At 41.9% G+C, this 144,179-nt stretch overlaps 1 protein-coding gene and 1 pseudogene across 1 annotated transcript; one reads left to right on the top strand and one right to left on the bottom strand.

Annotated features, from left to right (window-relative positions):
* Positions 1 to 54,778: 54,778 nt before the first annotated feature.
* On the bottom strand, positions 54,779 to 97,475 carry GYPC (glycophorin C (Gerbich blood group)). The gene is made up of 3 exons (XM_032843940.1): positions 97,186 to 97,475; positions 56,402 to 56,458; positions 54,779 to 55,483 (listed from the first exon to the last, which is right to left on the bottom strand). The coding sequence occupies exons 1-3, from the start codon at positions 97,220 to 97,222 to the stop codon at positions 55,287 to 55,289; spliced, it is 291 nt and encodes a 96-aa protein (XP_032699831.1). The 5' UTR covers positions 97,223 to 97,475; the 3' UTR covers positions 54,779 to 55,286.
* LOC116858978 lies at positions 81,286 to 81,550 on the top strand (annotated as a pseudogene).
* Positions 97,476 to 144,179: the final 46,704 nt, after the last annotated feature.

Here is a 144,179-nt window from a genome sequence, read left to right as displayed (position 1 = left end):
TCCCCTCCCTTCCCTTTCTCTTTCTCTCTTTCTTTTCTCTAATCTTCTTTTTTCTCTTTTCTTTTCTTCTTTCAGAAAAGTGTCCATAGAAGTTAAATTAACTCCTTTAAAGTCACAGAGCATGTAAGTTGCTCTTACAGCTGTGTTTCAACCTTGGCCTGCTGGCTAATGCTACAGAGGGCCAGGAAAGTGTCCTCTGACTTGGCCAGGACATCTGCTCAGGGGTTCAGCATATGTGTTAAGTGTCAGCTTCCCCATTTGACAGTCTCATGTGGCTTCACCCCTGCTAGGTAGGTGGCAGGTTGGAGATTGATGACATGGGGGCTTTTAGCCCAGCCCAAAGCTGCCCCTTTCCCAAGGGAGGATTGTAGTGAGGTACAGCTTCTTCTGAAGTGCCCGGTGAGCACCTGCAGGGAGGGGTGGCAGGGAGTTTGCCAACTCACTTGCAGGACATTATGGACCCTAGTTCTCTGATCCCCAAATCTTTACCAGCAGCTTAAGCAGAGCTGAGCAGTTACCCCCTCCTGGAGTTAGACCAGGTAAGGACACTGGCTCAATTTGGGGAACCCTTGGTAATCTTGTGACGTGGAAAAGCCCTGAGGTTAGGGAGCTGGGTCATGTGGGTATGCAGGCCCCCCACTCACGGACAAGTTCCCTCCTCTTTCTCACAAACATTGCCAGTGCCCACTACAAGCCCTTGCTGAGAAGCAGCACCTTCCTACTTCTCAGTTTGGCTTGGGAGCAGGGGCAGTCATTATTCTGTGGGGTCAGCTTCCTCCCAGGATCTGTGGGGGATATAGAGTAGTGTCCCAAAGTCTATCTACCCATTGACCAAGGAGGCTGGTGCAGTCAGGTAGCTGTATGACCCTGCCTGGTCTTAACAATTTCTTGTGGCTCTGGCTGTCTATGGATCTCCACTTCTGCTTGCCCACCCAGTGCCTGCCTTGGTACCTTGTCTGTTCCAGCTGCCCGTTCTCACACCTCCCTCTACTTTCTTGTGTTTGGCTGGATTCCCTGTGTCCTGCTGCTCTTTCTAAGAGCTGTCTCATGCTGGGGCAGGGTCATGGGAGAAGTATTGCCAGATCCCCAGATCTGTGGGGAGTTTTCCCCTTTACTTGGAAGCTTTGAAGATGTTCCTTAAGGGTGAGGGTGATTTAGACCCAGGGCCCAGCAGCTGAGCCAGGTGAGCAATGTTTGGGGGAATAGCAGACATTTCTGCACCATGACAGCTGTTACTTGCTGGGCCCTTTCATTAATGCTGACCCCTCAAAACCTCATCTTTCTGGGTGCTGGCTCTCCTCCAGTTTAACAGATGGGGAAACTGGATCTCAGTCATATTAAGTGGTCTATCTGAGGCCATCCATTAGTCGGGGGAGCCCCAAAGCTTATGCTGTTGCCACGACCAGACTTTCTGGTGTTGGGAGGTGGGAGTGGGCTGGGGATAGTGGTTCATACCAGTTATAGTCAAGATCTGAAGACAGAAGGAGGCTCAAGAGATAGGCAGAAGAGTTCAGCCCCTCCTTACCAGAATTACCTGGCCAGAGGCTGGATGGTCAGGTGTGGGGTATATACAAGGAATGGCATTAACTGGAGGTTGGACTTGAGAACCCATGGGTCTGAGAGTTAACATACTAGTGACTAAGTCCTTTATATTTTAGTGAGAATTCACTTACCAGAGGAGGTCCTGCTGATTTTCCCTCCTAAGTATCTCTTGGGTTTATCCACTCTTTCTCATTGCCCAGGGTGTGTCAGGTCAGCTTCTCACAGTCTGTGATGGTAGGAGGGCCCTGTCATGGGGAAGCCCTTCATCTAGACACCTCCACCCTTGGAAACAACCTTCACCTTTCTTTAGTGTAGGGATTTGTGACATGTTGGAGGTGGAGTTACAGTTGAGAGGGAGTGGGCTTAGACCCAGAAGCCCAGGAAGGGCACTCTAGTCTCTGCACAGTGTAAGTGGTTATGGGCCCCATCTGGGAGAGGTGTTTACTGATACTTCAGTGACTTTTCATTAAGGCCCTGGAAGTCTCCAGTATTTGTGTAGTCATGTATTCATTCATTTGTTTGGTCTTCATTATTTCAATCCTTCTTGAGCATCAGTTATTAGGCCAAGAGGGAAGACTTAGGTTAATTGAGATGATTTCTTAGAAGTAATGTTAATTTAGATAAATATTCTTATTTCTTTGCAAGAATTAAATGATAAGTTAACCTTTTTGAAGATGTTTTGATATTCAGCTATAATGAAAAACCAAAAATCTTGCTAAGTTGTCTCCCTTCTGCTTGAGAGCTGACACTCTGACATATGGTTGATGGAAATGAGATCTCATCAGTTACCTGTGCTAAAACCTGAGGCTTCTGCCGACTCGGCTGTTCTAATCCCTCTAAATATTTAATGTGCGTCTAGTTCACTTTATCTTCTCAGCCCTAAGTTCGTTTGTCCCCATCACAATCTAATCCCAACCTCCCTTTATTAAAGGGGTTTTCTTATAGAGCAGAACACTTGGGTGAGGAATTAATAAGTATAGAGCAGTGCCTCTCAACACTGTGAGACCCAATACCCACCTCAAAGAAAATATTTTGTAGCATTCTCTTTACCATACCAGAAAGAAATTCATAGGATTGACTTACTTGTACACATAATTTTTTAAAAAGTCAATAAAGTCTTTTCCATAATAACTATAATAAAAAGGAGAAATAAAAGAAAAAGAGTTTATAATAAATTCCAGGAGTTATAATATATATTTTATTTTATTATTATTATTTTTTAAATTTTATTTTTTATAAACATATATTTTTATCCCCAGGGGTACAGGTCTGTGAATCGCCAGGTTTACACACTTCACAGCACTCACCATAGCACATACCCTCCCCAATGTCCATAACCCCACCCCCCTCTCCCAACCCCCCTCCCCCCATCAACCCTCAGTTTGTTTTGTAAGTGACTCTTAATCTCAGGAGTTATAATATATAAATGGCTGAATGACTCTATTAGAAAATATAATGACATTATCAGATGCTTATTCCTACTTAAAATGAATAAAGGTGGATGAAGAGAAAAGAGGCAATAGCTTTATTGAAGATTAACTTTATGTTTGACATTTTGAGGTAAGAGCTACAGAAGAATTCTTACATAAGGAATGCATTTATTCATGTATTGTGATGGCCACAAATGCAGATAGATCCAGGTATTGTGTGCTGAAGATGACAAATATCTTGAAAAGGATTGCCATTGTTATGGGATTTTCCTAAAGGAAGAGCAATTCTTGGTAAAGAAGTATTTCTTCCCTTGATTCTCATGATTGTTGCATTGGAAGTACAATGTATATGAATTGAGTAAATACACTTTGTGTTTATATATAAAATGATGTAATATTCAAGTAGAAACAGGTCTATCACTTATATAAATGTCTAATAGCATATTCAAAGGAGGATTGGGACCCTTCCATGTACTGAAGAAGGGCCATCCATCATATTGATAAACCCATGCATACTCACAAAGTTCCAAAACATACCTAGAGATTTGCATCCCCCATATATAGAACTAGTGATGGAGAGAGTTGGATGTCAGTGTTGAAAGAAAATGGTGGCAAATCAAGGTTTTGCCTCTGTTTCTGACTTTGCCCCATAAGTTATGAGACGACCAAGACTTTAATAGCAATAATAGGATTTTGAGTTCTCATTGCCTGCTGGCTATTGTGGTTGCTTCTCTACTTATATGAATAACCCACAGGAACCCCCTGAGGTGAAAGTTATTCCCACTTTAATGATGGAGACACAAAGACTGTGAAATTGGGCAACTAAGCTTAAGTTCTTAATTCTTTACCTTTCTGTTATATCAAAAAAAGAGAATAACTGCTATGTATTTTCAATAAGGAAGGCACAAAAATAGAGAATATGCAGGTTTTTATTTCAGTGGGAATATATGGTATAGATTAATTTATATTAAGCATGGAATACTTAGAGAGTAGGTATATCTAGTTACTGTGTTAGAAGATAGACCATATGTTAGATAAGAAAGCAAGTCTTAGAAATTTCAAGAAAATTGAAATCATAGCAAGTATCTTCTTTCAATGACATGGAACTGGAAATCAATAGCAAGAGGGAAATTGGATAATTCACAGAAACATGGAAATTAAAGAACCTTCCCTGAACAAAAAATTGATCAAAAAAGAAACTAAAGGGAAAATAAACAAGTTGCTTGAGACAAGTGAAAATGGAAACACAGTACACCAGAACTTACAGGATGCAGTGAAAGTAGTTCTAAGGGGGAAAATCATATTAGCAAAGACGTACATTAGGAAGCAAGAAATGTCCCAAATAACCTATTTTTTAATTTTTTAAGATTCTATTTATTTATTTGACAGAGAGGGAGAGATCACAAGTAGGCAGAAAGGCAGGCAGGGGTGGGGAAGCAGGCTCCCTGCTGAGCAGAGAGCCCAATGCTGGGCTTGATCCCAAGACCCCAAGACCATGACCCTAGCCAAAGGCAGAGGCCTAACCCACTGAGCACCCAGGCACCCCCCCCAAATAACCTAATTTTATGTCTTAAAGAAACTAAAAAAAAAAAAAAGAATAAACTGAATCCAAAGTTAGCAGAAGGAAGAAAATAATAAATATTAGAGCAGAAATACATGAAGTAGAGAAAAGGAAAAACAATAGAAAAGATCATCCAAACAAAGAGTTGGTTCTCTGAAAAGACAAACAATATTGACATAGTCTTGGTTAGACTAACCAAGGAATAAAGAAATAAGACCCAAATCAGTAAAATTATAAATGAAAAAGGAGACATTACAACTGATACTACAGAAATACAAAAGATCATGAGGGACTACTCTGAAGAACTATATACCAATATACTGGGTAACCCAGAAGAAATGGAGAAATACAACATTCCAAGACTGAATCAGGTGGAAATAGAAAACCTGAACAGACCAATCGCCAATAAAGAGATTAAATCAGTAACAAATAAAAACCTCCCAACAAAGAAAAACCTGGGACCTGATGGTTTCACTGGTGAATTTTAGCAAAGATTCAAATAATTAACACCAATCTTTTTCAAACTCTACCAAGCAAATTGAAGAAGTGAGAACATTCCCAAACTAATTTTAGGAGACCAGCATTATCCTGGTACCATATCCAGATAAGGACACTTACTAGAAAAGAAAACTAAAGGCCTATATTCTTGATGAATATAGGTGAAAAATTCTCAACAAAATATGACTAGATTGAATCCAGCAATACACTAAAAGGATTATGCATCATAAATGCTGATGGTTGAACATATATGAGTGAGTCAGTGTGAAAAACCACATTAGTAGAATGAAAAAAATAATCATGAATATCTCAATAGACACAGAAAAAGCTTTTGACAAAATTCAACACCTGTTCATGATAGAAACACTTAACAAATTAGCCACATAAGGACTATATCTCCACACAGTAAAGGGCATATATGACAAACCCACAGCTAACATCATACTTAATGGTGAGAGATTGAAAACTTTTCCTCTAAGATCAGAAACAAGAGTGCCCACTCTCAACATTCTCATCTAACATGGTACTGGAAGTTCTAGCTAGAATAATCAAGCAAGAAAAAGAAACAATAGACAAGAGAATGGGACAGAAAGTGGTAAAATTATCTACAACAGATAGCATGATTTTATATAGAGATAATCCTAAATACTCAACAAAAAATACCTGTTAGAACTAATCAAATTCAGTAAAGCTGTAGGATATAAAATTAACATACAAATATCAGTATTATTTTTATGAACTAACAATGAATTTTCTGAAAACAAATAAAGATATCAATTTAATTTAAGATAGCATCAAAACCAATGAAATACTTATAAAAATTTGATCAAGAACGTGAATGATCTCTACTCTGAAAACTATAAGATATTGATGAAACAAATCAAAGAAGACACAAATAAGTGGAAAGATAGCCTATGTTTTCAGTTAGGGAGAGTTAATATTGTTAAAATGTCAATACTACCAGAAGTCATCTATAGATTCAATTTGATTACTATCAAAATTCTAGTGGAATTTTTTACAGCAATATTAAAAAAAAACCCTCTTAAAATATAACCATAAAAGAGCCTGAATAACCACAGACTGAGAAAGAGGGCTCCTGGATGGCTCAGTTGGTTAAGAGACTGCCTTTGGCTCAGGTCATGATCCTAGGGTCCTGGGATCAAGTCCCTCATCAGGCTCCCTGTTCAGCGGGGAGTCTGCTTCTCCCTCTCCCTCTGATATTCTGCCTGCTTGTGCTCTTTGTCACTCTCTCTGTCAAATAAATTAAATAAAATCTTAAAAAAAAATTCTGAGAAAGAAGAACAAAGCAGGAGGCACCAGACTTCCTGACTTCAAGGGATGCTACAAAGTTATAGTAATTAAAATAGTTTGGTGCTGGCATAAAAATAGATTAATGGACCAATTGGACAAGAACAGTGGAATAGAATCGAAAGTCCAGAATAAATCCAAGCATATTTAGTCAACTAATATTTGATAAGGAAGCCAAGAATATTCAATAGGGAAAAGGGAATCTCTTCAATAAAAGATGCTGGGAAAACTGGATATTCACATATGAAATGAATGAAACTTGACCACCTGTCTTACACAACCCACAGAAATTAACTTGAAATGGATCAAAGACTTAAATATAAGACCTGAAAGTATGAAACTCCTAGAGGAAAACAAGAAAAAACTCTTTAACACGGGTCTTCATAATAATTTTGGGGGAATCCTACCTAAAGCATGAGCAACAAAAATAAATAAAAAATAAACAAGTGGTATTATGTCAAACTGAAAAGTTTCTGCACAGCAAAAGAAACCATCAGCAAAGTGAAAAGACAACCCACAAAATTGGAAAAAAATTTTCAAACCATTTATTTGATAAGTGGTAATGCCCCAAATATACAAAGAACTCATACAACTCAATAGCAAAAAAATGAATATACCAATTGAAAATGGGCAAAAGACCTGAACAGACATTTTCCCAAAGAAGTTATATAAATGGTCAACAGGTACATGAAAAGATGTTTAACATCAACATTTGTGAAATGCAAATTAAAACCATGATGAGATATCACCTCATGCTTATTAGAACTACCATCACCAAAATGCAAGAGAATAAACACTGTCGTGGATGTAGAAAAAAGGGTAAGACCATTGATGGAATTGTAAATTGGTATAGTCACTAAGGAAAACAGGATGGAGGTTCCTCAAAGAATTGAAAATAGAAATACCATATGATCCACTTCTGGGAATTCCACTTCTGGGAATAAATCTGAAGAACTAAAAACACTAACTCAAAAGATACAAGCACCCTTATGTTCATAGCAGCATTATTTACAATAGCCAAGACATGGGAACAACATTAACTGTTCATCAATGAATGTATGGATAAAGAAGTGTGATTTGTGTATATGTAAGGAATTAGCTGTGCTATTTTTAAGTATCAAAGAGGGGGCTCTTGTGGTAGTGCTTGTGGAGGGGCAGTCATGTAGGTCTCTGCTGCCTCCTAATCTGGGCATGCAGTGGTTTCATTCGGTAGAAAGCCACATAGTTGAACTCAACCTTGGAAAGGCAGCATAAATTGTGTAGAATAAATTCCATGTAGTTTTCTCTTTAAAGTGTGGGCTTAATTATCCATAGTCAATTCTCTTTTTCTTTTTTAAAGATTTTATTTATTTGACAGAGACCCAGCAAGAGAGGGAATGCAAGCAGGAGGATTGGGAGAGAGAGAAGCAGGCTTCTTGTTGAGCAGGGAACCTGGTGCAGGGCTTGATCCCAGGACCTAAGCAGAAGGCAGATGCTTAACCACTGAGCCACCCAGGTGCCCCTCCAGAGCAATTCTTATTGTTATCTTAATTCAATTCTGAATTAAAGAACCCATGTGGGTATTGTTACAGACTGATAACCTGGGTTTCTTGGACCTTACCCCGCTTCTTGAATTAAACTATAGTCTCTATAATATTTGAGTTAATCTGGGTGTCTATGCCTTAAATTATGTCTTTCCTATTTTTATCAGGGCTCTGTAAGATGGCCCATGAAAGGAAGAAACTGCCACAGTTACAATTTCACTAATGCAGGAAGCTTTTAATGAAATTTTCATTGACTTGAAGGATCTTCTTTAATTTCTACTCTTAGGTTGGAGATAACCCAAATTCTATTTGGGAGGAGAATTCCTGCCTGAGACCACAGGAGAAAGTTGGGATTCAGCCAGTGCTCTCTAGTGCAAAAAGGCAAGAGAATGAAGTAAATGGCATCTAGGTTGAAAAGGAAGAGGTAAAACTACTTTATTTGAAGATGACATATCATCTATCTAGAAAATCCTCTAGAATCTTCAAATAAGCACTAGAACTAATGAATGAGTTTAGTAAGTTTGCAGGATACAAGATCAATATACACAATTTAATTGCATTTCCACATACTGGCAATGAAGAAACAGAAATTGAAATAAAAATAGCTTTGAATAACATAAGAAATATTTTGAGATAAACTGGACAAAAAATGCTACACGTGTACCCTGAAACTAAATATTGCCATGAGAAACTTTATAAAGATCTAAATAATTTTATAAAGATCTAAATAAATCTAACTAGATAAAAGATCTGAATAAATACTGTGCATGGGTTGGAAGACTCAATATTATGATACCAATTCTCTTCAAATTGGTCTATAGATTCAACAAATCACTACCCAAATTCTAGCAACTTACTCACTTATTCATCCATTCATTTACTTATTTTTTATTATTTTGTAGAAATGGATGCATTTTTGTCTGGGGCTCATAGGAGTTAAATTGTTAAACTAGTGAGTGGCAGAGGAAGGATTTATAACAACATACAAGAAAAATGAGAGGATTTTAGAACGGGAAAGGAATTTTTAAAGGAACTAATTTAACTTCCACAGAGTAGAAATGAGGAAAGCAAGGTCAGGAGAGAGGAAGCAGCTTCCCAGTGGCTCACTGCAAGTTAAATTGACGACCTCCTGACTCCCTGATGAGTGGTCTTTCCATACAGAGCTGAAGCCAGGCAGGCTGAACCAGCTATTGAATAACTAACCTTCTTTGGTTGTCTTTTTCTAAAAAGATTTATTTCTAAAAATGGATGCCCCTCATTATTTTATTTTTCCCTGGGTGGGGAATTGAGACAACATAAGAAAATGATATTCCTTTTTCCGTCTCCAAACTGAAAGTGTGAATATGATAGATGAGTTGTCACTCAAACTCAGATGGGCAGCATTAAGCTATACTATTGAACCATATTAAAATACTTATTTTGAAAGAGGAAATAATGTCTTGAGCTAGGCAAATCCCCAGGCATATAGAAAAATGTAAAATAAGGCAATTTGGGAAAAACTGTGGCAGCATGAAGTGAACAGGCTCTGACATACTGGCTGGTAAATTACAGATCTTTTAAGACTTCTGGAGACCTTTTCAGTGGGAGATCTCTTTAGCCTGTCATGGTGAAATGGTGACCTGGCCATCTCTGTGAGTTCCCCAATAGCCCCCTTTGTAGGTCATGGAGGCTTGGAAGAGGACTTTTTTTTAAATGAAGATTTACATTTTAAGATAATTGTAGCACCACGTGTAGCTCTAGAAATAATGTGGAGAAATCCTATCTAGTTTATTCTAAGGTAACACCTTGGAAAATTATAGTATAATATCATAACCAGGATACTGACACTGATGCAATCCATAGGTTTTACTTAGATTTCCCATTTTTCTTGTACTTATGTGTGTATGTGTATGTGTGTGTGTTTATTTTTTACAGTATTGTCCCTTGTATGTTCGCGTAGTCACCACCATGTTAAAATATAGAACAAGTTCCATTAATACAAGAATCTCTCATGTTGTCCTTTAAAAAAATTAAATTAAAAATTAAATAGAGTTAAAAAATTAAATTAAAATTTTATTGAGATGAAATTCACATAAAAGAAAATTAGCCATCTTAAAGCAGACAATTCATGTTCACAATGTTGTGCAATAATGTGATAGAACAAATTAATAAGAAAAGAGAGAAGAACCACATGGTCCTCTCAATTGATGCAGAAAAAGCATTTGACAAAATCCAGCATCCGTTCCTGATTAAAATGCTTCAAAGTATAGGGATAGAGGGAACATTCCTGAATTTCATCAAATCTATCTATGAAAAACCCACAGCAAATATCATCCTCAATGGGAAAAAGCTTGTAGCCTTCCCGTTGAGATCAGGAACACGACAAGGATGCCCACTCTCACCACTCTTGTTCAACATAGTATTAGAAGTCCTAGCAACAGCAATCAGACAACAAAGAGAAATAAAAGGTATCCAAATTGGCAATGAAGAAGTCAAACTCTCTCTCTTTGCAGATGACATGATTCTTTAAATGGAAAACCCAAAAGACTCCACCCCCAAACTACTAGAACTCATACAGCTATTCAGTAACGTGGCAGGATACAAAGTCAATGTACAGAAATCAGTGGCTTTCTTATACACTAACAATGAAAACACAGAAAGGGAAATTAGAGAATCGACTCCATTATAGCACCAAGAACCATAAGATACCTGGGAATAAACCTAACCAAAGAGGTAAAGGATCTGTACTCGAGGAACTACAGAACACTCATGAAAGAAATTGAAGAAGACACAGAAAGATGGAAGACCATTCCATGCTCTTGGATCGGAAGAATAAACATTGTTAAAATGTCTATACTGCCTAGAGCAATCTATACTTTTAATGCCATTCCAATCAAAATTCCACCAGTATTCTTCAAAGAGCTGGAGCAAATAATCCAAAAATTTGTATGGAACCAGAAGAGACCCCGAATCGCTAAGAAAATGTTGAAAAACCAAAATAAAACTGGGGGCATCACGTTACCTGATTTCAAGCTTTACTACAAAGCTGTGATCACCGAGACAGCATGGTATTGGCATAAACACAGACACATAGACCAGTGGAACAGAGTAGAGAGCCCAGATATGGACCCTCAACTCTATGGCCACATAATCCTCGACAAAGCAGGAAAAAATATACAGTGGAAAAACGACAGTCTCTTCAATAAATGGTGATGGGAAAATTGGACAGCTAAATGTAGAAGAATGAAGCTCAACCATTCTCTTACACTGTACACAAAGATAAACTTGAAATGGATAAAAGACCTCAATGTGAGACAGGAATCCATCAGAATCCTAGAGGAGAACATAGGCAGTAATCTTTTCGATATCAGCCACAGCAACTTCTTTCAAGATATGTCTCCAAAGGCAAAGGAAACAAAAGCGAAAATAAACTTTTGGGACTTCATCAAAATCAAAAGCTTCTGCACAGCAAAGGAAACAGTCAAGAAAACAAAGAGGCAACCCACAGAATGGGAGAAGATATTTGCAAATGACAGTACAGACAAAAGGTTGATATCCAGGATCTATAAAGAACTCCTCAAACTCAACACACACAAAATAGATAATCATATAAAAAAATGGGCAGAAGATATGAACAGACACTTCTCCAATGAAGACATACAAATGGCTATCAGACACATGAAAAAATGTTTATCATCACTAGCCATCAGGGAGATTCAAATTAAAACCACATTGAGATATCACCTTACACCAGTTAGAATGGCCAAAATTAGCAAGACAGGAAACAACGTGTGTTGGAAGGGATGTGGAGAAAGGGAAACCCTCTTACACTGTTGGTGGGAATGCAAGTTGGTGCAGCCTCTTTGGAGAACAGTGTGGAGATTCCTCAAGAAATTGAAAATAGAACTTCCTTATGACCCTGCAATTGCACTACTGGGTATTTACCCCAAAGATACAGATGTAGTGAAAAGAAGGGCCATCTGTACCCCAATGTTTATAGCAGCAATGGCCACGGTTGCCAAACTGTGGAAAGAACCAAGATGCCCTTCAACGGACGAATGGATAAGGAAGATGTGGTCCATATACACTATGGAGTATTGTGCCTCCATCAGAAAGGATGAATACCCAACTTTTGTAGCAACATGGATGGGACTGGAAGAGATTATGCTGAGTGAAATAAGTCAAGCAGAGAGAATCAATTATCATATGGTTTCACTTATTTGTGGAGCATAACAAATAGCATGGAGAACATGGGGAGTTAGGAGAAGGGAGTTGGGAGAAATGGAAGGGGAGGTGAACAATGAGAGACTATGGACTCTGAAAAACAATCTGAAGGGTTTGAAGAGGTGGGGGGGTGAGAGGTAGGGGGAACCAGGTGGTGGGTATTAAAGAGGGCACGGATTGCATGGAGCACTGGGTGTGGTACAAAAACAATGAATACTGTTATGCTGAAAATAAATAAAAAAAAGATAAAAAAAAATAATGGTCTCTATATAGTTCCATCACTCCAAAGTAAGACTCTTTGCCCATTAATCAATGTCTTAATTATATCCTCTTTCTAGAATATGGCAAGGATCAGTTGCTTTCTTTCTCTATGGATTTGCTTTTTCTGGATATTTTATACAAATGGAATCACCAAATATGTGATGTCTTATGTCTGGCTTCCTTCGTTTACCATTATGTTTTCAAGGTTTATCAACATTGTAACATTGTATCAGTAATCCATTTTTATGACTAAATAATATTCCACTGTATGTGCAGACCATATTTTTTTTTACCTCTTCATCTGTTGACAGATGTATGAGGTGTTTCCATCTTTGGCTATGAATCGTACTACTATGAATGTATGTGTGTATATATACACACACACATACACACACATGTATACACATATTAGTTTGAGTATCTGTTTTTAGTTTTTTGAGTATGTACTTAGCAATGGAATTGTGGCATCATATAGTAATTTAATATTTAACTTTTTCAAGAGAGGAAAATCCATTTTCCATGTAGCTAAATCAGTTTTACATTGCCACAGCAATGTATGAAGGTTATCATTTTTCCACAGTCTTGGCAACACTTTAGGAGATTTTTTTTAATCAATGATTCAATATCTTTACCAATTACAGGTTGTATTAGTCTCCTAGGGCTGCTATACAGAATGCCACAGACCGAGAGGCTAAAAGAAGAAAAAAAAATTTTTTTTTCTCACATTCCTGGAGGTTGGAAGTCTAAGATTAAGGTTTCTTCTAAGATGTTTCTCCCTGGCTAGCAGATGGACTCCCTTTTTGCTGTGTCATCACATGACCTTTTATCTGTATGCACTCATCCCTGATGTGTCTTCTTTAAGGACACCTGTCATATGGCTCTAGTCTCATGAGTTCATTTAACCGTAATTACCTCTTTAAAGCCCTATCTTGAAATACAGTCACATCAGTGGTTATGGCTTCAACATATGAATTTGGGAGTGGGGGATACAATTCAGTGCACAACATAGGTCTGTTCAGATTTTCTATTTTTTATTGAGTTACTTTTGGTAATTTGTGTATTTCTAGGATTTTGTCCATTTCCTCTAAGTTATCTAACCTATTGATGTGTAACTGTTCATAGTACTCTCTTTATCTTTCTAATTTTCATAAGGTTGGAAATAATGTCCCACTTTCATTTTTAATTTTAGTTATTTGTGTGTTCTTTTTCATTTGTCATTCTAAATGGTTGTTAACTTTGCTGATCTTTTCTTTTTTTTTTAAGATTTTATTTATTTATTTAACAGAGAGAGATCATAAGTAAGCAGAGAGGCAGGCAGAGAGAGAGGAAGGGAAGCAGGCTCCCCGCTGAGCAGAGAGCCCAATGTGGGACTCGATCCCAGGACCCTGAGATCATGACCTGAGCTGAAGGCAGTAGCTTAATCCACTGAGCCACCCAGGTGCCCTTTGCTGATCTTTTCAAAGGACCAATTTTTTGTTTCATTTATGCTATTGATTTTTGGCCTTTATGTTTATCTGTGCTCTAATCATTATTTTTTCCCTTCTGCTAGCTCTGAGTTTAATTTACTCTTATTTTTATACTTCCTTAAGATGCAAAGTTAGGTTACTAATTCATGATCCTTCCCTTTTAAAAACATTTTATTTATTTGAGAGAGAGAGAGAGAATGAGCAGGAGGGCCCAGGGTGAGGGGAGAGAATCCAAGCAGACTCCATGCTGAGCATTGAGCCCGATCTGGGGTTCCATCTCAGAACCAGGAGATTAGGACTTTAGCCATAACCAAGAGTCAGACATTTAACCTACTGTGTCATCCAGGTACCCCCATGATCTTTTTAATGTAGGATAATTAATATAAAAACTATAAATTTCCCTCTGAGCACTGCCTTCAATGTATCATATAAGTTTTGACATGTTGTGTGCTTTTTTATGTTCATATGAACTTTTAGTTTTTAAAATTTTTGTTCTAATTCTAGTTAGTTAACATATAGTGTTATGTTAGTTTTAAGTGTGCACTATAGTGATACAACAGTTCTGTACATGGTGTGTTGTATTTTTGTTCTCATTTATCTCTACATATTTTCTCATTTTCCTGTGATTTCTTCTTTTACCCACTAGTTTAAGAGTATGTTGTTTAATTTCCACATATTTGTGAAATTACCAGTTTGCCTTTTGTTATTGACTTTTAGCTATGTTCTGATTTGTTCAGAGAAGATATTTAATATATAAATATTTTTAAATTTATTAAAACTTCTTTTTTGGCTTAACATACATGGTCTGTTCTGGGAAAATATTCCCCATGCTCTTGAGAGAAATATGTCTTTTAATATTGTTAGGTGGAGTGCTTTGTATATGTCTGTCAGACTTTGTCCATTTATAGTCCTGTTTAGTCCTTTACTTACCTATTTATCCTTTGTAGGTGTCTGATCCATCACTGAATGTGGGGCATAAAATTTTCAACAACTATTTCATAGCTGTTTATTTCTCCCTTTAATTCTGTTAATATTTGCTTCATATCTTTTTGGGCTCTGTTGTGGGTGTGTATGTGTTTATAGTTGCTTTATTTTCCTGATGAAGTATTCCTTTTACCAGTATATAATGAGCTTCCTTGTCTTTTGTAAGAGTATTTGACTTAAAGTCGATTAGTCTAATATTAACATAGCTACCTCAGTTCTCTTTTGGTTATTGTTTGCATGAAATACATTTTTTCATTTATTTATTTTCAACATATTTTGTCTTTGGATCTAAAGTATGTCTCTTGAAGGTAGTACATAATTGGATCATGTTTTTTTTTTCAAATCCATTGTGCCAATACCTGCATTTTAAGATTTTATTTATTTATTTGTCAGGGGAGGGGCACAAGCAGGGGGAATGGAGGCAGAGGGAGAAGCAGGTTCCCCACTGAGCAGGGAACCCAGAGTGGGACTCAATCCTAGGATCCTGGGATCATGATCTGAGCTGAAGGCAGATGCTTAGCCAACTGAGCCACCCAGGCATTCCCAATACTTGCCTTTTTATTAAAGAGTTTGATCCACATATATTTTGTGTAATAATTGATAAAGGAGGACTTACTTCTGACCTTTTGCTATTTGTTTTCTGTATGTACTAGATGTCTTATGTCCCTCATTTACTAACTTCTTTGTGTTTTATTAATTTTTTTACTGTGTCTTTTGAGTTCCTTTGTGTATTCTTTTAAGATAGTGGTTCTATGGTGATTACAATTAAGATAATAAATTTATAATAGTTAATTGTTATTATTTATAAGAATATAATTTTAATTGATACCAACTAAACTTAAATAACACAATTTATATAACTCCACCTTCCCTTTTCTTAGTTGTCATAAATTATACATTTATATATAGTGTGTCCAACAACATAGATCTGTAATTATTTTTATGCATTCATCTTTTAAATCATGTGAGAAATAAAAAGTGGATTTATTTACAAATCAAAAATTCACAAATACTGGCATTTATATTTGTCTGTGTAGTTACCTTTACTGGAGATCTTTACTTATTTGTACAGATTTCAATTACTGCTTAGTGTCCTTTTGCTTCAACCGGAAGAACTTTTTTTTTTTTTTTTAATCATTTCTTGCAGAGTAGGTCTACTGGTAATTAACCCCTTAGCTTTTTTTTTTTCCTTAAAGATTTTATTTATTTATTTGACACAGAGAGAGAGGTCAGAAGTAGGCAGAGAGGCAAGCAGAATGAGAGAGGGGGGAGCAGGTTCCCCACCAGGCAGAGAGCCTGACGCAGGCCTTGACTCCAGGACTTCGAGATCACTACCTGAGCCAAAGGCAGAGACTCAACCCACTGATCCACCCAGGTGCCCAACCCCTTCGCTTTTGTTTATGTGGGAATATCTAAATTTCTCCTTCATTTTTTGAAAGATAGTTGCACTGGACATAGAATTCTTGATTGACCATACTTCTCTTTCAGCATTTTAAATTGTCACCTTCTTGCATCTGGCTTTCATGGTTTCTGAGGAAAAACTAGGTGTAAATCTTGTTGCACTCCACTGTAAGTAATGAGTCACTACTCTCTTGCTGTTCTTAAGATTTTTTGTCTATGACTTTTGACATTTTGATTATAAGGCATTTGACAGTGGTACTCTGAGTTTATCTGACTTGGATTTGTTGAGCTTCCTGGATTTTCATGTTCATGTATTTCATCAAATTTGAGACGTTTCAGCCATTGTTTCTTCAAATATTTTTTTCTGCTTTTCTCTATGCCTGTGTTTCCCATAACACATATTGTCTGCTTGATTGTGTCCCACAGGCCCCTCAGGCTTTCTTAACTGTTTTTCATTCTTCTCTCTCTCTCTCTCTCTTTTTCTGTTTCTCAAACTAGACACCAAATTATCTTCCCCCAAATTTGATGATTTTTTCTTCTACTTGTTTAGATTGTTGATTTTTAGTGATTTCATTTTTCCATTTAGTAGTGTACTTTTCAGTTCTAGAATTTTTGTTTGGTTTCTTTTATAATTATTATGTTTTTATTGATATCCTGGTTTCTTTTAGTTCTTTTTTTCATGTTTCGTTCAGTTCTTTGAGCATATTAAAAAGAGTTAACTCACAGTATTTGTGTAGTAAATTCAATATCTGGGCTTTTTAAGGGATTGTTTTCATTGATTTATTTTGGCCCTGTAAATTAGTGATACATTCTTGTTTCTTATTATTTTTTATTGAAAATTGGATATTTGAATATTATACCATGGTAACTTTGGAACTCAGATTCTTCCCTTCTGTAAGGATTTCTGTTTTTGATTGTTGAAAGCTGCAGTTGACCATTTCATTTGTTTATGCACCTTTTCAAAAAAATTTTTCTTTTGCAAAGATTATTCCTTGTCATGTGTAGTCTCTGAAGACACTGTTCCTTTAGCTTATGTTTAGCTAGGATTCTGAAAGCTAGTTCCTTGAATGGCAGGAGTCAAAAAAATTAAAAATACAAACAGCTTCTTCCCCCCAAGTTCAAAACAAAAAATGAATAAAAAACAATGCAACAACAACAATAAACACTAATCACTTCCATTCTTTGTAATTGACTCTGTGGTATGACGTTCCTTCATCACTTGGCAAGACTCTTTACTATTCTACTTTCACCTTCATTTCCTGCCTGTATGAGAGATCAGCTGGAGGTGGAAGCTGAGGGTATTTTCAGGCCTTTTTTGGTCATGTGTCCTGCTCTGGATATGCGTATGGATTTCTAAATTCTTCAGTATACATGTGCTTTCAGAATACCCCAATTTCTCAATAAAACTCTTTCCAGTTTATCCTTCATGGCTATGGGTATTTTATTGTATATCTCAACTGTAATCTTTTCCCCAGGAAGATACAAGACTTTCATTTGTCTTATGGTTTTAAGTGATGGTTGTCTCTTTTGTGCAGTAAGCAATTTCTGAATAAGGGGAAACAGAGAAAATCATCTTGTGTCAGTCCTGGAGGTAGCCCTTAGACTCAGTTAGAACAGACAAACACAGCAGTTTAAAAATGAGATCCACTCTGCTCTCTCTGAACCACAGACCTGGATCCCACACTGGGATTGTAGGCTACTTTCTTAGACCACTACCAAACTCTAAGGGGGTGGCACATGGGCAGGTAAGATGTCACAAAATGTTTTTTTTTTTTTTTTCAAATTGCCTTTTCATTGACTCAGTATTTATTTAATTATTCAGATTTCCTTAGTTTTTTACTTAATTTCTTTCTCTGTTCCCAGATATTATCCAGGGTTCCATATTATATCAAGACATCTATCTCTTTAGCCTCCTCTTGTCTGTGTAATTTCTTAGTCTTTACTTGTTTTAGATTCTTTTGAAAGTTTTTAGGAGTACCATTTATGTACTTTGTGATATGTCTCTCAGTTGGAATTTGTCAGATGCTTTCCTCATAATTAAACTTTGGTTATGGTTTTTTGAGAGGAAGGACATGGAGGTAAATTGCAATTTCACACGTCACATCAAGGATACATTCTATCAACATGAGTTATCACTGTTGATGTTAACATTAATCAACATCAAAGCTGAGATAGTGTTTATCAAGTTTCTCCAATGCAAAAGTTATTTTCCCTATTCCTCTCCCCTATTCCAGCTTCTTGAGAGGTGAGTATCTACATAAATGATTTGGAAATCTTCTTGGGAGTTTCTTTTTTCCGTATTTATTTACTAATATGTTCAATCCCTTATTTAAATCAAAATGCTAGTTACTTTATATGTTGGGTTGTAATATAGTATTATTGTATTTTGTTGTTTAAATTGTTCTTTATCCATTAGGAGCTCTTTTAGTTGGTTCTTGTGACCTTTTGGCATACCCCTGTATGGTTTTTTTTGAGCACATTCTTACTTTCTGGTGCTACAGGATGTTCTAGGCACTATAGGACATTCCTGTCCCACTCCTAGAATCAGTCATTTTGCCCATTTTTAATTGGGCTTTTGTTTTAATTGGGTTACATTAAAAAATATATATATTTTATTTATTTATTTTAGAGAGAGATTGAGAGAGAGAGAGAGTCAGAGAGAAAGAGTCTGAGCTGGGGGAGGGGAAGAAGAAGAAAATCTCAAGCCGACTCTGCACTGAGCATGGAGCCTGACATGGGATTTGATCTTATGACCTGGAGATCATGAACTGAGGTGAAACCAAGAACACTCAACTGACAGCCACCCAGAAGCCCCTTAGTTGGGTTACATTATAAGTGTTTTTTTTTTGTTAAATATATATTTTGGATACAAGTCTTTTATCTACTATGTGTTTTGCAGCTATTTTCTTCCTGTTTGTGGTTTATCTTTTGTTTTTAACAGTATCTTTCACTGAGGAGAAGTTTTTCATCTTAATGGAGTTCAAATGATCACTTTAAACAAAATCCCATGTATTGTGCTTTGGTGTTGTATCTGAAATTCACCACCAAACAAATGTCATCTAGATTTGGGGGCAGATTTTTGCCATGCAAAATGAAATTTCTGGTCTTTATCTTGTTCAATTTACAAGCAGAATTAGATGAAGTGGATTACTACTTCTTGGTATATTTTCTGTGCTTAAATTCTAGGACATCACACTTTCTTTTTTCCCTCCTACATCATTAGCCATTCTTTCTCAGTCTCCCTGCTGCTTTCTCTTTATTTCTTTGATCTCTTAATGCAGGTGTGCAAGAGAGCTCAGTTTTATGACCACTTTGCTTTTCTATATACATTCACACTCTTAATGACTTTATTCAGTCCTGTGTCCTAAACACCATGTTTGTAATATTGACTCACAAATGTTTATATCCTGCTAGACCTCTTTTCTTAATTACAGATTCACATATGCCTGATTGAACCTCTAACTTGATTGCATCTGTAGCTTAGTTGATTTTAATCCAAACTCTTTGGTTCTACCCCCATGCTTGCATCTCCTAGAATCTTCTCATTTCAGTATGGGAAATTGTCCAGAGATCAGCATTTTCCTGGATGGAAATTAAAGATAGTAGCCATTTCATGGAAATAGTCAAGGGCTTGTATGTAGGGGAAATAAGCACTACCTTTTGTCGTTGCTTTCTGTGGTAGATGATTTGCCAAATGGCTGCCATTATTCCCTTTCCTTTTTTTTTTAAAAAGATTTATTTATTTATTACACAGAGAGAGAGAGTGCATGCATGAGTAGGGGGAGGGCAGAGGGAATGTGAGACATGCATACTCCCCACTGAACAGGGAGACCAATACAGGACTTGATCCCAGGGCCCTGAAATCATGACCTGAGCCAAAATCTATAGTCAGACACCTGAGCCACCCAGGAGCCCCTCCTCCCTTTCCTTTAGATGTGTTCTTGAGTAGTCCCTTCCCATACCAACGTCAGACTTGGCCATGTGACTTACTGTGACCAATGGAATATGATGTTGTGTAACATCTGAGCCCAAGCTTCAAGAGGCTTTGCAAATGGCTTCATTCTCATGGATTACTTCTTTGCGAGAACCATGTGAAAAGTTTGGTCTAGTTTACTATAAGGTAAGACATAGAGCAGAGATGAACCTTCTTAGCTAAAGCTCTTAAATCAATCAACTGCCAGATGTATGATTGAAGGCATCTTTGAATCTCTAGCCATAGTTGAGTCACTTGATGATTGCAGTCATATATGTGTGACCCCAGGCTAGGCAAATAGAAGAACTTCCCAGCTGACCCCAAGCCAATTGGCTGACCCACAGAACTGAACACATGAAATAGTTTTTGTATTAAGCACCAAGTTTTGGAGTGGCTTGTTATGCAGTAAAAGATAATTAGAATATGGGATTCCAAGCAAATCTTCTTATCCTTAGCATCACACATGGCACAGTACAGGTTTGGAAAATTTTGGAGGATGTGTTCACTTGGATATCACCTCCTTGGTCTGTGCTATGGGAGCTGAGCTATATTTTTGTTCAAAGAAAATTCATTTCATTATCTTCCTGTTCCCCCTATGATTTAATAAAGACTGCAGAGTTGCTTCCTATACCAATTTGGTCCATCTTCCATAACACCAGACTGTGAACTTCCTAGTGCCAGTGTATCAAAAAAGGTCCCTTAGAGTCAGTGTGGTGGTAGTGGGACCAGAGGGAGAGAGTCCAGCAAACTGCACAGAGTCTGGTAAATCAGCTTCAACTTCTTTCCTTGGAGAAAGGTCATAAGGCCTTTCTTACTGATGATATCTTCTTCCTTTCTAGGTACTTTTATAGTTCCCATACTGCCCTTCTAGGTGTTGGACTGATTTCTCTACATCATTCATTCATTCTACAAGCAGCTATTGAGATCCTCCTTAGGGTAAGTCCCTATAGGCCAAACATCACAGAGATAAAAGACTTAATTTCAACCCCAATAAGTTGACAACTAATAAGATTAGTTGAGATTGATTAGTAGAGCAAAAAGACGCATGGAGTATATTGGAGATATCAGAAGAGAGCAGTTAACTAAGACTGGCAGTGGGTAGTCAGGAAATGTTCCCAAAGGTGATAGAACCTGGGGGAGTCCAGAATGAAATGGGAAAAAGGGTGGAAGTTCTTCACCCAGAAGGAGATCCTTGATTGATGGGGAAGACACACAGTGCAAATATGTAACAACATGGGGAGGTCAGGGTCCCAGTCTCAGCCTCTGGGCACATGTCTTTTGCAGCAGACTTTGCCCATGTCCTTGTGTGGAGCTGTGGTCTGTTGGCTCTGTTTGGTGGCGGTATTCAATTGTAGGGCAATGTGCAATTTCTTATTGACAGACATCCGGTTGTTTCACATTTAGATATGCTATAGGCAGTGCTGGGATCAACACATTTGAGCATATTGCTTGGTGCATGTATACACATATTTCTGTGATGAATATACCAGGACAGGACTAAATATGTTCAGTTCTAGTAGATACTGCCAAACAGTTTTCCAAACAAGGTTTGTTTCATTCATTCATTCATTCATTCATTCATTCATTTTGTGGAGAAACAATCTAATTTCTTCAGTGCTTTAACTGGAATTGTGGCAAGGGCCTCTGTCCTCCAGTGGTCTCAGAGAAGCTTCTCACCAGCCCCAAAATCAGCCTTGTGAGCATGGACAGGCCCTGTGAAGAGTGAGAAGGAATGTGGAAGGGCTTTGGAGCCAGAAAGGTCTGGCATTGAATGCTGCTTCTGTCACTGACTCTATGTGGGCCCTGAGGAATTCACATCATTCTCCCAAGGCTGCTTCCTCATGATGGGGTTAGGGTTAACCATGCTCTAACAGCTCATCGGGCTGTTGAAAAGAGTTAAATGAAGTCATGTGTACCAGGAGCCTGGCAGAGCACCTAGCACAAGCTGAGTGTGCAGTGAATGGCCACTGTTAGTAATGTTGTAAATGCTTTCTGCAAGTGGTGATAGAGGAGGTGTGAAGGGCTTCCAGTTAAAGTCATAGGCTGGCCAGCAGTCAAAGCTGCTATCATAAAGGTCATACACTATAACTCAGGTACTTGAATTGGGAAAGTCTCTGAAGTTTTCCTTCAAAGTCCAGTCCTATTTCACACCAAGTTCTAAGACATTTCTGTTTGTGTTCTCCTGGTTCACAAAGGATTCATAGAAAGCATGGTGATGTGGTGGTGGTGATGGTGGGGCGGGGTCTGCCACCCACTGACATTTAAACAACAGTGAACAACTTTAGCTGGAAGTTGGCAAAAGGGAAAAGACAAGAAAAAAAGAAAGAAAGAAAGAAAGAAAGAAAGAAAGACCACATGCCCATAGCCCATGGCCATGCATCTTCTTCAAATACACCCAGTACAGCCATGTTGGTTGGGTAGAAAATCTTAAAAATGCTGTGCAGCCCCTTGGCTTCAGGGCATCCTTGGGCTGGCTGTGTCCATGGTTTTCCTGGTGTTTTGCCCATCAGACTCCATGTCCCACTTGGTGCTTCATCTCACACATCTTGTGCTTGTGCCAGGCTCTGAACTTATGATCCCTCTGTAAAACCCATTGGGGTTTGTCCTTTGTCTCCTCTCACAACAGCTAAGAATCTCCTGGTGCAACCCCACCTACAGGCTGCTGAGAAAAGCAACAGTCAGTCTTAGTCTGTATAGGGGAGGGAAGGTGACCCTCACTGACAGAAATGTCCAGGAGCAACACATCATGGTAACATAGAGAGATGATCCGTGGTCACAGGGAAGCATGCTGTCGTGTTTAAGGTGCGATGCTAGAAGGCAGGGAATGCTTCCACTAAATAAAAGTAAAAAGAGAGTCCATAGTCTCTCACTGTTCACCTTCCCTTCCAATTTCCCCCAACTGCCTTCTCCTAACTCCCCATGTTCTCCATGCTATTTGTTATGCTCCACAAATAAGTGAAACCATATGATAATTGACTCTCTCTGCTTGACTTATTTCACTCAGCATAATCTCTTCCAGTCCCATCCATGTTGCTACAAAAGTTGGGTATTCATCCTTTCTGATGGAGGCATAATACTCCATAGTGTATATGGACCACATCTTCCTTATCCATTCGTCTGTTGAAGGGCATCTTGGTTCTTTCCACAGTTTGGCATCCATGGCCATTGCTGCTATAAACATTGGGGTACAGATGGACCTTCTTTTCACTACATCTGTATCTTTGGGGACTCTGAAAAACAATCTGAAGGGTTTGAAGAGGTGGGGGGGTGGGAGGTTGGGGGAACCAGGTGGTGGGTATTAGAGAGGGCGCGGACTGCATGGAGCACTGGGTGTGGTACAAAAACAATGAATACTGTTATGCTGAAAATAAATTAAAAAAAATGAAAAAAAAGTAAAAAATAAAAACAAACAAAAAAGTAAAAAGAGATAAGAAGGTTTGAATCAAAGAAACAATTTTCTATTATTTGGCTTCTACCTGGTCATATTTGACCTTACAGAGGTATCATGGTCTCTAGTCACAATTTCAGAAACTGTGGGCTTCTCCATGGTCTGGGAGCTGCAGGAGGAGCTGACTGCCAAGCAGAGTGCTCCTATAGCTTGCATCAGACTGCAACTATGTGTTCACATGCCTGAGTGTCAGACATCTGATATTTGGGGCCCTCTTCCTGCAGGATCTTTGGATCCTGAAGGAACAAGTCTCGGATATATCAGGAGATGCAGCAGAAGATGATAGGTATGAAGACTGGGTTGGAGACAGGTTGGCAAGGATCCCTTTATGAGGAAACCTCAGGGCACAGGCTGAGGGTGGACGTGCTGTGAAATACAGAAGCCCATGTTCCTTCATTAGCTGTATTCAATATCCAGGGCTAGAGGTGAAGTATATTTTCAAAGAGGTGAACAAATTAATCAAAGCAATTGACTTCTGCTCCTTGGAAGCAAGCAGGATACTGTGCCAGGAAAAATAGCACTGACTGTAGGGGACAGGAAGAATTACAAAGGTGGTTGAGCCTTCCCATGGAGCGGAGATAGGAAGCCTGTAGGCCTTTGCTGCCTACACCATACTTGGGTATAGGTGTTCCGCTTCGCTTCTATGTCTAGTGTTTGTAGGCATACCAGAGCACAGCCTGTCTCCATGGCTGAAATACAAGCTGAAGCCAGGGCACTCATACAAGGGGGTGTTTCAGCTGGGTTGGGGTAAGGGTGTCCCAGACTTTGTGTTTTTCTGAGAAGAACAGTGAAAAATAGAGTGAAAGGAATTCCAACTGTTAATTTTGTCATAGGTCATTTCAAGAAAACCGACTATTTCTAACTATAGCTAATCATTTCTTCAAAGAAAGGGCATTTTTTTTTAACCCCAAGAGAAAGAAAACAGTATCTCAGAATAAAGGATACTGTTTTTGTTGACTAAACAGACTAAATTTCTGATTTTTGTCTTTTTCAAAAAATTTCTCCAAAGGTCACTGCAAAGTTCATTCTGAACCAGGACAGCTAAGACAATTTTAGGCTGTCCCAGATTCCAACTTCCTGGCCTCAGAAAATTTACCTATCTCTGGGCCTTCACCTCTCTGAGTGTCTTAGGATTGACCAGAGAAATTGAAGCAACAGGATGTGTGTGTGTGTGTATATGTGTGTGTGTGTTCATGCTTGCATCTATGTGCACACATACAAATGTATACCAAAGGCAGTCTGCTGGTAGAATCCTGTCTTGCTTAAAATTCCATCTTTGTTCTAGTAATGCCTTTAACTGATTTGATAAGGCCCACCCACACCATGGAGGGCAATGTGCTTTACTCAAAGACCACCAATTTAAATACTAATTGCAGAAAAACAGAAAAAATCCTTCAGAGAAACACCTAGAATAACGTTTGATCAAATACCTGGACACCATGGTCTAGCCAAGTTGACATGCAGCATTAACCATCACACTCAATCTTCTTAACTTAAAAATGAAAATAATGATCCTTTTCACATAGATTGGTTAACAGGACTTGATAAAATGGCACACCCAGACTGCACCAGAAAGCCTGACCTGGCCTCTGAGGCCCAGCTGCCTGTGCTGTCCCTTCTCCAGACTTGTTGAACCCCTGCAGACAGGCACTGGACTCTGAGGTCTGGAAGGTGGGATTGTGTCTTCCTCTTCATAAGCCCTCCCAGAGGCCTGGCCCAAGTACCTCAGCGTGCTGTGAGCCATGACTGCCTTGTGCTGTGGGACTGGCCCGTCTTCTTTCCCAGATGCCCCACTCCTCTCTACCAGCACAGATCTGGGCACACAGTCAGTATGTGGGGAGTGGCTGAAGAACTGGATGAGTGATGGAATTTTGGGACTCCATCTGGGGCTTTACAAGAGCCAGACTCTTCCTTTGCACCCACCTGTCGGTGCTTACTCCTGCCTTCACTGCTGTCAAGTGGGACCTGTGCTCAGTGTTCTGAGCAATAATATTCACCTCTCCGGGGCCCCCTCCCCTTGGTCCCACAGCAGCCCCTGTCACTTAAAGACACCAGGTGTCTGCCCCAGTTGACCCTCCATAGCCACCCCCAAGTTCAGGAGTCCCATCCAGACTCTTGTCTAAATGCCTCACAGAGGCATGGGATCCTGATTCATCTCAGGGGAATTTCCCCTGTTCCCCAGAATCTCCAGGATCCTCTTCATGATCCAAGACAGTTGCTTTGTGTTGGCCAATAACATGGCTTCCCGCTTTACCAGGATTTTTTTTCCCACCAGGCACCTGGTGCCACAGCACCCTGAACCCTCTCTCCATCTTCACCAAGTGTCCATATCTCACTGGAAAAAAGGGAACAGATGACTTCATTTCTTTCTGTCACTCTCTCCTAAATATTGGCGAGTATCCACCCTTCCCCCTCCGTCTAGGGATAAGCAGTATCAGGTTTAAGGCAATCCCCTCCCCTCCCTTCCCAACTGGTTCTTTTTGTCTTGCTGAGCATGGTCTGATGAAAAAGAGAATGTCTATTGTTTTGGACAAGGAGAGTCCAGGGAAGGCCTGGAGTGTTGAAGAGAGGGGATCCAGAGTGACCTGGTAGAGAGAGTGGCCACTATGCCTTCTGAGCCAATAGCCAGAGTCCACCCCATTTCTATAGATGGGAAAATGGACCCAGAAGGGGGCAGGGTGGGGGTGCCCAGGCCCAATGCCTCTGCCACTGGAGGACCCCACAGTATTGCTATAGTTCCTGTGCACAGTGATTGTGGAACACATCTCATGCAACTGTAGTCTTTGTTTGCAAACCTGTGACAGCCATGTCCTGGGCCTCCAGTTCTGGGCCAGGCCACCAGTAGACCACCACTCAATAACTGTCTTTAGACTGACAAAGACCATTTTCAGATGGCTGATTCACATGTATCTCCATGTCATGATGACAGCTTTTTGAGGCAGGGGCTGAGTCATGTTCCCCCCAGTGTTCTTAGCCTGGCACATATTGGACCCAATAAGTTGCTCTGATGTCACCCTAGCTCTTCTGGGACAAGAAAATTGAATCCAACCAGGACAGAATAGTCAGCCTGTAGACGTGAATCATGCACGAGGTGGCTGGAGGACCTTGAGACCTACTGTGCACTGAAGGGCAGACTTAGCTAGTTTTTCTGGAAAAATCTTTCCCAATGGCTTGCTTGTCATTCCCATGGCAGTTCTTGTGGTCAACTCTGGACGTGGGGTGCAGTCTCCTGACACCTGCTAGGGTGGGAAGAAGTGCTCGTGTTTCAAACCTTCAACCCAGCATGTCACTGAGTCACTAATGTGATTCTCAGTTGAAAACTTGATGGTGTCTTCTTTCACATCCAGTGGCCACTAATGGCTATTCGATGATACTATCCCTGATAACCCTGTCTTCTACCCTCCCTTCTGTAGAGGAGAAGCAATCTACCCAGGGGCAACCGAGTAGAGTCGGGGCAGGATCCCAGAAACTGCCCACCCAAGCTGGGCCTCAAATCAGCTGACATTCTCCAGTAAGCCCCCTGTTCTTGTCCTGCCGCCGGGAAGGACCACTGAGTGGGAGCGACACCTGTCCAGGCATTGCTCAGTTCTGCCATGTCTTCTAGCCCTCCCACCCCCTCGGTTCCAAGCCTGCCCCTTTGGTGGTCCCTGTGCACCTAAGGAAGCTCTCAAGCCTCACAGCCTGGAATCTGGTTTTTAGAGTTGTTGGGTTTCCCTGCTCTGGCCATTAGCCCATCTTTAGTGTGCTAGCCTAAAGCAGGCAGTGGTTCTCATGATGGAGCTGCCTCAAAATTACCCAGAGGTTCTGATTTAGGATGTCTTGCTTCACACCAGACATTGATTTTTCCATAGCATTCATTCCATGTCCCTAAATGTAAGATCTGTGAGAGTAGAGATCCCCTATTAACTGTGGCAGCTCAGGAGAGGGCTTGACACCATATGGCATTTTTCATAAACAGATGTTCTTAAAATGACCATAGCTACCTGCAGGGACAACTTGAGGGAATCAGGTCCTAGAGATGGGCTGGACATGGCCACAGGGCTCTCCTGAAATGAGCTGGCAGAGGCCTGACGTTCAGGCCCATAGAAACTGCTGCCAGCTCAGAAGCAGGCCAGATGGCAAGGGGGATGTCAGGCTGGGTAGGCTGATGCCCAGGAGGACAGAGAGAATGGAGCTCACAGCCTTCCTTAAGTCTGCACCCTCCCTGAAGGCCCCCACTGCTTAGAACCCCTTCCTCTTCCTTTCAAACTCTAGATTTCAGGGGTGTGGTGATGGGACAAGCAGCCCCTGATCAGATGGTGGAGCAGACAGAGGCCTTCTACCTGATGGCTGCTCCTGGAGACCCCCTTGTCATGGCTGCTGGGCTGGGCTGAACTGAATGCAGGACACCACCCAGCCTGCACTGACCTCAGGGCCCCTCCGCAGAGGGAGAAGAAGAGAAGTGTTCACTGTGGGGAGTCTGTCTTCCCTGTTGGCCAGAGCTGGGGCTGAGGGCACTTTTCCACAGCACACGGGCAGTTGCTGCGTGGTATTTACATGGACCCCACAGGCCCATTGTTCCCTCTTTTTGGAGCTGTAGCCTGTCTGATGGTCACCTTTGTTTTCCTCTGACCACTGTGGCCACCACCCTGACCCTCCCTTTACTTTTTCTCCCTAAGCATGGAAACAGGCCTCTCATTTGTGTCCCCAGTGCATAACTGACACTGTGACCAACATTTCAAAAGAATTCTCTGAGGCTTGGGCCTGGCCAGGGAACTACAACACAGTAGAAGAAAGGGTCACACTGTGCACAGAATATCCAAGAAAGGACACATGGGTCCTGTGTAGCCTGGGTTGGGGGGAGGAGGAAAGGGAGACTTGCTTTTTGGTCTAAACTATTTGAACTGTGCACTTTGGATTTGAACCATATGCATGTATCTTTTTTTCCAACTCCACCAATCAATCAAATAAGCAAACAATAAACAAACAGGCACTATTGTTTCTATTATCTAGAAGCCCTTCATGGGGGGTCTTCTCATGTCCCCAGGTCACCACCATAGAGAGTCCTCATGGGTCCAGTTTTCCTTCCTGAGTCTCCAGAACACTCATGAAGTGTCCAGCTGGCAGAAAGAGAAAACCAAGGCACCCCATCCTGTCCTCTCTCATACGTACCCTGCTCCACCCCTAACATTTCCTCAACCCCTGGGCAGATGGCTTCACCACTATGCAGTATACCTCTTATTTCTCCACCCCTTCCTCTTTAGAAGAGGATTTATGTGTTACTTGCGTAACCACAAGTCCCACTGAAGAGTTTGCTTCTGCTTGCAGAGGCCCACGGCCGAAAGCCAACTGAAGACAGTGCTGGCAGCATCAAGGTTGTAGTTGTCCACACATTATAAGGAGTTGAGGAGGTGGGGGTACTCTGGAGACCTCAGTGTGCAACCAGCTCATTTGACTAATGAAGACACTGGGGGTCAGAGAGGAGAAGGGACTCAAACTTGCCTTCCACTTCACCCAGAGCTCTGATGGCCATGTCGTGGATGGGGCTCTGAACCTGTCCTCCCTGTCTTCTGGTTTCACCTCCAACTTTACTTCTTGTTGAACCTGGAGTGTGGTCCCCTCAGCACAAGTTACTGCAGAGTATTCTTGGGGCAGGTGGGGAGAGGACAAGATCAAAGTACGACCCAAGTGGAGATGTGACAGTTGGGAGGTACCGCAGTCCTGAAGACATGGATTGTGGGAAATTGTGGAGGAGGAGTGAGTCCCTCCCCAGAGGGAACCCTGTGCTGGGGTTTGTGGTGGGTGCCCACACTGCAGGTGCAGAAGAAAGGGCTCTTTGAAGTGGGAGGCTGGAGCTGACAGCTGGCCTCACAGGCTTGCCAGCAGCAGCCCTCAGATGGAGCCTGCAGTGCAGTAAGAAACGGGGCTCAGCCAGAGAGTCTGGAAGGCGTGCTGGCAGTCCTTGCCAAGGCTGAAATACTGCACATTCTGTTATGGGTCTGGGTGACGGTCTTTGAATCAAGGGTGATGACCACCGAAGAAGCATCCTGGGACATCATCCATCCATCTGTTTCTTTTTGGCTTTTCTGTGTCCCTTTGGGGCAGTGTTCTTAATCATGGGTGTTTTTGGAATCACCCATGGAGTTGTTTCCCCAGTACTGCCCTGCTGAAACCTACTTCAGGGGTTCTGATGCTGGAGTTGAGGTGACAATTTTGAAATTTTCCCTGGGTGATTCAGGTGTGTGACCCAACAATCCTCAAATCTGTCTCCTTCACATATGTCAGCAGCTGGGGGGCAGGGCTGAGTAGGCTGAGTGCCGGCTCAGAGCTCAGGATTCAGAATCTCCTTTCATCCCCACACCTCCCGCCAGAGCTCCAGCGGCTCCCAAGGTCCCACTTGAGCCTGTTGCGTTCACCACCAACACACTCTTCTCATTTCTGTGTTCACCCTTTTGTCTGTGACATTCTTCCAGCTGCAAAGCTTGCTGCTTTTCATCCTAGGGAAGCCTCCCCGGTGACTTGATCTGATCCTCTGACTTCCTGCTACTTCAACAAACTATGCCCTTGGGTGGACATTTGCCACATCCTCCTTCACAGTTAAGTCAGGTGACTCTCGCCTCTTATCAGGTCCTGCTTTCATTTCCTAGAACACCTAGTCAAAGTGTTACATTTATTGAGCAAATGAAATAGAAAAAATGAAAATGAATACAGGCAGAAAGAAGGAATAAATTAAAGCAGGAATAAATGATTGCAGCCCACCCCCAAAAGAGCCACGCTTGTATCTGCCTTCCTAAGCCCCTTCTCTCTTCATGAAGTGGTTGAGACTGGGGGGTGGGGGTTCACTCATTTGATTTATTTGACCTGCTCAGTGCTTACTGACTGACTGTAGCCAGCTCAGATAGGCCTCTTGAAGCCCCTCATTTTGCCATGTTGGCCCCCCTCTGTTGCTCAGCAGTTGTCCCCCTTCTATACCCAAGCATTTTCTGCTCTCGGGGCACTTGGGGTGACATTTTCAGGCCTGAGGCTCCACAGCCAGATTATCAACGACTCCTGCCTGCTTTTTCCGGTCGGCTGTTGCCTGTGCTAGCAGAGCTATTTATATTTTGTCGGTCAGCTGCCTTGGAACAGTGCATAGTAAGCGGTTTTGTCCCTTGGCTGACTTCTCTGCATGCTGTGTGGTGGAAGGGATTCTGAGAGGAGGTGGGGTTGACAGGGCCCTTGGGGGTGGTGGCTGGCACCTGGATCTGTAAAGCTGTAGATGTGCTGGCATCTCACTCTCCAGAAAGTCAGGTTTTCCACCTAAATTCTGTGTGTTCCTTAACAGATTCATCTTGAGTCATTTCACTGGGGTGATTACAAGGACCTTGGAATTGGAGTATCCCTGGGTTATCCTAACTGGGTAGTGAGCTAGGTGAAAACCTGGCAGTGGGAAGAACCTGGTGGCTTTGTCAACTCCATGACCTGAGGTTAGATGTTAGCTGTTCAAATGTGCTGCCCACCATCGTTGTCACTCCCATCCCTGTCCCCACTGCCATTTCTGCTGCCACCAAACGCTGCCATCACCATGTCAGTACCCATCCCAACTCCCACTGCCATCACTGTTAGCACCATCATCAATAGCCCATCTCAACTGCAAGCCTGGCAAGTCACCACCCCAATACCAGCACAATTATCACCCCACCCTCATGTCCCTGTCCCCTCAGCTGTCCTTAGCACTAGTCCTCCATGACTAGCACTTGCCTAAAGAGCTGATAGACCCCTTTCCTATACCATACACCTGCTTAGGATCCATTCTCCTTTCTAAACTGCTCTTGAGGTGTATTTAAAGCCAATGTGATTTGTATAGGATGGTAGGAGTGAAGGTTGCTGGGGTAGGATGACACTGGAATGGTATATTGGCCCTAGACAATGGGGTACCTTGAATGCTACACTTGTCAGGGTGAGCTTGATATCCAGGTTGTGTTTTTGAGTCCAGAGCAGAAAGTTTCTGAGCAGAAACTTACAGGAAAACCCCAAGAACCATAGAAGATTGAGAGTCAATATTCATTCACCCAATGACCACTTATTAGATGTCTAGGAAGGAACATTTTTATCTAATGGAGGCCTGGACACAGAAAGGCAGACACAGTATTAGAACAGACTGCAGAGGAGGTGACATTTGGGTGAGAAGGAGCCAGTCATTTGAGGATCAGAGAGAAATTTGCATATGCAAATGCCATGTGATGGGAAAGAATTTGGCTTACTTGAGGAATAGGGAGGAAGTGATGTGCCTCTGTGAGCCACTGCTTCCTTGTTTACTAAAGGGTGAAACCATACAACCCACATATAGTTATTATTAGGGTTACATTGGATAATGTGTTCTTGGCACACGTTATCATACTTATCACATAGTAAACATTGCATATGACACTACGCCTTTTAGAAACCTTTACCTCTGCCTCCTTCACCTCCTCCGGCAGTTTGTGGCTGGTAAGAGGGAGGTAGTGACTTTTCTGAAGTAGTTGAGTGGGACTAGGAAAACACATGATGGCAGGTGAAAAGCAGATTAGTAAAGTCTAATTTTTATGAGTAACAGTGAGAAGTCATGTTGAGGTGGGGAGGCCAACACTGCTAGATAAACAGGATATATGAATCTGTATTCATGTCCTACCAGATCTTACTAAGGAAAATGTAGCTCTTGGATATTCACTAACTGTTTCCTAAAAGATTATGTTTCTCTCTATTAGAGATTTTTTTTTTTTTCCTGTTCTAAGAATGAGGAATTTGATATTCCTGGCCACCAACCTCCAAGGGAAACAAAGTAGGATCTCTGCCTTTCAAAATAAGACCTCATGTTTTAATTTTTCCTATATAGCATATAGATCCCTGAGTTCACCTTCTAAAGGTAACAGAGAACCCTGCCCTTTGGGTACTAACTACTGAACTTATGTTTGAATTATTTGTGCCCATGATGATTTATATTCTAGAGCAGTTCTTGTAGGACCAAATACCAGAATGGTACACCAAGTGAACTGGGCAGAGTATGAGAACCAACAACCATTTACTTCCTAACAGTGCCTTCAGCTGTATTCTTTTGGCACCAATTTTGTTTGCTTAATAATCATGTAAAAACACTCTTTTCTTCAACAAAGTAACATATTCTCTCCCAAACTTCTTGAAATGCATGGGCTTCCGTGGTCTAGTTTTATATTCCATAAAGAAGCAGTGGAGAGGCTGTGATAAATGGCAGCTGACATAGGCATTGGGTAGGGAAGTGAAGGGGGAGAAGGGAGGCTGAAGTCAGACAGAGAATTCACCACCTGGAGTGAGCAGCCATCATTTGCTTCCAGAAGGCCAGGAGGGACAAAAGCCCAATGTTTCTGGTTGTCCTAAGTTTTCAAGAGAACCCAGACATCCAAATATTTATAGGATGTCTCCCGATTTCTAAAAGTGGGTAAGTAATTCAAGAGTTTTTAAAAAGTCCTATGCAGGGCCACACCATGAGATCTGCAGTGAAATGTGGAGCTCTGTTCTGGAGGGTCACAGCAGAAGACTTGCCAATTCCCTCTCCAAGCTTCTCCAAGAGCTATCCACGAGGATGCAGTGTGTGAAGGGCCAGATTACTTTGGTCCTCTATAGAATTTCATTTACAAAACAGGCTTTTCTCTGCTTGGTCCAGGTGGGGGTGGCGGGGGGCAGTTCTGCCTTTGTGCCATGTTGCCTGCATCACCTTGCCTTGCTCACCATCAGGAGGACTGAAGCATGTGTCCTCTGGGATCAACTGAAAATGCCGCAGAAGTGCTCAGAGTTAGTTTAACTAGAGCCAAATGTCCTCATCTATAAAGTGTGTGTATGGTGGGTGGTGGGTGGTGTGGGCGTTTGTGAAGTCCTGTGATTGGCTCCATTTGGGTGACGTGGTTTGTCTGGATCAATCAACTGTGGCCAGCGGATGAGTAGGGTTGAACTGGGAGGGTTCTATGTAAATTACAGAGGAGGGGCTGGCGGTGGCGGGAGCCTATCCTTGAAGAAAGGAGAGGCACTGAGCAGCCAGGGTCTGGAATTCCTGATAGTTAGAAACAGGCCCTGCCTGTCAGGACTTGGATGTTTGTGTCCTCCCCACATTCATATGTTAAATCCATAAGCCTCAGTGGGATGGTATCCGGAGATGGGGTCTTTGGGAGGAAATTAGGGTTAGATGAGGTTGAAGAGTAAGAAGGAGTTTCCCTTTTTTCTTCTTGGATTTGATAGCTGGGTCTGCGAAATAAACTTGCAATAGGCAGATTAATAAGAGAAAAGGTATACAAATATATTAATTTTTAATATGTGTATGGGAGCATTACAAGAAAGAAAGTAAATACTCAAGAAAATGATGATACTTAAGAACTTATATAGCATCTTAATAGGGCGTGTGGGGGAGTCTGGAAGCCACCTACAGCAGAGTAAATGATTTTGGAGAAGGATACGCCTAAGGAAGGGCCCTTAGAGGAAGAGATGGGAGGTGTGATAGTCTCTGACAAAGTCTCTCTTGTTGAGGTGTAGACTTCTAGTTTCTTCTCCTATGATAAGAGTCACAGTGCTTCCCTGGTTCATACTTCCCTCCCCCCCATCCCAACCAACTTCCTTTGGATGAGGATCTGTCCTTATATAGATAGATTTAACAGAAAGCATTTACTCTTTTTCAAATGCTTTTAGCTTAAAATAATTAATACAGCAATGTGGCTTGTTTTGGGGTGACATGTTCTGAATGCCTTCAAGATTGGGAGGATGGGGCCCCTAGATGGAGTTAGTGCCCTTACAAGAAGAGATCAGAGCTTGCTCTCTTTCCCGTTCTCCCTCTCACTGTCCCTGTGTCCACTAGCTGAGGACATAGCTAGAACCCAGCCATCTGTAAGCCAGCAAGCCTGTCTTTACCAGAATCTGTCCGTGCTGGAACCCTGATCTCTGGCCCCCTAGCCTCCAGAGCTGTGGAGTTTAAATGCAGTTTAAACCTTCCAGTGTATTTTATTTTGTTAGAGCAACCCAAGCTGATTAATACACTGCCCCATGTGAACTAGACTTGCTTGAACGTTCAGCTCTTCAACAGGAACTAACTGCTGAAAATACTCTTTCTTAAGGCGAGGCCTTGCCACTTACTGGCTCTTCTGTCTTGGGTGGGTTTTTGTTTTGTTTTGTTATTTACTTTCTGAATGTCAGAGCTTTAATTTCTCGAGTGAAGTAACTGTATTTATCTCCTTCCTCTTTACTTTTAATTCTCCTGGAGAACTATATGAGATAATACTTATAGAGTGCCCAGAATAGCTCTTAGCATATTAAATAGCAGCTTGCCCCAGCTCCTGTTTTAATTATTACTACCATGGATTTTGTTGACATCTTTTTCTTCTGTCCTCATGTCTTGGGGGATGATGACAGAGAGCTGGGGTTTGGGTTCTATAAATGATACCAGTGGCCACTGTAATCCACTTCTTTTCCTTGCTTTTGCCTTATTTGCTAACTCAGTATTACTTTGGAGCAAATGTGGCATTGGTCATTGTGCCAAAGGTCCTGTAGCCCTTTGGGGAGATTGACAGCAGGGTATGCAGAACTTGGTGGAACCACATTTGACAGTGGTGGGGTGCTGTGATTGACTAGTTTCAGGAGAAGTCTTGTCTACTTGCACTGCCGGAGCAAAGCTCATGCTCTCATTCAGCCCAGGTTGGCTGAGGCCCATCTTAATATTAAGTGGGAAGAAATAATGTTTCTTGGTCACACATCAAGACTGCAGCCCCTCACTTGAACCTCTTAGTCCTGGTAGTTGTGCCCCCAGCCTGCTTGTGTCCAAGAGCCCTCCACCTGCCTTGAGAAGGCAAAGGCTGAGGGACATGGGTAATGTCCAGAGTCAAGCACCAGAAATGTCTGGGGAAGGAATTCCAAATAGGCTGACACACTGGAAAGGGAGTGACAATTTGGCTTTTACCTTAAAGAATGAGCAAGGCAGTGATAGGGCATAAATGATCAACCCCCTGTCACGGGGGCTTTTTAGTCTCTGGCCTATGTCAGTTTAATACCATGCTCTGGCTTCTCAGCCCCAAACTGTCCATCATGTAATTTATTTTGTGATATCGAGGTTGGGGCTCTGCAGATCCTGGTTTTGCTTTGCCAGCTCCTGCTTGTCAGGGTCTGCCAATCAGGGCACTGTGGAGAGAACAGGCTCGTTCCTTGTGTCCTGTCAGTGCCCTGTGTCTGCTCCCCTTTCCTGAGAACATCTCCCAGCAGTGCTTGTAACAGAGCAGAGGCAATTCCTTCCTGGGCAGCCTCCATTGCCAGTGTGGAGTTTCCCGCCATCCTCATCATTCTCTTAGACTCACAACTCCACCAAATAGCACCCCTCCTTAGATCTGGGCCCCAGGTCCCCAGGACTGTCCTGCAGGCTCAGACACCAGCACCAATGGTAGAAATTAGGAAGTTCAGGTAAAGATGGAGATGCATGGAAACTCTGTGTTCTTTAGTTCCTCAGAATGCAGTGTTTGTTCTGTCACGAATTACGTTTTATGTATGAGTGGGCCTGCTTCTTGGTTCTCCCTTTCCATTTGTCTCTTCCCCTTCCTCCCTCATTGTCTAATTATTTGAAATTTATAATGATTCTTAGGATCTGATAAGGTAGATCTTCTCAATTTTTCTTCTTCAGGAATATCTTTGTTATTCATACTCCTTGCTCTTCTTTCTAAACATTAGAAATAGCAGTTCAAGACACACAAACACAACACAACACAGCAAACACAAATCCTCACCACTTCTGTGTATTTTGATTGGAATGCATTGAAGATAGAAAACTGGGATTTTTTGATTGAAGAATAATTGACAGACAATATTGTATTAATTTCAGGTGCACAACCTCATACATGTTATATATATTATTGACTATTCCCTATTGTGTATATTACATCCCTGCGTTTTATGTATTTTATAACTGGAAGATTATACCTCTTAACCTCTTTCATCTGTTTCATCCATAACCCACTCCTGTCTTCTCTGGCAACCACCAGTTTGTTCTCTGCATCTATGAGTCTGTTTCTGTTTTGTTTGTTGTTTTGTTTTTTAGATTCCACTTTTAAGTGAACTTATGTGGTGTTCAATGTAAGTGATACTAGTGGACTTTTACCTATTCCAAATCATAAGGAAACACTTTCAGCTTGTCACTGTTATATATGATGTCTTCCTTAGTCTGAATTATTTCACTTGGCAAAGTGCCCTCTAGGTCCATGCATGGTTGTCACAAATGGCAGGATTAATAATATTCCGTTGTGTGTGTGTGTGTGTGTGATGTATGCCACATCTTCTTTATTAATTCATCTATCTATGGGCACTTAGGTTGCTTCCATATCTTGGTTATTGTAAATATGGCTGTGATGAACATAGGGGTACATATCTCTTTTCAAATTAGTGTTTTCATTTCCTTTGGATAAATTCCTAGAAGTGGAGTTGCTGAACCATATAGTAGCTCGATTTTTAACTTTTAAAAGAACTTCCATACTGTTTTCTACACTGGCTGCACCAATTTACATACCTAACAACAGTGTACAGGGTTCTTTTTCTTCATATTCTCACCAACACTTGTTATTTTTGCCTTTTTGATACTAGTCATTCTGACAGGTGTGAGGTGATACCTTACCATGGTTTTGATTTGCATTTCCCTGATGGTGAGTGATGCTGAGCATCTTTTCCTGTGTCTGTTGACCATCTGGATGTTTTCTGTGAAAAAATGTCTATTCAGGTTCTCTGCCTATTTTTTAATAGGATTCTTTGTTTTTTTAATATTGTTTTATAAATTATTTATATACTTTGGATGTTAACCCCTTATTGAATATATCATTTACAAATATTTTTCCCATTCAGTAGGTTGCCTTTTTGTTTTATTGGTGGTTTCCTTCACTGTGCAAAAGATTTTTAGTTTGGTATAGTCCCATTTGTTTATATTTGTTGTCCTTGCCAGAAGAGACAGAACTGAAACATAACATAAGGAGCAATGTCAAAGAGCTTACTGCTTATGTTTTCTTCAAGATGTTTTATCATTTTGGGTTTTATATTTTAGTTTTTAATTTGATTTGAGCTTATTTTTGTATATGGACTAAGAAAGTGGTCCAGATTCATTCTTTTGCATGTAGCTGACCAGTTTTCCCAGCATCATTTATTGAAGATACTGTCTTTCCCCCATTGTGTATTCTTACCTCTTATGTCATAGATTAATTGACCATATAAGTGTAGGTTTGTTTCTGGGCTCTCTATTCTGTTCTATTGATCTGTGGGTCTATTTTGTACCAGCAGCATATTGTTTTGATTACTATAGGTTTCCTCTAGTATCTTTTGAAATCCGGGAGTGTGATACTTCCAACTTCGTTCTTTCTCAATATTGCTTTGGCTATTTGAGATCTTTTGTGGTTCCAAACAAATTTTAGATTATTTGTTCTAGTTATGTGAAAAGTGCCATTGTTATTTTGGTAGCGATTGCACTGAACCTATAAATTGCTTTAAGTAGTAAGGACATTTTGACGACATTAGTTCTTTCAGTCCATGAACACAATATATATAACTGTGATTCTTTAATGTCTTTTAATGAAGTTTCCAATTTATTCCTCTGAACTTTATGCTCTTGAGATGATTTTGAATGATATTTACAAAAGTGATATTTAAAAATATTTGTTGGTAGTGCATAGAAATGCAATAAAAAAACTGAGTATTCAGTAATCTTGCATAACTCTCTTATTAATGCAATAACTTGGGTTTTGTATATGTACAGTAAAATTATCTCCAAGTAATGACTGTTTTGGTTCTTCTTGGCTAATCTTTATAACATTCATTTCCTTGCCTTTCTGTGCCACCTGGGAGCTCCAGTGTGGTGTTCAATGTAAGTGATGGTAGTGGGACATTTACCTATTCCTAATCTTAAGAAAACACTTTAAAAATTATTTAAATCCAATTTAATTAACATATACTGTACTATTAGTTTCAGAGTGAATAGAGTTCAGTGATTCATCAGATGCATACAACACTCAGTGCTCATTACATCAAGTGCCCTCCTCAATGCCCATCACCCAGTTACTCCGTACCTCCACCCACCTCCCCTCCAGCAACCCTCAGTGTTTCCCCTATAATTAAGAGTCTCTTATGGTTTGCCTCTCTCTGTTTTCCTCTTATTTTATTTTTACTTCCTTTCCCCTATGTTCATCTGTTTTGTTTCTTAAATTCCAGCTTGTCACTGTTATGTATGATGTTTACATATCAGGTTGAGGAATTTCCTTCTATTTATAGCTTGCTGAAGGTTTTTATAATGAATATATGCTAAAGATTATCATATGCTTTTTTTGTGTGTCTAACGGGTAAGCCCATGATGTTTTCCTTTTGTTATGTTAATGGATTATTTCTATTCATTGATTTTTTAAGTTAAAGTAACCACACATTCCTATAATAAACCCAATGTTGTCGTGACATATAAGTTTTCTTATATATTGCTGGACTCAGGTTGTTAATACATTTTTAAGAATTTCTCACACCTATATTCATAAAAAAAACAAATGACTTATGATTTTATTTTTTTATACTGTTGTGGTTGGATTTTGGTGTTCAGTTTATGCTGGTCTCAAAATGAGTCCCATTGCATTTTCTCTGGAAAAGTCTGAGTAAAATTAGAATTGTGTATCTTTTAGATATTTGGGATAGCACTTGGTGAAACTCCCTGTATCAGGTGGTCTCTCTGTGGGGCAGTTTTAACTATTGGTCAGATTTTTTTAATTATCACAGGACTACTCAGAATTTCTGTTTTTTAATTTTCCTGAATTAGTTAGTTTTATTTTTCATGACTTGCACATTTTATCTAAGTTTTCAATTTTACTGGTATAATGTTTCTCATAATGTCCTTGTACTGCCTTTTTAATATCTGGAGGATTTAGAGTTATGCTTTCTGTTTTATTCCTAAATTATTTATTTATGCCTTCTCTCATGTTTTTCTTGATTACTTGTGCCTGAAGTTTTAAAATTGGTCTTTTCAAAGAACCAATCTTTGGCATTCTTTTTCTCTCTATTGTATGTGCTTATTTATTTTTTTATTAATTTTTTTCAATAAGCAGAAAGTGTTTTTATTTATTCATTCTTTTTAAGCTTTTATTTTATTATTCTAGTTAGTTAACATACACTGTAACATTAGTCTCAGGTGTGTAATACAGTGATTCATCACTTATGTACAACACCTGGTGCTCATCATGACAAGTGTGCTCCCCAATCCCCAGCGCCTATTTCACCTATCCCCCACCCACCTCCCCTCTGGTAATCATCAGATTGTTTTTTGTAATTAAGTTTGTTTCTTGGCTTGTCGTTCTCCTTTTCCCCCCTATGCTCATTTGTATTGTTTCTTAAATTCTACATATGAGTGAAATCATACGGTATTTGCCTTTCTCTGGCTGACCTATTTCACTTAGTGTAATATTCTGTAGCTCCATTATTGCAAATGGCAAGATTCTATTCTTTTTTATGACTGAATAATATTCCATTGTATATATATGACATTTCTTTATCCATTCATATATTGATGGACACTAGGGTGTTTCTGCAATCTGGCTATTGTAGATAATGTTGCTATAAATATACAGGTGCATGTATCCCTTTGGATTAGTATATTTGTATCTTTTGAGTAAATACCTAGTAGTGCAATTCCTGGATCATAGGGTAGTTCCATTTTTAACTTTTTGAGGAAACTACATACTGTTTTCTAGAATGGCTGCATCATTTTGCATTCCCACCAACAGTGCAAGAGAGTTCTTCTTTCTCCACATTGTGTCGTCACCAATGTGTGTTATTTCTTGTGTTTTTGATTTTAGCCATTCTGATAGGTGTGAGGTGATATCTCATTATAGATTTGATTTGCATTTCCCTGATGATCAGTGATATTGAGCATCTTTTCATGTATCTCCTGGCCATCTGTATGTCTTCTTTGAAAAAAATGTCTATTCGTATCTTCTGCCCATTTTTTAAGTGGACTATTTGTTTTTTGGGTGTTGAGTTTGAAAAGTTCTTTATATATTTTGGATACTATATATTATTATATAGTATATATAGTATTATATAGTATATGATATAATATTATATTTTATAGTATTATATTTTGTATATATACTATATATATTATATATAGTATATATATGCAATATATTATTATATAGTATATATAGTATTATATAGTATATAATACAGTATTATATTTTATAATATTATATTTTGGATACTAACTTTATATATTTTGGATAACTAACCCTTTATCAGATATGTCATTTGCAAATATCTTCTCCCATTCTGTAGGTTGTCTTTTAGTTTTGTTGTTTCCTTCAGTGTGAGGAAGCTTTTTATTTCAATGAAGTCCTAATAGTTTATTTTTGCTTGTGTTTCTCTTGCCTTAGGAGACATATCTAGAAAGAAGTTGCAGTTGATATCAAAGAAGTTACTGCTTGTGCTCTCTTCTAGAATTTTTATGGATTCAGGTCTTACCTTTAGGTCTGTAATCCATTTTCAATTTATTTTTGTGTATAGTGTAAGAAAGTGTTTCAATTTCATTCTTTTCCATGTTGCTGTCCAGTTTCCCCAATGCAATTTGTTGAAAAGACTGTCTTTTTCTCATTGGATACTCTTTCCTGCTTTGTCAAATATTAATTGACCATATAGTTGTGGGTTCATTTCATTTCTATTCTTTTCCTTTGATCTATGTGTCTGTTTTTGTGCCAGTACTATACTTTGTTATTTTTCATTAATTTCTGTGTTTATCTTTAGTATACTCTTTTTTTTTTTCGCATTTTCTTTAGGTATGTTTTATTGTTCTTTTTAAGTCATATGTTTATTTAATTAAATTAATATCTTTCTTGTTCTTAGTATGAATCTTTAAGACTATAGATTTCTATCTATATATCAAATTAGTATTCCATTACATTTTGATGTGTAGTCTTTTATTATCTTCCAGTTTGAAATGTTTTCTAATATCCATTCTGATTTCTTCTTTGACTTGTGCTATTCAGAAATATGTCATTGAATTTACATACAGTAATATCTTTGTTTTTAATTTCTTTTTAAATTTTTTTTATTATGTTCAGTTAGCCGAGATAAAATACACCATTAGTTTTTTATGTAGTGTTCAATGATTCATTTGTTATTCATTTCTAACTTAATTACATGGTAGTCAGAGAATCTAGTTTGAAGGTACCATGATACCAGCCCTTTACAAGTATTTGAGACATTTATTTTTTTGTTTTGGTCTTAATATGTGGAATACTTTATAAATATTCTAGATACACTTGAATAGAATGTCTATTTCTTAACTGTTGAATGCTATGAATATTAATTGTCTATCTATCATCTATCTGTTATCTGTCTAGCTCTGTTATATCAAGATTTATGTGTTTTTCAAATCTTTTATGTATTTGCTTTTTTGTTTTTATATTTTGCTTGATTAAGCTATTCTTAAGATGGTTGTGTCAATATCTGCTAAAATAATGCTGAATTTGTCTGTCTTCTTGTCGTTCCATCAACTTTTGCCTTATATATTTAGAGACTATATTTTTACGTGCATACAAATTTTTAAGTGTTATATTAGCTTTTGTGGGAATCAGATATTTACATGCCTTTTTTTTTTTTACTTTTATCTTGTGTGTTGTTTATAGCGGTTTTCCTTTTCTCTTTTGACAATCTTTTTTTTTTTTAGTGGAGAATTTAGTAAATTTACATTTACTGTATTTCTGATAGAATTAGATTGATTTCCAATAACTTCTTTTGTGTTTTCTACTCTTTTCTGTGTTTTTCTTGCTTTCTTTTGAATTGATTGCATATTTTTCTCATTCCATTTTTTGCTTTCAGCTTAGAATTTATACATTTTTATGTAATGTTATTTAATATGTATATTTAACTTATCAAAGTTAAAGTTTAATTAATATCATTGCCATTTTCCCAAGCAATGCAAGTCCCAAGAACATTTTAACTTCCCTTTATAAATATGGTGTTGATACCCAGTATTTTAGTCAAACCATATTTTTAACTTCATAAGACATTATTATTGTTTTATAAAGTATGCATTTATTTAGGTTTACTTATACATTTTTCACATATTTTCTTATTATTTTATTTTGCATCTTATACTTTCCATCTGAGATTCTGTCCTCTGCCTGAATTTTTTTAGTGGGGGGGGAGGGTAGAGAGAGGAGAGAAAGAATCCAAAGCAGGCTTCACTCTGGGATGGGGACTGAATCTCACCACCCTGAGATCATGACATTAGCTAAAATCAAGTGTTGGACATTTAATCAGCTGAGCTACCCAGAGTCTGCTGAATTATTTTAGAATATCTTTTAGTGAGAGTTTCTTGTTCATCTGAAAAGGTCTTTCTCTCATCATGTTCTTGAAGGTAGTTTTGATAAATATACAATTTTGACAGTTTTATCTACTTTTTCTTTGAAAGTATTATTTTAGCTTTTATGGTTGCCTTTTTTTCTGTTGAGAAAGTGTCAAAATAATTGTTGGGATCCTTTTGAATTTAATCTATTTTTTAATCATTATTTCTAGTATATTCTTGTTATCTTCACTGTTTAGCAGTTTCACTATGATGTGCCTAGTTGTGGGTTCCTTCCATTTTCCTTCTTGAGAATCCTTGGGATTCCTATATTCTGAAGATTGGTGTCTTTTAATAATTCTGAAAAATTGCCTCTCTCTATTTCTCTCCTCTAAAGATAGAAATCTGATTAGATGTATATTAGATCTCCTTACTGAATCCTTTATATATCTTTCATCTCTTAACCTCTTTCTCTATTTTTTTGGGGGGGTATCTATTTTTCATTTCCTAGATAATTTTCACTCAGTACATTGTAGGCAATCCATTGCTTTCTGATTTTCTCAGCTGTTGTTAAGATGTCATCTGCTAGCCCAATTGTTATTCTGTTGGAGGCAATCTCTTTTTCCCATTCTCTGTGATTTTATTAGGATGTGTCAGGGTGTGAACTTACTTTTGCTTATCCTTCTTGGTTCTGAGGACCAGTTGTCTCTGAAAGGCTTTCTAAACTCTGTGTCTCCCTTTCTAGGTGAATACTTTTATTTTCTATTACTTGGCCAGATTCATCTCTGAGCCAACAAGCTGGTGCCTCTCTCTACCTCTATTCCTTTTCTGATGCTGCAGAAACATCTTCCTTGCTTCTGAGGCTGCTTTCTCTCTTTTGGGCTTTACTTCATATTACTATATGATGGATCTAAGGAAGGAATTAGCTTGTACCATCTTGATTGGACCATGACTTCTAAAAGTACATAAAAATAATATTAAAAATAAATTAAATGAATTTTCTATGCTGCATGATCTTGGGGCCTTGATTTCCTTTGTCACTTAATCTGAAAAAGGGGTCCAGGCTTATATGCTATAGGTGTTTTTGTGTTGGTGGATGCTAATGCGTTAGTAGGTGAATGTTAAGAAATTAGCCAGGAAGATATGGTGAAACACCCGGGGAACATATTTGCATGCTATTAACTTCTTCTCTGGAGATAAAGTATTCTTCTCAATTCAGGATTTTTAAAAAGTGGTGGGAATTTCCATGGATTTGGCTTGTGGAAGGGGAAGAGTCCATCTTGCCCATCTGTTGTGACACTAAAAGTGATATTTCTAAATTTCAAATCTGATTAGGCCTCTCCCCGCTCAGAGTCCTCCAGAGGGTCCCACGGGTTATTGAGCAAAATGCACACTTCAGAGCTTGATCCTCAAAGCTATTAATGAGCATTCTTTTAGGACTCTGGGCACACCAGATCCATTTCTGCTCATCACCCTTCTCTTTCTGAGATTCTCTTTTGTTAATTCAAATGCTGATAACTCAGTAACTCCTACTTATTCTTTCAGACTAACAAGTAGAGTTCTTCCTCCAGGAACCTTTCCTGACCAATTTCTCTCTTCTTTTCTACCCCTTTCTTTGCCTTCCTCTTGTTTCTCTCTCCCATCACACTCTATTGGGTCATGTGTGGAAACATCCTGGGGTCCCCTCCGTCTCTGTATTCAGTAAGCTGTGTTGACATTTTCAATTTCCTTTATATTACTGCCTACCTTTGTGACCTCCCTCATTTGTCCCTGTAGACCAAGTGTACACATAGAAGCAGGCACATAGTAGGTTCTCTGTATGTACTTTGTGACTCAGAATGAAGGCACGTTCTCCTACCATGATATACAAGTGGTGCTCTGCCTTCATAGGGCTCCAGGGTTTTATTTTGTCATGACCCATGAACAAAGTTCCCTGACTTGGCTCCTGGGCAACAACATTTTCAGGGTTTTCCATTATTCTGAGAATTGAGCATTGCATCCAGGTAGAATGTTTCTGGAAGGCAGTACCCTTCCCTCCTCCAGTGCCCCAACCCCTGCAGACATCCCGGGGAAAGCAGGGATGTCCTGAAGGAACAGATGCCTTGTGGGATATTTCTGAGAATCTATTTGCCTGGCCTCTAAGAATTTGATTGGGAAAATACCTCAGTTGGAATAATTGCTAGTTCTGTAGATAGAGATGCTGACTTGACTGGGTCAGGGTTGCAGATGAGCCCACTCACCTCATGCCAGACAGAGAGGGTATCTAGGCTAGAGCAAATCTCCTGCAGGCTCACAAGCCCCATGTTCCCAGAAACTCAGTGCAGCTCCTTCATTTCAGAATCAACGCTTTCTGAAAAACTGTGTGGTGATTAAGTGAATGGGCTGAGGCCTGGATTCAAATCCTGGCTCTCTATCATGTCATGGTATGCAATCTGGATGGCCTCCTTAATGTCCCTGTATCCCAGTTTCCTTACCTGAGAGTCCTCCTTACCTGGAGTCCTACCTCAAAGGACTGTTGTGAGGGTTAAATGAGTTAATGGATCATACCTAGTACATATTCAGTGATTACAAAACTTAGAAAGGTTATCATAGCCCAGTTTTAGTGTATTGTGTTTTATCCAACAAGACCTTACCTAATCTTTCCTTAGTGTTCCCATCTGTTCAGTGAGACAGCTGGACTGTATAACCTCATCTGTGCCTTCTAGCAACAGGAGCCCCCAGTTGTCTTCCATTTGCTAGCTCCGTGCCCAGTGCTTCCAAACATGGATGGTATGCTCATAGACTAGTATGACTAGGCATTGATCTAAACCACTTTCATATGGCCTTGTTTCTGGTTTGGACAATACTCTTGCACTGTGTCTCTGTTTGGCTCTAAAGATTACCCTTTCTGGGGTGATAACCTTCACTAGGGAATTCATACAGGGATTTGTAGCCTGAGGGCTCAGGGAGGAGGGTGTTCTGTAGAATACTCTGAATTTTACAGCAGAGCCAATTCATGGTTGAGGTTCATTTAATTTATACTGCTCCCCCCACCCCCGATTGTATATTTTTTGTAGAGGACTTGGAAAAGCACTTGATAGGAAGGAAATAGCAGAAAATGATGACTCATACCTATTACTGTTTGCTGCAGAACCTCTGCTTCTCTGGAGGAGCTGAACTCCTCTGCAGTTGCTGGGATAGAGAAGGAGACATCTGGTTTGCAGTGTCTCAGTGTGAACTCACATGCCACAGTGTGGACCCCTTGACAGGAGATACACAGTGGGACAAGGGAGCCTATGAAGGTGCCATATCCTGAGGGTGAAGAGGGAACAGGCCACAGTGAAGCTCTGGTCTTAGCCTCCCTAGGCTGAGGAGTCTCAGACAAGCATGCCTGATTCCTGTGGAAACTTCTCTCAATGGTCTTAGTACCCTGAGTGGTTACTGTTCACGTGCAGGTGGGCTTTCCAATCTTGCCTGTGCCTTTTTAGCCTGACTGAGTTTGCACTGGGTATGTTGTGTAATTTAGTGTTTTTCACTTAACATTATATCACAAGCATTTCCTGAACTTATTAACAATTCTCTGTAACATCATTTTATTGCTTCAGAATATCTAATTGCAAGTCCACATCATAATTTTCTTAACATTCCCCTAATGATAAACACCTAAGCAGTTTTATATTTTCCTTACTGTAAATAGAGCTATTATGGGCACTTTTTAACTGAAATCCTGGTGTGCATTTCAGGATATTTTCTCAGAATAGACTTCTAGAGGTAGAATTTCAGGGTCAAAGAATATGAACATTTATGAGATTCTTGGCACACTGCCAAAGGGACTGCCAAGTCTGCTCCTGCCAGCGTTTGCCCATTGCACCCTTGGTGGCTTTGGGTAAGCTTCTTTTAAATAATCTCTGCCTTAATTAATAAAATAAAATGGATATACATATTTCTTTGATTAGTAATTCAGGAGCACATTTTTTCCTCTTAGAATCGTTTTTCAATGGCAGGTGATTAATAATAAGTGGGATAAACAAGTTAGAGAAATTCTTTCTACCTCCCTGGGGGGAAGCTGCTGTTGGTTGCCAAGAATTCCAATTCAGCCTGGCTGTTGGAACTCTCTAGGTTTTTTATTTTGAAAAGTGAACATGTCTGTGTGTGTTGGGAGGGAACTCTCCATATAAGCAACCCAAACACATTTTTGGCATGGTACATTTCAACAGGGTATTGAAAAGGATGGGAAAAACTCATGGTGGAGGTTTTCCAAACATCACACATTAACACCTCAGTCTCAGGACCAGCTGATTCTGACAGCTCCATGAAGAAGGAGGCTACAACTTTTCTCCTCTTTTTACTAATGAGGAAATATAGGGTCAAAGAGACAAGACTCCTGATTCTGTTCCATGTCAGTTCCCAAAACGAACTCATCTTTCTCAGCTAGTGAAAAACAACTGCAAGGTGCCAGCAATTCACTTCAATTGTCAGACCACATCTGGGTTTGGCTCAGGCTGCTGGATTGAGGTGTGGAAGTGATGGTGAAGCCAGACTGGCTCCGGTAGGAGAGCAATTTAATCAGTTAGCAGTACCTGCCAGGGACACAAGGAGTGGGAGGATTTCACAAGTGCCCACTACTGCCCAGGTGTCCAGTATTGCCCAGGTATCAGTATTACCCAGATGCTAGAATTGCATAGTTGCTAGTATGGCACGGGTGTGGTATTTACCAAATATGTGGACCCCACCTCCCTTGGAGTCTCCAAGATCCCATTTTCCTCTCTCAGGAAAATTAGAAGGTTAAACGTAAGTACACAGATTGGTTTCTGTGACCTTGTCTGGTACATGTCTACTTATTCTGCCTGACTTCGAGCATAACCTCTTTTCTGTATCACAGTCCTATGTGGGCTAGAATGGGGTTCTGACCTGAGAAAGGTTTCAGAGCTGAGCCTTTGTAAAGTGATGAAGTCAGAAATGTCTTCCTTATCTACCTTCCTGTCTCTGTCCCACCCTGCACTACATAAACATTCCTCAGCACTCCATTCTGCCGTCCCGTCTCCAGGCTCTCATGCCTTGCATCTCTGGCCAGAGATAGGATGCACAGAGGATTAGGATTCCCTTTGTTTCCCCCTGTGCCTAGAATGATGTGCGTAGCAGAGGGCTTTGCAATGCTTCATCCTGAAGAATAAAATTTGAACAATGGAATTTCTGACTTACTCGGAGTTAAAAGTTTAGGTAGAATGCCTTCCCATGGTATCTCAAATGCCATATGGGCAGGCTTTAAGAGGTAGCCCTTCTGAATCCATTGCTTTTCCCTCTGGGCTTGTAGTCAGTTATTTTTTGTCTCAGAGGAGATACAAGTGTGACTATAGGATGCTGAAGGCTTTGGTTCATTCCATGCAGAATTTAGTGACAAAGGTTGATGAACAGTCTACATCTATAAACCCAACATATCTAGTGTGAACTTCCCCTCCAGGAGCTGTAGGGTTCTATATGCATGACATCCCAGAACCAGTGTGGGAGTCAGGTGAATTCACAATTCAATGTCAAAGAGGATTTGGCTTCCATCCCAAGGGATCTGTTATAAGGTGCTTTTCCCTATTCAGGCTTCAACAATTCCTAGGCCATCTTTCTCCCCAGAGTACACCTCTAATTCATCTTCAACACTGGCTACCAATATGATTTGCAGACCAGACATCTGTGTCCCATTCCCTTCAAGGGCTTTCCACCACCTACAAGGCAACATCCAGACTCCAAACATAACAGCCAGGCTCCTCATTACCTGGTTCTTTGCAGTCTGTGGGTCTAGCCTCGCCCTTCATGACTTCTGCAAAGACTACATGCCCCAGAAACAGCAGCACACTGAAAGTTTCTGGGCTCACCTTTATTTCTCTGCATTTCCCACCCCTATGACTGGTTGACTCCTTTCAAACCAGGCTCAGAGTTCCTTCTCCAAGAATGCTTCCTTGGCCTCCCTACTTTAATGTGCTTCAGTATTCTTCTACTGTGGGCTCTGTGCAACTTGAGCTGTTTTAATGCATTTCCTACTGTGATGAGTGTCCTCCAGAGCAGTGGCAGGGCCTTGCTCACCTTGTCTCTAGCATTGTACTTACCACTTGGGATAAACTCAGAGAACATTTGTGGACTGAACAAAGGTGTGTCACTGCCTAGATGCTGAGGTCTATATGCTCACCATCATTTTGTCCTAACGTCTCCACTTGTCACCCTTAGAGGATAATATCTGATAAACAGCAGCTGTGAACTAAATGGTCCTCCCCTGGAGGAAGGAAGATGCCCCCCTGGGGCATCTAAGGGGGACCACAGAGGGCTCTATCGTCAGAGAGCTGAATGTAAAACTTTTTCTTACTTTTTGACGTGGAGAGAAAAAGAAGAATTTCAGCTATTTGAAAAATAAAAGGTGGCCAAAGTGTTTGGTTTAAAGTTGAAGACTGGGTGGGGGGGTCCACCTCTCTTAAGCATCCTTGGAGATCTGTAACGTTGGCAAGAGAGACCTCTTGATCACTGGATGACCTTAGAAATAGAAGCTGGAGAATTCCATCTAGCCTTATTGTCAGGGCTCTGGATTTATGAGTTCACCCATGAACTAAGACATTCCCATAGTGTATACCTCTATTTGTTCCTGTGACAGTAAACCAATAAAATCCAGAAAACCTGCAGCCATATCTCTCTGGGATTAGCAAAAAGATGGAGAAAAGTTTTCTCCTTTAAACTCCCTCATGTGCCTTAAGAAGCAGAGTATGCTTTTTGGTTGGCTGGTGACAAGGTAGAGATACTTTAATGTTCTCCAAGCCCAGCTACTTGGCACATTGCTTGGGTTTAATGTATGTACATACTTACTCAACAAATATTGAGCACTCACGGGCAGCAGGCACTGTTAGGCAGTGTCTACCTTGTTGGGGGACAATGCTCCATGGGTCTCTCAAATTTGTCACATCTTGTGAGGAGTGAACTGGTTGTTTCTGGGCTGTCTTTGCAAGGATGTTTTTATAGCAAGCAGCTTTGGAGAGTGGAAATAATGACTTTCTCCAGAGCAGAGAGGCAAGCATGCTTACTGTCCATCAGAAAGGACTCTGGTTCTCTTAGCTCAGGTTTCTTCTTCTAGAACTCAACTACCTTGTGAGCAAGCATCCAGCAGGGACCATCCACATTGCCCACGTGGGGCTAGGGGACAAGAAGTGCTGACATAAGTGTATTGATGTTCATGCCCTAGCTGTGAGCAGTAAAGCCCTCTGTCCTGTGTCTTCTGTCAACATCTATGGAACTATTACAGGTTTGGCTTACCTCACAAGCAAGCAAAATCTCAGCACCTTCATATTTCCTGACCAGCTTATATCCTTATTGAATTTCATATTCAAAATACCCTAAAATTAAAATATCTTTACTTCATTTCGTGGATTAGAATGGAAGCAGAGAAGTTAACTCTTCCTAGGTCACAGAGCTAGTTAGTGGTAGAGAGGAGATTTTTGCTCAAGTCTGTCCAGTTCCAGAACCATGGCTTTCCATAACATGTCGGTTCAATTGCAGATGTGAAGGGGCCTATAGTTCTATGTGTGGTACTGTCCCCCCTATTCCCTAACCCCTTGGCCACTAAATGAGCTCTGTTGCTATAATGATAAAAAAGCTCAAGCAAGGAATGGAAACCAATTGAGAAGCATCTTCTCCAAAGGAACATAAACAAGGTATCATCAGGAGTGTCTTCCATGAAAGAAGTTCTCCAATATTTACATAACAGTTGGCTCGAAGCTCTACTTACTGCCCTTTCTTCTGATGCACAGATGAGATCCATTTCCGCACAAGCAGGATGGTCTGAGTCATGTGAATTTCATACAAAATGATGTGTAACTGGAGTAATGGGCATGCTCCAGGATGGCAGATGTCTCCAGCCCCTTCGAAGGGTCCAAACCTTGATAAGCCTATAGCAGCTCCCTTGTACATTTCCACAGTGCATTTTCATCTGTGCCGTTTAATTTGATCTTTGCCTTATCCTTATGATAGTGACCTGCTTCTCTGGTGGCTCCGTATGGTCTGTGGCACAAAACCCCATTTCTTAGACTAAGGGCCCAAGATTCTCTGTGGTCCAGCCCTAGTTTACTCTGTGGCCAAACAAAGTTTCCTTTCCCATCTGAAGCCTTCCTAATCCATTCCATACCTTCGGTGGAACTGGCTTCTCCTTCCATGGTGCTCACAGTTATCTGTATCCCTTCACTCACAGCATCTGTAACTGTGGGCTGAATACAGTGACATGTTCATCTTCTCCATCAAGCCATGGGCCCTTGAGGCAAGGCTGGCTATATCTAGATAAACCACCCATGTCACACAGAATCTATCTAGGTTTGAAATTTCATCATTAAATACTCTTATTTGGGGCTTAAACACTTTTTAAAGCCACAAATCATCCCAGGAGTAAGTAGTACAGATGTTTTGCACATGTTTTGACATGATGTGATCTATCTGATCATTTTCTTCCTTGATAAGAGTGACCTGGGTGGCAAGATTCATGGGCGTTAGTACATGAATGAGATGTGATCAACCTGAAAGTACTTACTGTCTTTATCTTGCTAATCATCCTGCAGGGGGCCAACAGTTCAGGACTCTACTTGGTCACTGACTCCCACCATTGAGAGCTGCCTCTGTCCCAGGCCAGCTCTTGCCAGGGATGGGGATGTTGGCATAAGAGCCCTGGTTATTGTTGGCAGGGGCCAGGCCTGGAGTGCTCTACCCCAGCACTGGGTCATTTCGGGGTCTTTGAGTCCTGGTGCCACCTGCTGCACTCCATGAAGAGCTCTTGCTGATGCTCCTCAATCTGCAGAAGGAAGGAGCCTCCTCTCTCTAGCCTGCTAGTCAGACAGGCCTGGGTTCAAATGCTCCGGTGGCCATTAGAAGCTGTGTGACCTTCAGAGATCACTCCAAGCTTTCTGAGCCTCAGTTTCTATAGGGCTGAAAGGTGGATAAGGCCACTGGCTTGTAAGGACTGTGGTGAGGACAAGAAGAGCACATGCAAAGCAGCTGGCATTTCATACAGAGTGTGCTACCTCCCCCTCCATCTTCTTCTAGCCCTCCTCTCTACTTCTCTCCCTTTTCTCTCCCCTTTCTGCCTTTCCTCTCCACTTCTCTCTGTCCTCAAGAGCTTTTGGAGAACTGGTGCATGCATTTGTGCACATTTGCCCCCACCCGCATTTGTGGCAGACGTGCTACCTTGTGACTCTATGCATCATCCTTTGGGGGAGATAAAGATAAAGAAAGTGTGCTCCCTTCCCAGATGATGCACCATTTATTTGCATACCAGTGTGTTCTAGATGCCTGAGGGAATGTGTGCATGCATGTGCTCACTGGCCTGGTGCTTTTGCCTCTGCAGTTAGCCTGTGACAGCTTCCTCCTCCTGGGGGCATCTGGATAGGCCACCTTGGATGAATCAGCCTGGCAGCATCCATGTCACCCCTGTGCCTGGTTCTGGCTAGGCCTGAGGGCTGAGACTAAGCTGTGCTTCAGTACAGTCTTCTAGGACATTGGATGGGCACGAGGGCAAGGACCAGGGGAAGGAGGTGCCAGTTCTCAGAGAGTAGTCAACACAGGTGGCTCTGGGGCTTTTGCGAAGGATGTGGGGAGGAGCCACCAGCATCTTTTTCCAGGACAGACATCTGTGGTGGCATCAGGCGGCCCAGGTACTCTGGGTTCATCCTTTTCCTGGAGACTTTTTTAAAGCAAGACATGCCTGTGTATGGGTTCTGGGAGCATCCTCTGTGCCCACTGGGCAGTGATCTGTGCTCACAATCCTTCAAGATGAGGCCATATGCCCACATTTTCTCAAAACCCTGAAGTGATATCACAACAGGAAGGGATGTTGGTAGTTGGTTAGTTCAGTGTTTCCCAAATATGTTCTGGGGACTCTTGGCCCACAAGTGTGTAAAATGTGTTTTGGGAAGAAATGGGGTCTCTGGAAAAATACATTTGAGGAATGCTGCTTTCATCCTCCTACCCTCCCATACTCCAAGAGTCACTGCACACATTGGAACACTAGGGATGCCTGAAACTTCACACAGCTTTAACTTTGTTTAACACGTCATTTACACATTTATTTGCACAAGGAACATCCTTTTTGTTTGGGCTGTTTATCACTATTTTGCCAGGCTGTTATTTTATTGATTAGAGTTTGGGACATACGGATGGTTGTAGCTCAACGCTTGATTTTATAGATGAAGTGTGGTGGGCCAGCGAACTCAGGTTACTCAGCAGAAGGTCTCACCCTTTGGCTATCATTAACTTCTTTTCTTCTATTTCTCCCCCGACACCCATGACAACCCTAGAACATCCAGCTATTTTGTTTGGTGGCCATTTGGGGAAGAACTTGGATCCTGCTCTTCTCCTAGGGGAATGATGGAGGACCTTTTTGCTGACTCCTGGTTGTAGAAGGTGCAGCCTCAAGAGATCTGAGTCACAGAGGGCTCCTGGCAGCCTGGGCTGCAGTCTTAAACCTGGACTTGCTGATCTCTGAGTGACTGCTGAGTTGCTGGGAGTCTTAGAAAGACCCTTAAAAGGACCTTTAAAAGACCCTTAAAAAGACCCTTAAAAAGGACGATGGTTAGTAAGTTCATCTTCTCTCCCTGTTACTCATTTTAACCCACTGAGCCACCCAGGCACCCCTCCCTGTTACTCATTTTAAATGACAGTTCTTCTTCTTCTGGAAATGTTTAGAAGTGGTGCAGTAAGGAACTTCCATTATCAATACATATGTACTGCGTATCTAGCACCAATTATTGACTCTGGATGGCAGCACTGAGCACCTGATACGCTTGTTCTTGCCACCAACCCTGAGACTTGGTACTGCAGGGGTTCAGAATGAGTCCCTCAGCATGGACCACTTTGGCACACAGATTACTTTGAGCTGGAAAGAATCAAGGCCCAAAAGACTCAGAAAAATCTCTTACCTTCCCCTTAACTGCCCAAAAGAATTGAGACAGAGGACCTGCTCCAGGAAGGGAACTATCACCATAGATAACTACATTATGATATAACCAGAGGAGGTGGACAGGGAGGAGTTTAGCAAAGTCTGTGTTAAAATTTCTCTCTGTGTCCCATTGTTCCTGAGGGGCCCAGCCAACATTTCTTTACCGAGCATTTACTCTTTTCCACATTCCTATGAATGGACCTTCCTTCCCTTCAAAATCCCATCCACCTACCCTCTTCCCCTTAGTCAGGATGACAAATATACCTCATTTTGCCTGACTGTTTTTAGAATCCCATGTTTATGTGGATTCTCAGGAATTATGAAATTAAATTTGATTTTTCCAGTCTGTTTCATGTCAACTTGATTCTTAGACCAGCCAGAAGGATCTTGAAGGGCAGAATAGAATTTTTCCTTCTCAACACTACCATGGAATCATGTCCATTTGAGGGATGAGAACACTGAAGACAGAAAGGTCAAGTGAGTTGCCCAAGTTCCCAGGACCAGGAAAGGGGATCCAGGGCCCAAACCCAGAGGGATGGCACTCTGCAGTCTATGCCCTAGCCACTGTTATTAAGGGAAGGATTGGTTCACTCATAGTCACTTAACAGGTGTAGTTTTTCTAATATCGCACATTAAAAAATCAATGCTTCAGCCAGTGTCCTGGCAGCTTGTAAGGCCATTATTTCTAGGGGAATATTCCACTCCTTCATTTGTTTCATGAAGCTGGTGCCTGCACAGGGAGAAAAAGAAATCTTGTCACTGGGCCCTCCTTCCCTCAGGGCCTCAGGAACCCTCTCCACTGTCTATGCTGAGGACAGGACAATGGGGCTGGAAGTGGATGGTTCCAGCCCCTCGCAAGCAGACTTAGCGGAGAACACAAAGTTGCACCTGTGAAATGCAAGGCCTGGGTGGTGGTTATCTTTCCCTAGACAATTACAGTAATACTGTTTGACTCTGAATGCTTGGTTACATTTCAAATTTATTTCCAATCATTTAGAGCTGGATCAATGGGAGACAAAGGTGCCTTTTAGCTCTGGCACCTGCTGTTCCCCCCAAATGTCAAGGACTGACATTTGATGCCATTATCCCCAGTCAGCTTACAGATGACTCACTTTCTTGCTTCCCCAGCCCTCAGGCCCACCCGCCCAGCAAGGACTTTCACACCATGCTGATAACAAACTGCACTGTCCAGGAGAACCCAGACTTTCTCCCTCTGGCAGAGCAAAGGCAGGCCTCCTGGGTGGCCACTGCATCCCTGGGTGCCTGGGAGAGGCCTCTTGTGGCTCAGTTCCTTCTTCCCTCTCTCCCCAGGCTAGCACCTAGTGTTCCCAGGCCAGGTGCATATCTTGGGATGAGGTGGGCACTCTCATGATCCGCCTGGTGGTACAGATAGCAGGTGGGGTTGTGGGGTGCATCTTCTCTCGTGGAGTTGAAGGAGGCACTGGGGGAGGCGAGGCCTGGTGCTCCTCAGATGAAGTACTCCTTTCTGCTGTTGTCACCTGTGTCCTGGAGGGAGGGGTCGTCCTGCAGGGCTGCATCTGCACTCTCAGCAAACTCTGTGCCCTTGGCCTCATTGGTGTGGTAGGTCCCCTTATGTCTGTACATGTAGCGTAGCATGACGATGAAGAGGCAGATCAGGACGATGGCTACAGCAGCGATCACGCCTGCAGGAGGAAAGCAGTGCATGGCTCTGTCTGAGACAGGCTTGTGGGAGGGGGTCAGGACACACAGGGCTAGTGGCAGAACAGACATTCTGCTGCAATAAACACCACCCCCAGACACTGGCTCATTCCTGCCCAGAGTGCACTCACCCTTATCTGTGCCCATTGAATTACCCCTCTCTCCCCTCCTGCTCCCCCATCCTCCACTCACTGTGGTGCAGACTGAGGCTGGAAGAGGATTCCAGAACTTACCCTAACTCAGGGACGCTCAGTCTACTGAGGAAGACAGACCTCTGTGCATAACTTGCAGAATGAACTATGTGAGTTTATCTAAAACTGAGGGGTTCATGAACCTCAGGACTTTCAGTTTTAAAACCAGAACAATCCCAACTGAGAAGTGCCCTGGCGGACGAGACTTGGTGCTGAGAGTGGCCAGAAGGCTGGGCCCTGGTGGCTGCCCCCTGTGCACTACTGGGGGTACAAAACAGGGCCATGAGAAACCCTTGAGACAGGTTGGACGGAGTGGAGTTCACTGCTTATCACCCTATCTGAGCTCCAGCACATTCTCCAGAGGTGCGTGAGTCTGGCTGGGGAGCAGTGACCAGTCAAGCAAAGGACTAAAGAAGGAGAGGATTCTGGAGGACGCCATGTAAAGGCATGGGGTGTGGGTGGAAGTCAGCCCTTCATTTCTGTTTGGGCTCATGAGCAGTTGGGAGAAGAGACTTGAAATCTGGGCAGTAGGGCCCAGGTCATTCAGAGCCTGGGAGTGCTTGGGGGAGGAGGACGCTGGCAAGTTTTAGAGGGGCTTAGGTCCCTCATGCAGCCTCACCCTCATTCAGGCATTTGCTCTGAAGTCTCAGGCAGGTTCTCCCTGCGGAGTTCCCTCTAACCCTCCTGGCTTGGAGGCCCGAAACAGCTCACCTGCAATGATGGCGATGTTCGCCCTCAGAGAGGGGAAAAATGGGCCAGGGTCGAGTTCTGCGAACAGAAGAGAAAAGCCTTAGTGGGGAGAGAAAATCTTCCCATACTTGGCAGCACCCCAGCCTTGCCTGCACCCCCTGCTCACAGGCACACAGCTCTTGAGCAGGCCGAGTGGACAGGAGGCAGTGTGTGCCTGGCCAGGCTTCTGGCTCTGCCTGGTCCCTGGCAGGTCTGGAGATAACGTGTGAACCGCAGTGGAAAGGACCCAGTTCTGGCGTCTCTGCAACCATGCGAGTGGGATGAGGGATGGGCTCCTGCACTGGGCAGACCCTGGATAGACATGCCTGGTGGTGGGCATGAAGGTGGGCAGTAATATGCCTGGTGCCAGCACCACCGGACTTTGGGCCTCAGCTTTTCTCACCATAATGGCAAAAACAGACCATTTGTGAAGTGTCCCCACATGTGGAGGGTCTGTAAATGCCAGGTGTTGGTTTAGTTGCCTTTCACCCATCCCGTCATGTGGTCTTCGCAGCCATCCCATGAGGTGTATGGTATTACTAGCCATTTCACAGGTGTGACCCTGAGGATCAGAGAACGACATGCCCAGAGTCACACAGCTCGCCAAGTGGTGGGCCTGGACTTAGCTCACACTTTCACCTCTGGGGTGTACTTTCTTTTTTCTCTCTTGAAGATGCCCCTCCCAGGAGGGCTCCTGTCTGGAGGCTCTTCCCAGAGTCCCCTCTGTGGTCTCTGATCGGCTCTTCTGTGGGAAGGGCCGCCTGGGGTGCTACCAAATTATTGAGTGTGTTTTTCCATAGGGCTCCTGTCTGGCCGCAGGGCTAGCATCTCAAGGACAGCAGGCACCTGCACATCACCTCCAGTGGCTTCACAGAGTGTCTCCTCTCTCCTCTGGGAGATGAGTGAGAGGAAGTATTTATTAGACCACAGAAATAGCAATGTTAACATGGAAATCCCATGTTCCTATTACAACGGCTATGCATATTAAAAGAGAGAAGGCTACTTCATAATATTCCTTTCCGTTTAGATAATCACTTTAATTATAGTCAGATGAGGTCATTCTCCCCAGCACAGCTTCCAGATGCCTTTTTCTGATAAGAAACCAACTGTGGTGCCAGGAAGGACAGTGCGGAGAGCCAAGCAAAGGCTCCAGGCTGGAGACAGAGGAAGAGAAAAACAGCCTGGAGGGCGGAAAGAGGTTAAAAGAGGTCCTCAGGTCAGCAAGGAGAGCAGGCACAAGCAGGAGTCAGGGCAGCGGCGGGGAGGGGAAGGCAGGAGGAGCAGTCAGGTCAGCTTCTAAGTGCTTCACCATAGTGGGAACTCAGGTTGGAGGGGCAGGAAGTTCAAGCAGCATCGGACTCTGAGATCTAGGATGGACAGGAGCAAGCTAGAATTTAGTATGAAGTCCACAGAAGGTGCTCCATGGACACGCACTGAATGATACCGCAGAAAGAAATGCCTGTACGTGTGTGTACACCCACACAAGTGAGCAGATTCAGACGCTAGCCTTGTAGACCTTCCTCAATCACAAAGCATCTTATGCTTCAGTAAGAAGAAAGAGTGGCCCCTTCCTTAAGTCTGTGTGGATGGTCACAGAAGTTCAAACATCCAGAATTGCCACTTGGAATGTTCCAGGCCAAGACCAGCATTTCTTATGCCAGTTTGTCCAACCCAGTCAGGGATAGAAGGGACTCCTGTTCTGTTTTCTTTTAAAAGCAATTCACAGTTGATTACCACGTGCCAGGTACTGTCCTCAGCATTTACCAGGTTTTAACTCATTTAGTCCCCACGGCAGTCCCATTCAGAAGCAGTGACTATTTTTCCCATTGTACAGATCTGGAAGCTGAGCCCCAGAAAAGTGTTATTGTTTTTCCTGGATCATACAGCTAAGAGAGTCAGGAGTCCACCAACTCAGGCCGAGGCTGCCCGGAGTCAGTGTGCTTACCCCTGCAGGCACTGCCCAGGGAGGGGGTCTGGGTTGGCAGCTTAAGGAACAGATGAGGTATTTGGCTTGAATCCATTGGGGTGAACTTCTTAACTTGTGTTTGGAACCCTGTACCCAAACCCATATACTGGAACACCGGAAGCCCTCCCAGCAGGCCAGTGAGCTGGGGGCTGGAGGGACCTCTGGCCTCTGAGGGGTCATTAGTTGAACCCCTAGCAGGGCTCCCTCTGAACTCACGTGCACTCAGGAGCACAGTGGGCAGGGACGCCTGATCTCCATGCCCCAGCCCTCCAGCTGTGTGGAGCTGAATTTGCACACTGTGAGCGCCCCCAGACACTTCAGCATGACAGGAACGGCCACAGAGGTCAGAATCGACACAGAGGAGGCAGCTCAGGCCTGTCTGGGAAGATGGGGATGGTAGAATAAGTGGTTCTCAAAGTGTGGTCCTGGGACTAGCAGCATTTCCTAGGAATCTGCTAGAAAGGCAAATTCTTGGGCCCCATCTCAGACCTGTGGAATCAGAGGAGGGTGCCCCACAATCTGTGGTCACAGGCCTCTAGGTGGTTTGATGATTGTTCTGTGTTGAGAACTGCTGGTGGCGAGAAAGCTCCCAGAGGGAAGTCCTTACGATTGGCTCTTGAAGGATGAATGAGAGTTTCTGCACAGACAGGAGTGTAAGCATTCCAAGCAGAGATCACAGCACCCAGAACAGTGCTCACCTCTCCCGAGCCCTCACTTTCTCCCTGAATGTCTGCTCACCATCCATGGTGCTGAGGCTCTGGAAGCCTGTGCTTTGATCTCTCACCTCTGGAGATGGTGGGGTGAGGACCGTCATTGGCTCTGCTCCCTTGTCCTGCTTCCTTTTAGCCAGCAGGAATGATAAGGGACATTTGGAAAGGCTAGCTGGAGTGAGCTCCATTCTGCCCAGGAAAGTGACGGGTTAGTGTGCAAGCAGATTGCAACCCTGGAATGAAAGCCCACCTCTAGCTGGGGTTGAAGGGTGAGTATGTGATTGGAGTTAGCATCATTCTGAGCCCAGGAACTGGGGTGAGGGGATTAATGGGCAGCCTTAGTGGGTGCATTTATGGCAGAGCAAGGTGTTACTTATGACTAGGCGTGGGACTGAGATCAGAAGTAAGCCACTGTGCAGCCCTCAGATTGGACAGGCATGGGAGCCCTCCACCCTTCTCTAGAGATCCAGGGTACGCTGTGATTTTCCTCCTTGTCTCCCCTCAAGGTTGTAACGCTCCCCACCAGACAGAACACTCTAAAAGCCCCAGAAGCACACTGACCCCAGTGTGCACAAGCCCCAGAAGCACATTGGCTACAGCTCTATGCTCCACATCGGGCTATGCTCCTGGGACCCAAGAACAATTATTGAATGGTATTTGAAAGCCTGGTCCCTTCGGGGGAACCTAGAGTCGAACTGCACTTTGCATTGTCCACCTTGTTGTGAAGACAGCTTTTGGTTCAAGTCTTGGTGTGAGTTTCACAGCTGCGTATTCAGCAAAGTACTTGATATTGACTGGCTTTAGCTTCTTTGTATGTAAAACAAGATTAGCAATACCTGCCCCTGTGGTAGGGATTAGAAATGACATGCCCACACATGATAAATATTTTATATATGTTTACTGAGTTGTAGTCACTTTTTTTTTTTTTTAAAGAAAGGCAAACTGCCACATGTGGCACCTCATTTGAACGTGTCTGGAGTCTTGGAAGCTTGACGACCCTACATTCCCCTAAAAATAGTCCTCGAGAGCTTGACTGAAGGTTCTAGCAGGGGAACTCAGCTACTCATATACCTTCAACTGAAGAACCATCCTCCTCTATCAGGGAAGGTCGTCCTCTTCTACCAAGGGCGTGGCTTTGGGAGGGAAGTACAGGGAGACCTGAGGAAGGAAGGGGACACCGCCTAGATAGCCAGATCCACTGAATCAACCCTGGCAATCAGCAGGGGGACAGATGTTGCAGCGAGATCACCCTCACATCCTGTCACCACTAGTTTGATCTCATTCTTATTATTACTCTGCTTTGCACATAATTCAGGGCCAGTCAACTAAGCGACCTGCTAACAGATGTTGTGAGTCCAGGCAGAGAATGGATGCTAGTCATGGATTCCCAGCGCAGTCTTGGCTGACAGTCAATCACCATCTGGGTGCTGAGTGTCTCTGTGTTCCCAGCAATACCATAGGGACAGAGGAGGTTCCAGGAAACAGAATGAGTCTCTAACCTCAGGGGGCTTATGGTCTCCCTGGGAGGTATGACTGTGACATACAACTTATTTAAGTTAGTGTTGTCAAACAGTAAATCCCAACCCGCTGGTGGTCCCAAATAGAGGGAGTAGGGTGGGGAGAGAGAGAGGAGTAGAGGAAGAGAGAGAGAGAGAAAGAAGGAATGGGTGGGGGGATAGAGAGAGAGAGAGAGAGAGAGATGTTCAGAAACCATCAGGTCCTATCAGAGGCAGCCAGGGGAAATACTGTTTGGTGGGGCTTTGATTTCATTTGTGCGCATACAACAAAAACATCCACCATACTGTTTGGAGGCCATGGCTTAAACCACAGCACTCTAAGAGGGAATAAAACAAATCCCTAGTCCTGCAGTGCTGGTTCAAGTAAGCCCAACTACAAGCAGGCAGATAGTCAAGAAAGCACGGCTTCACCCTGACAAAAGCTGGTATGGCTACGGCAGTAAGGTGGCCATGTTGCGTGACAGCTCTGGGCTTCCGAACCCCTGATATGGCCAGCCACAGTCCTCACCACAAGGCTAGGGCCTGGGTCATGTGCCAAGTGCAGGGATAACAGATGCTTCCTGTGAGCTGAGCTGGTGAATCTTCAGAGGGAGAGGAAAGGGAACGGCCATTGCAGCCCCAAACTCCTGTTCAGGGAAACTGCCCTCCCACGGGGGAAGGGGTAGGATGGTGAGTGAGAGGAATGCTCCCTGATTATGGAGATGAGACCACATAGCCTGGGGTTCAGCCTTGTGAGCCTCTGGAGGAAGAGAAACACTGCAGGTTCTCTGTGCATAGAAACTCTGGGCAAAGTTTCTGTGGAAGTTCCCTCATTTAATCCTGCAGCAGAAGGGGAGTTTCCTCCCTCTGTTAACTCACAGATAATGCAATGCATTCCTAAAGAAGTCAAATAACACGTCAATCTCACTGCCAACAGCAGAACCTGTGTTCAAACCCAGGATTCCGTAGTAACAGAATGTGTGCCCTTCAAAGCACTGGCACTGGCTTTTCTCCTGTGCAATCTACAACCTGGCTGTGGCCACACACCTGCTGATTCTACATGTGGTCCACAGGGTGGCAAGCTGCCTGTCCTCCGGTCGAGGGCAGCAGGGCACACAGGTGCTGCCCCTCGTTAAAGGTGACATTCCCAGTTCCAGCTGGCAGTTGGGCACAGCCAACAGGGTGTAGGACATTAGCAGCAGCTGGACCCTGGGGGTTCTCAAATGTTGACAGAGAGCAGTGGTCAGGTGCTGGCTCCAGAGACACAGGTTGACCCTCTGGGACCACCAAGAATTTCCCTTCTTCTGTGTTTTCTGATGAAGCTGTGCCAGGAGTTCTCTTCTTTTGTGCAAGGTTTTGTCTTTACATCTCTTGCCCACTTCTAATGGTTTTTCCTTGTGCCTCAGGAGTTATGGAGGAAGAGCCTGCTCCCAGCTTCCCATGTACACCTGGGCCAACAAAATCGCAAGAATTCTGGCCAGAGCAGAGCCCTCTGGGGAACTCAGTTACTTAGAATCAAGAGGGAGAATGCCTTTGAACCAGGATGCCTAAGTGTTGTGGGAAGAGGAATATTATTTCAGTTTTAAAACCATGAAGGGGAACAGAGGTTTGTCGTGTAGTCCTCGGAGAGATCCCACCATGACAACCGTGTGGATGACAGCAACACAAAGGGGTCCACACCATTGCCTGATGATTTGCCAAGCTCCAGGCTGCTTATCCAGAGCATTCCATTTCAAAGAAACTACAGATCTGGTTAGAAAAGTCACTCTCCAGTGGCCATGACTTTGCGTGAGTCTGATTTGGGTTCAGGAGGAGGACAGCTATTGGGGGAGGGAGAGGAAACTACGTGGCCACAGAAATTTCTCCTTGGCTCCCACTGGAGTTTCTTCTTCCTGTGCTAGACTCTTGCCTCCAAGTTCTTATGCCGGTCAAGCAGAAAGCAGCTGACAACTGAAGTTTATTAACTGACTTTTCTTTTTGGATAGGAAAAAGGTCAACCACGTTTCCTTTTCTTGATGGTTTGTTGTTATCAGACTCTGAAAGGATATAGCATTTAGCTACAACTGGGGAAGAACTGGTCTCAGGATAGTAGTGCTACAAAATAGTAAATGGATAGCTTATTATTCACTGTCTATCCATCTCTCTTGCAAGCCATCAATGTTGGCTGAGCAGGTAGCATTTACCTAGCCTGGGGATGTGAAGAAGATGGGGTGTGCCCCCAGGGAGCTTATGACTTGGCTGAGGAGATTTAATATATTTATGTGAAAAGAGACTGCCAACACTGTCTGTGTGGTAAAGTGTCAAAATGAGCAATAAAGATATGCCTGGGTGTGTGGCAGAGGGGACTCAACCATCAGACTCAGCCCCAGGATTCCCAGGCTCTCTGACAATGTGGGTGGTCATGATTCTGTTGGTTTATTTCTCTGTCCTCAGCCACATTTCTCTAGCATGTACTGTTTTGCAGCAATGTGCTCTCTACTTAAGCCAGGGCCCTTACCTGGAAGGAGCTTACTGTGTAATAGAGACAAAGGCATGCACGTAAGTTTAGAAAGATTAGCTCTCTGGTGTTTTCAGGAATGGGTTCCTGGAGGAAGAGGGGGCTCCCAAGATGGACCTACTGAGATGATATATGCCAGCAGTGGGAGCTGGGTGCAGTGGTGAGAGGACGCGGGGTGCAAGTCCATAGCAGAGTGGTCATGACTTCTAGGTGGGGCAGGAGGACCTCTGTGTAGGCCTAACTACTGTGGTGTCTGGTCATTGTATGTCAGATACAAAGCCCCATGACATAGGACTACACCTAGGCTGGAGGGCAGAACTTCTCTGGCAAGTTAGCTCACTTCTTGGAGCTTCCTTCTACTTCCTTTAGAGAGTAAAACCTCTTCCCGATAGGGCTAGAGGGGGCTGATAGCTAAGGCGTGGGTTCTCTGAGTGTGCGTCAGTATTTCCTGGTGGATTTGTGACACCACAGATCACTGCACCCACCTTGGATTCTGACTCAGCACACCAAGAGTGGGCCTGAGAATTTGCATTGTTAATTATGTTCTCAGGTGCTGCTGCTGCTGCTGGTCCAAGGAGCCTGTCATTGAGAACCACTGAGCTCATGACAGTGAGAGTGGCTTACAGATCGCGTGCTCAGTTCCAATGCTTTCACACACCTCCTCTTTGCAAGGAGGTGATAAAGGCTTCAATAAATGGAAGTTGTGGGGGATGGTCCTCTCTTAGCAATGAAAATAAGAAGACACACTCTCAGCTGCCTGGCCTCTAAGCGACTCTGAGCTTAGCGTCCTTTCTTTCAGGAGCCAGCTGATGTAGTTTCAGACCTGGCATAGTGGTTATTGTGAGAATTTGTCACCTGTGCTGGCTTCCTTGCCTGCCCCCATGACTGGAGCTGGGTGAGAGGACAGAGGGCCCCATGCCAGCATCTGGTAGGTGCACTTGGCCTCTGATCAATGCCAGATCAGAAGACTAGTCTCCTGTGCCTTGTTCTTTGGAAACTTTTTAAGTCTCAACTGCCTGCCGGGTGTCCCTTTGTGAACTGAGTGCCTGCAGTGAGACCTATGGAAGGACAAACAACCTCTGCCAATATTTCTCAGTATCCCTGGGCTCTGATGATGCAGCAAGGAAGTGGTTCTCCAAAGAAGGGTGTTTGGGGCGCCAAAATGGCAAAGGGAATAGATGCTTGCAAGTATTTTGAGAAGCCAAGAGGGGACAGTGTATCCCAATCAGCATTCGCTTGACTTCCTAGCTCTGAGCTTGGGCAGAAGTGACTGGAGCACAGAAGGCCCTGGATACACTTATTCCAGCCCCAGCTCCATCCAGACTGGGGAAGAGTGAGGGCACAGGAAGCCTCTGCCCGCCAGGCTCATGGCTGGGTGCCTGCTTACCTGCATACCTGTGAGGTGTGCACATTGGCTGTGTCAGCCAGGCTTGGGAGTGAACAGGTGAAGGAGTGAGGTCCAGAGCAAGGGGCGGTCCTGCAGCACGACTGAGCTCCTGCCTAGACCACATCTGGACCATCCTGGGGAATGCTGTGGCCTTTCTAACCTCACCTTCCTCACACGTGAAATGTGATGGCACAGCTATGTAGGCTCCTTGTCAGTTAGTGTGTGGTGAGCACGTGGGGCAGTGGCCAGCACAGGCTGGCTGTTGGATTATCACCATTTTCACCTGGATCACCATTGTCAACAATGTCAAAAGAGCCTCCAAGTGAGATTTTAAAAAATGGTCACCTTTAAATCTCTTGTATACTGTTCGGCAAATGTGTCACCCTGAGAATCAAAAATTCCATTTCTAGTATGATCCTAGTGAAATAATCTGAAAAGGGAACAAAAATTCATGCTTAGGAAAGTATACTGCAATTTGGTTTAAAATAGAAAATAAAAGAGAGAGAACAATCTAAATGTTCTACATTAGGGAATTGGTTATATAAATTCAGATATGCTTATATGATAGAATATTATGCAGTTATTGAAGTGATGCATGGAAATCCTCAGTGACAGAAGGAAATGCTTACAGTATGATTTAAGGGGGGAAAAAGGACCCTGTAAATATAAATTACATTAAATATTTAAAAAAAATATGAAAAAGGAATCGAAGGAAATAGCATGTTGGGGTAGTGGCTTTTGGGTGATCGGTGGGGTTTAGGGATGGTATTATTTTCTCCTAATATACAGTTTTCTACATTTTCCAAATCATCTATGATAAACATGTTACTTTTAAGGTCAGGAATTGGAAGTGGATCTACAGAACCAGCAATCATCACAGAATCGTCAAAGCCTCAGACTATAACGTCCACAGAGTTCCCTCCAACTCTCCCCATCTGCCTGCCCCACCCTAAACCCCATGGGATGTCTGCATCCTTTCGCAGTGTTCCCCACAAAAGCCACTGCGGGCCATCACTGGACAGTGGGACTATGGCTGCGCTTTCTCAATGATCTAAGTCTTGTGTCCACATATCCTTTGCTTGACCTGGTAGACATTTTCCCTTCCAATAAAGAGGTGCACGCTGGGGAAAACTGCAAGTGTATTCAATGCCCCCAGCTCATCTTGCCTTTTCCATGGGCTGCAGATGTGGATGGAGGAGTTCCAGGTGTGGCTTGAGTCCAAAAGTCCTCACAGACACCCTTGTTTCTGCAGGTGGAAACAAAGGTAAGCTCTGGCCCTTTCTGGGAATGAGTAAGAGCCTGGATATGGGAAATTCTGCAGCTTCTAGGCTACAGGTTTTGCTTGTGTCTAAAGGAGTGCAATCCAGAGCAGAGCAAGGAGCAGTCCCACAGCACAACTGAGCTCCCGCCTAGACCACACCTGGACTGTCCTGGGGAGTGCTGTGGCCTTTTAAACCTCAGCTTCCTCACATGTGAAATGTGATGGCACAGGTGGATAGCTTCTGCTTGGCTTCCTCAGAGAAGCTGCATAACTTCTCTTGAGTCATGTTGGTGTTCTACTTAGCTGGGCTCTCAAGGATTCCTGGATTTGAGTATCTTCCTAAAGACACTGGAGGGGTCCCTCTCACTTCCTAGACTGGTTGAGAGCCCTCTGGGCAGGATTCTTTGAATGGAGGCCTCAGTTATCCTTCTAATCTCAGTCTCAGGGGAAGCGACCTTATTATAATGGAATGCACAGACTCAGTTTCGCCTCTTGGCTTCATCTCCCTCCATCTCTTCCTTTTTTCCTTATCCCTGTGGCCATCTTCAGTCACTTCATGCTCATCCATATTTCTTGCTTCTTTTTTTTTCCCCAAGTACAGTGAATCTTCCATCAATGATTTTACCCCTTCACTTTTGCAGTCTGTATCTATCCTTCTATTTATAAATAAGTAGTGGGGTTTAGCGCCTGGAGGCGATGACTTCTAGTTTGCCTTGCAGAAAAGAACCCTTAGTTGTGTGGGTGTCAGAGAGCTTAATCGGGGAAGATCCTTGTAGTCCCTGAAAGCTAACCATTGTAACCTCAGGAGAGCTGGTATCATACCTCAAGGTCACAGAATGTCTCATCTTTCAAAATGTCTGTGGGAAGGGTGTTGGAGGAGTTCATGTCATCTACTGTAGACATTGTAGTGAGCATGTACTTATCAGTTGCTTGGTTCCCAGCAGCTTTGGGTTGGAAATGACCCTGAATGCTCATCCTGGTCAGCTTTGGGTTAGAAATGACCTTGAATTCTCCTCCTGGTTAGCTCTTGGGTGGAAATAACCTTGAATGCTCATCCTGGCCACCATTGTCTGGTTCTTCATTGGTCTAAAGCCTTTTTGACCACAACACCTACACTGCTTCCTGGGGTTACCAACCCAGCCCTGGATTCTACCTCTTTCCACCTGAGCTAAGTGGCCCACTAGCCCCAAGACAAGCTTTCCACCTGGGCTTGTCTTGTTACCTGATCTGTTCAGGAGAGCTCCGTGAGCTGGCATGGGGTTGCCATCACTACTTCATGTTGTTTTGTGGGGGAAATAAGGTACACATGGACAATGGCAATGCTTTGTCAGCAAGTTTATACATTCTCTCATCCAGTTAAGCCCATGGATATTCAATGCAAGTACTCAGTCACAATGTAAATCTCTTTTTGGTCTCCTACAGGTAATGCCTGCTGCGGGCAGGCCCTGAGTTGAACAGGTGTTGGAGGAGGGCACTGTAGTGTAGGAGAGGCAGGCGGGGGAAGGATCGGGCTGTACAATGGAGACACAGCTTCTGTCCCCACTCTAAGCTGTCAGAACATGCTCTGTGTAGCTGCTCTTGGGCGGGGACTGCATCGTGGGTCGATTCTTTAACTTTCCAGTCCCTCCTGGGGAGTCCAGTCCACAACAAAAGCTTTGGTCTCATATCCATTTTAAAGCTCCTAAGTGAAATAAGCTAGTCCTAGAAACACAGATACTGCATGATTCCACTTACATGAGGAAACTAAAATAGTCAAATTCATAGAATCCAAGCATGGGATGGTGGTTGCTAGGGGTTGGGGGTAAATGGGGACTTGCTAATCAATGAACATAGTTTCAGGAAAGGAAGGTGGAAAGCTCTAGAGCTGTGTCATATGACACTGTGTCCACAGTCAACTGCTTGTTACCCTGGAACATTGGTTAAGTGGGTAGGTCTCATGGTAAGTGTTCATACCATAATAAGATAAAATGTTTTTTTTAAAAAGCTCTCTCTGTACTCAGCTTGCCCAGCAGGGGAAAGGGGGCCTGGCCTTCTCTCCTTAATTCCTCTCTCCCTACCAGTTCTGAGTTCAGCCCCTCCAGAGCTGCAGTGGGAAGGAGATGTGAGGCCAGGAGGAACCATCTTTCTACCTAACAGGCGACATGGGTTGTTTGGTGTTGGTGGGGAGCCCTGGACTGGGAAGGCTCTTTCTGAGGGTAGAGTGATGGCCTCTGGGAAGAACTGAGGCAGGTGTGTCCACCCCTGACCCTGGTGAGCCTTGAGCTGACAGACCCTTCAGCAGGCCCCTGTCCAGACTGGATGGAGCTCTTGTGAGTGGGCTGCTTTGAGGATGGTTCACACCCAACTCCTCTGGGCCTCGTCCTGCAGAGCAGGGGAGATTTAGGATATGCTGCTGCTGCCCCTATTGCACAGATGGACGCAGAGCCAGCCTCTCTGTGGCAGCAGCCCTGCATACTCTGGGGACTCTCTCAGGTTCTCTTCACTTGGCCGGAGGTAGAGAGATGCTGAAGGCCACTTAGTGAGTCAAGGACAATGCAATGTTGTATTCTCCCACAACTGCCCTCAGGGATGCTCTGGGTGGCTATCTAGCTTCTCTGAGACCACAACTTATGGGTGACCATGCTTGTCCCAGTGTGGACTCCACTTAGGATATGTCTAGCGTCTGTTTAGAAGGCAAGTGTTCTACTGTTCCCTTTCCTCAGCTTTGACTCTTTATGGAAATTCCTGTATTATTTTTTATTAAATATTTTGTTTATTTATTTGAGAAGGGGAGAGAGAGAGCGAGCACACACATGAGCAGGGAGAGGGAGAAGCAGATTCCCTGCTGAGCAGGAAGCCCAACATGGGGCTTGATCCCAGGGCCCTGGGATCATGATCTGAGCTGAGGACAGACACTTAATTGACTGAGCCACCCAGGCACCTAAAATTCCTATATTAAATTACACACAAGTGCACAGATACGCACACAGCCCTTCAGGACGTGCAGTCCTGTAGGGCCCCTCTTTGAGCTGATGCAGCTTCTTCTCTAAGGCATGGGCCCTACCACTGATGGTGGGTTGTGAGCTTCCCAGCTATGTCTGTTCTACCCCAAGGTCAAGCACATGGATGGTAAGCAAGATCCATAATGGGGAAAATAATTCTGTAAGGAGCTCTCAGTGAGGCATGAGGCTCAGAATGACAGTGCACCCAGGAAGTGAGCCAGTGATAAGTCTTCCCAATCCTGATTTCAGGCACAGGGACCTAGGGAGGACCTGATCTTTTCAGCTTAGGAAAGAACAGAGGCTGGTATTATAAAGCCTTTCTCTGCAGTCACCCTGAGCATCTGGCTGCCTCTGAATCTTTTCTGAAGACAAGGTCACTTTCCCAGACTTACCCAAACCTTCATGGGTCTGCATGGCCTTTGTGTGCTCTCTCCTTCACACCCCGAGGCCTGGGTTTCCCGTCTTGCCTCCACATCCTCTACTTCCCCAGGGATCCTGATTGCCCGAGGCTTTCTTTTACTATTTGAAACTCTCCTTTCCTGATGTGGATAATGATGCCACTGCCACCATTTGGGGGCTCATTTTATAATTGCATGTGTTGTTCCTATTTCTCAGAAGAATCACTGAGATGGATGTTATAATGCCTATCACTTTACAGTTGAGGAAACTGAGGCTCAGAGTGGTTGGGTAACTTGCCCAAGTTTACACAATGGAGAAGTTCTGGGATTGGAATCCTGGTCTAATTCCAAAGCTCATTCCAGAATCATTCATCCAACGAAAGTCTCTGAATGGCTACTGTATTCCTGTTCTAGAGCCTGAGGATTTCACAGTGCACAGCACAAACCCTGTCCTCAGCGTCTTCCATTCTAGAGGAGGGAGCAACCAATAGCTCATGAAAGATGTGGATCCATGCTACAAGGCCTGGTGGTGATAGATGCTATGAGACATAAAGAAAGGAGAAGAGAGAGAGAGTGATCCAGGAGGCCTTTCAGAGGAAGAGCTTTTGGGCTGTGCTAGAGACTGAATGTTTGCATCCTCACCAAATTCATATGTTGAAAGCCCTCACTCGGATGGCATTAGGAGGTCGGGCCTTTGGGAGGTGGAGCCATCATAAATGGGGTTAGTGCCTTAATAAAACAACTCTGAAAGCTCCCTCACCCCTCCTTCCATGTGATGACCCAGAGAGAAGATGGTCATCTATGAACTGGGAAGCAGGCAGGCTCTCACCAGATACAGGATCTGTCAGTGCCTTGATCTTGGGTTCCCAGTCTCCAGAACCCTAAGTAAATGTCTGCTGTTGAAGTCTTCCAGGCCACAGCACAGTGCTCTGTGGTAGCAGCTCAATCCCATTAATACAGTGTGAAGCAGGGAGAGAATGAGCCTTGCTCATTCTGAGTCTGAAAGAGGAGTGTTCCAGCTGGACATTGGCCAGTGTGAAGGCTGGGGGCAGGCTCGCTTGGTGAGCTCTGGGGTGAGCCAGAGACTGTGGGCCTAGAAGGTGTGGCATGCTACTGTAGAAAGAAGTATGGCTTCCATCTGAGAGGGGTGGGAGGCCAGGGAGGGTCTCCTGCTGGACTGTTTGAGAAGTTTCTATCTGAGCAGTGTCACCAGGGTTGCCGTGCTGAGGAGAAATGTTGGGGTGAGGATGGGACTGCTACAGTTGTGGTCCAGGGAAGTGCTTAGGCCTGCACAGTGGTGGTGCTGGTGAGAAAGAACGGAGGTATTTTGGACACGTCTGGAATTGGAGTCAATAGGAGCTGCTGCTGGATTAGATGTAAGGTGAACAAATTAAAGAAGAAAGGAAGGAAGGAAGGAAGGAAGGAAGGAAGGAGAGAGAGAGAGAAAGAAAGAAAGAAAGAAAAAGAAAGAAAGAAAGAAAGAAAGAAAGAAAGAAAGAAAGAAAGAGGAAAGAATCAAACAGAGGAGGAAGAGTCAAGGGTTTGGCCCCAGCAGGAAGGCTGGGCTGCATTCACTATGAGGGGGGTGAGTGGGGGATCACTAGGGGTGGTGGGTGTTGCTATGCCCAGAGAGCCTTCAGGTTGCAGCATAGGCACAAGGTAGGCCACTGTGCACAGGGCCTGGGGTTCAGGGGAGAGGTAAGGGCTGGAGCCCCAGCTGGGGCTTCCAGGGCCTCGATGGCATTAACAGCCAAGGGCAGGAAGAAGAGAAGAGCTGAGCCAGGGGATTTCTACAGGGCATCCTGGGAGGGAGCAGGAGAGGACTAGGAGGAAAGCAGGGAGCATCATATCAGGAACATCTCAGCTTTCCCTCTGATGCTGTCCAGGGCTGTCTGGGCTCCCTACCACTGCACCTTTGTGTGTGTACTAGACCTGTCTCTTACTGGACTCTGCTGAGATCCTCCCTTCTCCCCTGAATCACTGAATCAGTCTCTCCACCCGATCACTTCTGGCAGCATGACCATCCCAAATTTAAGAAAAGGAAAACCTGTCTCCCTCTTGCTCCCGGCCCCTTTCTCTGTCCCCTTCATGGCAAAGCTCTGCTAAAACATTCCTATACATGCTTTTGGTATTTGAAGTGTTTTTTCTTTTTTTTTTCCCAGTGAGATAAACTGAAACAGAATCTTCTACAGAATGTGGGAAGCTTGGAGAGAGTGGGGAGGCAGGGAAAGGGGATGGTTTGCTGGGCAGCACGCTGGGGCTCTGGTCGAAGTGCTGAGGTGGGGCTGGTCAGTGTGAGTGTGTGTGAGTGTGAAAGTGTGTAAGCATGTGTTTGTGTGTGAGTTAGTGGGGTGTGCTTGCAGCCATGGGCATGTTTGGGTGCAGGCATGCAGCATGAAGGAGTTGGATCACCTAGACTGAGCCAACAGGAGAGAATGAGAAAAGACGAGGAGAGCATTCAGCCCAAACCAGCTGGGTGACAGCAGTGGACAAACAGCTCAGAGATCTGGTCCTCCTGGAGTTCACATTCTAGGGAAGAAATGCAGATGATGCAAAGGAGAAATTAATAAACTCTATAGTGTGCTAGATGGTGCTAAGAGAAACAATGAAGCAGAAGAAAGGGTGGGGCTCTGGGGGAGGGGTGGGCTGCAAGTTTAAACAGTGCAGCTGGGAGGGCATCAAGAAACAGGTGGCATGTGGCTGAGGTCTGACCCAGGCAATGAGGGGAGGATGAGGGTATCTGGGGAACAGTGCTGTACACAGAGGGAGCAGCTCTGCATATTTCAGGAACACCCAGATGGCCAGTGTGGCCGTGGTGAAATGAGCTGTAGAAGACAGGGTTGGAGCGTGAACTGGGGCCACGTAGGGCCTTGAGATCCCTGGATGGCCACCAGGTCTCACCCTGAGGTAGATGGGAGCCATGGGAGGATTCTGAGAAAAGGAGTGACATGAACTGAGACGTTGACAGGATTACACTGTGCAGGGGAAGGGGACCATGGCAGGCTGTGGTAAAACCCAGGGTGGAGAGAATGGTGGCTCGGACTCTAGTGGAAGAGGTGAGAAGTAGTGGGCTTGAACATACTTCCTAGAAATTACTGGCTGGAGTTGAGGACATACAACAAAGGCCACAGAAATGGGTCACAGAATCTGAGCTGCGGAAGGGAGGTGAGAAAGGAAGAGAGATGGCCAGGCTGCAGGGCCCGGGGAGCCTCTGGACTGGGGAATTGCCTGAGTGGAGATATGGAATGGACATGGGCAGGAGCTAGGAGAGCCGGGGCCTTTGGAGGGCAGGGTGACTGAAATGGATACTGGGGTCATTCTTAGTATCCCCTGTCAGTGAGTGACTGTAGGAGCTAGTGGCTGATGCCAGTTGCAGTTGAGGTAAGTCACCTTTGAGGGTGAACGGCATTAAGAATGACAATGGCCATGTGTGTGAGAGAGGCAGCAGAGGCAATAGCTTCAGAGAACAGGATGTGTGCTTTTTAGAAGCAAGGAGGTAACAGAGCCTTGGAAGTAGTCTGTTTCCACACTGTGCCCAGTGGCACAAGAACATGGGAGAGAAACACAGTGTCCTCCAGGAGCCAGGCTGATCTTCCCCCAAGGGAGAAGAAGCTGAGGGAAGGGGGCTTGGTGATGCAGTCTGGAGGCTTAGGGACAGAGATGCCAGGCAGTGCTGAGGGCCTGGTCAGGGGGAAAGCCCTGAGCCACAGAGCAGAGGGCTAGGGAACTTCGTGTCCTTGGCATCTGTGTGTGGGAGGTCAGGGGCCCTCGTAGAGCTGTCTGTGTGTCTGTGTGTGCCTCTCTCTTCCATCCAGCTGCTCTTCTTTCCCCGGTCATTCAGTCCCCAGAGGGACCCTGCGATGATTCAGAGCTAAGTCTATGGCCTCTAGGCTAGAAGGGGCCTGAGAAGCTGAGTCATCTGTCCCTTCCCTCTGACTGATGTTGGGGCATGTTAGTGTGTCTGGGCAAATGCCTGTTGGTTCTTCTGCTGAAGATCCAGTTCAAGTTCCACTGCCTGACATTTCAGAACTTCTGGATGCCTACAGCCCTTATTTCCAGGTAGAAATCCTATCAATTTGTCCTTCATCTTTGTTTTTCATATTCCAGCGGCCAGGCTGGAAGGAAGCTCCTGGGAGACCTGAGTACTATGCCGAGTCTCAGAGCCTTTCCAAACTCCTGTTCTACAAACAGGTTTAGATCATGTCACCTCCTCTGGGAAGCCTTCTCTGACTTCTGCAAAGGGCCGTGTGCTCCTTCCTCTATCCCTGCAGAAGGTAGCAAACTTTCTCATAAATATTTTAGGTTATACATAGACCACATATATTCTTCTTTGTTTGTTCTATTCATTGGTTTGTTTGTCTGCTTTTTTACAATATTTTAAAAATGTAAAAACCATGACTCTATCAAAACAGGCCGGAGGCTGGGTTTAGCCTGAAGGCTGCAGTTTGCTGAACAACTTGTTCAAATTACCATTAACCTGCTTTGCAGTTGTCTGTCTCCACACTGATTTTTAACTACTAGAGGGCAAGGACTGTATTTTATATACCTCAACGTCTGACACAATGCTACGTGAACGAGTAAGTGATGTTGCATAAAATATCCTCTGACATGTCCCAGCTGACTCTTTTATCATTTTTCTGCACACCTGCCTCTCACATGTTAAATAAATAACCTCCTCAAGAGTCTCCAAGTCAGTCATTAAACAATCCCTCCACAGATGCACACTAAGCTTTCAATGATATTAATGGATGTCATTTATTAAGCTCCTGGTATGCAGCAGGCCAGTGTAGAGTCCTGGGAACACAGAAGTGAAGCCAACAGACTGTGTGTGTGTGTGAGTATGTGTGTGCTCACACAAGTGACTCAGGTATAGGTCACTCAGTCTCTGCACAGCCCAGCGTCACACTGATGTGCCCTCTACTGTCCCTGCTCTCTAGCTGGATCACGTGCACTAATCCTTACCACTTCTCTGGAGGACTTACTTCACTTAAAAAAATCATATAATTGCATTTTCAGCATAATTAGGTACCTAATTACATGACTAAATGTCCTCGATCAGGCTGCATGTGTAAATAATGATGATTTAGTTAGCCATGCTTTGTTATTGGCTTTCCAGAAGGCTCATCAGTTGGCGAACAAGATGGAGAAAATGTTTTTCTCCTTCCTTCACCGGGTTTGATAGGCAGGAGCGGCAGAGCTCTTTCCTATTAGGAGAGGAGCTGGGTGGAGAGGAGAATAGGAGGTAGAGGGGACTCCTACTGCTTGGGGATCTTGGTTCAAAGCCTCAGGGAAATTCTGTTGGATGAGGGCATGAGTGCCCATATTCTAAAGACAGACAAGACCACTTGCCCCCAAGAGCTGCCATGGGAGGCCAAAGTGGCCCTGAGACAGTGGATTCCAGACCAGAAGGGTAGAGCTGTGGTGGGGATTCTAGAAGGAAGGAAAGCCACAGGAGTAGGAGGCATGCATGGCTCCTCTTCCATTCCCTGGAATAGTTCTCCTCCTCTTAAGTCAGTGAGGGCATCTACACCAAAGGATGCAGCTTTCTCCCCATCCTGGGCTGAGGTGTGCTGAGGCTCACTGTTCCTATATGCAATGGATCATGAGAGAACTTACCTCAGAGGAAAGTTGTGAGAATGACATGAGATGATGCTCATAGATGGCACAGTATGATTTAATATGCAATACCTGTTAGCTAGTATTGTGAATGATACTATGGTGGTTCGTTTTTTTAAGCTGGGCTAGTGTTTGAAAGGGAGGGTACATTTTGACCTAGATATTGGGAGTATATTGCTTGGGGGCAGTGATGAAAAGAAGGGCAAACGTACATCAACACACTGCTCTACAGAAGTTATCTTAAAGTGATTGAAGGGGACGTTGTGATGCACAGCACAGGGAGTGTGGATTGTGGCACCAGAAAGGTACGGCTATAGGTCCTGTCTCCTCTCACCTGCAATATGACTGTCTCTAATGCTCAGCTAAGGTGCCTCCTTAGTGCAGTAGGCAGTGCGTCAGTCTCATAATCTAATGCTCAGCTAACTCAACAATACAGAAGGATGTACCTTCATGGCACCAAGAGAGGCACTGCCCAACACAAGCAAGCTCTTCTTATCATTCCCATTTATTTGAGTATAGCTCCTGCACATGTGTGTGTTTACACATATGGCCCCTGAATGCAGAGCCCCTGTGGGGGAAGTAGAGGGATACAGTGCTTATGACTTGAGGAGTAGGGAGTCCTTGTTTATCTCCTGGGATAGCTGGGCTTCCAGATGTCTCCCACTCTGCTGTTAGCCCTCCTTTGTCCTCTGGGTATTAGAGCAGAAAAGGGGCTTCAGGAAGTCACCAGTTCACCTCATTTTGTACCCAGCACTACAGCCAGGAAGCTGGCTGCCCCCAGTCAAGCCCCTGTGCTGTGTTTGTACTAGGGGAGGAAAAGCTATTTCTCTTCACCACACGTGACCCACCACCCCTCCACCCCATCCTCCCACTGTATTTCTGGCTGATGAAGACACTCTACAATACGTCTCAATCCATCACCCTGGCACTCTCCTGTTCTGCCTTTCCAGCCCCCCGTTCAGGTCTTGTGATTTATATTTCCCCAACATTAATCTTTTAAAAGCAAAGAAGCTATAAACACATACATAATTCTTCCTCCTGTCAGTTGAAATCCCATGACACAAATCAACTGCCATCTAAATTAAATGTTTCTTTCACAGAAAGTGATAAATGCCCTGGAGACCAATCAAGAAAGCCAACAAACTTAGACTTTGTTTCACTTTGGAATTTTGCGGGTAGTATGGCTAAAGTCTGATAACTGGTTATAACTCATAACCCACAGAAGTGGTGAATTGGATGTTTTAATACAGCTGTATGGACAGGAGACATTGTGCATCTTTCCTCATTAGGGATCTTAGCTTATTAATTGCAGGGTTGAAATCTAACACATAATCTTAGTGGAAAAGGGTAAATACAGACAAAATATATTATTCTATCAGACCAAGTGACAGAATGAAAACAGAATTACCAAAAGAGACATCAGCCTGTTATAGAGTTGGCTGTTTAACTAGTTAGGATTAGGGCTCCCAGATATGTCAGATGGTCTAAGAGCAGATTTCAAATAATTTTGTCTTTTTTAGAAGAGATGGTTTCATACTTTTAAAAATGCAATTTTTAATTCTACACCTTTCAAATACCTATTTTGGGGGGAAATATAGAAGCTATGTTTTTAGGAGAAGGAAAGAGAGATGAATGGCTAAATCCAGTACATATCTTGGGTTTATTTTCCTCTCTTCCTTTTCCGTGTCTTATTACTTCTTCCACAATCACTACCGGATTCAATATCATTAATAAACTTCATTATTCATCTCATTATAGGAAGAAAAGAGTCCTTTTTTTCCCCCCTTTTTGAGATAGAGAGTAGAAAGCATGAGTAGGGGTGGAGGGGTAGAGGGAGAGGGAAAGAGAGACAATGATGGAGCCTGATGCTGGGCTCGATCTCAGGACCCTGAGATCATGACCTGAGCTGATATCAAGAGTCAGATGTTTAACTGCCTGAGCCACTCTGGGGCCCCAGGAAGTACATAATCTTAAAGGTCAGGTTAAAGAAACTACACCTTCTATTGTAGGCCATGAGCAGGTGAGATATTATGAAAAAGGAGATTCTCTAGAAATTCTGAAGTAGTATGTGGAGGGAGAGGAGAGCCTTTTCTCTTCCAAGTTTAGAAGAGCACTTAGAAGCCACCAAGAAAGGATCAGCATGACACAATGAGAGGCTAGCAAGGCTGAGAGTAGTGGACATGAGCAGAGAGGTGTGAGGTGCGTGTGTGGGGGGGAGTTCCAGCAAGTAACACTTCACAAGGCTAGGCATCTTGAGGGTTAAAGAATTTGAGGTTCTGACAGGAGTGTGATTAGAAGTTAAGTGAAGAAGACGGTGTGATAGAAGAGGTAGGAGGATTATGAACAGTGATTTATTATTTTGTATTAAAATATATACAGTTAATGAATAGCTTCCATAATTATATAATAATATTATAATTATGTAAAATAAATGATTACAAAATACATAAATCTCTTAAAGTATTAAATATCAGGATGTGTTTCAGATCTTCAAATTTACATTAAAAAAATAGGTTTTTGACCATTGTGGGAAGCATCCATGTGTGGCTGGGATGAATGAGTAAGAAGGGGATCTTGAAAATGTTTGAAATAAGGATGGTTTCTAAGACTAGGAGTGCTCCATTTACCCAGAGGGCTTTGCACCCAGGCACCTGGCCTGGGAGTTGAGGCACTGAGTATGTGGGTTCTTCCCTCAAAGCAAGAGCTTCTTGTTTGTGGTTCTCAATTCTGGCTGCACATCAGAATCACATGGGACTCTTTAAAAAACACCCATGCCCAGGTCCCATCATCCTAGGGTTGCCAGATAAAATGCAGAACACCAGTTAAATTTGAATGTTAGATAAACAACAACAAATTTCTTGGTACAAGTATGTCCTACATATTGCAAGATGGCTCCAGAGACTATTTGGTTCTTTGTCAGCTCACGATAGACTGGCAGGGGAATGCACCCGAGGGAGAGCTCAGAGCTCAGAGCCACAGACACAAGCCAGCCTGAATTTTCACATTATTATTTCATGTGTTCATTTCATGCAGGATAGTTCATTTTATGCAGGGTAATAGCAGAGCCCACTGTATGTGGGCCCACTGTATGTCACATGGATTCTAATTCTACTTCATACCTCCTGGCTTTGGGCTCATGCTGTTCCCTCTACCTGCGGTTGAGACCACCCGGGGCCTACCTCGTGAATGAATGCCTACACATTAAGGAGGATGTCTGTCCTGACCTCCCAGTGGAAGTGACCTCCTGTTACTATGCACAGATTCACCAAGTATGTGAAAACTACCCTGGGGGTGTAGGGAGGGCCACGGCATCTTTGTCTCTGTATCCTGGCATTTTGCAAGGTGGCTTACACATAGTAAGTCAGTGGTCATCAAAAGCTTACTGAGTGAGAGGTCTTCTCAGCAGACCGGATTGAAATGTAGCAGGAAAAAATCATCCAAAAGAGAGCTTCTGAAAGCAGGAGTGTATAGTGATTACTAAAACAATTGCCGAGCACCTACTAGGTGCAGGTGTAAAACCATCTTTTGCATTTATCTCTCCACATTGCACAGAAATTTTATATACACTAATTCTTTGGCTAATCATTAGAGAATGATTACAGTAATGGTTTGGTTGGTTCCAGGGAAGAGATCGGAGGAGGTCTCCTTTGTGTCCCCCCAACTCTGGCTACCCTACTGCCCTTACCCTTGATCTCTAGCTCTTCAGACTTTGTCAGCCTTGGTGTCTGAGAGTTGCTCATATCTTGGTATTCTAGTGATAATCTCCTTGAGCTCAGTCTCCAGGTCAGGGCACACCACCAGCACAGTCCCAGTTTGGGTATCTGTTAGGAGCTGCAACTTGCCCATGGGTCTGCTTTGATGGAGCCATCCTGGCAGGTCGTCTGAAGGCTCAGGCCTCAGGCCTCCCAGAGGACTCGGAGTTGGCTCAAACCATAGATGTAGTCCTGATATCTCCATGGGAGGCACCAGGTCCATTGCCATGTCCACGTCCCCCAAAACTCTCTACCATCCCCCTCTCCATCAACCCTCCTTGCCAAACATTTACCCCCAGTTGCTCCTCATTGGTCCTGCTGCCTGTGGCCACCAGGAGTCTATCTGGTGCTTAAGAATGGAGAGAAGCTTCCTGGGTCTCACTGTTCCTGTTTCTGAGGGGTTGGGCCCTGCGGATGGGTCTGAGAAAACAGGTGGTGAGTGGCTGGGCCCAGACCCACTTTATCAGCCCCAGGCCCACCAGGCAGGCACCAGATCTCCCTGCAACTCCCTGATAAGAGGCTCAGCTCAGCGCCTAGAGTCTTATCAGAGGCAGGCCTGGGTGAAGGTTCCATTTCCTTCAGTGTGAATAAAGGGGAGGGAAAAAGGCCCGGGAAGAAATATAATGTCCTTGCACTCAGACCCAGTCAAGCCGGCTACCTGCCTGTGAGTCTGGGCCCTACTGGTACAAATGGAGAGGGGCTCAGGACAAGGAACCCCAGGCTTCCCTATGCAAGAGTGAGTAGGAACCTTATGCCCACTGGGTCTGAAGCTTACAAAGACCTGAGCCCAGTGAGGGTATGTGCTGCCTTGCAGCTCTCCTGACTTGGGTGTCTGTGTGTATGTGCATGTGTATTGGGGGGAGCAGGAAGTATTTAAGCTTGAAGCATTTTCCCCCTTAGAACTGTGGCACATAAAGCACATAGTGTCATAGACAGGGGTGCACTGCCTGCCTACATGAGCCTGGCGAGTTGCAGAGGTTGTGCGATCAAGTTATACCCGAATCCTAGTGCAGGCTCCACCATGTGCTATGGATGTGCCCTTGAGACAGACTTTATATCTACCCCAGGAACACTCAGGATACTGAGCTGTGTGAGAACCCTAAGTTCCTCATCTAGGCAGGTGTGTAACAGTGTCATCCTTCCCGGTGGGCCCACGAACAGCCTGCCCTGGCACCCAGGCACAGATAGAGTTCAATGAATGCTAATGTCCTGTCCACCCCTCCCTCCTCCGCTGTACCAGGCTGGGTGAGGACAGAGTGAGATAGGAAGTGTGGATGGCTTTGCTATGTGCCAGTGATTCCAAGCACAAACAGTTGCTCAGGGGGCCTGATTTCCAACAGGGTCCTCAGGTGGAGATGAGAAGCCAGTCACTCCCATAGAAGCTGGATTCTCATGCTGGGATCATATTCTCTGAGGGGAGGAGGCACACAGGATGAATTTGTGTGTATGTGTTTAAGTGGCTTTGGTCACTTAACTGAATTGCTGTTTGGACTGCTTATCAGACTAAGCAGAAAAGTGTGCAAATATAAAGCAGGTACACATAACCTCTTAACATCTTTCCCATGCTTATGACCCTGACTATTAGTGTGGCTGGCCTGCGGGGAGAATTGCATCAATTTCTATCTTGCATATGGGTGGTGGGGTGGTGGGGGGAGAGCCTGAGGTGGTGGAATCCTGGGCTCTAACCTAAGCCGTCTGAGCCTGAGCTGCTCTCTCCAGTTCTCTGATTTCCAGGAGAAGGAGCCTGCATTTCTGGTCTGTGCTTTCATTCTGCCAGCGAAAACTAGGTGAGGCTGAATATGGCATGAGGACCTCCTTCCCCAGGAAGGTGGCATCTTGAACATCGGGAACAGCAGGGTGGACCTCCTTTGTCCACACTCTTTCATGGTTCTCTCTTCACCCCCTTCTAGGCCAGACCCTCCACTTCAGGGGAGAAGGTTGCTGCTCTGTGCTCTCTACCGGGCTGGTACCCACAGAGCTTCCATGTACCCAGAGCTGTAGGTGAGGGGCTGATCCACATCCTTTTGCTCCCAGCTTCCCTGTGAACTGCAGGTACATGGGGCTCTGGGCCCTGCACTCACACTTAGTCCTTGCAGAAAACCTTCAGACCCAGAAGATGCAACTAGCAATATCAGAAAGGCTTCTGGAAGCTGGCCTCTGTGTGTACACAAACCTGTGCACTCAGCTAAAGCATCTCTCAGGACAGCTGAGGACAAATGGGGGGTCTTGGTATTACAGTACCCCCTGTCTCCCATTCCCCTGCATTTCAGGCACTCCTCCAGAATTCCCTAGCTTCTTCTCCCCTCCCACTCCTTCTCACCACATGCCATGGCTCCAGGTCTTCGCTCTTAGTCTTTTGCTGAAGCATTAGCTGAATGCTTAAGGGTTCCTCTCTCAGGGGCAGGAGCGTTCTACCAGGAGGTTTGGAGGTCCCAAAACTTAGGATGATTGTGGAATTCCAGCTGCTACAACAAGTGCTGGGATAGTCCCATTGTCTTTCTGCTACCTCCCCTGTTGATCTTTGTCTCTTTTTTACTTCTTTCCACCATTCTCTTCTAGTCATACTGCCTCCTCAGTGTTCCTTGATCAGGCCAGGTCTCCTCTTACCTCAGGGCTTTTGTACCTGCTATGCTCTCTGCTTATTTTGTACTCTCTCAGATATTCCTTTTTGACTCCCTGGCTTCCTTTAGGTCTTTCTCAAACATTATCTCTCCCAATGAAGACTTCTTTGGCCATGCTCTCTAAAATGGTATCTCCCTCATCTCCCTCACCTCTCTGGGCTCAGACCTAGTTTGCTGCAACATGGCTAAACCTTCCAAGAATGTCAGAATCGTGGGTAAACATAGGACCCTTTATGGAGCTTCCCTCATGAAAAAGAAGACTGAAATGAGCTGGTATGCCATGTACACTTGCTCTTTCTGTGGCAAGGTGTCACCTTGATGAAAAGGCAAGCTGTGAGATCTGGCATTGTGGCTCCTGCATGGAATCCACAGCTGGTGGTGCCTGGACCTACTATCCCACTTCTGCTGTCACAGTAAAGTCTGCCATCAGAAGACTGAAGAAGTAGGGTGCCTGGGTAGCTCAGTTGGTTAAGTCTTCAATTTGGGTTGTGATCCAGGGGTCCTGGGATCAAGCCCCACATCAAGTTCCCTGCTCAGCGGGGAGCCTGTTTCTCTCTCTCTCTTGCCTGCTTGTGCTCTTCCCTTCTCACTCTCTCTCAAATAAATAAATAATATCTTAAAAACAAAACAAAACAAAAAAAGAAGATGAAGGAGTTGAAAGACCAGTAGAAGTTCCACCATTTGAAACACTGCTGGCCTATAATAAAGGAGTTAGTTTATGTAACAAAACAAAACAAAATTAAATAAAACGGTACCTCCTTCATCCCTGGCCTTCCTTATCTCCTTTCTTGACTTGATTGTCTTCTCTAGCACTTGGCACTATCTGATGTATTGAGCATTATCCCCATACGTCTAGTATTTATCTGTCCAAACCCCATAGAATATAAGTTCCTTTTTGTGATCACTGCTAGTTTGTTCATTGTCATATCCCCAAAACCTCACACAGTTGGTCCTCAATTTATGGCCATGGAATGTGATTCATGGCCTATCAGCCAACTGGTGGTGGTGGCATAGGCAAAGAACATGGGTGTATACTCAGGGACCCTAAGGCTGAATTCGGATCCACCATTTTATAACTGGTCAAATGCAGACACACTTCTGAGTATCCAGCTCCAAATCTGAAAAGAGAGGTGATAACCTCCTGAGGGGTAAGAGGTTTCAGTAAGGTCTGGGCAAGGCACCTGGCCCAACACCTGTCATGTGGAGAGTTACCTCTCTTCCTTACCTGGGCAGTGGGTGAGAAGCACTGTTTTCTGAATTTAGGAGGTAAGCTGGCAGGCTCCATAGCTGTAATCCCAGGGGGAGCCTGTGTGTTGCCTTTCCTCCCACTCCTGTCACGTTGAGATGAGGATTTTCTGCAGGGTAGTAGCAGAGTCCCTAGGGCCTGTACTGACAGAGGGTGACTAGAAGATAAGAGACAGTGAAGACTACAAGAGGAGCCCTCTCCTTGTTGGCCTGGACACTAGCAGATCAAGTGATGGGAACAAAGGCACTTTGTGTATCCATAGTCTGGCCCACGTGGGCCTCCCTGGTTGATGTCTGGTTCTTAATCTTGACTGCAGGTCTTTCCTTCATGGCTTCTTATTCATCAGGGGTGGTGGTATCCCCAGAGAGAGGCTATGGGCCCCACATGGGCTCTAGGCCTATAAGTTGAGCCATTAGAGATTCTCCTGTTGGTTTAAGTCAGGAGTCAAGAAACTTTTTTGATAAAGGGCCACATGGTAAATAGTGTAGGCTTTGAGGGCTATATGGTCTCTGTTACAAAAAACCAGTCATAGACAAATGAATGAGTGCAGCTGTGTTCCAATAAAACTTTATTTATAAAAACAGGTGGCAGACTGGATTTGAGGTGTGGGCCTTAGTTTGCAGACACCTGGTTTAAGTCTCTATACCACTGAGTCTCTCTCTTCCTGCTCAGACTAATATTTACTGAATATTTTCCCCATGCTAAGCCTGGACCTTTTCCTATATCTTCTCATTTTCTCCCACAGGGAGGAAGCTACTGAATGGCCGAGCTGCACCTTGAACCCAGGTCTGTCACACTGGAGGCCTGAAATTTTACCTGTGCAATGCACAACTGCTGGAATGCAGGCATGCTGTCCACTGCTCTGGTCACTTTCTACAGATTACGAGTCTGGTTACACGTGGGGCTCATTGGATCCTGGACATACTGTGGGGTGGTGAGTACACAAGCATCAGGGGCACAGAGGCCCAAAAGGGTGAGATGACTATCCTGAGGTTGTCCTCACAGCTTAGCAGTGGAGCAAACAGTAGCTGGTGAGGTGGCAAGGAGGGGTGGGGTCCAGCCTCTGAGTTAAACTTGCATAGGGTCAAATCCATCTGTGCCAGTGAGGGCAGTGCGCTGGGCCTCTCTGTCTTGGCTCTGTGTACCTTCTCTGGCCAATTACACTGATTGTCCAAGGCCCTGTCACAGGGACTTCCTGGGGAATCCTGAACCCTTGGGGCCTTGGGTCCCAGAATAGGATAAATGGCCACATCTGGCTACCTTGTAAGGGCTTGGTGCAGGGAGGCCAGAGGAGGTCTGAGAAATATGCTGCTGCAGTCTAAGCATCCCTGAGGGAGGCACTAGTGGCTCAGAAGGAGATACCATGATTTGAGGTGGAAGAGAATGCCACCCTGCACTCATTCCCCCTTGGGGAGGGCCCTCTCACGGGAGCTCAAAGGAGAACCATGGGGGACCCTGGAGGCAGGAGGCAGGGCAGTGAGAGGTCAGCCTTTTATCTGCCCAGACCGTCAGACTTCTGTTCCCACAGCCCCTGGACAAGGAGGGCAAGATAAGGCCAGGAACTCAGATAATTGTGCCTCCAAGGCGGTGCAACTTCAGCATTGGCTTATCCCCAAAGCACCACCCTGGAAACAGAGGGAAGAAAGAACAGTGAAAATAGGCAGGCGGAGACCAGAGCCTCAGGAAATAAATGGCCCAGAAGTGCTCTTGAATGGGAAACGCAGCCTCAGGGTGTCTGAACTTTGAAGGAAAACTGTGGATTCTGTCCTCCTTTGACTGTCCTCCAAAATGGATTTTGACTTTTTCCAGCATTGTTTGTTTTCTCAGTGAGTGACAAATATCATTTCACTCAAATAAGTCCTTTAAAAGCAGCATGTTCCAAAAGGTCTTTTCGGAAGCTCCATGATTCTTTTTTTTTTTTTTTTTTTAAATATTTCATTTATTTATGACAAAGAGATAGTGAGAGAGGGAACACAAACACAGGGGAGCTGGAGAGGGAGAAGCAGGCTTCCCGCAGAGCAGGGAGCCCGTATGGGTCACGTTCCCAGGACCCTGGGACCATGACCTGAGCCAAAGGCAGACGGTTAATGACTGAGACACTGAGGAGCCCTGGAAGTTACATAGTTCTTAAATAGGAAATGTCCTAGGGGTAATTACCAGAGCCTGATACAAGGAAATGTACTTAAAAAGCCCATTTGAACCAACATCTTTCCCTCCTCCTGTGAAAGAAAACTTTGTTCTCTTTGGAAACTCCTTATATTCTGACCTATGAATGGTGGTGGTGTGCAGGGGTTAAAAGACAGCCCAGGGTTGGACACCCCCAGCTCAAATCACAGCCCTGCCACTCACAGCAATGTCCTGTGTCCTGAAGATGGAGTACCACCCACAGCAACCCCCTCACAGTGAGGGACCCTGGCTACTGATAAGTATGATCAGCAAACATTGGCTCAGCTCTTCAGACAGACCAGATCACCCTGCATAACGTGGGTACCCTGTACATTTACACGGTATTTTTCCTTTTTACATCTTTCAATTTGTCTTTACTGAAGTCATTCCCCAAAGTTAGAGCATTCTCAACAATCAACATTGATCACTGACAGCTTATTTCTTCAAGCATCAAATCTTAATCCAAGATAAAATTATACCTAGCTAAGTAGAAATTTACCATAATTTAATATTACCTACCAATATTAGGTAATATTAGGTCATAATTTACATTTGGGGAATTATATTACTTTAAGTTATTCTTTAGATAGCTAGATATCTATTTAGCTTGTTCAGTGAATGATCACAAGACACAGGCAATTTGATCTGCAACCTGAATTCGTGTGATAAGAAATGTCTCCCTAGGAGGATTGGTTGCTTTTTTTTTTTTTTTTCCCTGTTATGTAATATGTCTTGCTGCTCCAAGAAGCCCAACAATGGTTTGAGGGCATGGATCTTATCTTATACTTTATTTGTCTCTTCCTTAAACCCTAGGACAGATGAGGAAAATGAATATTTCTATTGATGAATCAGGAATGTATATAGTATTGAGTAAAAATTTGTGTATAAATTGCTTTCATAATCAACTCTTCTGTCTAGTTTCCTTTCCTACTTCTCAGATTTTCTTCATGCAGTCTGAGCGTTGGGTTCTGACATGTGATAAGATATCCTCAGGGAACTAATTGGTAGAGTGATTGACACCTGGGCATACATTACAGTTTGGCTGTAGGCAAACATTTAGCCACAGTGAGACATTTTATGGCTTCATGGAATGGAAATGTCTACAATTGAAGGATCCTGAAATCCAGGCTCCCAAGTATCATTGATAACCAACAGTGACTAGATATCAATGAACCATTCTGTCTTAAGCACCAAGCACCAGGCAGGAAGGAGTTAGCAGACTGGGTTACACGAAGCCCTTGGTGTCCAGTGATAACTTAAGATTGAACCATCACAAGGAGCCCCTGGAGTGTGGTCACCTGCCTCTCATCCTCAACTTGACTACATCAGGTAGGCTTTTATCACTTTTATATTTCCAAACTTCATCTAAGAATTTATTTTGTGGAAATGTGATTTCTGCTGAAAATAATTGCAATGGAGATTTGTAGCTGTGACACCACTGTGTGTGTGTGTGTGTATGTGTGTGTGTGTGTGTTTGTTTGTGTGTGTTTGGGGGGAGACCCTAGATGAAAAGCCACTTCTTTTGGAGTTTCAGGGATACATGACCTTTATTCCAGAGGGGACCTGCAGAGCTGCATGTAGCTGAACCTGGCGTGGCCAGTGGCCTGAAGGGTATTTTGAATTCCTTTGCTCTCTGCTATTCTTGGGTCTTGCTTCCCAACTAGGCTGAAGATCTTTTGAAGAGAGGTTCTGTGTCCCCTGTATCTCCTGTGTGGTCCCTTGAACACAGGTGGTGCTCATTGGATCAAAATCAAAGTGCATCAGATTGAATTATGGTAATCTGGAGGGGTGCTCTGGACTGGATTCACCAGAAATGGATAGAAGGCCAAGGGCCCATGGCTTGTGTCACAAAGGGACCCCAAATGATGTGATAGGCTGGGAGTGAAGAGGGGCATGTATAGGGCTCAAATCTGGAAACCAGCCCTGAATCCGGTACATGCAGGTGCTGCATCAATAACCTGCCAGAGGGAAGGTGGATTTTATTAAGAGACTGACTAATAGGTTGTTGTCTTTGTTCATAGACTCTGGGTGGGCTCAAGAGGGGAAGGCATGAAAGAGGCAATGCTGAGCCCAAACCCCAAATCACCAAAACAACTTTGTGGACTTCTTTAGACTTGTGTGTCCCATGAAGAGGGTGGTTAAGGGGATCTGGCCCGAACATTTCATTGACTTCAGATGAGATCACAGACAGAGGAGGCTTTGAGAAGCAAAGCTGCCGATAGATAGTCAGGTGTTCTGCAGAGATACCAGACTAAGGCAAAGAGATGCAAGCTGTGTCTGAAAACTGGTAGCATAGGAAAAAGTTTCAAAAGTATGCCCGAGGCCAGAGATGCTGTAGGCAGCACGTCTCACATTTGTTTTCAGCTCTCTCTGTGAGGTCAGTAGGGCCCAAAGACTAAGTGTCTGTTCACCCTGCCCCAGGCCAAACTAGGACCCAAGAGAGCTCCTCCTTGCCTTGAACCTGGCGGTGACACCAGTCTGTTGCTGAGGACTGAGAGCAAGTGGTAAAGGGCGTTTGTGCACGCATGCTGTGCGCACCTGTGCATGAATATGTGCGTGCGTGTGTGTGTGTGTGTGTATGTGTGCACGTGGATGGGAAGGTACAGGAGAATGTAGCGCCAGTGTCGGTTTCTTCCTTTTGGTGACCCTACAGGCCCAGCATCAGCATCTCAGCATCACCCTCATCTTGTCCCCGACTTAAGAACCTGAAGAATGAGTTTCTGTGGGACAAAGAGTGCACTCCCAGAGGAATCAGAGACCTGTGTCCCAATCTTGCTCTACCTACTACCCCTGGCTGCTCGAATTGTTATAAGTCACTTAGCTTCTCTGAGCTTTACTTTATTTCCTCTCAAAGAGGGAGAGTAGTCTCCCTTGAATGAAGATGGGAAATGCAGTAATGGTCCTGTGGCTTGAAATCTCTGAACAAAAGACAAAGCTGCTAGCCCAGGGGTGGTTGTGTGGTGGAGGCATTCCAGCAATTGTCTGGGAATTGGTGGGGTCTTTATTGTCTCCAGTGTCCTTGCAGTGAACCTGAGAGGCAGCTGCCCACTGCTTCCCCAGGGGAAAGTGAGACCTGTGTGTGGGTGAGCCTTGGCAGGCAGGGCTCTCACAGGCACAACCCTGCCCTTGTGTGCCACTATGGGCATTTCATTAGCAGCTGCTGGGCCGGCAGTTGTGGGTTGGCAGAGGAGGGTAGAGCTGAGCACAAGTGGCCTGGGGTGGGTGGATAAAGAAAGGCCTTTTCTTCCGAGGCAGGAGAGTAACCTCAGGGCAGCATGGGGCCGAGCAGAAGGGCACGGGGTCATGGGCAACCTCCTCCCAGCAGGGGGGGTGCCACATCCCACAGGTGGAGGCAGACACACCTAACTCAAAGCAGGACCGTGCCAGTGGTATACAGTGAGGGCCTGGGGACACCATCTCTTGAACCTCATTTTCCATATTTCTAAACTAGAATTAATAGTACCTGCATTGGTTCAATGTCTTCAGGATGAAAACCAGGTACCACGTATATCCTCAGTGGGTATGGAGTAGGACAGAATGGGCGCTCACAACTGCTCTTCGCCACCATCCCTCGTGCCTGTGTGAAGATCCACACCGTCCGGAGAGATCCACACAGCCCCAGGAGACTCTGCACACCCCCACCCTCAGCTCATGGCAGCCCCCCTTCCCTTGTCCTTATCTTTGCCCAGATCTCTCTACCAAACTGCATTCCAGCTGTCACCTGGATGCCCCACAAGTATCTCAAAGTCGCCTCTGCTCTAGAGAGAATCTTCCTACCCCTTTCCTCTTGGTCTTGTACATATAATTTGATAGTGAACACAAATTGTTTCTATAATAATGAAACAGGACAAAGAAAACCTGTTTTTTTAAATTTTTTTCTTTTTTTATAGATTTCATTTATCTATTTGACAGAGAGAGATCACGAGTAGGCAGAGAGGCAGGCAGAGAGAGAAGGGGAAGCAGGCTCCCCGCCGAGCACAGAGCCCGATGCGGGGTTCAATCCCAGGATCCCGGGATCATGACCCGAGCTGAAAGCAGAGGCTTTAACCCACTGAACCACCCAGGCGCCCAGTTATTTTTTTAAATTTTAAGTGAAGATCAACTTAATTACATGGCTTAAAAAAAGCCAAGAGAGTAAAAGAAAGAGAGAGGGAGAGAGAGAGAGCGCGCGAGTAAGTGAGTCCTGGCTCCCCACAAGCATTTACTTTGATGGAATCTCCTGAGGCCAGAGGTAAAGGGCAGGCTCAGAAACAGCCCTGGCAGCTGGCCACTCCAGGAGGCTTGGCAGGATTATGCAGGACTGCTGGGGGAGTGTGAGGATTCCAGGTAGGGCAGCCATGAAAGGTGGTCAGTGTGCTGGCAGCAGAACAGAGTCCAGTAGGGAGAATGGCCGTGCAGGGACCAGCAGGTACCCAGCCCCTTGGCCTCTGGTGCGCTGAGCCAGGCAGGGATGCTGGGTGACCTTCCTGGGCCTGGGTGCTTCATGGATCCCTTCTCCCCCAAAATATTAAAAGTCTTATTTTATAGCGGTATTGGTCTAAAGACAAATGTAATGTTTAGTATTAAAAGTTTGTGTTTTGTTGTTGTTGTTGTTCCTTTTGATTTTAAAAGACACACACATTTTTTTGGTATCTCTAAGAGCACCATGGGTCCTAACTACTTGCCTACCGTGCAGGTTAGCCCTGGCTGAGCCCTTCCTAGAAAAACCCAGTACCCATGAGCATGCATGTGAGGGGTGGGCTGTGGCTCTCTGCAAGTCACGTTGGTTGCCTCTAGGGTTTTGGTATCATCATATGCAAAACAGAGATAAAAATACCTCCCGTAGGGCAGCTAGAGGGTAAAATGAGATAACTTATGGGACATGAAGCCTTCTTTCTACCCTTTGAGTCAGGGAGATAGTCACCACAAGGGAGAGTGGGTCAGGATAATTTACAGAATTTGTACAAAAGGAAAAGAAAAGAGATTATGAAATTTAAAAAAAAAAAGAAGATTACTCAGGATTTTCAGCCATAGATGAAATTAATTCACTAAAATGAGAATTTTGGTGGAAGCTGAAGGAGAGCAATTCACATGACAAGTCAATCTCAGGGTGTGACCGGAGGAAGCAAAGTCCAGGTTTCCAGCAGGAGTTTAGGCATGGGGTGTAGGCTGGAAAAGAGGGGTGGAGGGAGTCCTCCCAGGAGAGAGGGGACTCCAAGCTTTAAGAAGCACCTGGCAGAGTCCTTGCTGTCAACCTGGATAAACAGCAACATGAGGAAAGGAAAGAACTGACCCAGGAGGGAAGGCACTGAAAGGTGCTGGATGAACCAGGTAGGGGGCTCCACGTGCACACAGGTCAGCGTGAACAAGGAGTGCAGGGAAGGATGGGGACAGGCCAGTGCGATGAGCCAAGAGGGGCTCTGAGGCCACTGGGTGGGGTGGGGTAGGGGATATGAATATGGAGACCCATAGTACTCTGTGCAGACAGGCTTGGCTTGCATTAGTTGGACCTCCACATTCACTCATTCTTTCATGCATTCCTTCACTCACTCATTCGGTGTTTTTAAAGAGCCTGCGCTTCCCCATGGAGAACAAGACAGCTGAGCCCCCAGTGTTCAGATGAGGCTGGTGTTCAGATAAGTCTAGGGGAACAAGGATGTTCCCCCAAGTACCATGTAAGGAAACTGACTGCAGAGGATAAAAAGTTTGCTGGAGCCACAGCTGGTGTGAGAAGTCACAGTGGCCTTTGTGTGTTCTCTGGGGTGCCTCCTTGCCCCCTCACTGTACCCTAGAAGCATGAAGAAGCCCACGTATTAGGGGCAGTGCTCACCGCTCTGAAGGGAGCAGCTTGCCTTGCCCTGGCTCTCCAGATCTGGGCAGACTGTGCCATCCCATCCTTGGGTGCTATGCTCAGTAAACAGGGACAGGGACTTGGCAGTGGGAATGAGCCAGCGTTCACTTAGTACTCAGTAAGTGGCAGAGATGAACATGTACCAGGCACTATACTAGGAATTTTATCTAGAATAATACATTTAATCCTCAGAACAAACCCCTGAGGTAGAAATGATTATTATCCCCATTTAGTGGATCAAGACTAGCTGTAGAATTTATGGGACCCAGTACAAAATTAAAACAGGGGCTCCTTTACAAACATTAAGAATTTCAGGACAGTGATTGCATAGCATTAACAGAGCACATGTGGGGTCCTCCGAGAGTGGGGTCCTGCGTTACTGCATGGGACAAAGTCAGCCCTGTCCTGGAGGATGAGCTGAGATGCAGGAGGCCTGGAACCATGTTCAAGGCCATAGGCAGGTCAGAATGGGTTCAGACTCACACCCAAATCTTTGAATTGTAAATCTCTTCATCTGATGTCTTCATCACTAGCAAATTGGTGCAAAGTGAATTTAAGCTAAATGGTTGCTTTTTTTTTTAGCTTAATTTTTAAAAAGTTTTATTTATTTATTTGACAGACAGAGATCACAAGTAGGCAGAGAGGCAGGCAGAAAGAGAGGGGGAAGCAGGCTCCCTGCTGAGCAGAGAGCTAGATGTGGGGCTCGATCCCAAGACCCTGAGATCATGACCTGAGCCGAAGGCAGAGGCTTTAAACCACTGAGCCACCCAGGTGCCCCAGTTTAATGTTTTTTTTTTTTTTTTTAAAGATTTTATTTATTTGACAGAGAGAGATCACAAGTAGGCAGAGAGGCAGGCAGAGAGAGAAGGTCCCTGCTGAGCAGAGAGCCCGATGTGGGGCTCGATCCCAGGACCCTGAGATCATGACCGGAGCTGAAGGCAAAGGTTTTAACCCACTGAGCCACCCATGGGCCCCCAGCTTAATGGTTTTTAAAAAGTAGAAATGGGTGGCAGGGTGGGATGGCGGGGAGGGGAGGCGTCCCATAACCCTATGAGCGGGTCTGTCTTTCCGTGAACCTGTGCTTCTGGGCTATGAATTCATGAGGGTTTCTATTCTTTTTTTTTTTCACCCTTAGGTGGGACAGGATGGGCTGGAGTTGGGTAAACCCCTTCCTCCAGGTGAGACAGGTTCTGATTATACACGAACAGATTAGACTCTGGTTAACTCAATTGACTTTGAACAATGTAGGGGGTTAGAGGTGCTAGCCCCCTTCCTCCCCAACAGCTGAAAATCCATGTGTAACTTGTGACTATTCCCAAAACTTAACTAATAGCCTGCTGTGGGCCAGAAGACTTACCAGCGATATAAATAGTCTATCAACATATTTTGTATGTTATATATATTATATGCTGTTTCCTTACAATGAAGTATGCTGGAGCAAAGAAAATGTTATTAAGAAAATCGTAAGTAGGAAAAAATACAGTTACAGCACTGTGCTGTATTTATTTAAAAAAAGCCACATATAAGTGGACCCACAGGGTTCACAGTTGTCCAAGGATCAACTGTAGCTTCCACTGAGGCAGGCCTGGTTCAGAACAGGTGCTCTGGTCTATTTCAAGATACATCCATTTTCCTTCTCCTGCTGGAAGTTTGAGGGGATTTTCCTCTGATAAATACTGTGGGAACCAGGTTGAGCTCTAGGGGGTGAATCTCACAGTATCTGGGGGATCTGTTATGACCCAGTCCCCTTGGAATTTCTAACTCTCAGAGTTGTCCACACTGAGCCTCCAGCAATTCGGTCAATCTCAGAGTCACTAATGAGAGGTGGTGAAGATGTCAGGTCAGGAGAAAGGGCAGGGCACAGTGCTACGCAGGTGGGTCATAAGTCCTACTCTGCTGTTGTAGTCTGAGCAACAAGATGCGGGGTGTGACAACCCTGCACGTTCTCTGGGAGTCATGCAAGGGCCCTGCTGAGCCCACCAGCCTGTGATAGAACCCCATGTCTTGGACTCAGCTCCTGCTGGCACAAGAGGAAACCTGCTCTCATCAGCATGTGCCATGCTATGATTTTGCACATTATTTATACTGGAAGAATGTACAAAAACGAAAATGCCTAATAATGAAGGGCAGGAGCCAGCACTCCCTCACAAGTTCAGATTACATGGTGATCTCTAGGGGAGAATATGAAATAAGAATCAGTATGGGAGTAGGAGACAGCGAGGTAGTGAGGCCTAGGGCCAGCAACCCTGATTTCAGAGTTTGTTTCGTTTTGACTTTCTGTCCATTTTAGCTTATTATTCACTGATCTCCATGTATGTGCCAAGTTCTAGACACAGCTACTGAATGTGTGATTTTTAAAAGGGGTTTCCAGCGTGTGGAATGGACACAGGCCTGGGAGCTTTCACCTCTCTGTGCCAGACTCCAAGGAGGGGGCATGTGGGGTGATGGAGTCCCTTGGGAGGTCAGAATTTCCAGGAAAGGGACAACTCCAGGAATTTGTTGGTGCTGCAGTGTCCTTAGGGCCATGGTGAGTGGTTTTCTGGTGTTCAGGGTGGGCCCAGGGAGCTTCGGGGGAATAACCCAGGTCTTAGGGGATGAGCAGGAGTAAGGCAGCAGGCAGTGTGTGTGGGTGTGAACATGTGTGTGTACTTGTGCTTGCATATGTGTGTGCAGGAGCACCCAGAGAGCACTGGAGGTGAAGCTGGAGAAGCAGAGCCATCCTGGGCATCAGGAAAGGCCATAAGAGAGGGTTCTAGAGGACCACCCTAGCAGGCTGTGGAAGGCATGATGAAGGGCAGCCGCTGACCTGGTGTGGGTCAGGCCCAACTACAACACCGTGGACAGTGGTACACTGAGGTTAGAACACAGGCCTGGCTGAAGAGCCGTGGGATGGTTGGTAGGTTCTGAGGATCTGTGCCACACACAGGTCCTTTGTGTGCAAAGCTACAGTGCAGTTTCCCAGGCACAGCCCCCATGGTACTGGGTGGCAAAATGTCCTGTCCACATGCACCCTAAGTACCCCTCGGCTGGCCTCTGCTGGCTCTGGGGTCTGACAGCCTATGTCCACAGCCCTGTGCCCTCAGTGCCTGGGAACCCTGGGGTAAGCCATCCTCTGAGGCTCCAGTGTTTCCTGTGCAAAATAGTTAAGAAAATGCCCATGGGACCAGGCTGAGGAGAGGTGACCCACGCAAGGCCTTAGTAAAGTGTTTGGCATCTAGGTATTGATATTCTTATTATATTATCAAAAGAAAAAACAGCAGCTGTCTGTAAGGGAGACTCTAGAGATTAGGAACACCCGCAGGACAGGTTTGCTTTGATAAATTCTGTTAACAACAACAGCCAAAGATACCACTATTCCTGGGCAGGATGCCAAGCCCTTATTCTCTTGTTCGTCACATGACTCCTGGGAAGTAGCTGTTACTATTCCCACTTTCAGATGAGAAAACTGAGGCTCTGACATATTGTGTGCCTCCTCAAAGCCTGCAAGTGTTGGAGGTGAGTCCAAACTCAGGTCTGACTCCACAGCTCTGACTGTGGGGCTCAAGCCCTGCTCTGCCTCCAGGTCACTATAAGAGAGAGGATACCTCATAAACTTCTTCCCTGGTGGTGGGGGGGCCTTGGAGGAAAGGCCACGAACAGGTACTTCTCAGAAGAAGAAATACAATATGTTGTGGAGGTAGGAAAACATGCTCAACCTCCTCTCTCAGATAAATAAATAAAATCTTTAAAAAGGTGGGGAAGCACTTGGGTGGCTCAGTCATGAGCCATGAGCCAAGTCAGGCTCATGACCTGAGCTTGATTTCAGCTCAGGTCATGATCTCAGGATCCTAAGATGGAACTGCAGTCCCCATTGTGGAGCCTGTTTGTCTCTCTCCCTCTACTCCTCCTCCTGCTTGTGCTTTCTCTCTCAAACAGATAAATAAAATCTTTTAAAAACAAACAAGCAAAAACCATGCACAACCTCACTTATAATTACAGAGGCACATTCAGAAGTGACAACATGTTTTACTTACCAGATTTGCTAAGATATAAACTGCACAGTGTGAATGAGGGTGTGAGGAAAGAATGACTTCCATTGGCTACTGGTGGGTGTTAGAGATTCATGTGACCTTTTAGAGGGCAATTTTTTAGTATCTACCAACATTTTAAATGTTCACACTCTTTGTCCCAGAAATTAAATCTGTGTGTGTATATTTATCCTAATCATATAAAAACACATATATTTACACATATATGTGTAAATTCATAAACCCTACTTAAAGGGTTGTAATGACAGCACTGTGTCTGGTTTAAAAAAAAAATGATTGTCCACAATCTAAATGTCCATTGATGAAGGAACTGCTTAAATAAAATAATTCATTTATTTATTCATGCAATTCATATGCATACAGCCCTGAGAAGAATGAGTTAGTCTATATATGATGAAAACTTCTGATCTTCAGCATATATTCTTATGAAAAAAGCAAGATGAAGTAGAATATATAAAAGAAGCTTCATTTTGTAAAACAAAAAGTAATTGTACATACATACAATAGTTCTAGAAGGCTTCTCATAAATCAATAAATTGCTCTCGAAGTGGGATGGTATCATTTTCTTTCCTATTATTAACTCTTGATTCAGTGTTCAGATTTGTTTTTAGCTTGTACTTGTTGGCTCCATTGTACTCACATAGTCTCTGGAAGGGGTTTTGGATGTGGCTGCAAAAGGCCATTTGAAATATGTACCTATATCTGCCATCCAAAAGAGGAAAACTGATATGGCTTGCCACCTCCCTCTGCTGCCTCTTCCTTCTCATTGTAGATGGGCTGATGTGCTTCCACTGCAAACACAGAATGCCTCTTATCCTATACCCCTCTGTTTCCCAAGGTGCACTGCAAGTCCCCAGAAACTGTTGCCCAACCATGGGCACCCTTGGAAAGGTCCAGCTGCTGATGGTGCCAATGCCATGTGACTCCTACTGCTGTGGATATCTGGAGGGGTTGAGCAATAGTTGAGATGGAATTTCATTTGGAACTTAATGTAATCCTTTCAGCTTCTGCCAGAAGCAGTGAAATCTATATAAAGTTGACAAACCTGACTATCTCCTCACTGAGCGTTGACCCCTTCCATCCAAGGGCAAGGCAGTGGATTTCTGCACATGACTCATTTGCAGTACCTGGGGCATTCAGACTTACAGGAGTTGGCTGAGACCAGAGGGGTAGGGCAGGACTGATTGGGCAGGAGCAGAGGGTCTTCTCCATTCCAACCTCTGCTTCTGAGAAGCAGCGATGTAAACTGAGACCGGATATAGACACATCCTGCCTGAATTAGCAGCAAGAAAGAGGGCTCCAGGGTTCTCTTATAGCAAAGAGCCTGCTGTAAATCAAATCCTAAGGGTAATCTAGAATGATATGGAAGTAAGGGCTGCATCCCTGTGAGCTCCAGAAGGGAAGTGTCTGCAGCCCTTGGTCAAGGTCTGAAACTTGACTCCTAGAGAACTGCTAGAGAGAGAGGGCAGGGGTAGGGTTCCTGGTGAACAAGCCTGTCTTCTCCAGCCAAGGTAATGGCCGCAGGCCTGCACTTCCTCAGCGCCTCTACCGGAATGATTACAGTGGCTTTGCCTTTCAACCTGGCCCAGACACACACATACTAAGTTCATTAGTGTCTGACTCCCACACACTCACAGAAACACACATGCACACACTAATGCACATGAGCTTCCGGACCCAGTCTAGTGTAAAATGAAAACAAAAATGCCTGACATTTATGTGTCAATCTCTGTGCTGAACCATTTACAAGCTCTTAATTCTCACAACACAAGGAAGAATACCCTATTATTCCCATTTTGCAGATGATGAAGCTGGAGCTAAGAGAGACTAGCTTGCTGCAGGCACCTGGCTAATGGGTGGCACATCTGATCCCATAGCAGGCAGCGGGGCCCTCACTCCAGGACTGTCGTCCTCCCGCAGCGCCTCACTCCAGGACTGTCATCCGCCCGCAGCACCCAGACCCTCTGAGTACCCTCACCAGCACAAGCATGGGCATGCAAACACAGGCATCTAGCCACAATCCACTATGCTCAAGGTCCGGTGGTGAGGCCACACAACCACCTGGATTTAAAAGACTTGTAAATGAGTGTCTCTAGTACCCATATTATTATCATATTAATTACCTAACGTGATTACACTATAGACTCCGAATGTCTCCCCTCTGACAGTTTCTAAGGACCAGATCTAGCCAGGGTGGGGATAGAAGGGATAAACATTCACTGTTTTAAAAAGGAAATTTTAGTTTTTTTATTGCAGAAGCCCACTGGTCGAGGAGGGCATAGGGGAGGCCTGGCAAAGTTTCCCAACATTCTCACAAAGAAGCTCAGGGTATAAGATTTCCCGTCAGCAGGAAAGCATGTGCCGTCTTAAAAAGAAAGAGGAATTACAACGCCCCAAAAGGTCAATGCCTCCGCCATGTGTGGAGAGTGAGTCAGGGCATCGGCAGAGTTTACTGAAGTTTACTCCGAGTCCGCCCCCGCGTCCTGGGCCGCCGAGCAGAGTGTACGACGTCCTCTCCCTCCCAGTAGGTCCTTCACTTACTAGTCTAGGGGCCGGTTCCTGCGGCACAGACTCGGCGGCCACCGCACAAAGACGTAGAGAGCCGGCGGCGCGCCGGGCGGCGGTGGCCGGGCGGCCTCTCCAGACCCCGGGGCGCAGAGCTCGGGGGCTCCGGGCGCGACCCGGCGATGCCCGGGACCGGACTGCGGTCCCGTCTCTGGGCCCGAGCTCCTGGCCCCCGTGGGCCCAGCCAGGAGTGGGGTCCCGGGGACCCCGCGGAGAAGCGGACCCCCACGGGCGGCGGGTACTCACCAAAGCTGGGCCGCGACGTGCCATTGACGCTGTTCATCGCCGACGGGTGCGGGGCGCCAGCGGGACCAGGGGCCGAAGGGACAGCGGAGCGGTGGCGAGGGTCGCGCCGGCCGGCTCCTGACCCTCAGCGGCGGGGAGGAAGCGGCACCTGTGTCACGCTCCTCTGGCGCGGGCCGAGGGGAGGGGCTCCGGCCCGAGATAGGCAGACTTCATTTATTTTTTTTCTGCAGACTTGGCTGGTGGGGTTTCCACCCTTTTCTTTCTTAGTTTCTTTCTTTCTTTCTTTCTTAGTTTCTTTCTTTCTCTCTTTCTTTCTCTCTTTCTTTCTTTCTTTCTTTCTTTCTTTCTTTCTTTCTTTCTTTCTTTCTTTCTTTCTTTTCTTTCTCTCTCTCTCTCTCTCTCTCTCTCTCTCCTTCCTTCCTTCCTTCCTTCTTTCTTTCTTTCTTTCTTTCTCTTTCTTTTTTTCAACACACACTCCCGCCCACGTCCAAACTCTTCTCTGTTCCAACTTTCCTGCGCAAGAATCACATTTTTCTAACCACGTTTCTGTTTCCATCTGCAGCTACCAGACTCAGAGGTTGTGGTGAATTCCCGTGTGTGTGGACTGAAAAACTCCCAAATATGACAAGAGGGCCTGTCCCAGCACAGTCAGGGCCGGTGACCAAATAGGGGCAGACCTATATGAATCTTGGCTGGCTGCTTGGTCACTCCAGAGCAGCATGGCCTCTCACCACTGAGGGTCTTAGTGGCCTGGGAAATCCCTGCATGGCTGGCCCCTCAAGGGCACTGTCCCAGTCTGTGGGCTAGTGTTTGGAAAAGATTCTTAGAAAAAGGGATTGCTTGGGCAAAGACCATGTGATTTATTTGGATCACTTCTGTCTGAGGCTTCCAGACATAGTAGAGTTTGTAATGTCTTCACTTAGGCAATTAAAAACTTGAAGTGGATTTTGACACTCTGGTTAGTTAAATGGAGTCTACCTACATCACCCAGAAAGAATGCTATGTTATATGTAGCATTTTATCTCTTCCCTCTCCATGCCCGAGAGAAGGGCAGGGAATTTGAGACCATGGCACCCCTGTTGAACTCTCAGACCCAAGAGACACCCTGCACTTCTCATGTCTGATGGCTGGTCCTTCCTGTGGGGCTTTTCATTGTTTACTTGACAGTCCTCCAGTGCACTGCTGACACCCTCCTGGCTTCTCCCATTAAGGTTGTTCTGCTGCAGTCCCAGGGCTGCATTCCAGATGTCTGCACAATGTGGTGCCCTTGGGAGTACCATCCAGGTTGAAGGCAATGTAAGGTTGCCCCCTGGAGGTGTGCAGCACAGACAACTTTCCCAATTCTGTGTGGGCTGGACCAAATCCAGACATTATTATCAGGACTGCCTGTTTGACACAGTGGGCAAGTGTTCATAATTCTCTTTAGTTAGTTAATGAAGAATTGACACTGCTAGTCAATATTTAGTGAAACTTCCAGGATGGACATATATATGTTGATGTGAAGGGAACTATTCACAGAGCACTCTTGACCAGGTGTGGAAACTTTTGAGTCTCCATTTCTTCGCTTAGAAAATGGGGACAAGAACACTTGAATTCCAGAGTTTTGCAGAAGCAATGTCTATAAGATAACAGTGGGACAGAGTAGGCATTTACTAGAAACTTGCAACAGTTCAGCATTTCGTTTTGTAGTACTTATAGATCCATGTTGGCTAATAGTATCTCCTGTTTCAGAATTCATAAATTAAACAACTTCAATTATCTGAAATGCAACTGGGGAGCTGGAAGGAAGCCAAAAGAGCCAATAGGTAACCAAAGAACATGTCTCCGGGTTATTGCACCTCAGTTATGGGAAGACTTCTCAAGGCTCACTGATAGGCAACTGGCCTTTAGACATAATCATAAGATGTCTGCTTATGTCATTTCTCACAGTAGGGTGGGTTAAAAACACCAGAATATAACAAGAATTCCTTACAAGGAGGAAGCCAAAGAACTAACTAAAGAAAGGTAGAAAATTCCGTAAACGATAAGGTCAGATACAAAAACAAAGTAGCATTTATTATACAATTAAAGCTTCTTGGATTCAGCCATAAATGGAGGATGTGCTGGATCATGGGCTGGCAAGGAACCAGGGCTTTAGGACTCCATCTCGGTTTGAGTCTCCACTGCCTTTCATGGGGCTGACTGTTGGCATTTTATTTAACTTCTCTGAGCCTCAGTTTTTTCATCTGTGAAACTGGAACAACCTGCAAAGTTAGGTTGTTGTGACTAATACTTTAGATAGTAATGTGAGGGGTACCTGGGTGGCTCAGTGGGTTAAGCGTCTGCCTTCAGGTCAGGTCCTGATCCCAGGGTCCTGGAATCGAGCCCCATATCGGGCTCCCTGCTCAGTGAGGAACCTGCTTCCTCTCCTGGCCCCCCCTTGCTTGTGTTCCCTCTCTCGCTATCTCTCTCTGTCATAAATAAATAAAACCTTTAAAAAAATAATGTGATAATACAACATCTTAGCAAATAGCTTAAAGATATTAAGTTTAAGTTATTGGAGAGATTGGTCCCCTTCCCTTGATGGGCACGTTTATAGTAAGGATCCAAAGCCATTCTGAAAAGAAGATAAATAGGGTTTAATGGTGAGTGGTTGTTTAGCTTGTAGGGAAACATTTGATATTTTAGAGGATTTAACCATGGAAGTGTTTAATTTTAAAGAAATGAGGCACATTTTGAGAAGACAAAATAAGTATATGAAAAATTAGATTATATGGTAAAAGTCTGATGTTAAGTCACAGAAATGCAGTGTGTCTGGATACTAATTAATGGAGTAGCAAGAACTCAGCTATATCTTATAACAATAAAACTGTTATCTCATTTAATTCCCATAAATACCATCGAAGAGGATATTGCCAAAGGCCCATTTTAAAACTGACAAAATGGAGGTTGGGAGCAGTTACAAGAATTTGTCTGAGGAAGTGCAGCCAAGGCAGCAGCCTCAGTAATGTGTGCAGGATGTGGCTGGTGTAAGCTACTGAGCTCCCCACAGAGTGACAGGGTGTGATGGAGTCCCAGAGGGGAATTTCTACTTCCTTCCCAGAACTACATCCAGCAAGGGTTGCCCATGAGAGGGGCATCCCTGCCCACTTTATCCACACCTAAACAAACACATACTCAGTGCTTGTTCCTTCTTGAAGGGGCCCTACTGCAATCCCTGTCTGTGAGCTCTTACACATAGAGGCAGGCAGATTTTCCTTGGATCCTATAAAATCTCTAATTAAAAGTTTTGCCCTGTATCAAAGTTCTTTTTTTGATGTTCCTTTTTTTTTTTTAAAGTAACGGAAATGTGAAAAAAAAAATCCCAAACTCTATCAACTGCTCATAATATCTAGAACATTCAGGTTCATTTTTTTCTAGTCTCTTACACACTTGTGGACATTTGCTTTATAGCTCTGAGATGTTACTGAATATGTGATTTTAAGCACCGAGTTTTCACTACCAAACATTATACCATGACCATTTTCCCATATAAAAGTACAAAAGCTCTTTAATTTGTTTTAATTACTAAGTTGCTTCCTTTTCTTTGCTATGATAAACCATATGAACATAAATATATGCCGTTCATATTTTTACCTTAGTTTGTATTCCAGTAATGGAACAACTGGATCAAAGGTTATGAGACTATGTTTCAGGCTTCTGATACATTCATGAGTTGTGGCTGTAGCAATTTATATTCTCCCCAACCAAGTGTTCATCTCAGAGCTTCTTGCCAGAATCAAGCTTTAGATTTTAAATATTGATAATTCTGTATATGGGAAATATGTAATTATTTGACTTTGCATTTTGTTGATTACTAGTGGGATTCAATGTACTGTCATATGCTTATTTAGAAATTGCATGTTCTTTTGGGTGAATATTTTGTTCATGCTGTTTCTCATTCAGAAGGGTGGTTAATGTTTTTCTTATTGATTTATTTGAGCTCTTTATACACAGTAGACAACAACACTTTTTCATGTGTATTGCAAATATTTTCTCCTTGGGCCTTTTTCTGGTTCTTTCTCATTAGCGCAGAAACATGGCTTAACTTAACTGATTGGCAAGTTGGAAGCTTTTAAGAAAACCAAACAGTGGCTCTGCATATTTTAAGAGGAGAGGATAGAGGAAGTGGGGGTTTGGTTGGTTAAGGCTCCTGCAAGCTGTGAGTAATGAGGAGCATGGGGTAGGAATGGGGAGGGTGGGGTCCTGAGAGATCAGTGAAAACAAACTGTGCAGCCATGGCCAGGAGCCTCTCCCCTTTCCCAGGGACACAGAGATCTTGAGAAGAATCCATAAATGAGGAGGTTTGAAAGCTGAGAGAGAAGACTCAATGCTTCCTGCTAGGACTGAGGTGCTAGGACCTCTTCTGTCTAGACTTTGCTAAAGGCTGGCTCTCGACATGCCAGGTAGAAAACAGCACCCAGGGTCAGTGAGGTTGTGGACTCAGGACCCAGAACTGCAGCCTAGGCCCCTAACTTAAAGTGGTACCTCTTCTTGGGGTAGATCTTAAGGATCCAGAATAACCTGCCTCTGGATGCTTTCTAACAGTATCTTTAAAAGAAGAGGAACAGCAGAGAAACCCAACAGGAACACCAGATGGTCTGGGATCATTTGAAGTGACCATAAGCAAAATCTCATGTGTTGGTGACAGGTCTGAAAGTCCAGCTGTATGGACTATGGTTAAGAAAAGTGAGAAAGCTTCAAAGTAAGGGTTGGGGCAGGGGAGGAAGGAAAGAAGAGAGAGAGAGAGAGAATGAATAGAAAACCCAGAGATGTCAGGATGGGGTTGGCTTGAATCTTGGGCAGAGAAAAGTCAGTAAAAAGGACACAACATGTAAGTTAGCCTAGGTGGTTCTGACACTTTTGTAGATTTAATGACTTCCCAGAGAAACACATCCCAGCAGACATAGAAATGTACAGGCAGTAACAATCCTCTGAGCACCTAGAATGGGCCAGAACTGGTGCTATGTTGGGTCCTCCCATATGAGGGTATTGCTATGTCACAGCACCCTTACAGGGTGGATGGTACCTTGTTTTAGTCTTTTTTTTTAAAATTAATTTATTTATTTGACACAGAGAGATCACAAGTAGGCAGAGAGGCAGGCAGAGAGAGAGAGAGAGAGAGAGAGAGGGGAGGAAACAGGCTCCCCGCTGAGCAGAGAGCGGGACTCAATCCCAGGACCCTGAGATCATGACCTGAGCCAAAGGCAGAGGCTTAACACACTGAGCCACCCAGGTGCCCTGTTTTAGTCTTTTTTTCACCTTTTCCTTCTTCTTCATCTTACAGAAATGGAAACTGAGGACCAGAGAGGTGAGGTAACTACTCAAGTTCACACAGGTACTCAGGGACAGCTAGAATTGAATGAGGACTGTCTGGCCCTCAATCTCTGCTGTGAGGGAGATGCTACTAGTTCAGTCTCCTTGGCACCCCTCCTTTGTAACCCAGTGTCCCTAGAAGACCCCAGTGTCTGGTGTTACTGCTCATCTTGATGCAGCTCTTGCTGGAGGCCCTGAGACACAAGGAAAGGAGACATGGAGTTCCTGAATGAGTTTCCAACAATTCCCATCAGAACATCAGGAAATTAGTATCTCCCAGCAAGTAGAGAGTGAATTACTAATATTCAGAGAGCCCTGTTGGGGTCATAGCCCTTTCCCTTCATGTGTAAGTTGTTGGTATGAACCTGAACTAAAACATTTGCATACTCCCAGCTGAGGCCTGGGACCCCCTAAGAGAAGAACCAGTTTCTTCCTTAGACCCTTTGTTGTGGCTTTTATTCTCTTTGACTAAGAGAAGGGAGAGATTTGGGATATGTTGCTATAACGAAGAAGGGAGAACCAGAATGGTAATTATATTTGCCAAACTTTTGGTATGAATGCTACATATTTCATCTCATTTAATCCCCAGAACAATTTCATGAGCAAAGAAAGAGCAGGATTTGGGGACACCTGGGTGGCTCAGTCGTTACGCGTCTGCCTTTGGTTCAGGTCATGATCCCAGGGTCCTGGGATCAAGCCCCACATCAGGTTCCCTGCTCAACAGGAAGCCTGCTTCTCTCCTAATGCCCCTGCTTGCTTTCCCTCTCTTGCTGTGTCTCTCTCTGTCAAATAAATAAATAAAATCTTTAAAAAAACACCAAAAAACAGGATTTGAAATGTGGCAGACATGGCTTCTCATTTCTTTCTCAGCACTTGCAACTTTGCTAACTGACTTTGCCTCCAAATTTTCTCACATCACAATGGGGTTAATGACACATCTGATGTGATCTGAAGGGTTCTTCTTGGAGGCTCACACATTTATCAAGAGGATAAAGACAGAGACTTCACAGCACTAAAGAAAAAAAGTCAAAATATCATGTGTAATACACAGAGAGACATAGATATAACTATGCTCACTCACAGATGGAAACAGTCATGCCAAGGCCACAGGGTCACAGGGGACTGTATATCTATTTATCTCATTATAAGTTCCTTCAACTCTATAGCTCAACGACAATAGACTTAGCATATTTTGTACTCTTTTTTTCAATTGCCACCAGCAGTGTAAGGAGCTGTCAAACACTTGGTATTTTGAGCCTTAAATTTACTTAGTTTGATATGTAGGGGTATTTCACTGTGGTCTTAACTGGCACAGATAAAATGATCAGTGAAGTTGAACACCACAAGAAATTGGAAAGAGCCCATGGGCAGTGTGTGGGCTTCTAGAATGGTCTTGATATCTATCTTTGGCACGCACTTAGTAACACTGCACGAGATACTTAATAACACTGCACAAGATCTCTTTGATCTGTAGCTTTCTTGTATGTGATATGTATAACATATGTATAACAACTCTTTCTTTGTAGATGTGTGGTGAGAATTACAAATGATACATATACAGTGACTGAAGTGTCGTGGGTACTCCATAAATAGTTACTCTTTTTCTCATTATCTTTACTCATTGGGTGTTAAAAGCCACCAAAGCATAAAAAGCAGACAGAGTTCCAGGAAATTGTGAGGAAGCAGCAGAGGCCTTGAGACTTAACTTTTTTTTTTTTTTAAAGATTCAATTTATTTATTTGAGAGGGAAAGGATGAACAGGGGAGGAACAGAAGGAGTGGGACAAGCACACTCTGGGCTGAGCATGGAGCACAATGTGGGGCTTGATCCCACAACCCTGAGAGATCTTGACCTGAGCTGAAACCAAGAGTCTGATGCTCAACCGGCTGAGCCACCCAGATGTACCAAGAGTTAACTTTTGAATGACTCCCTGTGATAGTTTGTATTATTATCCAGTAAATATTTACTTTTCACTTCCCTGGAAAAAGCCCTGTATACTGCCCCACCCTATGGATATTGGGTTTGGTCACAAGATTTATTTTGGCCAATGGAATGTGAGTGGACATGACCTAAGCCATATTCCAGTGGAGGCTTGGAATGTGTTTGCATGGTTTGGCCTGACTTCTTGTCCTCTGGTCCTCTACCATGGGAAGAGTATGTGCCTGGTAGCTGCTGCTTCTTCAGTGTGAGTCACGCTTTGGAAGCCCCACTGGCTCTTACTATGCCATTGTGACGTCTTGATTCATCTGTGAGTGATTGTGTTGAGAATTGCTGACAATGGTGACAGTCTGAATCATATCACAATTTCATTGTATATGGCAACAATAAAAAATAATAAACATGAAATAGATTTTCTTTGCAGGCAGGAATTAATATGACAGTGGACAGATACTCTAATATTCATCCCTGAAGCTGTTAGTGCTTGTTTTCTCAGAAACATGAACAATAAATACAAGGATCTTCCTGCTTTGAAAAGAGGAAAAAAAAAATCTAAAGGAAGTGGCACTAATTTACTTATAGTTTTCTCTGTGCTAATGAAACTTACAGGGTGGAAATAAATTCCACAAAGAATCTTGAAGCATGGAAAAAAGATCAGAATAGAGGACCATTTTCAGAACAGAACCGTTTTCAGAGCAGTAGACATTAGACATTAGATCTAGTGTGACCCTCTTATCTATTTGTCATGAGGAAAGGTTGATACTTGGTGTGAGGAATCACTTATCCTCCCACCCACCCATCCACTCAACTATTCATCTACCCTCCATGGATCCAATCATTCATTTATTGAGCTAATTTTCCACTGTGTGCCAGACACTATGCTAGATATACAGCATACAGAGAGGAGTCAGACATAGGGCTGCCATTAAGAAAAGCAGAGACAAGCATTGGAGAGGGACACTTGACAGAAAACTCTTAACAGAGTGCTATAGATGCTACTAGATATCTAGGTAGGACTCTTTCTCTGGCAGGCTGGAGCAGAGTGCACAGTGTTCCCAGGTCATGTCCAGATTTTCAGAAACAGACTAAGTCTTGTCATTCTTTCATAAGTCCTGAAGCAGTTGGCACCGTGGAGCACACAGAGATGGCAGATGACTGAAGTTACGTGGTATGAAGGTAGTAAAACCTTCTCCCACAGTTACCAAATTTCAGGGGTCTGGCTAGTCTACCCCTGTGGCTTTGTCCTCCCCTGTGCCTTTATAACCACCTGGTTCCATGTCATTGCCCTATACCCCCCTGGGTAACACTCTGATGTGTGCCTGATGTTTTCCATTCAGCCATTCCTTTTAAAATGCTTGTCTCTTCTACTTAGTGTTTGAGGCAAAAACAAGCACTATATTCCCTTTTTAGCTTTAGTGTCCTATTGCAGCTACCATTTAGACTGGGAAATTTCTATTGCCTCTATGTCATCTTGACAATTTTGTGAGTTAACACACATAAAACACTAAGAACTATATCTAGCAAATTGTGAGCTCTCAAAAAATGTATTGATATTATTATTAATATTATTATTAGCTAATATATCTTTGTGTGCTTCTATGGAAATTTCTGAATGACAGAGCCTTAACAATTGAATTGCTGAATCAAAGAGTAAATAAATTTGAAACACAGAGATACCTGACAGCTAAGTATTTTCATTTCTACTTCCCTAACTTATGAAAGTCCCAGCTTTACCACCATGGATCAATGGTGTATTAATTTGTAACTTTTAATGTAATGTATGAAAAATACCTCTTATTGCTATTTTAATTTTAATTTTTTGATTAAAAGTGAATCTGCACATTATTAGACTTATTCTTGTATAGCTTATTTGTGTTCTCTTTGTGAATTGCCTGTTTAGAACTTTTGTCCAGTTTTTCTTTGTGGTGATTCTCTTTAATCTTACTGATTTGTTAGAACTCTTTATATATTGTTAATAACTATTGAATCTCATCTGATGGGGGTTGCTGAAGATATACATATGTTAGCATCAGTAGAATGTACATTTAAGATTAGTGCACTTTACTATATGTTAGTTATAATAGAGTGAAACACTTCTAAAAATAGGAAATCAACCAATATAAACAGACCTACAGAAAATTCAGATATTGCATTTATTAGACATGAACTCTATAATAATATGTTCAAAGAGTAAGCTGACAAAATTTTATCAGGAAACTGATATGAAAAATTTTACAAGGAAACTATAGAAAGTTCATATGAATGCTCTAGAAATAAAAATACAATAATAACCTATATTAATTAAGAACTCAGTAAAGGAGTTTCACAACAGATTGGACAGACTTGCAACAAAATTAGTAAGCTGGAAATCTGGTCACTAGAAAATAGACTGAAGCATGGAGAGAAAAAAAACATGCAAAATACAGAAAAAGAATATGAGACAGATGGAGCATGGTGAAAATATATGACAATGAGTTACTGGAGTGCTGGGGGTAGGGAGTAGAAAAAAGAATGAAATGGGGTAGAAGCTATACTTGAAAAAAATCATGGACAGTAATTTTCCCCAAATCACAAAAGACATCAAGTTATAGTTTCAAGTGCTTCAGACTTTAAGCAAAATAAGCGCTACAAATAAACCTATGTTTAAACACATCACAGGAAAACTGGTGAGAAACAAGACAGATAATTTTTTTTATTTTTTATAAGCATATAATGATTTTTATAAGCATATAATGTATTATTAGCCCCAGGTCTGTGAGTCACCAGGTTTACATATTTCACAGCACTCACCATAGCACATACCCTCCCCAATGTCCATAACTCCACCACACTCTCCCGACCCCCCTCCCCCCAGCCACCCTCAGTTTGTTTTGTGACATTAAGGGTTTGTCTCCCTCCTGATCCCATCTTATTTCATTCATTCTTTTCCTACCCCCAAACCCCCCACATTGCATCTCCACTTCCTCATATCAGGGAGATCATATGATAGTTGTTTTCTCTGATTGACTTATTTCACTAAGCATAATACCCTCTAGTTCCATCCATGTCATCACAAATGGCAAGATTTCGTTTCTTTTGATGGCTGCATAGTATTCCATTGTGTGTATATACCACATCATCTTGATCCATTCATCTGTTGATGGACATCTAGGTTCTTTCCATAGTTTGGCTATTGTGGACATTGCTGCTATAAACATTTGGGTGCACGTGCCCCTTTGGATCACTACGTTTGTATCTTTAGGGTAAATACCCAGTAGTGCAATTGCTGGGTCGTAAGGTAGCTCTGTTTTCAACTTTTTGAGGAACGTCCATGCTGTTTTCCAGAGTGGTTGGACCAGCTTGCATTACTTACCAACAGTGTAGGAGGGTTCCTCTTTCTCCGCATCTTCGCCAGCATCTGTCATTTCCTGACTTGTTAATTTTAGCCATTCTGCCTGGTGTGGGGTCGTATCTCATTGTGGTTTTGATTTGTATTTCCCAAGACAGAGAATCTTAAAGGCAGCTGAGAAAAGGGGCACTTTATTTTCAAAGGAGCAATGCTTAGACTGAAAACTGACTTCTTTTTTTTTCCTACTGGCAGTGGGATTAAACTGGATTTTCTTTTTGTCTGTATATATTTGACATGATAAGCAGAAAAATAATATGAAGGTATTTGTATTTAGGGGAAATTCCAGATATAGAGGTTACAATTATATGCCAGTGACATGGCCCTTTGAAATGATTTTCCATCTCTTCTCAACTTTGCAAATTATCTGTAGATTTAGTCTTCCTTTTCTTTAAAAAAATAAAAAAAAATATATATAATCAGTTATACTGTTTGTTAATGGTTCAGAAAACCTGTTGGCTCCTCTTTCAAGTCAAAGCCTCTTAGAAAGGAGACCTGTCAATGCAGGAGGCATAAAAGGACACCTTGTAAGTCTAACAGCAGCTTATGTGAAAACTAGAATAAGTGACAAGCTTCAAAGGCAACTATTTTGAAGGGGAAAAATGCTTACTAGACAAAAATACTATAAAATGTGAAATTTTAAAAAGTGACTTTAAAAATTAATAGACTTTACTTTTTTAGAGCACTTATAGATTCACAGAAAAATTGAGCAGATAGTACAGCAAGGTCTATATACATCTCTCCTTAAACAGTTTCCCCTAATTATCAACATCCTGCATGACTGTGGTATATTTGTTATAATTGTTGAACCAATCAATATTGATACATTATTATAAAATAAAGACCATAGTTTGCATAAAGTTTCACTCTTTGTGTTGTACATCTCTATGGGTTTTGACAGATGAATAATGTTATGTATTACCATGACATTATCATACAGAATAGTTTCACTGCCTTAAAAAGTCCTTGTGGTCCATCTATTCATCATCCCCAAATACCTGACAACCACTGACCATTTTTGTCTCTGTAGTTTTGCGTTTTCCAGAATGTCATATAGTTGGAACCACACAGTATATGTCGCCTTATCAGATTGGTTTCTTTCATTTAGCAATATGCACTTAAGCTTCCATCATGTTATTTCATGGCTTGATAGCTCATTTCTTTTTATTGCTGAAAATATTCCATTGTATGGATGTACCAGGGTATCCACATATTGAAGAATATCTAAGTTACTTCCAGTTTTTGGCAATTATGGATTAAGTTGCCATAAACATTTGTGTGCAGAGTTTGTGCAGGTATGGGTTTTCAACTCAAATGGTAAATATCTAGGAGACCTGGATTACTTGGAAAGAGTTTGTTTAGTTTTGTAAGAAATTGGTAAACTGTCTTTAAGTTGGTTGTATAATTTTGGATTCCAGCAGCAGTGAATGAGAATCCGTCTTCACATTTTTGGCAGCATTGGGTATTGTCAATTTCTTTTTTAAATTTTAGTCATCTTAATAGGTGCACAGCAGTGTTCCATTCTTTCAGTGTTGAGCTTTGTTTCATTTACATATTTGCTATCTCTACACTTTCTTTAGTGAGATGTCTGCCTAGGTTGTTTGCCCATTTTTAATTGGGTTGTTTTGTTATTGTTGAGTTTTAGAGCTCATTGTATTTTGGATAAAAGTCCTTTATCAGAGATGTTTTTCAGAAATTTCTTCCCAGTCTGTGGCTTAACAGAAGTTTTTTTACTTTTAGTAGAGCCCAATTTAGCATTTTTTCTTTTATGAGTCATGACTTTGGTATTAATATCTAGCAACTCATCTCCAAACTAAGGGAACTTTGAATTTCTCCTATGGTATCTTCTAGAAGCTTTATAGTTTGGATTTTAAATGAGGTTTATGATCCATTTTGAGTTACATTATTTTTTTTATGTTCAGTTAGTACATAATTAGTTTTTGATATAGTGTTCAGTGATTCATTAGTTTTCTGTAACACCCAGTGCTCATCACAACATATGCCCTCTTTAATACCCATCACCCTGTTACCCCATCTCCCACCCACCTCCCTTCTGTAACTCTCAGTTTGGTTCCCAGAGTCCAGAGTCTCTCATGGTTTCCCTCTCTGATGTCATCCAATTCAGTTTTCCCTCCCTTCCTCTGTGGTCCTCTCTTACTCTGTGCTATTCTTATGAGTGAAACCATATGATGATTATCTTTCTCTGCTTGACTTATTTCACTTAGTATAATCCCCTCAAGTTCTATCCATGTTGATGGCTGAGTAATATTCCATTGTATATATGAACCACATCTTCTTTATCCATTCAGCTGCTGAAAGACATCTTGGCTCCTTCCACAGTATGGCTATTGTGGACATTATTGCTATGAACATTGGGAGGTATCTGCCCCTTCTTTTCCACTACATCTGTATCTTTGGGATAAATACCTAGTGCAATTGCTGGGTTGTAGGACTGCTCTATTTTTAATGTCTTGAGAAGCCTCCATGCTGTTTTTCAGAGTGGCTGTACCAAATTGCATTCCCACCAACAGTGCAAGAAGGTTCCCCTTTCTCCATATCCTAGCCAACATTTGTTGTTTCCTGTCTTGTTAATTTTGCCACTCTAACTGGTATAAGATGGTGTCTCATTGTGGTTTTTATTTGTACTTCTCTGATGGCTAGTGACGTTGAACATTTTTTCATGTGTCTGTTAGCCATTTGTATGTCTTCTTTGGAGAAGTGTCTGTTCATGTCTTCTGCCCATTTCTTGACTGGATTATTTGTTTGTTTGTTTGTTTGTTTTGGGTGTTCAGTTTGATACATTCTTGATATATCTTGGATATCAGCCCTTTATCTGAAATGGCATTTGCAAATATCTCCTTCTATTTCATGGGTTGCCTCTTAGTTTTCTTGACTGTTTCTTTTGCTGTGCAGAAACTTTTTATCTTGGCGAATTCCCAAAAGTTCATTTTTGCTCTTGTTTCCCTTGTCTTTGGAGACATGTCATGAACGAAATTGCTGTGGCTGATGTCAAAGAGGTTACTGCCTGTGTTCTCCTCTAAGGTTTTGATGGATTCTTGTCTTACATTGAGGTATTTCATCATGAGTTTATCTTTGAGTATGGTGTAAGAAACTACAGAACACTATGAAAGAAATGGAGGGAGACACAAAGAGATGGAAAAACATTCCATGCTTATGGACTGGAGGAATAAACATTATTAAAATATCTATGCTGCCAGAGCAATCTACACTTCCAATGCCATCCCTTTCAAAATACCATTGACATTTTTCACAGAGCCGGAACAAACAATCCTAAAATTTGTATGGAACCAGAAAAGACCCTGAATTGCCAGGGGAATGTTGAAAAAGAAAAACAAAGCTGGGGGCATCACAATGCCTGACCTTCAAGCTATATTACAAAGCTGTGATCATCAAGACAGCATAGTATTGGCACAAAAACAGACACACAGATCAATGGAACAGGATAGAGACCCCAGAAATGAACTCTCAACTCTATGGTCAATCATTCTTAGACAAAACAGGAAAGAACATCCAATGGAAAAAAGACAGTATCTTTAATAAATGGTCCTGGGAAAATTGAACAGCCACATGAAGAAGAATGAAACTGGACCATTTTCTTACACCATACACAAAGATAAACATTCTATATTCATTAAGTTTCAGGAATTTTTTGTTGAGTTTTGGGGATTTTATACATTGACAATCATGTCATCTGCTAACAAAGACAGTTTTATTTCTTTGTTCTAAATCTGTTTATCTTTTTCTTATCTTATTTCATTAACTACCAGTACAACATTTAATAGGAGTGGTGGGAGGAGACATACTTGTACTCTGTCTTAGGTAGAAAGCCCATACTTTCTCAACATTAACTATGATGTTATGAGTAGAGTTTATTTTTATAGCTTTTCTTTGTCAGATTTAAGGAGTTCCCTCTAAGTGAGAGGTTGGATTTTTGTGGTTGTTGTTTATTTGTTTTTATCACAAAGGAGGGCTATATTTTCCAAAAAGCTTTTCTTGGATACAACAATATGATTTTCTTTAGCCTTTTGATATGATGAATCACATTAATTGAAATTTTTGAATGTTGAACCATCCTCCCATACACAGAGTAAATCCTACTTTGTTCAGGTGTATAATTTTGTCTATACTTTGTTAAATTTGATTTGTTAGTATTTTGTTGAGAGTTTTATCGAATTTATGTTTATGAGAACTTTCTTGTAAGTTCACTATCTGGCTTAAGCATTAGAGTAATGATGACCTCATAGCTTCTATTTTTTGGGAAGATATTGTGGATAATTTGTATTATTTCTTCCTTTAGTGTTTGGTAGAATTCATAAGTGAAACCATCTGGGATTGGCACTTTCTTTTTTTAAAGTTTAATAATTATTGATTCAATTTCTTTAATATATATAGCCTTATATATGTTTGTACCTTTCAAGGAATTGGTTCATTTCACTCAAATTTGTGAGCATACAGTTCATAATATTGCTTTATTATCCTCTTAATATCCATAGAATCAGTAGTAATAGTTTCTCTTCTATTTCTCATATTACTAATTTATGTGTTCTCTTTCCACTACCTAAAGGTAGACTAGTTAGAGGGTTGTAAATTTTTTTTGAAAAACAAAACAAAACAAAACAGATTTTGACTTTATTGGTTTTTCTCTATTATTTCCTGTTCTCAATTCCTTGATTTCTGCCCTGATTTTATTATTTATTTTCTTCTATTTATTTAACGTTTTTATTGCTTTTTTTTTTCTCTAGTTTCCTAATGTGGAAAATTAGATTATGGATTTTAGGTTTTTTTTTTCTTTTCTAATATATGCATTTGATGCTGCAAATTTCTTTTTAAGAACTGTTTTCTACAAATTTTGATAAGCTGTATTTTCATCTTCATTTAGTTAAAAATATTTTAAAGCTTCTCTTGAGACATCTTCTTTAACTCGTGTGTTTAGAAATATGTTGTTTAATCTCCAAGTATTTTGAGATTTTCCAGCTATCTATGCCATTACTGATTTCCAGTTTAATTCCATTATGGTCTGAGAGCAGATATTGTATGATTCTAATTCTATTGAATTTGTTAAGGTATGTGTTTTATGTCTCAAAATGTGATGTATCTTGATCAATGTTCCACTTGAGCTGTAGAAGAATGTATATCATGCTGTTGAATGAAATGTCAATTAGATCCAGTAGATCAATAGACCTGTTCAGTTCAATTATGTCCTTACTGATTATCTGTCTGCTGGATCTGTCAATTAATGATGGAGGGCTGTTGGGGTCTTGAACTACAACAGCAGAATTTCTGTTTCTTTTTGCAGTGCTATTGGCTTTTGACCCAGAAATTTTGATGCTCTATCGTCAAGTATATACCCACTAAGAATTGTTATGTGTTCTTGGAGAATTAATCTTTTTATCATTAGGGGCTTCTTCTCTTTCTTCATGATAATTTTCTGTCCTGAAGTCTGATTTGTTTAAAATTAAAATAGCTACTCTAGCATTTTTTTGATTGGTGTTAGCTTGGTATAGCTATCTCCACCCCTTTACTTTATTTTTAAAATTTTTTTATTTTTTTAACGATTTTATTTATTTATTTGACAGACAGAGATCACAAGTAGGCAGAGAGGCAGGCAGAGAGAGAGAGAAGAGGAAGCAGGCTCCCAGCAGAGCAGAGAGCCCGATGCGGGGCTTGATCTCAGGACCCTGAGATCATGACCTGAGATGAAGGCAGAGGCTTTAACCCACTGAGCCACCCAGGTGCCCCTCCACCCCTTTACTTTAAATCTATTTTTTGTCTTCATACTTAAATTAATTTTCTTATAAACAGCATATAGCTGTTTTCAAAAAGAATTCTCTTCAGAAGTCTTTTAATTTGTACATTTAGAATATTAATATTTAAAGTAATCATTGACATAGTTTGGTAAATAGCTACCATATTTGGAACTGTTTTATTTGTTGCCCTTGTTTTATGTTTCTATTTTTGTTTTCCATTCTTTTTCTGCCTTTTCAGTTTTAATTGAGCATTTTTTTGGTTCCATTTATTTCTTCTCTTGCCATATCAATTATACTTCTCAAATTTTATTTTAACAGTTTCCCTAAGCTGTGATTTTTTGTTTGTTTGTTTGTTTTTTGGTTTTGTTTTGTTTCATTCTTTTTTTTTATTTTTTATTTTATTTTATTTTTTTATTTAAAAATTTTTTTAAAAATTTATTTTCAGCGTAACAGTATTTATTGTTTTTGCACCACACCCAGTGCTCCAAGCAATCCGTGCCTTCTCCAATACCCACCACCTAGTTCCCCCAACCTCCCACCCCCCGCCCCTTCAAAACCTTCAGATTGTTTTTCAGAGTCCATAGTCTCTCATGGTTCACCTCCCCTCCCAATTTCCCTCAACTCCCTTCTCCTTCTCTAACTCCCCTTGTCCTCCATGCTATTTGTTATGCTCCACAAATAAGTGAAACCATATGATAATTGATTCTCTCTGCTTGACTTATTTCACTCAGCATAATCTCTTCCAGTCCCATCCATGTTGCTACAAAAGTTGGGTATTCATCCTTTCTGATGGAGGCATAATACTCCATAGTGTATATGGACCACATCTTCCTTATCCATTCATCTGTTGAAGGGCATCTTGGTTCTTTCCACAGTTTGGCGACCATGGCCATTGCTGCTCTAAACATTGGGGTACAGATGGCCCTTCTTCGTTTTGTTTTGTTTTTGATTTAAAACTAATCCAAGTCAACTTTCAAATAACACCGAACTGCTTTCTCGACAGTACAGGTAACTTATAGCAGAGTATCCCCAATGCCTCTCTCCCTTCTCCTATGACACTGCTATCATTCATTTCACTTATCCATAAGCTATAATCACCCAATAAATTATTGTTATTGTTACTTGTAACAAATGGTTATCTATTAGATCAATTAAAAATAAGAAAAATAATGGATTTTATTTTTATCTACTTTCTTTTCTTCCTTCTCTAAAATTCTTTATTTTTATATATAAATCCATATTTCTGACCTATATAATACTCCTTCTTTTGACAAAATTCTTTAAACATTTCTTGCAAGGCCTACTGGTGACATATTGTCTAGCTTTTATTTTTCTTCTTATTTTTTTATTTTCTATTTTTCTGAAATAAGTATACTTATTTCTTCTTCATGTTTGAAGGATAATTTCACTGGGTTTTGAGTTTTAGGTTGGTGAATTTTTTCTTTCAATAGTTTTAAATATTTCACTCTATTCTCTTCTTGCCTCCATGGGTTTTGGAGAGAGGTCTGATGTAATTCTTATGGTTGGTCTTCTGAAGGTAACGTGTTTCCCCCCAGTTCCTCTGCTCCTGGCTTCTTTCACGATCTCTTTGTGTGTTTTGTTTTTGTTTTTGTTTTTCAGTTGGAATATGATGGCCTGGGTATGATATTGACTTCTTTCTGGAATTTTTCCTGCGTGATGTTCCCTGAGCTTCCAGGATTTGTGGTTTGCTGTCATTAATTTTAAAGTATTCCCTGCCAGTATTACTAAAAACATTTATTTTCCTCCTTTATTTCTTCTGCTTCTGGCATCCCTATTATACAAATGTCACACTTTTTGTGATTGTCTCACAGTTCTTGGATATTTTGATCCATTTTTTTCTCCCCACTCTTTATTTCTTTTTGTGTATTAGCTTGAGAGGTTCCTCTGGCACATTTTCAGTCTCACTGGTTCTTTCTTCAACTCTGTGCAGTTTGCTGCTCACAACATCCAATCTGGCCAAATTGAGTTCCTTTTCAGGAAATGCTGTGTTGGGACCATGAAAGAATGGGCAAAGCTGAACTGGTAATATGAAGACTGGAAATGTCATACTACCATATTTGACGGTGCAAACTGGCCACAGAAGGAGTTTATACGCAGAAAGGGAAGCTGAAGCAATAATGAAGACTACAGGGGAAGAGAAAAAAGAAAAGTCATGAAACATCAGGATCAATGCAGCCATCTTGCAATCATGAGGGAGATGCATCCTGATGGCAAAATTAATGCACCAACAATGGAAAACAGAAAGGTGGGGGAAAAAAAAAGGCTCCCTGTAGACATTTTTGAGTTGGCCAATTAATCCCAAAGCTTATTCTATCAAAAGACTTCCTGTTTTATAAGCCAATATATTTCTTTATTCAATAAGCTATTTTATTTAGTTGGGTTTTTCCATTACTTAGAGACTATAGCATTAAAACTGATTCTATTTGAAGAGAGTAATTTTCATTCTTGTGACTTTTATTGAGTGAAACATTTTCTCCTTTAGATACTTGTTGGGGAGATTTCTTCAATCCTGAGAAACCAGTTTGAATTGTCTCTCAGGCAATGGTAAGGCAGGAGACCTCAGCTGGTCTTCTGAGCTATAAGTCCCCTATTTGAAACTTCCTCACTTCTGACTTCTCCATCCTGTGAAATTTTACTCCTCCCTCAGAGCCTCAGTCAGCTTCCTCCTTCTTGTAAAGTTTTTCCTTATGACTCTAAGTGACAACAAACTCTTTTAATAAAGTCCATGGAAGAACTGCAGTCAATAAAATGACCTCAATTAATAACTTAAACATCATTTTATCATGGTTATATGCATATATTTTCTGTTTTCAAGGCTGTGTACAGTCAAAATGCTCTCAGCTGCAAATAACACAATACACAACTAACTCCTACAGAAATTTATTGTTTCTTTAAAAAGAAGTCTAGAGGACTTCAAGTGATAGTGTAAGCATCTCAATAATAATATTAAAAAGCCAAGCTCTTTTTGTTTTCTTTTTGTTCTAACATCCTTTGCACATTTCATTTTTGTTTTTATGCTTATTGCCTCATGGCAAGAGGACAGCTGCAGCTCTAGTCAACCTCCATGTTTCTCTCATAAGAAGTTCAGAAGAAAGGTTCTAGTTTGTTTGATGCCATCCTGAACCCATATTATGCTTTCTTTGCTCTGCCTTTGTAGCATGTTGCCTTTGACCTTGAGCTTGTCCCTTCATGATTGAAAGATGGCTGCAGCTGCTCCAAGATTCTCAGGTCAAACATCAATGGTGAGAGGCCAGAAAAAAGAATGTTCCTTCCCTAATTCTCCTTGAGGGATATGGTCATTTCCCTGGATGCCATATAGGAGGCTTTTCTTTTTATATTTTTAGCTAGATGTTCTTAATCACTAACAAGAGGAATAGAATTATAAGCATTGGATTGGATAAACAAAATATCACTCTCTGTAGGTGGAAAGGGACTTCCCTGAAGTATGCGGCCATCTGTTAGTAAAATGAATAAGGAGAGAAATAGGTAAAAAAAAATTTTGCCATAGAAAACTTCCCTTTTCCTAGATTTTGAAAAAAGAGAGGCATCGAAGTTGCACAATCCGGATTTTTTAAAAGTTTTTTTAATACCCAAACATTGCAAATACTTTACAGTAAACAACTGTATATCCATCATAGAATCTGTCTTTACTATTTCACTATCCTTGTTTTATCGCAATCTCATCAGTTTACATTTCTTTATTCATCCATCATTTCATTTTAGTTTTTGGTACATTTCAAAGTAAACTGCAGGCAATAATATGCTTCATCCTAAATACTTCAGCATGCATATCACTAGAGTTCAGTCTTTTGTCTGTGTTATTTTTTTTTGAAATGCAATTTATATACGGTGGAATGCATATATTTTCAGTGTACATTCAGTGAGTTTTGGTAAATGCATGCACATATAACCCATGTAATCCAAACAGCTATTGAGTTATAGACCATTAGCATTACATGAATGTTTCCTTGTGATCCTTTCAAGTCCATCCCCACCTCTAGGCTTTCAGAGGTAACCACTGTTCTGACTTTTTCCCACATAAATTAGATCTTTCTATTCTATAACTCCATATGACTAAATAATAGAATATTTTCTTTTTTGTGTAAAGCTTCTTTCAAGCAGTATAATGCTTTTGAGATTTATCTGTCGTTTTTGTGTAGTAGTAGCTCATTCATTGTTACTCATGAATAATAATGCATTGTATGAATATACCACATTTTATGTTTCTATTATCCTATTAATGGATATGCGGAGTATTTCTAGTTTTTGAAAGTTATGAATAAAGTTAGTCTGAAGATTCTTATCTAATTCACTGAAATTGATATAGTTAGAATCAGAATTTGGTGGCTTATAAGGTAGGAATATGTTTAATTTTGTAAGAAATTGTTGGAATTTTTTTCCTAAATTGGCTATACATTTCATAATTCCACTAATAACATAATATAGTATCAGCTTTTTGGCAATGTTGTAGAAATCATATAACCTTAGAAATGTGGGTTTATTTCTGGTTCTCTATTCTATTTCATTGATCTATTTGTCATTCCTTATGCAGCTAGCATACTTTCTTGAATAATGATTTTTTAAAATTATTTTTATTAAAATATACTATATGATTTGTCACAGGGGTACAGGTCTGTGAATCATCAGGCTTACCATTTCACAACACTCACCATAGCACATGCCCTTCCCAATGTCCACCACCCAGCCACCCCATCCCTCTCCCCCCACCCCCCAACAACCCTCAGTTTGTTTATGAGATTAAGAGTCACTTATGGTTTGTCTCCCTCCTGATCCCATTTTGTTTAATTTTTTCCTTCCCTAACCCCCAACACCCCACCCTGCCTCCCAAATTCCTCACATTAGAGAGATCATATGATAATTATTTTTCTGATTGACTTATTTCGCTCAGCATAATACCCTCTAGTTCCATCCACATCATTGCAAATGGCAAGATTTCATTTCTTTTGATGGCTGCATAGTGTTCCAGTGTGTGTGTATGTGTGTGTGTGTGTGTATACACACACACATACCACATCTTCTTTATCTATTCATCTGTTGATGGATATCTAGGCTCATTCCATAGTTTGGCTATTGTGAACCCTGCTGCTATAAACTTGAATAATGATTTTTAATAGAAAATCTTGACATCAGAAAATATTAATTTCTTAATTTCTTCTTTTTCAATATGCTTTGGGTATTTGATGTTCTTTGCATTTTAATATATGTTTTAGAATTAGCTTATTATCAATGTCTCTAAAAAATCTGTTAAGATTTTCATTTGGATTTCTTTAAGTCTATAGTTCAATTTGAGAGGAAATACATTAAAAACATTGAATCTTTTTAAAAAAAGTCTTTTTAATCCATTAACATGGTACATTTCTCCTTTATTTAGTTATTCTTTAATGTCTTTTAGGTCCTCTTTGCAGTTTCCACTGTGGAGGCATTAAACATCTTTCATTAACTTTTATTTTTAAGTATTTGATTTATTTTAATGCTATTGTAAATGGAGTTAAAAAAAATCTCCTTCTCTGATTGTTTATTGCTAATTATAGAAACAGATTATTTTTGTGTATGATCTTTTACCCTATAGCATTGATAAATTCATTTATCAGGTGTGTAAGTTTTTTATAGTTTCTGTTTTGTGGTTTCACTGGAGCTTTTTTTATAAACAATCATGCTGTCTGTAAATAAAGACAGGTTTACCTTTTCCTTTCTAATTATGTGAATTTTATTTCTTTTTATTGCCTTATTGCACTGGCTAGGATCTCCAGGTAAAATGTTAAATGATGTGATGAGAGCTAACATCTGTGCTTTGCTCCTCATATTACATAGAAAGCTTTGAACCTTTCACAGTTGGGTATGATGTTATGTGTAGGGTTTTAGAGGTTCTTAATTAGACTTAGAAGTTTCCTTCTATTCACAGTTTTCTGAGTTTTTCTTGGCAATGGAAGTTGAGTTCAGTCAGTTTCTTTTTTTCCTGCACCTATTGAAAAAATCATACAAATTTTCCTGTTATTCCACCATTCTCATCCTCATGGTTGTCTGAGTCAGGTGTCTCCAGGCTCCTGCTCACAAGAAGGGGAACAGACACAGGGGAGAACATTTGCAATGGAATGGCAAAGTTCTACTTTATTGGTGACTCTTATCAGATGCCCATACCCAGGTACTACTAAGAATCATGGGAAGAGTGACCCCATATCCCCATCTGTAACTCAATTAGCACACAATAGGGGAGAGCAGAAGCTGATGGGTAAGAGGAAAGAAACCATCCAGCTTCTATTCGAAGCTCTCCAGTGATGGGAAACTCACTAATGACTATAGCAGCCAACTTCCTCCTTACAAAATTCTGAAATGAAGTTTGCCCTTTGAGTAGGCCCAGGTCTGTCTCTGCTTATGGCTTCCTCCAATTCTTTTGTTTTATACCAAGAGAGTTTGTGTTATTTTTACACCAAGTTTTATACCAAATTTTATGTGTAAGTTTTATACCAAGAGAGTTTGTGTTATTTACATTGAATGAGTTCTAAATCATTTCATTCTAAAATAAGTGATGCTAGTCTACCACTTACAAGACCTCAAGAGTCTTCTGTTCCCTATCTAAATAAGCCCAAACACTTTGACCTGGTAGCAGTGGTCCTGTATCAGAGGGAGAGGAAGGCAAAGAGCCAGGCCCACTGGAGATTCATGCAATTTCAAGAGCAGGCACAGAGACCTCACAAGGCAGCAGTGAAGTTGGCTACTGACCAAAGTCCAGGTCCTAAGATCTGCACCTGTCATGACAGTTTCTGCCTTCTTCAATTACATCAGCTTTATCTTCAAACTGGTTTCCACTTGATCCTGAAATAGATGTAGTAATTCCTGGAAAAACAGAGAGGATTCCCTTCACTCAATAGTAACTCTTTTTCTATTTTGCTCTGTTTCCATTCACTTTTCATTTCTCAGGGTTAAGGTATGGCTATTTCCAATGTGCAAATCAAGATTTTGATAAGACTAATAAATATTCACATTGATTAATTAGCTGGAGGAATTGCAGACAAGCATGGCCATATTAGGTAATGCTTAGTAATTATAACCTTAGTGTGATTCATTTTCTTTAAAAAATGAGGCTTAGGGATGTTAAGAGATTTGACTAATGCCACTAAGCAATTTGATAACAGAGCTGTGCAATCTGCGCTTCTTAACACAGATTGGATTATTGGGATTGTATGTACACATTTGTTCATTTGTGCTTTCCTTTAGGTATGTGGTTAATGTCATAGCTTGAAAAAGTGCTAAGAACAGGTCATGCAGACATCTCTTTGCTGGATGCAGGGAATTCCCTATGACTAAAACAATAACCTCCTCAATTTTACTATGGAGCTGTGAGGTCAGACAGACCTCAAGTTTAATCACAGTTTCTTCACTTACTGATCTTTGGGAAGTGATTTTGTATCTCTGAGCCTCAGTTTTCCCATCTGGATAACAGAATATTTCAAAAGCCGGGTTTTCTCAATTTTAACACTATGGACATTTTGGACTGGATAATTTTTATTATGGGGCAAGCTGTGCTGTACTAAACATCCCGTGTCGACAGAAGTTTAGCAGCAACCCTGGTTTCTTTCCATCAAATGCCAGTCGCACACTGCCCATACCCACAAATTATGACAACCCAAAATAGCTCCAGGAATCCCCTCATATCCCTGGAGAACACCACAGCAAGTATTAACTAACGCATATTCAGATCTTCACACAGTGCCTGGCTCAGTGAAACTATTCACAGGTGTTAGTGTTACTACCTCTTCCCTGATCCCCACACCCTTCACCCTTGGTCAATTCCATCTACCATCATTCCTCTATTCTGAGACCCTATAGTCATGTCTGTGAGAGGAGAGATTTGCTGGGTTTGGATCAGCTCTTCGTTCTGCTTCTTAGCCACTGAAATGGATGAAAATTGAAAGCATACCTGATGGTATTATTTTCAAAGCTGCCTCATATACTGCATTTCCCTTCACAATTTAATGGACTCATTCACAAATTGTAGGTACAGCTAAAAAATAACATGCTCAATAGCTGTGATTTTATTTGTGGGGGAAGGCCGTGATTTTTTTTTTTTTAACCCAGAAGCAAATTCATGGTTAAAATGTGGATTTTGGGTGCAACCAGCAGACTTGGGATATATTGCAGAGAAAACTGAGCCAGAATAGGGCCACTGATTGCTGAGCGTAGAACAAAAAGTCTGCTGTGGAAGGATTTCAAAGCTCCTGATAAAAATGCAGTCCCCATGAAGTGGGGACAGTGAAAGATAAATGTCCACATATAGGTAAAGGTTTTGATTTTTAGGGTGGTGGAAGAAAGATCCACACTCAGGATGACTGAATGAAGGGTACTCTGAGAAGTGAATGGAGTGGTGGTCAGAGCTCTCAATGTTCGCAGGGACGCTCTGAGGGTCAGCCTGTCTGGAAAATGGATTTGGGACATGGGTGGACATCTAGCTCTGGTCATTAAATCAGAAGTATAGCTCTGGGCTCATCCATCACATTCTACCCAGGCAGGGGCAGATCTGGGGTGTGATTTTGAAATCATGGTTGTGATGATAAAACTAGAAACCAGTTTGGAGGAAAAGCCTGAGGCAGTGGGTACCTGGTCCTAATCTGGACATATCTGTTTTTAATAAATCTTTCTGGAGTCTCTGGTGGGTATGCTTTGTGTAAGTCTCAGAAGTGTCATTAATACCGGAGGGCTATGTACTTGAGTAGCTCTTTGATCCTGGGTTCAGCCAGCAGAAGACCATGACAGCTACATTATCATTCAGCAAATATGTAATTCCAGCCTTAAAATGTCTAGGTGTATATTTTTGTACTTATATCACAGATACGAAAATTGAGTCTCAAAAAAACCCAAAAAACAAAAAACAAAACAATGGTGATAAGCTATAAAGAGTAGATTCAAATTCAGTTCTGTTTTCTCTCCACCCACAAAGACTATGCTAAGGCTGTCTGGTTGGTTGAGAAAGCCCAGTTTAAACTAGATTTCAGGTAAGGAGAAGCTTGTTCCGTGGGGATAATATAGCCACGTATATATACCCAGTGCATCTCTATCCTGAGCCACTGAGAGTCTGCTCACAGGATCTTCTGAGACTCCCCAAACCTCTGCTCACACTTTAAGCGTTAGCCATAAAAATTTCCTATGATTCTCAGTCCTCAGTGCTGGCTGGCTTAAACGGGCACCTGTTCAAACGGAGATCCCAAGACCCTACCCTGCCCTTCCGACACAGTGGGCATGGGGACAGGACACCTCTAGACAAACCCATCTATGAAAAGTTCCCCCACAGATTGGATATGCCACCAGCTCCCGTTCACATCCTTTTCTCTCTGTGTGGGACACCTCTTGTTACCCCTCACCCCAGCTGAGTCCTCCTCATCCTCAGTTCAGCTCACCCTTCCAGCTGACTCAGCAGATTGAGCTTAGAGCACCCCCTTGGACGCTCAGCATCGCCCACCTCAAATTTTAATTTCCATCTCAGCAGGTAGTAAACTGGATATTGAAATCATGTCTGCTTGTTGATCTCTGCTACTTTATAAGAGAGTGGTTCTCCACTGGGGGTGATTTGGTCTCTCATGGGACATTTGACAATGCCTGGAGACATTTTTGATGGTTACAACTCAGAAAGGGGTGCTACTGGTCTCCAGTTGGTTGAAGCTGGGGATACTGCTAATCATCCTTCAATGCACAGAAAAGCCTTGTAACAAAGAGTGATCCGTTTCCGAATGTCAATAGTGCTACAGTGGAAAAGCTTTAATACCAACCCCCTCCTCTCTGTTTACTAGCTGTGTACCCCAAGCAGGTTTCTCATCTTTTCTGTGGCTGGCACCTCCTTCTATAGCATAGGTTCGCTGAAAGCCCCTGCCTACCTACAGCTGTAGGAGGATGAAATGAGTTTGCACATGTAAAGTGCTTATAATGATGCAGGGCAGGCAGCATGTCAGTGACTGTTCACAGGACACACAACACGATTCCCAGTGGAGCGTAGGGCCTTTGGGGAGTCACAGCCCTGCTGACCATGTTCCATGCAACATCCCCTCTGATGGACTTCCCTAGCCTGTGAGGACCCCTTTCCTCTGTCCCATGTTTACATTTCAAACTCACCTGGTCAGTTGGGAGTTGACCTTCAGTGGGTTTAACCTTGACTTACTGGTTAACTCCCCTCCAGAAAGCAAGGCAGGTAGATAATCACTTCAGAGCCTCCATGGCGGATTTATTTAGGCTATGTAGGTTCCTCCTTCCCACTCCAGGCCTGTTTGGAGGCAGATGTTCTGTGACCCCTCCCCTGGGTGACATGGGTGCCTTCAGCCCTCTTCAAATGTGCCCTGAGGCCTTCCTTCTCAGGCCCTTGGCTATACCCTGAGATACGAAGCAAAGTAAGACATACGCTATGTTTGTCTATACTAAACTTGCATACAAGCTGAACACACCCAATAGGTGTCAGTGCTCACAATAGGACACCTTCTTAGTCATCAAACTTCTAGATCTGGGTCTGAAAGTCTGGAGCAGAAAGTCTGGCTGGACAAGAGGATGCCAGCTCATATGCACTGCTACTCTGTTGGATATACTACCGAACGTCTTCATAAATATCACACTCGCAGCAGCTCTGGGGACAGTTTATACTGTCTTCCTTTCACCGCTGAGAAACTACAGCTTAGAGAAGTAAGTAACTTGCTCAAGGGAGAGGGACAAGGGAGTGCCTCTTTTTCCACATGTGAAGTAATACGTGACCCCCACTTCACTGCCTACCTCTCCCTCCTCTTGTGCTTGGGCATCTTTGGGTCCTCCTGATCCTACCAGTCCTTCTCTGTGCCTGGTGGCCACCCATGAGCCCATGAATATGTCTGTCTAAAGGAACACACCATCTGTCCTACCCCAGTCAGTCTCGGCCATGTTGGCTTGGTCATTTTACGAGGAAGACAGTCTGGCCCTTGCCTCCAGAGGTAAACTGCTTCCCTCCACCCACCTATGCTATTGATCTGGCTGGTTTGTTCATTGCTCCCAATCTTGCAAATCATTGCCCAGGGTTGTCTTCAGTGCTGTCAAACCTGCTTATCTGACGAGGAAGGCTGGAGGAGCCAGGCTATAAAATTAAATGAAATTACTGCAGAAACTAGGGTGTTGGTGACAATGAGGTGGAATTATAACTTGGAGAATGGCAAGGGAGGTTTATGACACCCCAATGCTTATCTGCAAAGTCATTATTCAAAAGGCTCCTGTTTTCCTTAATGTCCATGCTTAATATCATTCTTTGCCAGCTACAGGGGGCTAACTGGCCTCTGCATAATGTTCTTCTTAGGTGAATAGAATTTGAACATTAGAGGGTCTCTGTTTCAACTAGCTCAATACTGTCATTAGATGGATGGAGAAGCTGAGGCTCATAGAGGTGTTGAGGTTGCCTCACTGTTCCAGAATATGTGAGTGACAGAAGTAATCAGTCAACCTCAGATCCCTTGGCTCATAGTTTGGTGGCCCTTTCCTTGCCATTTTGGAGCATTTTGTAATAAAAAAATTATATCCACACACCACTGTGAATTAGTATTTAAACACAGAGCTAGGAAACAAGAGTGAGACACTAGGGAGAACAGGGTTGCAATGAGGTTTTAACCATGTTCACTGCGTCGCATTCTCTCCCTCTGCAAGGAACTCCCAGCCTGAGCCAGACCTCAAAAACCCACCCTTGCCACCCAAATCTTACACCAATAAACACTTTTCTTTTGGTGTCTTTTTTTTTTTTTCTTCTGGATCTTAGGAGAACAGAAAGCATAAGGCACAGTGCCTGCCCTCAGTGAGTTCTGAGTCCACTGGGGAAGCAGGCAAGTAAGTAAATTACCTTCTAAATGGATGCCCTTTGCAAAGAGAAATGTGCAGAGAACTGGGTGGACAGAAATGCTCGCAAGAGTAAATGTTATCAGTGGCTGTCTGGAATAGCTTCCTGGAAGAGGTGTTTCCTGACCAGGAAAGCATTCTAGCCTGGTATGACATGGACAGCTCATTACCCTGAACTGTGGCTTTTCTTGTATACTGTATTGCTTCTTTCCTTGGTGTGATGGACAGCATCTTGAGGAATAGGACAAGATCTTTCCTTGTACATTTTTGGGTCTTTGTCTTCTCATAGCTCAGGTTCATATACGTTTAGGTGCTCAAAATGGACGGATCAATGGTGCATCATCATGTAGAACATGGTCTTGGGCTCATTGTATGTTAAATGGAGATGACGATGCTTACCTTGAAGGGTCACGGGATTTTAAATCCTATGAAGCTCCTGGAATAGTTCTTGGCATAGAGAAGCTGAGTGGTTTAGGCACTGTTGTAATGTACCTTCCTTTCATGGCAGTATGCATGCTGTTATTTACAGTGCCTAAACCCATGTTTTCAGGGTTGCAAAGTTTTTATTTTTCTTTTAAGAAATAAATGCTTTCTCAATTAAATTGCTAATAAAATTTGATTTGTTGATCAAAAAAAAAAAAGAAATAGCAAGTCTGGAACTCTTTCACAAAGCTGTTCTGGATTAATGGGAACAGCAGGGGGGAGAGCTACCTGCATGGGGTGTCCCTGGTGGCACTCATTGCAGAGGTGGTGGAAAACCAGCCTCTGTCCTCCTCCAGGCAATGAAATCCTGCTGTGGGACCAGATGCAGTTAATCGTCACCAAGCTTTCTGGTTTGGGGGGATGTATGGTGAGATTTCAGTCTAATGAGCTTTCAAACTTAGCTGGAATTTTTAGAAAATGCTGTGCATGAGATTTAATTCATGATGACCTGGAATAGTTCTGACCAAATCAATGTTTGTGGAAGGAGAGCCTATGTGAAAAGCATGGATTTTAGAATTTCACTGGGTGCATTCAAGTTCTAACCTAACCACATAGAGATGGAGAGATTTTGGCAATTCCTTAAGCTCTGAGTCTTAGACTCCTCATCTACAAAATCAGGATATAAACACTGTGCAATCACTGTGTGGATTGTATGAGATTTCATGTGTACTTGGCTCACAATACCAACGACCCCACTTCCTGTGTCCTCACTCACAAGGCTTATCATTTCCTTACACCACTAATGATCAGTCCCTCCACAGGCTGGCTAGCAGAAGATGGTCCCTGAGCCCAGTCTTGTACCAGGCCTTCTCTCACATGTCTCAAATGTGTTTTGATCCTAAGCTCTGGATGAGAGAGAGCAAGCTTTGGAGTCCCTGTCTCAGCATCTTCCATGTTGGCAGGAGGACCTGGACTCAGCATATGTTCTTGGCCGCCCAGACATATACTAAAGCATACCAACACCTCTAGGCTTTTCTAGTCTCTTGCAGTGAAAAGGCACTGGTTAAAAGGGAATTTTCAGGCAATAATACAATTAGCTTTGAAAATGGTTAGGCCATTCCATTGCAAGAAATGTTAAAAAAAAAAGCTAAAAACCAAAACAAAAAACTAATCACCCTTCTAATTTTAGGTTACCTTTGCCTTTGGGATCCAAGATGGATGGTTTTCTTGCCAATGGTCACCTCTCCTCAGAATTCAAGAAACTCTTTCAATGATCATCTATTTTTCTTCCCAGTGACTGTTTAAAGAAAATTAATTTAATTTAACTTAATTTAATTATTTAATTTTTTCAGTGTTCCAAAATTCATTGTTTATGCACCACACCCAGTGCTCCATGCAATACGTGCCCTCCTTAATACCCACCACCAGGCTCACCCAACACCCTACCCCCTCCCCTCCAAAACCCTCAGTTTGTTTCTCAGAGTCCAAAATCTCTCATGGTTTGTCTCCCCCTCTGATTTCCCCCAACTCACTTCTCCTCATTCCTTGAACCTGACTTCAAGGGTTTTATGGAGTCAAGATAGAGACAAGCAGGTGTGACTGAGCTGTGACAGAGGGAGGCACTGCATCAGGGTAACCTCCTAGCTCCCTTCTATGACAGACTTTAGAGAAAGGCTCAGCACCACTGAAACAACTAGAGAATTACAAATTTATTCATTTGAGCACCTTGGAGATGCCTTATGTGACATTCTGACCCAGTTTTTCAGGCAAAAAGTAGTCCTACAGACAGGTGGTGAACATATGAATGAGAACAAACTGTAAGCCCTAAATGTAGAAACTCCTTCCCAATTTTTCTCTTAACACAGGTGCCCTCGCCTCACAGAACTTGTCTTTCACAAGTGGCTTTTTTAGATTTCAGAAAGTCCCTAAAATTACCAGGTTTTCATTGCTTCAGTTATAACTATGAATAACTTAGGGGAAAAAATGTTCTGGGTGAGGGAGCTGTGGAATTAGAGCTATCTGTAGGTTCCTTAAGGATCTTAAGGATATGTTGGAGCAGGAATAATTCTTACTGGGGAATTATGTTATATGGATGACCTTCCCTGTCCTGCCTCCTTACTGGCTGGGGAAACTGGACCTCTGAACTTTTCATATATGAATGAGCATATCTTTCACCCAATATCTCACAGAGATTTTCCTATGTCAAAACATTGTCTACCTTATTTACTTCAGTGACTATTAATGTATTTCCAAGAATCCATTTAACATAATTTATTTAACAATTCTCTTATTGATAGCCGTCTTTTATTTTCTATCAAAAACAATGGTCCAATGATCCAGCTTATCTATGATTCTATGGAAAGTTTGGAGAGCATTTTTCTAGAATAGATTTAAAGTAATTGATTTGCTGATTAAATGACAGGGACATTTAATATTTTATTTTTTTCTACAAATTGTCCCCCAATGATGCTGTATTTAACTTACACTTTATCTGCCTATATAGTTCAATTTATCACAGCATAGCAAGCTCTACGTTACCACGTCCATTTTAAAGATGAGGGGAACTGGAGTCAGAGAGGCTAAGTAAGGTTTTGAAGGCATTAAATTCTCCAGTGGGGATTTGACCTAGGTCAGCTTCTGTTTGTTTCACTGTCCACGCTATACAGCTTCTCTCCGGGTTACTGGTTTTCCTGACCCATGGAAAATAAGAGTTGACTAAAGATGGAGTGAGAGAAGGCGGCAGGGATTCTGGAGAACATGCATTAGGATTGGAAAAATAACATCATGGGGTCTGTGTAAGGCCACAGCTATCCAAATCTTTTTTATTTTATTAAATATTATATAAAATAATATTTATAAAATATGCATAATAAATGTAAAATAATAATACAACGAATGCCAACATATCCCCCACACAGTTTAAAAAACAGAATATTACTGTGATCTTTGAAGCCCTGTGAGTATCTCTTTCTAACCCTGTCTTCTCTTTCTCCAGAGGTAGCCACTCTACAGAATACGTGGTTTTTTTTTTGCCTTGCATTTCTTGTTTTACAACTATGGCTATTTCTGTAGCAGGGCCACCACATAATGCTTTAGAGTGCATGCGCTCTAGCCGTCCAGGACTTATTTACAGAAGTGGTGCAGCGCACGGCTGGCTCAGCTCTGACTTGCAGCCCCCAAATAAAATAGTGCTTAGTGCTACGAATTTTAAATTTTATTTAGATGGAATTGTACCATATGTACTCATCTGCAGCTTGCTTTATACTGCTCAGTGTACTCTTCTGAGAATGAGTCACCAGATGCTCATGGCTGTAGTTCATTTATTTTCCACTCTGTACAGTACCGTGTGGTACCAATGTACCAGTCTCTATGCATTTTCCTATCTTTGGGCATTTGGCTTGATTCTGAGGTTTTGCTATTGTACAGTGCTGCTATGAACATTTTGTAGATATTTCCCAGAGCATATGTATGCATGTGCTTCCATTCAACTCTAGGAATGGAATGCCTGTATCTTGAAAGTGCACAACTTCAATTTTACTAGATAATGCCAGATTGTTACCCCACAGTACTGGATGGGTTTTCTGAACATCCCTGCCAAAACTTGATTTTGTCAGACTTGAGAAATTCTGCCAATCCAATTGATGTAAAATGGCATCTGATTGTGGTTTTTATTTGAATTTTCCTGATTAATCATGAGTTGAACTTTTTTTTCATATTTTCATTAGCCATTAGAGTTTTTCTTCCCCTGCCCCAAAGTATTCTTTCAAGTCTTTTGCACATTTCTCTTTTGCATTACCTTTTTCCTGTTGATTTATAGCAGAATTTTTTAGTAATTTGTATTCTAATTCTTTGTCAGTTATATATTTTGCAAATAGGTTTTCCCAATTTGTGGCTTATATACATTTTTACAATGGTTTCTTATGATGAAGAGAAGTTTTTATTTTTAATATGTTTACATTTATTTTTTCTTTATGATTTGCCTTTTTGGAATCTTAAGATATCCATTCCTATCCTGCCAGTCATAAAGATAGTCTTCCATATGGTATTCTAAGATGTTTATAGCCTCATGTATACATTTACATCTTTAAAGCATCTGGAATTAATTTTTATGTATGGTATAAGGTAATTCTCAATTTTTTCTTTTTTTTTTCTCTCCTTATGTGGATCACTGATTGTCTTAGGACAGATTATAGAAAAGCTTATGCTTTCCCCTATTGTGCATCACATTTTTCATAGGCGAAGATCTGTGCATGGGCTTTCTCTCCTGCTTAGTCTGTGTACTAAAGCATCCCTGCACCAGTGCCACGCAGTCTCGGTTATCATGATTTCTTAATAAATCAGGTGAGGTAGGACTTCTTACCTGCGTTCTTCTTTAGGGGTATGTTCAGGACCTGAGCCGAAGGCAGAGGCTTAACCCACTGAGCCACCCAGGCACCCCATTCCATATATGTTTTAAAAACTGCTTGTCAAGTACCACAAAATAACTGAAGGTTCGAATTGGTTTTGCACTGAACCGTGTATCATTTTGGAAATAATTGGTATCTTTAAGCAGTGCAGTTTTCCGAGCCATGAAAATGGTCTAGTCCTTCATTTATTTGGATCTTCCTTTATATATTTTAGTAGAGCATTATTTGTTTACAGAAAACTTAAGATTTTGTGCTAAATTTATTCATAGGAACTTTATAATTTCAAGGTATTTAAATAATATTTTATTTAATTATAGTTTGAAGATGTTTGCCATGTTGTGTATATATTTAAATCAACCTGTGTTAAATGAATTTTTTAATTCTAATAATTTATCTGTCTACTTTAACAATTGCATTATCTACAGTTTCCTCTCTCCCTTTCTTTCTCTTTCTTCCCTCCCTTCCTTCCTCCCTCCCTTCTTCCCCTTTCCTTTTCTTTCATTCTTCTTTTCCTTCCTTCCTTTTTTCTCTCTCACTCTTTCTTTTCGTATTCTTTGTACTTCTTTATCTTATTGGATGGTAAATAACCAGTATATGTTGAGTAGAAATGGTAATAACAGGAACCTTTGTTTTTCCTGTTCATAAAGGAAATGATTACAGTATTTTGTTTATTTGTTTAGTATGATGCTTGTTTTAAGGTGTTTGTGGATATATTTTGCCAGCTTCAGAAAATTCACTTCTACTTTCAGTTTGCTAAGTATTATTAATTTTTAAATCTTAAATGGAATTTTTTTTTCACTGAACAAATATTCTCTTTTAAACTGTTAACATAGAACTTACCCAAACTGATTTCTATGTTAAATTACACTGCATTTCTACTGGCATATTGTGTTACCATTTTTATACATTTTGGATTCAGTCTGATAACATTTATTTGACTTTTTTGCATAAATTTATGAAATAAGACTATAATTTTCTTTTCTTATAAAATGAATTGTAAATTTTTTCCACTGTTTTATCCTCCATAATATTGGTTTAGGATTACTTGTCTCTTGACATAACTAATAGGGACAAACCATTGGAAACCCATATTTTCTTTGTAGAAAGACATCTAGCTGCTGATTTAATTCATCAAATATTTATAGGGTTATTTACATTTTCTATTTCTTCTGGTGTTGATTTTTGTTATTATTTTTAAGTAATCTGTCCATTTGCTACATCTTCAAGTTTATTATCATAAAGTTAGTCATGAAATATTTTTACGTTCTACAAATCTGTGGTTATATGCATTTGCTATTTCTAATACTATTTCTTCCAATTAATGCTACAAAGTATCTGTTTTTAATTGGATTACTCTCTGGTCTATTTTTCTTTCTTTCTGTTTATGTTGTAAACTCTCAATCTGTATTATTTGCTCATTAAATTTCATTTTTTTTAGTTTTCTAATATAAATTATTAGGTTATATATTTTCTTCTAAATACTGTTCTAGCTGAATTACACAATTTTGTCAAGCTGTAGTCTCCTTGTTGATCAATTGGATGTATTTTTAACAACTATGACTTATTTGACCCATAAATTATTTAAGTTGCATTTTAAAAATAATTTTCATCTTTTCTTATTGCTTTCTAGTTTTTAAGAGTATAAAGATATAAGAGAAATTCTAATTTTTAAGGCTATCAAGTATTTAAGTTAATCTTTTTTGTTAATTTTTTTTTTTAAACATTTTATTTATTTATTTGACAGAGAGAGAGATCACAAGTAGGCAGAGGCAGGCAGAGAGAGAGGAGGAAGCAGGCTCCCTGCCGAGCAGAGAGCCTGATGTGGGGCTCGATCCCAGGACCCTGAGATCATGACGTGAGCCGAAGGCAGAGGCTTTAACCCACTGAGCCACCCAGGCGCCCCAATCTTTTTTGTTATTGATATCTGACTAATTATATTAATTTTTTGATGTCTGAATTATGGTCCTATTGATCAATATTTATGTTGCCTAATATTTATATATTATTTATATTCTCTATTGGCTGTGTTAATATGCTAGCTAACTGTGTTTAAGCTTACTAGTTGCATTACTCAAATTCTGTTTATGAATGCTGATTATTTTCCTGACATATCTTTCTTTTTTTTTTAAGATTTTATTTATTTGTTTGACAGAGAGAGATCACAAGTAGGCAGAGAGTCAGTGGGTAAAGTTATTTTTCTCATGGAACATTCAAAGAATTATTCCACTGTCTTCAGACCTATATTTGCTTTTTGGCATTCCTTTATTGATAAACTGTCTTTTCTCTGAAGATTTTTAAGATAGTCTCTTTCTCCCTTTGGTATTGTGCAGTTTCACAGTTACATTTCTAAGTGTGGGCTTTATTTTTTTAAAATTTTTATTCTTCTTGACATAAATTTGCTTTTATAATATAAGTAGTGATGTCTTTTGTCAGTTCTGAAGTATTTCACTCATAGTTTTTCTTTTTTTTTATTATGTTATATTAGTCACCATACGGTACATCATTAATTTTTGATGTAGTCTTCCATGATTCATTGTTTGAGTTTAATACCCAGTGCACTCATAGTTTTTTGAAATATCTCTCCCCATCTCTCACAACACACTTCTGGACTTCCAATCAGACAAATACTAGACTTCTTTATTCTCCATATTTTCTCATCCTCCTCTGTTATTTCCTGACTCTGGGATTCTAGACTGCATTATAGAAAACTTTAGATCTAGCTTTTGTTTTCTTAAATATCTCTTAAACTTCTAAAATTTTTATGTTAAAACCATCCATTGTGCTCTTTAATTGTTACACATTCTTGAGCACCCTGGTTTCTTGTCAAATGGTTTAGATGTTTTAATAGTCTCTCATTATTTGTTCCTCTTCTCAAACACTATTTTTTCTTTAAATCCGTTAAATATACATAGTTTACATTCTTGCTGGTAATTCTGAATCTGAAGTTGGTATAAATGTGTCATTACTGCCAATTCTTCTATTGATCACTGCCAATTCTCACTGAGGGTGCCTGTTTTCTGTGAGTGTGTGTGTGTGTGTGTGTGTGTGTGTGTTTTGACTGTGAAATCAGAATCCTTGGCAGTTCATTTGGGGGGGACTCTACCAAGCTTGTGTTGAATATTTGCTTTTACTGCTTATCTGGAATTGATGTTTTAAACTGAGCTTTAAACTTGAGTTTTTTCAGACCTTTCAGGTAGTGTTGACTTATGCTTCAATTTGAGTGAGAACAAGATTTTCTTTTTAAAGATTTTGTTTATTTACTTGTGTGTGTGAAAGAGAGAGAGAGGGAGAGAGAGATCTGAGAGAGCACAAACGGGGGAGGGAGGCAGAGGGAGGGATAAAGAGACTCTCAGCTGACCATGTGGGTCTCAATTCCAGGACCCTTGGATCATGACCTAAGCTGAAGGCAGATGCTTAACTGACTGAGCCACCCAGGCACCCCAAGAGAACAAGATTTTGTTAACAATTCTCAGGATAGATTTTCTTTCTTTCACTCAGTGCTGTGACTCAGACAGGTATGTTTCATTATTTTCCTTCTGGTAGATGTAGGTCTGAGTAAGTGGCAATCAGCGCAGAATATATGTTTATTCTTGTTCACATTCACAGTGAAGTTGTAGCACTTCAGGTTCCAGCTTCATGGAATTAAGCTTCTCACCTTGGCAGAATCCAGGCTTTTGTTTCATGATCCCTGAATCCTGCAGTGTCATTAATGGACATTAAATGTACTCAGGGAGAAAGGTTCTTCTGTGTTTGACTTGACTCTCTCAGTTCTGGATTTCATTTGGCCTTTGGTATTTGAATTATTTTTACTTTTCTGCCAGATAGTCAATGTATTAAAAAATAAAATCTCAATATTTTGTTCAGCATTTTTACTGTTTTTTCCTTCTTCCTCATTTGGAAGGTTAGTAAGTACTTCTATCCTCTCACAGTATCTGAAATACAAGTCTTAAAGTAGGTCTGAATTGAGCACTTACTATGTGCAAGACATTGAAAATCATAACTTATAAATCTGATAACTGACTTTAGAGAGCTTATAGTCTAGCTGTAAGCAGTAAGAAACATACGTGAAGGAAGTAGTGAGTGTAAGCCAGGCTGAAATTAATTTCTGAGGTCTGCACAAGTGAGTGTGAGCATTATCAGGGTTCAGAAGAGAGCAGAAGTCTCCTCTAGAGACTAAGCTGGAGAAAATGTGCTTGAAGCATGGGGAGAATCTCTATAGGCTGAAGGGTGAGAAGAGAGAACAAAGACAATGTAGAAGGCATTCGGTAGGAAGAATTCATATGATAGCCCAGCTTTGGTAGTGGGGTGTTGAATGGTAGATGCTGAATATAGTTTCTCATGGGCATAGGTCTGGACATAAGGCCAATGTGTGATTGTGGGTAAAGTTGATGTCCAGGGTGGAGAGTCTGCATCTCTCTTGCAGGCTTTTGGGAAGAGTTCTAAGTGGAAAAGCCACAGGAAGGATGAACTGGAGCTTAGGGCACACTCTGGTGGCCCATGAGTCAAATCTAGCCAGAAGGTGTCCAGCAAACGTAGTTTGCTGAGAACATTTGATTACTTTTCCATTTAATACTCATCATGTCCTAATTAGAAATCCAGATGTGTCTTTTCTTGAATACTTGGACCCACAACTTACAGTTCTGTGGGCAGTGCCTGGCTGGAAGAGCAGCACTTGCCCTTGGATTATGGCAGGTGTTCCTGGCTCCCTAGATCCCGCTTTCTTTATTATCTAGCATGTGTTAACTTGCAGGCATTTCCATAGCTCTTGTTTTTCTAATAAATCTGGAATTGTGATATTCCTTATTTGTATATCTTTATTAAAAGTGTGAAGATGAAGTGACCCAAGTGTCCATATTCTCTTACCCAAGTGAATACTATTCTTACTTACAAGAAAGTATCTAGATCTAAAGATTACATCTTAAAATACAGTTGTAGGGAACAATATGCATAATTTGTTTACATACCCTCCTTTGCTCTTCCTGAATGAGACGGAGAAGAACTGGGAAAGTGGGGAAGAAAGGGCATTGAGTCAATGATTCAGGTGTGGCTTCTCAAACCAATATAAGAGCAGTGCCTACCCTTGAAGACAAGACACAAGTCTAGCGGCAGATGCACACCAATGACAATGTCCTAGTAGATGGAATAAAATTGTCCCTGTGAGGATTTCTACCTCACAGTTCCCATCAGTAGTGAGTGCTCACCTCCAGATATGCAGTCCAGAGATGGTGAAGGCCTACCCAGAGCCAGACCTCTACTCCAGAGCCTCCCTCTCCCTCATATCCATGGACTTCTTAGGACAACTGATTAGGAAAAGGGGCCATCAGCATTTGGAGAAGGGGGTGAAATCTAGGAGGAAGGGGAATCTGGGCACTCCTCTGTGAATGGTTCCCCTCAAAGGTAATAGTACATACTTGCAAGTGGCTTGTCTCTGGAAGGTGTCACAAGGTTGGATATGGGATTTAATTAGAAAAATGGAGTTAGGCAAGGTTTTTCCTCCACTTAATTTCAATAGGAGCCACACAAGTGATTGCTGAGTGCAAGGCACAGTTTTTCTATGGGGGAAGGAAACGTGCATTCACTGAGTGCCACATGTTCCATTTACTCTGTGTCACGACCCTAACAGTGGCTATAGCTGTCATCCCATTGGACAGACAAGGGCAGGGCTGGGCAGGACTCTGCACACACAGCCCGCCTAAATGGGATCTCTCTAATCCCAACCCATCCACTTTCCCCTTCCACACTCTGCCTACCAGGGGATCTGCAGACCAAACTCAAGGTTTGAAGAGTTGTTAGATAAATTTGACTTGCTTGTGAGGACTGATTGAGTCAATTGTTTTACTATGGGAGAACTGCCCCAAACTGCTAAAAAAAACCAAAACAAAACAAACAAACAAAAAAAACACAAAACTCTACCCTTTCCTCTTATTTTTTAATGCAGTTTTTCTTAAAGCCATGTGGCACAGATTGAACATGGATATTTACTTTTTAGAAGATCGTCCTTGGAGAAGAGGAGAGGAGACAGAGAAAGAGTGAAAGATATAACTGAAAATGAACTATATTTAATAGGAAACTAATCATTTAATTGGTGTTTTTTACTTGGAGACTCTTCTGGTTTATGAATATGTTACTCAGGAGCCCAGGGAAAGCCTCATGACCGGGCTCCTACAAGCTTATGGGACACATTTCATGAAGAACAAATGTCTTTAATTAGGAGTGTGAATGTTAACGGAGTCCATAATTAGCTGTTTGCGATAAACATGCTCTGTTAGTGACAGTCTTTGGAAATCCAAGGAAGCGACATTGCCACCTCGTGTTTGTGTGTGTATTTATTTTGTGGAATGAGATATGAATCCTGGAGGAAGATTCCTTCTTCCAGAGGCTCAGCGGACTAGTGAACTCATTTTTTTGTTCTTTCTTAGTGTCTAATGTTTCGTTCCTTCTCTATTCCATATGTTCATGGAGAACTCTCCATCTGGTCCCTGGGACTGGTCACTCTTAGCTGATAAGGGTTAGCAAGAGGAAGGAGGTATGCATCTATTGAATACTTATTGATTGCAAGTTATTGCCCAGAACTCAGCACAAAGTTAATCTCTTTTCATTTTTAAAACAATTTTGTTAGAAGTCTGAAACTTCTAAAAGTATTTGTAAGGATTTGGTGTTACCAAACTTTAATTTTTGGAGTTTTGCTTGATATCGCCTTGTGCTTTTAATTTGCATTTATGCGATGAACAATGACATGTGCTAATTGGATATTAATATATCTTATTTTCTTAAGGATCTGTTCCAATCTTTTGCTCATTTTTATAGGGTTGTTTCTCTTCCTATTATTGAGTGTTAGGAGTCTTTATATATTCTACACATAAGCCTTTCTCAGTTATGTGTTTTGTGAATACTTCCCATTTTGTGATTTGTCTTTTCATTTTCTTAACTATGTCTTTTGAATAACAAAATTTTCAGTTTTGATGGAGTTTAATATATCTTTTTTTATGGTTTTCATTTTTGTGTCCTTTCTAAAAATTCCATCTTTACTCAAAGGTCATGAAGATATTCTTCTATGTATTTTTTTCAGAAGCTTTAGTCTTTTAACATTTGCATTTAAGGCAGTGATCCTTCTCGAATAAATTTTGTGTATAGTGGGATGTAAGGTCAAGATTAATTTTCTTTTTATGGGTATATAGTTGTTCCAAGGCCTTGGCACCTTTGTTGAAAATTAATTAATTTTAAGTGTGTGGTTTAATTCCTGGACTCTCTTATTGGAACTCTGGACTCTATTCCATTTTTAATATTGACTATTCTTGTGCCAATACCACACTATCATATTATTGTATCCTTAAAGGAAGTTTTGAATTCAAGAAGTGTGTGTTCTCCTACTTTGTCCTCTTTTCAAGATTGTTCTGTCTCTTGTAAATATTTTAGTTTTCTATATAAATTCTATAGTCAGCTTTTCAATTCTATGGAATAGACTATGAGGATGTCAAATGGGATTGCATTGAATCTATATCAAGCTGTGGAGAATTAGCACATTAACAATATTCAGTCTTATAATCCATGACCTTGTCATGCCTCTCCATTTAGGTCATCTTTAATATGCTTTACCAATGTTTTGTGTTTTGCAGTACATGGGTGTTGTACTTTTACTAAATTTATTCTTAAGTATTTTTTGGTTTTGATGCAAGTGTAAATGATGCATTTTAAAATTTCATTTTTCCTCATGTAATGGTATGTGACAATAAGGGTTCAATCAGAGAAGCAGAATTGAAAGTAATATAGATTGAGGAATTAATTACAGTTATTGGACTTTATGCGGTTATAGGAGGTTGTTAAGCATTGCGTAGAGCTGTTACCTCTGTGTCTGGTATAGGGCTTCAGGTATATAGGGCTGGTGGTTGAACAAGGACAACAGACACGGAATGGAAGAAATTGGAAATGATCCAGAACCTGTCATAACAAAATGGAACTGTCTCTCACTCCTTGGACTGAATTGTGTCACCTCAAAATTCGTGTGTTGAAATCTTAACCCCTAATGTGACCATATTTGGAGATAAGGCTTTTACAAGATAATTAAGGTTAAATAAAGTCATAAGTGGGGGTTCTAATTTAATAGGATTGGTGGTCTTGTAAAAAAAGGAAAAGAGATGTCTCTTTCTCTCTGCTATGTGAGGATACAATGGGAAAGCAGCCATCTACAAACCAGGAGGAGAGCTCTCATCAAGAACTGACCATGCTGGAGCCCTGACCTTGGACTTCCCAGCTTCCCTTACTGTGAGAAATAAACTTCTGTTGATTGAGTCCCTCAGTGTACAATATTTTGCTGTGGCATTCCTGGCAGACTAAAACAGCCTCCTATCTTTGTGATTCAAATGACTTTCAGGATAAGTTTATGTCCTTCACTATGCAGCTGCTCATACAATGGACCCAGGCTTTGTAGAACTTTGAAGAAGATACTGAGCAAGCTGCAGAGGTTGTAGGTCCACCTGTTGCTTCCTCCAACAAAGTAGACAACATGTATGAGCTCCAAAAGCCCCTTCCCTCTGTTATATTTCTGGTTATAAAAGTGGTACTATCTCACTTCCATCTTCAAAATATATAAAATTCTCTTGTAGTCCTCTAATCGGCTTAGCTAATTTGACAGCACATCATTTGGTGCTAGTGGGCAGATGTACAATTTAAGGTTTTGTATTGACACTTTATCCTATGACTTTTGAAATTGACTTATTTAAAATTTTAGTTTTTGTTGATTCCTTTGGATTTCATACGCACAACCTTCTTTTCTGTTAATAAGGAGAGTATTACTTCTTTTTAATAAGAATGACTTTTATTTTTCTTGCCATATTGCACTAGGTAGGACCTCCCACACCCAGCCCAATACAGCCCAATATTGAATGGAAGTGGTATCCTTTATCAGATTAAGAAAGTTCCATTTCTACTTTGTTGATAGTTTTTATCAGGGGAAATGATTGAATTTTATCAATGTTTTCTATGAATTAAAATAATTATATGTTTTCTCATTACTTATTATATTTTATTCTTATTTGTTAATATAAAGAATAACATTAATTTTAGAATATTAAATCACCTTATATTCCTGGGATAACCCCTAATCAATCATGTTGTGTTGTGCTTCTTAAAGATTATGAGATTTTATTTGCTATTATTTTATTAAAGAATTTTGTATTCAGGAATGTGAATGTAATTGGTCATTATTTATTTATTGCTGTTTTTGGTGGTATAAGAACTATGTTGTATGTTGTGGGTTTATGCTGCCCTAATACATTTGGAAAGTGTTCCTTCCTCCTTTGCTTTCTGAAAGTGTCTATGTAAAGTTGCTATTTCTTCCTTAAATGTTTGGTCTAATTGACTAATGAACTCACTGGGGTCTGAACATTTTGACTATGAATTTAATTTCCTAATGTATATGTTTATGCTTACTTATATTTTTACTATATGTCACATATATCTCTGTATCTGTATTTGTCTGCATATATGTTATAAATGTCTTAATAAATATATCTATTTAAATATATTATTTCTTCTTTATTTAGGTAAATTGTGTTTTTTAAAAAATGCCAAATTTATTGGAATAGTGTTAACCATAATATTCCTTTATTATGTTTTGAGTCTATTTGAAATAAGTAGTGATATCTCTTCTTTTATTCCCCAAATTTATAATTTGTGCTTTATCTCATTTCTCTGGATAATTCTTTAAGGGCTTAATCAATTTTATTATTTAAAAAAAACTTTTAAAAATTACATTAATTTTTCTATTTTTTGTCTCTAATTTTTTCTCTTTTCAATATTTATTTATTTTTAACAAAAATTATATTTATTTAAGGTGTACAACATGGTTTTTGATATATGTATACATTCTGACTTGATTGCCACAGTTAAACTAATTAATACATCCATCATCTTACATAGCTACCTTTTTTTTTTTAGTGTGTGATGTAAAAAATTGAGATTTACTATCTTAGAAAATTTCAGGAATATAAAATGTTACTGCTAAGTATAGTCATCATAGTGTACATTAGGTCACTAGACTTATTCAACTTATAACAGAAAGTTTATACCCTTTGATCAATATCTCTCCTCCTCCTAACACCCCAGCCTCTGATATCCATTACTCTACTTTCTGTTACTATGTGTGTGGCTTGCTTGTTTTCTTTCTTCCTTTTCTTTTCTTTTTCTTTTTTTAATTTCAGAGGTAGAGTTAAGTGATTCTTCAGTTGCATATCACACCCAGTGCTCATTAAGGGGGGCATTTGATATAATGGACACTGAGTGTGGCTTTAAAAATATATATATACATACATATATATGTATATATATATTCATACATATATATGTATATATATATTCATACATATATATGTATATATATATTTTAGGATGTCTGGGTGGCTCAGTCACTTAAGCGTCTGCCTTCTGCTCAGGTCATGATCCCAGGGTCCTCTCTGCTCAATGGGAGCCAGCTTCTCCCTCTCCCTGCCACTCCCCTGCTTGTACTCTCTCTCACAGTCAAATAAATAAATAAAAATATTTAAATATATATATGTATACATTTTAGATTCAACATATAAGTAGATATGTTATATCTGTCTTTCTGTGTCTGGCTTATTTTACTTGCTATAATATCCTCCAAGTTTATCCATGCTGTTATAAATGACAAAATTTCTTTCTTTTTTAAGGTTGAATAATATTACATTGTATGCTTAAATATCAAATTTTCTTTATCCACTCATTTCTTAACAATGCTTAGGTTGTTTCCATATCTTGGCTATTGTAAATAATATTGCAGTGAACATGGGAATATATATAACTCTTTGAGATAATAATTTTATTTCCTTTGGATGTATACCCAAAAGGGGGATTGCTGCATCATACATTGGCTCTATTTTTAATGTTTTGAGGAACTTCCATACTCTTTCATAATGACTGTAGCAATTTACATTCCCATCAAGTATATAAAAGGGTTCCATTTGCTCCAAATTCTCATAAACACTTATTTTTTGCCTTTTTGATATAGTCATCCTAACAGGTAGGAGGTGATATCTCATTTGTGGTTTTAATTTGCATCTCCCTGATGATTAACGATATTGAGCATTTTTCCATTTACCTTTTGGTCTTGGATGAATATCTATCTATTCAGGCACTTTGCCCATTTTCTGTGTTTTTTTTTGCTATTGAGTTGTATGAGTTACTTATGTATTTTGAATATTAAACCTTTATCAGATATATGGTTTGCAAATATTGTCTCCTTTCCATCAGTTGCTTTTTTTGGATTCATTGTTAATGTGTAGAAATACAACTGTTTTTTGTATATTGATTTTGTATTCTGTAACTTTTCTGATCTATTTTATTAGTTTTTAAATTTTTTTTTAAGATTTTATTTATTTATTTGACAGACAGAGATTACAAGTAGGCAGAGAGGCAGGCACAGAGAGAGGAGGAAGCAGGCTCCCTGCTGAGCAGAGAGTCCGATGTGGGGCTCCATCCCAGGACTCTGAGATCATGACCTGAGCTGAAGGCAGAGATTTTAACCCACTGAGCTATCCAGGCACCCCTATCTTATTAGTTTTAACAAGGTTTTTTTGGTGTAGTCTTTAGGGTTTTCTATATAGAATATCATGCCATCTGCCAAAAGAGAAAATATTACTTCTTGTTTTCCAATTTGGAGGCTTTTTTTTTCCTTCCCTAATTTCTTTGGTTAGGACTTCCAGTATTATGTTAAATAAAAGAGGTGAGAGTGGACACCATTGTCTTCTTCCTGATTTTACAGGAAAACTTTCAGCTTTTCACTATTTAATTATGTAGTTAGTTGTGGGCTTAACATATAAGGCTTTATTATATTGAGGTGCATTTCTTATATACATTGTTGAGAGTTTTTATCATGAAAGGATATTAATTTTTGTCAAATGCTTTTTCTGCATTTATTGAGAGGATCATGTAATTTTTATCATTCATCTTGTTAATGTGGTATATCACATTTATTGATTTATGTTGAACCATCCTTGCATCCTAGGGATTAAGCACACATGATTACAGTATTTAATTCTTTTTATGTGATGTTGAATTTGGTTTGCCTGTATTTTATTGGGAATATTTATAACTATACTCACCAGGGATATTGACCTTAATTTTTTATTCTTGTAGTGTCCTTGTCTGGCTTTGATATCGGGTAGTGCTGGCCTCATGAAATGAGCATGGATGTTTCCTCCTCCTCCAAGTTTTCAAGAGTTTGAGAAGGATTAGTATTAAATCATCTTGAAATGACTTAGAATTCACCAGTGAAACCACCTGGTTCCATACTGGTTTAATCTCCTAACTCATATTAGTCTATTCAAAATTTCTATTTCTTCATGATTCAGTCTTATGAGATTGTATGTTTCTAGGATTATATCCATTTCTTCTGAGTCATTTAATTTGTTGGCATATAATTATTCACAGCATTATCTTATGATCTATTATTCTGTGGTATCAGTTATAAAGTCTCCTCTTTCTTTTCTGATTTTATCTTCTCTTTTATTTTCCTTAGTCTAGCTAATGGTTTATGAACTTACAAAAAACCAGCTCTTAGTTTCATTGATCTTTTCTATTGTCTTTCTAGTCTCTATTTCATTTATTTTTGCTCCGATCTTTGTCATTTCCATTTTATTATAAACTTTGGGCTTAGGTCTTCTTTCTTTAGTTTCTTGAGGTGTAAACTCAGTTTGTTTACTTGAGATCTTTTTTTCCACGCTAACGTTTTAATTTTTTCAAGGTAACAAATTGTATACAAATGACAGTAGATCTTTGCTTCTTTATTTTTATCTAAATAAACGATAACTCAAGATGAATTCTCAAGAAAAAAAAAATAGCTCTGGCACTTTGTCTTCCTTCATCATCTACTTGGAACCAATAGTCGTGTTGCTGTCATAGAACCAAGGAAGAAGTTGTGATGAGTTGGAAGAGGTACACATACTGCTGTTACCATTTTACCAGAAAATCACTTGCCAAGTTGGATGGGATACAGAGATTGAGGATGATGTGATTGAAGAATATAACAAACATGGGAGATTTATTCATATTTATGTTGAATATTTTGTTTTCTTACATTTATTGCTATGAACTTCCCTCTTAGGTCTGCTTTTGCTGCATCCTATGTAGTACCTTGTATTTTCATTTTTGTTCGTCTCAAGACATTTTTTTTTGATTTCCCCTTTCATTTCTCTTTGACTCCTTGGTTGTTCAGGAGCATGTTGCTCAGTTTTCATATGTTTGTAAAATCTCCAGCATACCATTATGGTCAGGAAAGTTACCTGGTATGATTTTAATTTTCTCAAATTTGTTTAGGTTTATTTTGTGGCCTAAATATGATATACCCTGGAGAATGTTCCATGGATGCTTGAGAGGAGTGTGCCCTATTGCTATTGGATGGAATGTTCTGAATGTGTTTGTTAGGTCCATTTGGTCTAAAATTTAGTTCAAAGCCAAAGTTTTCTTATTGATTTTTGACTGCAGCTGTTGCTGTGATTTCCTGCAGCTGCAGGGGCGTTAGCCATGTGTGCAATGTTGTGGTGGCCAACTGCATGCACTTGTGTGGTCATGGGAGCCTGGGATGGCAGTGAGTATAGTGGCTGTGATGAGTCTTGGGGTTCAGGGTGTCCACCACATTGCTGGCTGGGTGGCTCAGGCAGTTTGGGGGAGACTCACCTTGCTGGAGTCTGCAAATGTAAAAACCTGTGGGGTTCTCAGTGACAAAAGCTGTAGGGAATCCTTGTCAACTCTGCTGGCTATTGGTGTCTTTGGCAGTGGTGTTCTGGGGTCTGTGATGGAGTCCTCAGTTTCGAAAGCTGTGGGGATATTGCATTACGAACAAGAGCTGTTGAGGTCCTC

This window comes from Lontra canadensis, unplaced genomic scaffold (assembly GCF_010015895.1).
Source record: "Lontra canadensis isolate GAN:19392208 unplaced genomic scaffold, GSC_riverotter_1.0 scaffold145, whole genome shotgun sequence".
Classification (NCBI taxonomy): domain Eukaryota; kingdom Metazoa; phylum Chordata; class Mammalia; order Carnivora; family Mustelidae; genus Lontra; species Lontra canadensis.
This window is presented reverse-complemented; position numbering and strand designations above follow the sequence as displayed.

Excerpts from the sequence above, each read along its gene's own strand:
- GYPC (XM_032843940.1), bottom strand. The coding sequence starts at position 97,222 with ATGAACAGCGTCAATGGCACGTCGCGGCCCAGCTTTG. Across the intron at positions 56,459-97,185 it reads CACGTCGCGGCCCAGCTTTG|AACTCGACCCTGGCCCATTT; the intron begins GTGAGTACCCGC and ends TTCTGTTCGCAG. Across the intron at positions 55,484-56,401 it reads GAACATCGCCATCATTGCAG|GCGTGATCGCTGCTGTAGCC; the intron begins GTGAGCTGTTTC and ends TTCCTCCTGCAG.